At 41.3% G+C, this 144,179-nt stretch overlaps 1 protein-coding gene and 1 long non-coding RNA gene across 2 annotated transcripts; one reads left to right on the top strand and one right to left on the bottom strand.

The window, feature by feature from the left end:
- The first annotated feature begins 59,648 nt into the window (after positions 1-59,648).
- LOC147425534 (putative serine carboxypeptidase-like 23) lies at positions 59,649-142,217 on the top strand. Its single transcript, XM_086499736.1, has 10 exons — positions 59,649-59,972; positions 60,293-60,400; positions 60,661-60,756; positions 60,835-60,927; positions 99,570-99,655; positions 109,795-110,061; positions 116,219-116,352; positions 122,900-122,995; positions 123,224-123,329; positions 141,884-142,217. Exons 1-10 carry the CDS (start codon positions 59,693-59,695, stop codon positions 142,025-142,027), a joined length of 1,410 nt encoding a protein of 469 aa, XP_086355862.1. The 5' UTR covers positions 59,649-59,692; the 3' UTR covers positions 142,028-142,217.
- LOC147425535 (uncharacterized) lies at positions 85,065-85,892 on the bottom strand. Its single transcript, XR_015186391.1, has 2 exons — positions 85,605-85,892; positions 85,065-85,517 (listed from the first exon to the last, which is right to left on the bottom strand). It is a non-coding gene; the product is annotated as an uncharacterized LOC147425535 (long non-coding RNA).
- Positions 142,218-144,179: the final 1,962 nt, after the last annotated feature.

Below are 144,179 nucleotides of genomic sequence, written 5' to 3'. Positions count from 1 at the left end.
CTATCCAGTTCTATTGAACTCACCTCCATAGGATAGTAAAATTACTAGACCATTTTGGTATCATTTCAACGTTGAAAATATATGCGTCAAAGATGTCATTGCCTACCCCTTTTGAAGCTTCTTCATATGGTAGTCTGGAAAGATGATCTGCTCGTAGAGGCGTCTTTCCTTTTTTACCACAACAGTAAAATCAAACTCTAGCAATATGATAAACCATCGTACAATTCTTCCAATATTGCATGGTTTGTTTACGAGGTATAAGGGGGCTAATCCCTCTCTCTCCATGGTTGTGTAGTTCCTAATTACCAACTTGCAAGGTCCTTGGTTCTAGCTATCTGTACAAAATTTTGACTCTGCAATTTTTTTCAAATTAGTGATCCTCACTTATTACTGCCAAGATAAGATCCATATATGAGCTCCAAACCCCAATCTTATAAGACAAATGGAATGCTAGGATATTAGCAAAGGCTTTTGGAGGAGTAGATTCTCAGCTTGAGCACTAAAATTGGTCTATAGGTATCATACATGTATGATGTCTAATCCCTTAGAATTGACTCAAACTTGAACCGTCCTTGATGTTTTTAATCCAAACCTAGGCTCACTTTGAAGTTCTAACCCCTGTAGGTAGGTTAATCTCTGCTATATAGGCCTTGGACGTTGTCGAATTCTCCAAGATGTTAACTAGGTCAAAATTGACCCAAATTGGGTGAAACTTGGTCCTTAGTCTTGCCCTGACGTGTTTCACACCCTGGTAAGATGTGTTGGTAGTTCTAATCACTAAATATACCCCTGAGACATTATACTAATATCTATACAGGATCTCCCCACCCAAGAAACTCACTGCCACTTGCAAAATGTAATTTCAACACCTATTGTGCTAGATATGGTCAAATCAAGCATTCACTTTGCTTAAATTTGTCTCGATCTTGGTCTCTGTTAGCCTTAAATTGCTTCAAAGTCAATGGGACTTGGCCTATTTACTCCCCAGATACCCTTAAATACAATGGGTCACAAAAAGATGCCTTTAAGCCCAAAATTTGGCCTCCTAGACATCATATGAGTATGATGTCTAAGTTGTCATAATGATTTTTTGTTTCTTTCATAGGTGCCCCTTGATGTGTACAGCACATGCACAAGTGCTCACAACAAATTTTGGATATCAAAATTTCACCTTATCACCACTTTCTCCCAAGAAGCTTCTCAAAAAGAGTAAAAATTCCTCCATACTCAGTTCATATGCCCAAATGAGATGAAACTTGGTGTATGTGCTCTATATAATATGCAGACTGGGTGTCAAGTCAAATGCCTAGTTTGATTACCAGATCTACTCTTGAGACATCATATGCGTATGATGTCTACTAGGGAGATTTGGTACAGAACTCAAGCACAAGTATCCCAAAGTCTTCAACATTGCTTCCAAAGCACTCTTACAAATTTTCAATGCAAAAATATGCACTGAATCACAGAGTCCTTATTTTTTCTATTTTCACACTCGACTTTTATCTTTTGGGGACCAAATGTTGGTCAAACATTAGTCCCAAGGTGTACTTAGGGTAAAACACCCCTTTAGAACCGTCTGGTGAATTCTATTTTGTCAAATTAGGTCTCTTGCTAGGCCCTAAGTCATCATATGCATATGATGTCTGCAGATGAAAAATTGTAAATTTTTCATCCAGATCTCTTGCATATGTGTTCCTTTATGCCGAGCATCACTCAACCATGCATAAATGTCTACTGAATCTTGTTTATTGCAAGTTATCTTTGAAAATCAACTTTTTAGAGATTACATATGCAACCAAGCATACAAGCAATTAATATCGATGATGGATAGCTCTAGATCACAATTACATGTCCTATCTACAACTGCTCCTACTCATCATGTGGGATTTTGTAATCATGGGTAGAAACACACTTTATTGCCACACACGGACTAGTAAAAACTTCCACAACCACTCAAACACCAACAATCATAACTATACCAAACTAACTAAAACCTATCTACCGCGAAGGACCCAAGCGAGACGCACGCTCCCGAGAACCTCTCTAAAATCTCATGAGTCCTACTTTCGGATCCTACCTAGAGTAAAAAATACAACTCCGGCGAACTAGAGGAACTCTCACCTTGTAGGACTAGTCTAAGGTCACCTACCTAGGATTCTCGTCCCCAGCAACAACGCTAATGTGTAGTTGTACTCGTCATGAACGCAATGACATATAGCAATCTCTAATTGGATGCACGATGAGAGAGAAAACTCACCTTGAAGCTCGTGCGAGAGCTCTTCGCAAAGAGACTGAAACCATGTAAGCTTTACATCGGCAAGTAGCTCTCGCCATTGCCACCACAAGGGTGAAGACGCCTTCACAATGTAGCATTCGTAGCGCATGTAGAGAGTAGAAGAAGATCATTCATTCTCTCACATATAACTCACGGCACACTTAGTTGAGCTCAAAGGTTGATTAATTCAAAATTTTCCCTTAGGGTTACAAAAGTTGTCTTTTATACCTCAACCTTGGAGGTTCAAACTTATCAGAATCATCTCCTACTTTCTACCATGGGTTTGTCTAATTTGTACATTTAGTATATTACAATCTAGAAAGTCAATCAAGTCCCAAAACATAATTACATTGAGTTTGACATAATAAATGATACAAAATTTGGCTTTTCCCATATTTAGTTGGTCAACAGCGTGTTGTTGTTAGTAGTAACAAGTATCTCTTTGTGATTTTGAGAGTAGATGTGGATAGAGCTTGACATTACAAAGAAATAAGGCATATCCATTGTCAAAATTATTCTGCTAAACTTAAACTTATTGTCTAGTATCTATTTTTTATCCAATATTTGTTTGTTGGACTTTAGGCCCTAGGGATGTTCTTGTAAGGTTTCCACCTTTTTAGAAGCGAGAAAATGAACCCTAAGCTTTATTTGAGAGCAGTAAACATACAAATTGGTAAACCACTATCTCAAAAGTAGCCAAAATTGGTATATTTGGAATCATAAGCATGACAATAGCCAAAAAATTTCAAAACTCAATTTGGGCAAAAACGGATCCCGCTATTCTCTTTGAAAGCTTTCACAACTAATTTAATTTATATAAATAATCAAAGACTTTTAGTAATCATCAAAACACATGACTTTTCACATGGCCTAGAAGATATATAGTCACATGACCTAACAAATAATTACCAGATATTTATTAAAAAAAGAAAAAAATTGATTTAAATTAGCAAATTTGAAAATTAAAGTGGACAAGTGCTAGGAGGGGACATTATGGACCTGCCAAAGTTAGATTTAGCAACAGGGGACACTAGGAGGAACTGGAGGGATACTTGGGGTACAAGGAAATAGTGGTTACAGGGCCTGATTTCTAGAAACCAATAAATAAACCCCATAGGCTTCACATTTTCACTTAGGCTCGGAGACCTTGGCTAGAAATCTCTTGTGCTTAGAGAGATCCTTCCCAAAAATTACAAAGAGATCAAACCTCATATGATTAATTAAGATAATTAATGTTAATCCTAGTTGATTAGTAAAAAATATATTGATCTATATCTAGTTTTCTTAACTACCTATTAATTAGGAAATATTAAACCTCTCTCTACTATTTATTACATTCTTATATGCTATTTGATTGTTGATTACTAAAATTTAATTATGATTAAGAATGAAAGTAATTATTAGCTGATATTAGGACTAAAATTGATTAATTTTGGTCTTAATTTAGAAGAAATATATCAATTAAGCCTAATAAGATACAATATAATTTTCTATGGAAGTTGTCATAATTTTCTAATTAATTTAAATAGTTAATTAAGAAAAAATTAACTAATTTTTAGTCCAAAATTATAGGGAAAATTAGAATTATAGTTTAACTAAGCATGAGATAATTATCAAAGAAAGAACTAAGTATTAAAAATACATGATAATTAGCTCATGTATGGTTAATTATTTTTAATAGTCATCTTGACCTAAAAGCCTTTTTTTTTATAAAACATTAATCAAGATAATTAGCAAACATGTTTACAAGTTAGTGAGATAAATATCAAAGAAGGATCTAAGTGTTGAAAATTGGTAATAATTAGCTCATGATAAGTTTATTAGTTTTAGTAATTTTCTTGTCCTAAAAACTCTATTTTTGCATGAAAATTAATCACGATAATAGCAAACATATTCAAAACTTAGTGAAATAATCATCAAAGAAAGATCTAATTGCTAAGAATTGATGGTAATTCGCTCATAATTAGCTAACTAGTTCTAGTAATTATCTTGGTCTAAAAACTATATTTTTGGATGAAAACTAGTCAAGATAGTTAGCAAACATGTTTAAAACTTAGTAAGATAGTTATCAAAAAATATCTAATTTTTAAGAATTGGTGATAATTATCTCATAACTAGTTATTTAGGTTTAGAAATTATATTGTCCTAAAAGCTATGATTTTGGTTGAAAACTAATCAAGATCATTAGTAAACATGTTTAAAAGTTAGTGAGATAATTATCAAAAACATCTAAGTGGTGTTATGTACCTGTGATAATTAGCTCATAATTAGTTAGTTAGTTTTAGTAGTCATCTTGGCCTAAAAATACTATTTTTGGTTGAAGACCAATGGGGATAAATAGTAAATCCATTAGAAGTTTTTGAGAGAATTACTAGAGTATAATACCCTGTTAGCAAGTTGAGATAAATATATCTCCATGGGATAATTACTATAATAATTACCAAGCAAAAAATAAGTCATTTTTGGACTTAATTAAAACAAAAAAACTAGAAAAATGATTCAAACAGTAATAAGATAATTAGGAGATCTTAGAAATCTTATAAAAAAGCTAGGATAAAATATCTTATATATATAAATAATCAGGAAATTACTATGTCAAGAAGTTACTAAATTTGACTACAAATTTAAAGGAAAAAGCTAGCAGATTAGTTTCCATAAATTAGTCATGGATTCTTATGGCTAAATTAAGGTATAAAGAGTTACGAGGATGATATCAACCCACAAGAATCTACTTGTAAGACTATAAACAATTAAACTACCCAAAGTTTCTAGAAATTAAGCTAATTCATGGAAGTACGTTATGGAATTTCTATGGTAAAGTCAAGTTTTGATAAATTACCTAATGGTTAGACATCCTTTTTATAAGGATATAAGTCATGGCTCCCAAGAGGACCTGCACAACTCAGCTAACTAAAGAAGATGATAGCAATACGAAGAGGGCCAGGGCCTCACATGATCACGAGGCCGGTCCGAGCAGCAAGCCTATGGACGAGAGTGATCGAGCCCCGCAGATTCATAATTAATCATAAGTTGATCTTGGTTGTAAATTAAGTTCATAAGTACTTCAAATTATTTTAAGTTATAATATTGCATCCATAAAAGAGTGGATAAGGACTTAGGAAATGTTAAAAAATGGTCAAAAACCAGAAGGGTATCTTCCAAGAAACAATTTGTGCAATTGTTGTAAGCTAGGAAAGAAAGTTTCTTGGTTAGGTTCATTGAATTAGAAAATATATAATTGATCATCCTTAAGGCAACATGTCTTAAGACATCTCTAATTCCTTCGCATATTTTGATGAACAATAATGGCTATGAGGTCAGTGATAAGTCGGTTACCTCCATGAACGATGAGTCTCTACTCAGTCATGTCTTGGTGTTTCTACATAAGTTAAGATACCGCTTTCTTACCCTAAGGGAGCCAGCCGATTGTATGGGAAACTAGTTTGGTGTATAGGCACCCCAAACTTTTTGGTGATATTTTCACCCCAAATTATGAATAAGGAATGGGTGTCGTTTTTCACCCTTAGGTGATCTTGACAAAAAGAGTACTAGTCATGGTTATTATGGTCAATGTTTTGGTTGATAGTACTCTGTCTTAAGTTTAAAGATGTTTGTTTGTTAAAGAATTTTTTTCAATATTGTTTTCAATACTTGTTTTAACGAATCAATGTCACAGGAAGTTAAAATGAACCATTATTTTAAGTGTTGAAAGATTGTAGTAGTAATTAGAAAACAAGGAAGCACATGTGAGTGTAGGGTGGAAAGTGGGAGTCGACTAAGGTTGTCGATCATGGACAGCTAGACCTGATTAGTCAGGTAACTATCCATTCCCGCACACTAACATTAGAAGACTTCTTTAGTGGAAGAGGAGTCCACCAATGGGTGTGCCCTCACTCATGTAGAGAAAAAAAATGCGTTGGACGAGGATACCTTAGCCCATTTGTAAAAATTATAGGACCGAAATTTTTTTGGGTCTTTTAGATTTTGTTCATTTTCGCTTGCGAGACGGGACTAGGTCTTCTTCTAGGGATATAGTCCCAAACCATTGCAAAGGCAAACGTCTATTCCCCAAACTTTTCTTACTTAGAGATTATAGATTTTATTAGGCCTAGAGACCTGTCAAGGATCCCATCTCAAGCTTAGTAAAGGTGGGTTAGGGACCTCTCACTTAGTATCAAAGCATGTGTTAATTGAGATCCTGAACCTAGGAAAAGTTTAATGTGTTAGGTTGAAATAAGTGGTTTTTGAAAAATTCAATGAAAGAGGTGTTTAATTGAAAAAAGGCAGAGGAAGAAAGAGAGAGATTCATTCCATCTTGGCAAGAATATTTCCATCAGGCCTACCGTACCCGGGGGTTCACTATATTTAAGACCACTATATCACGTGCATTCAGGCTCTTTTTCTAAAATCCCTATTCTGTGAATTTTCTAGGAAATATAATGAACCCTTTTCTTTTAGATTCTGTAAATTTTTTTGAGATTTGTAAAAAACATATCCTTATGTAAATTTATTTCTGTAAGTTTTAAGGGATTTAAATACCGTTCTGTTGAACTCACGTGATAGGTTACATACTATGTAAGGTGAACCCCCCGGGCTACCGTAACTTCATGGTTTTCAACATTAGGTTCATGAGGGCATACCTATCTCGACGATATATAATGTGAAGAAGCATGATGAAATTGTTAGAGACGGGAGATTTTCTCCTCCCACTTGGAAGATTAGTTTGTCAGAATCTGGTGGATTTCTTCATTGATGCGAGAGATTTGGGACATTTTGCACATAATTTGAAGAGACTCAAGTGTGCTGAAGCACTTCAGGTTATTGAAGTCTACTTCTTCATTGGAACAAAAAGTCTAGATAAAACCACCATAGTAGACGGTGTTCAAGCATCACAAAATCAGTGGGTGTTTGATCAGGTGTCTAAAGTAATATACTCATGTAGGATTAGACCCATGAGGCCCTAGTTTTAGAGGGCCAAAAGATGTTGTATATTTTGATCCTATATCTGACCCACCCATAGTCCACAGGAATCTAGTATAGGGTTGTTTTTATGCTTATACATAGTAGGACCTTCATGCATTGTATCAACTCTTGTACATACTATGGCTTTCATGGGTATGTTATAAGATGTTTTGTTTATGGTTTGGAATTTGTCTTCATTTAGTGTGTAAATATTTGAGTATGAGATAAATTTGAAAGCTTAAACAAGATAGATCCTCACTTAGTAATAAATTCCACTATTCAATCCCAAGGTAATACTTGCATGAATACTCCACGAATAGCCTTTACCAGTTACACAAGAAAAGAAACTATTACTAAAGCAAGTCAAACTCCCATATTCAAGGGAGAAGGACCCATCCTAGAGCGTGATGTTGAAGCATGTTTGGAAGCTATGGATGACTACTTTCAGGCAGCACGGACTGCTCAAGGAAATCAAGCAATGCTAGGTATGTTCCGCCTCAGTGTGGAGACGCTAAACTTTGGTGGAAACAACATTGTAGAGACAATCCCACCAGTAGCCCATCTTGGGAGAAGATGAAGCAGGAAGTTAAAGAACATTATCTCCCTACAGCACACCAGGTTATTAAGATAAATTATTTCTTTGGATTACGCCAACTAGGGCTCACACTAGAGGAGTACTACACCAAATTTGTGTCCTTATGAAGCTATGCTCCCTAGATGAGAATGGAGCAAAAGATTGCCCGTTTCTGTCAAGGTCTCAACAAACTCTTGAGTTCACACCTTGAAGCTATGAGGCCTACCTCGATTAAGGATGCCCTTCTTGGAGCCAAACCACTTGCAGAGCAGCAAAAATCACCCCTACAAGGAATTATAATAGTTTTAACAACTTTGGGGGAAGAGCTAGAGGAACCTTCAACCAAGGATATCAACAACATGGAGTAGCGGTTGCAATAACCTTGGAGTAGAACTTGGAGCATACCTTTCCCAATGCCAGGTGCTATGGATGCAATCATATGGGACATTATAGAAATAACTGTTTAGAAAAGAAAAACCTTGGAATTACCACCATAACCATTCCTCAACCTCACCAAAATCAAGGGGACAATCAAAGAGGTTTTAGGAATGGAGGACGTGGCCGAGGAAAAGGAGCAAGAGTTTACATAGACATGGGAGAACCAACTTTAACAAATGAGGAAGATGAAAGAACTACTCAATTTTCCACATTTAACAACCCTAGAGCTGGACAAAAATAGGCAGTTTTGTAAACCACTACAATTGATAATATGAAAATTTGGAGTTACTTGTATCTTATTATAGTACATATATTTTCTCTTTCCAAAATGCTTAAGGAAATCTAAAGTTAAGTTTGTACCCAAACATAAAATTAAGGGTAGAACTAGAAAATGGGAAAGAGAGTTTCTCTTAAATTTTAGCCAAGAAGGTAGAATTCAAACTCAACGGAATCCCAACCTCATCCCTCTTCGCACCTTGCCGTTAGAAATTTAGGATGGGCTCTTATGCAATGGGCTAATTATCCAAAAATCAACTCACATTCTTTGTGCACAAGATAGCCTTCCTTGAGAAATGACCTAGAGATAGAAGTATTAATGCACGAGACAAATTTAAAGCCAAAAAATCTTGGTATGATACCTCTTCAAATCCTTTACATATTTTTGGTCAACTAGGTTAGGGCACTGAGGGGGGACCTCTAGTGCAATGTTGGAAGCTTGTGCCAAATGCAGATTTCTCAAAATGGCAAGAACACATCGGATGTGTTCAAATTGGCAAAGTTGGAATACAAAATACTTGTCGATTGTTGATTGCTCTAAATGGTCAGTTAGACCAAGCACGTTCATGTTGACAAGATGGATGTATAGATCCTTATATGGAATGGATTTGACCTGGTTTTTGAGATAGCAAAAAAATAATGTAAAATTAGCAGATTTGAAAATTAAAGTGGATAGGTGCTAGGAGGGGACATTATGGACATGCTCATTACATGTAGTGGTTGCCAAAAACCTATAAATAGACCCCTTAAGCTTCACATTTTCACTGAGACTCGGAGACCTTGACCAAAAATATCTTGTGCTTAGAGAGATTCTTCCCAAAGATCACAAAGAAAGCAAATCTCTTGTGATTGATTAAGGTGATTAGTGCTAATCCTAGTTGATCAATAAAAGATATATGAATACATATCTAATTTTCTTAATTACCCTTTCTCTACTATTAATTAAACTCTTATATGCTATTTGATTGAGGATTACTTAATTTTTAATTATGATTAGTAATCAAAGTAATTATTAATCTATGTTTTTGAGCTAGTGCAAAGTGTTGAGAAGTTGTGAGAATTATTTCATAACTTTCTAATTAATTTACGTATTTAATTAAGCAAAATTTATCTAATTCTAAGTCCAAAATTAAAGAAAAAAATAGAATTATAGTTTAACTAAGCATGAGATAATTATCAAAGTAAAAAATAAGTATTAAGACCCGTGATAATTAGCTCATAATCACTTAATTAATTTTAAAAATTACCTTGGCCTAAAATCCTTATTTTTGGAGAAAAATTAATCAAGATATTAGCAAACATGTATAAAGTTAGTGAGATAATTTTCAAATAAAGATCTAAGTGATTCAAACCCATAATATTAGCTCATAAACAATTCATTAGTTTAAATAATTATCTTGGTTCAAAAACTCTATTTCTGGTTGAAAATTAATCAAGATAATTAGCAAACATGTTGAGAAGTTAGTGAGATAACTATCAAATGAAGATTCGAGTGTTAAAAACCTATGATGATTAGCTCATAATTAGTTAATTAGTTTTAGTAATTATCATGGCCTAAAAACTATATTTTTGACTATAAATTAATCAAGATAATTAGCAAATATGTTTAAAAATTAGTAAGATAATTATCAAAAGATATCTAAGTATTAAGAACTAGTGATAATTATCTTAAAATTTATTAATTAGTTTTAGTAATTATCTTGTCCTTAAAACTATGTTCTGGCTAAAAGTTAATCAAGATAATTAGCAAACATGTTTAAAAGTTAGTGAGATAATTATCAAAGAATGCTCTAAGTGTTAATGACTCATGATAATTATCTCACAATAAGTTGATTATTTTTTAAAATTGTCTTAGCCTAGAAAATCTATTTTTGGTTGAAAAATAATAGAAATAAATAGTAATTCCATTTAAAATTTTTTGAAATAATTACTAGAGGTATAATACCTTGTTAGAAAATAATTAGGAAATTACTATGTCAAGAAGTTACTAATTTTGACTACAAATTCACAGGGAAAAGCTAGCAGATTAGTTTTTGGAAATTACTTCTGGATTCTTATGGCTAAATTAAGATAAAAAGAGTTACATAAATGATATCAATCCACAAGAATATACATACAAGACTATAAACAATTAAACTACCCCATATATATAGAAACTAGGTTAAGTCATGGTAGTACGTTATGGGATTCTATGGTAAAGTCAAGTTTTGATAAATTACCTAATGGTTAGGCATTTTTTTTATAAGGATAGAAGTCACGGTTCTCAAGAGGACTCGGGAATCTCAGTTAATTGAAGAAGAATCAATACAAAGAGGTCCAAGGCCTCACATGATCACGAAGCCGATTTGAGTAGCAAACCTACAGATGAGAGTGATTGGGTCCCTGAGCTTCAGTAGATTCCAGATCAATCATAGGTGGGTCTTGGTTGTAAATCAAGTTCATAAGTACTTAAAATTCCTTCTAAGCTATAACATTGCACCCATTAAAGAGTGGATAAGGACTTAGGAAATGTTAAAATTGGCCAAAAATCAGAAGGGTATCTTCCAAGAAACAAATCGTGCAATTATTGTAAGCTAGGAAATAAATGTTTTTGGTTGGGCCGATTGAATTAGGAAAGATATGATTGATCATCCTTAAGATAGCTTATCTCAAGAAACCTCCGACTCCTTGGTATATATTGGTGAATAATAATGGCTATAAGGCCACTGATAAGTTGGTCACCCCCATGAACTATGAGTCTCTACTCCATCATGTCTTAATGTTTCTACTACATAAGTTTGAATATCATTTTTTATCCTAGGAGAGCCGCCCAGTTGTATGGGCAATTGGTTTGTTGTATGGGCATCCCAAACTTTTTGGTGATATTTTCACCCCAGATTATGAATAAGAAATGGGTGTCATTTTTCACCCTTAGGTGATCTTGAGACAAGAAGAGTACTAGTCATGGTTATTATGGTCAATAGTTTGGTTGACAGTACCATGTCTTAAAATTAAAGATGTTTGTTTGTTAAAGAATGTTTTTCAATGTTGTTTTCAATACTTGTTTTAATGAATCAGTGTAACGGGAAGTTAAAATGAACCATTATTTTAAGTGCTCAAAGATTATAGTAGTAATTAGAAAACAAGGAAGCATATGTGAGTGCCAGGTGGTAAGTGGGGATCAACTAAGGTAGTCGATCATACGGGTGGACCTGATTAGTCAAGTAACTATCCATCTCCACACACTAGCATTAGAAGACTTCTTCAGTGGAAGAAGAGTCCACTGACGGATGTGCCCTCACTCATGTAGAGGAAAAAAATCATTGGACAAGGATACCTTAGTGTTACCATATGCATGTGGTAGTGATGTGTGTGAACACACTAGGACTTCCGGGGCATTTTTCCCTCTTTAGGAGGTTTTTTCCCCCGAGCATTGTATTTACACCCATCACTATAGGGCTATCCATATTTCCATTGCACACTAAGTAACACACTCTCTATTGTGTGCCTTGAGCTTCCTTCGTCTTCTCCAAGCTGTGTGTGTTTCTCTGCAACCCTAATTCCAACGATTGGTATCAGAGCAGGTTACGTCCTCCCGGGCTTAGTAGCCAGCTGCTCCAGCACACGCCTGCTCACTTTCTCTGATTACAGTGAGGATTGGCGAGCCTTTGCAGGTCGACAAATATTTCAGGCTTATTTTGACCTCTGTTTCCACTACAGGCAATACTGCACAGGCTATTTCGTCATTTTGTGCAAAATTTCTATCAGTGCTGTTTTTTGCATAACAGGTGCCTTATAGTCTTCTTCGGTTTGTGCTATATAGCACGTGTTGTTCCCGCTCTGTTTCTCCTATTTTCGGGCAGTTTTCACATCAGGTGCAGCATTTACCATGTCCTCCGTTTGCTGCTGAGGACAGGTTGGATGGAGACAACTACCCTATGTGGGCTTATATGATGCAACATGTTCTTGTGTCAAAGGGCGTCTGGAACATTGTGCAGGGCATTGATGTACATCCTGGTTCTGAGGATGTAGGCGATGTTGAGGATGTTGCTGCAAGGATTGCTACTGTTAGAGTTGTTTTGCCTACGGCAGAACAAGCTCGTTGGGATGTAAAGGATGCGCAGGCTCATGCATTGATTGCATTGTCTATGAAGCGCACCATTGTTCCTCACATCCATTCAGCAAAATCTGCAAAATAGGCTTGGGATATTCTAGCAGGTCTTTATGCAAGCCTCAATGAGGCTAAAATTGCTTTGCTACAAAATAGTTATGCTTTGGTTGTGTCTAGTTTACATGATGTTGAGGAGCGTCTGTCTTTTGATGAAGCATAGAATTCAAAAAATTGGATGGCTGTCATGTAATCAGAATATGATGCACTTATAGAAAATGACACATGGACTTTATGTAATTTGCCTCCTGGAAAAAATTCCATTGGTACAAAGTGGGTTTACAAGTTGAAACGCAAGCCGGATGGTGAGATCGATTTCCATAAGGCTCAACTTGTTACAAAAGGTTATGCACAGCAAAAAGGCATAGATTATGAAGAGACTTTTTCTCCCACTTGTCGTATGACTACTGTGCATTTTCTATGTGCATTGGCAGCTCATTTTGGTTGGGATGTACATCAATTGGACATTGTTACTGCTTTCTTGAATGGTGATATATTTGAGGAAGTTTACGTTACGCAGCCTCGCAGTTTTGTCATAAAAGTACAAGAGGACAAAGTGTGCAGATGTAAGAAGGCTTTGTATGGGTTGAAGCAATCTCCTCATGCTTGGTATGAGAAAGCTGACACTCATTTGGTTAAACGAGGCTTTCGTAACAGTCCAACAGAAAGCACATTGTATGTAAAGCGTGAGGGTGATGTACTTCTCATTGTAGTTCTTTATGTGGATGATTTGCTGATCACTGGACCAAATGAGAGACATATTGCTGAATTTAAGGCTGATTTGAATGCTACCTTCAAGATGAAAGATTTGGGGGTATTGCATCATTATTTGGGTATACAGTTTAAGCAGTGTGATGGTGGTATTGCCTTGTGTCCAAAAAGTTACATAGAGACATTTCTATGTAAGTTTGGACTTGAGGATTGCAAACCTATTGCCACTCCCATGGAAATAGGTTTGAAGTTGATTCTACATGATGCTGGTGATCCTGTTGATGTCACCCTTTACCAAACTGTTGTTGGCTGCCTCATTTATGTATGCAACACGAGGCCAGATATTCAGTTTGCAGTCTCACAGGTCAGCAGATTTATGCATAGCCCAGGGTATAAGCATTGGCAGGCTGTCAAGAGGATTTTCTGCTACCTTAGTGGCACTTTACATCTTGGCATGTTTTATCCCAAGGGGGGATCATTGCCGCCACACTTACATGCTTTTTTGGACTCAGATTGGGCTGGTTGTTTTGACACACGAGTGTCCACAAGTGGTTTTTGTTTCATGCTTGGCAGTTCATGTATATCATGGTTGAGCAAGAAGCAACCTACTGTGGCCACTTCGAGTTGTGAGGCTGAGTACAGAGTAGTCTTCACATCTACGTTTGAGTGTGTATGGCTCAGACGCCTTATGGCTGATTTGGGTGTTGGACAGGACACTGCCAACACTATCTACACTAACAGTCAGAGGCTGAAAGCAAGGGATGGTGGTACAAAATTGGTTGTCCTTAACACCACCTAGGCTTGGTGGGTGTGGTAAGGAGAATCAGACCCAAGTAAAACATGCAAAATTGAACAAAACGGAGAAAAAATAAAATCAATTTCTTGGAGGCTTTATAATTTACTCTACTTTATTCTTTTTTCCCAAAACGGGTTATAGCAGATAAACGACGTGGGTGCAAGAAGTGGGGAAGGAGATTCCGCTGGCTCTCTCTCTCTCTCTCTCTCTCTCTCTCTCTCTCTCTCACACACACACACACACACACACACACACACACACACTCACTCACACAACCACATTCTCTATTTTGTTCTCTATGAAGCACCCACCCTTCCCGCCCACCCTCTCTCTTTCTCCCTCTCTCCCTCTCCCACCATACAGCCATGGCAGCTCAAACCAGTACGATATCTTCAGAGATGACGATGGATACTAAGCGTGATTCCTTCACCTATCTTGAGTCAGGGGTACATGCATCTACAGAGGGTGCTATGATGGAAACCACGAGCATTCATGAACCTGTCAGCAACCAAGTATTTTTGTGGGGCTATTGGGCACAAAAGAAGCGTGAGCAACGACACAAGGAGTACAACCCTACTAAGAGAGCTCAACTTTCTACAACCAGATCAAGGAACAATATATGCAAATCCATGGCTAGATGTTGGCGTCGGCAGACCCAAGGACTAACAACACTAGAACAACAAGAAATTCTAGAGCAGCTCATGCATCATCAGCCATTTTCCAAGTTGAGGATTTCGGATGTGCTATCGAGTCTTCTTTTCGACGTTCGCAACACATTGACTCAGCTGAAAGTGCCCCACAACTGAGCTTTTTGTGAAGAGAACCTCTTTGACGATGATACTGAACAATGGTGATCAGAGCATAACCACTGTGAACCAGTCCAAAATTGCTGCTACCTTAGGTGTTCATTGATGTAACATATCGGCAGCAAGCAGTCTACTGGGAATGAAAAATGAGGATGAAGTGTTGCCACTTAGTGCTTGTCACAGACAGTTGCCTGTGCATACAAGTATCACAATCGAAACTAGAGATTTGGTGACCGCTTTCTAGAAATCCGAGACAAGAGTTTCTCCTAACAAAAAGGATATTTGTGAGCACAGAATCGAGGCAAAATGTGTCATCAAACATCCCATACATCTTCTAGATGATTCTCAGGTAATATGTGTTGCCCACACTGTAATCCTTGCTCGCCTTTTGACACTTGGATTAATACAGAATACCACAACTTGTTAGCCAACAATCATTGTACGAATACTCAGCTCCATAGTACCATTTCCAGCATACCAAAATTTGACCAATTCCTAGCATGCCAAACCTGGTATCATTCTAGTACCAATTCCTACCTCAGTAGTACCCCATTTGAAGCTTCATCCTGCAAACATTGCATGCGGTTTTCCAAAAACAGGATATGCACAAATTACACCAAAGTGGATTCAAGCTTTTGTGGTAATTGGGATTTCATTCAACATCATTTGGAATCCCCTTAAGGTTTTCGTTAATGTCCATGCAAAGAAAGGTTTTCTCTACGTGACTACAACAAAATGCACATTGAATACATGATAAGGTCGATGGCACTACATGGGTGATACTCAAGCTCACAATGCTTGATTTCATCCCAAATTTTAGCTGCACATTAGCGTTGGATGATTAGGCTAGCTACTATTAGAAAAAGCAAATGATTTATGTAGTAGTAATTTTCCCCAAGGGCTCAATGGTTTGGAATCCATTGATACATCTTTAAAAGACAAGACAACTAATTCCTTGAAAAAGTATATAAGCGTTCCATTAGCCGAGTAGGGCCCCTAGAAAATGTGACATCCAAAGCACTTGGCAAATAGTGGAGCTCATGTTGATTTCCCTCTATATCCTTTCATTTGTAAGTGAAGTTTTTCACAAATAAACTCTTAAATAGAGTAGGACCATTTAGAGTAGTATTTTTGCTTATCGTTCAACCTTTATTAAGAGAGAGAAGCTTGAAGTATCTTCCTTATCATCTTTATACCACCACATAGAGTTATCAAGTCGAGCAATGGTCTTCAATTGAAAGTGGCCTACCATTATGTATTCAAGTATTTGTGGTCGTTCTTTGTGGACAATATTGGGCACTATCTTTGCAACACTAGGTGTGTCTTTGTCAGCATCATAGTCTCATCACAGTGCTCGAAGCTTGAATAAGACCTTTGGCTTATAGTGTAAAGATCTAGCTTAGGGAGGGAACCTAGAGAAGTTTGTGTTTGGAGTCTCCCTTTCCTAGTTTTCTCCATATTTGAATCAATTGGTGGAGTCATCCTAGGGCTCAAATCCTTAGCTAGGGGTTGCTTTTGAGGAAGGGAAACCTGCAAATCGAAAGCTAGGAGGGTTTCAAGGCTCATTGCTTTCTCCCCTCCCAAGTTGCAGCTTGATTGTAGATTGGTAACTCGAGTGGGATTAATTGACTACTTGAGGCTCAAGTTGCAGATGCATACTTTTCAGGGTTGGTTTCTCTAATCCAAGGTCTTTTGGCTTCCATTGGTTCCATATTTTCAAGTAGAGAGAACCACATAGTGATGTTATCATGGTGTGACAAGCGAGTGGAAATTCCACTCTATGAACATCGCCCAAGTCATCCATGTACATGATGACTCTAGTAATTAAGTCTTGTTCTAGCTTGATTCGTGGCATAAGAGGAGGGTCTAGCTTCTCAACTAGCTTCCTCACCACCCAAAACTCAAATCCAAATTCCTGTTGGTACCTATAGTCTAGTGGTGGGTTACTAGACACCAACTTGAGTGTTAGCGTTTGATGTTGTTGTTTTGGGTTTGATTGTTGTTTAGCTTCTTTTCCCAAGGCATCCATGTACATGCTGTCTCTAATGATTGGGTCTTGTTGTGGCTTGATTTGTGGCATAAGAGGAGGGTCTAGCTTCTCATCCAACTTCCTCACCATCCAAAACTCAAATCCAAATTCATGTTGGTACCTATAGTCAGTGGTGGGTTACCAAACACCAACTTGAGTGTTAGTGTTTGAACATTTTCGTTTTGGCTTTGGTTGTTGTTCAACTTCTTTGCACTGAATCTATCATGCTATCAATGTTGATGGACCGTTGGCCTGCATATCGCAACTCCATTATGGTTAGGCAGTCAATCAATTCTAGATAGGCTTGACAATAGATTTCATTGATATCAACTTTTGCACTATCCTTAAATCAAAATTATTTGGTGCCTTCTATCCTTGTAGAAGTTTGAGGCTTCGGATTCTAGTGAGTGCACTTTTATTAGAAGGATTAGGGATTCACCTCTAAGTGGCACTCACTTTTGAGATTAATATGGTCTTCAAAATCACTATAGCGTGCTTTTTGTCCAAAAATCCCATCAACTGTAGCAACAAATGCTCACTTGGAAATATATGGTCATGTAGTGTGCAAACTTTAGCCATTGTGCAAACATAGGTTGTGTCCATTTTTTATGTTGTTCAATGAGCACATGGAAGTGCTCATTGTATGATGGAAGTCCTTGCTAAAGATCAAACTCATTGTATGATGAATTCTTGTTTTTGTAATTTAATCACAACGAGAGAGAGAGTAGCTTAAGATTTTAAAGTGTTGGAAGCACTCACCAAAATGTGTAAGCTCTCCAAGTAAGAGACTTAAGAGGGGTGAGTGTGTGCAAGGGGGGTTTTGTCTTGTAAAAAGTGTGACGTGAGCACAAGTAAAAGTGAGCCTTGCAAGTAGGCATATACGACAACCGGACTTGTCTTGCACGACTTGACATGCGGATTTTAAATTTTCTTTAAAATAGATATTAAATAATTTTGCAGTAAAACATTAGCTAAAAAGTAGCCAAAAAATTTATTAACACCCACAACAATTGAACCCATGGTTTGGCCTTTCCAAGTCGTTTCGTGTAATTTTTTCCCCCTTTTGAAGCCAATTTCCATTGCCAAGGTTCTTTTACAAAAATTAATGAAAAATTAGTATACACAATTGAAAATTAAGTGTAAGGAGGACAAATTGGTCCAATTCTCATGCGCAATAAGACTACACACTTTTTGAAGTAAGTTTATGCTCATTATTTGCACAAAAATTGAAAGAAATATCGGCAACATAATGGCGTAAACTTGAAAATAAAAAGATTATCAAAATGTCTCCGATTTCCTCAAATGGTCATTTGTCTACTCAAGGTAAAAATGGGATCAAAATCAGCCGTTTTTGTGTACAAAATATTGCATCCATGTAGCATCAAATGCCCATGGGATGTAAGTTTCCAAAAATGAAAAGTTACACACGCTATCTATGCGTGTGTGTGTGTGTGTGTGTGTGTGTGTGTGTGTGTGTGTGTGTGTGTGTGTGTGTGTGTGTGTGTGTGTGTGTGTGTGTGTGTGTGTGTGTACAAGTGTGCATACACAACTCCAAATACAATCAGGTAAATTAGAAATTGACAATGTAATCAGTCAAGAATTGGTGAGTGAATTAGTTAAAAATCACAATATACACACCAAATTAAGCATCCAATCATACAATACAACTTCCAAATCAAGCAAAAGATAGCGCAATTAGTAACAATTAGTGAAAGCTTAGTGCACAATTAGTGACTTACATATCACCTTGTTGATATCTAGGTGTATCACTGTGCTCGGCAAGATGGTATATTAAAGTTCATACGAATTAGAGATTCACACCTATAGGAGGGACATTTTAATTCAATTTTTAGAAAAAGTTACGTGTTTATGAAGAAGAGGGATATTTTTATTCCAATCCATAAAATGTGTAAAGGGGATTTTTATTAGGCTTTGCTTGCACGTGATATAGTGTATTTTGTAAGGTGCACCCCCTGAGGGAAAAATCAACCAATTACACATTCAAGTAGAAATTATTGAAACCAAAACACCTAATAATAGAACTACTATAAAACTAGTGAATTAAACTCTTCTCAAGCTCTCAAAGTGAGATCATGTAGCTTAGGTGACACATCCTTAAGATGACGCTTAAAAAAATGTACAATTTACCATAGTGTCCTACACAAGATCAACAACCTCCTTAAAAAATCCAAGAATAGTATCGCACACCAATTGGGGCATGATAACATCTCACATGAGTGAGAGAGCATCCTATATGGAGATGAGAAGTGGGCTTTGTGAGTAAAGAGGAAGGTAGAAGAGAAGCCATGGCATGGGCTTCCTTCCCTCTTCACCTCAACCTACCACTCTTAATATAAACACACATAGCAAGATATGTGATGATCTTGCTAATCCACCTATATTCCCTCTCTACTACAAGCAAACACACACATGTAATAGAGAAGAAGTTACAAACAATGCCAAGGAGAACATTGTGAACACTCTAATCTACCAACACATGCATGGAGATGAGTCTTGGATGTTGCATAGGCAAGCAAGCAAGCATGCTAATGCTTTGGCTAAAATAGCAACACACACAAAAATATGACTAGTTAGGAGAGAGGTTAGTGAAGGAGAAGAAGACGAAGGGAACTCCATAACCAAATCTCTCTCCAAATCTGTTTGTAATGGCAATGCCAGGGTATCCATGGATTCTAGAGCTAGTAGCCATAAGACCTTACAAACTTGACTCTAGTGGAATTGCTACATCGATCACATGGGACCAACTTCTTTCTTTGGTATGACTTGTTGGACCAAAGAAAAGATGTTAACTCCTTCAACAATTAAAGGGGGTTTTTATGACTGAGCTAAGCTGCAAGCTGGCTCCAAGCTTGTCTCATATTTTGTTAGTACAAATTATCCAAGAAGGTCCATATTCCACCCCTCTCAATTCACTCAAAATCTTGCTATTCATGTGACCATTAGTAGGAAAATCCAATTCATGCAACATATTGCTCTTCTCTTTGGCTCAAAAGTTTTGAGGGAAGTACTATTGTCTCTTCAACCTGCCATCGTATGCCTCATTAATTACAAAACATCCTTTGATGTGTTTATCTTTATTCTTTTCTAGGACCCTAATATGAGTGCCAATTGTTGGATCGAGTGCAAGAGCGGGGAGAGAGAGTCCGAGAGAGAAGAGAGTATGAAGACACAGGTGAGGGTGAGCCTTGCCCTCCTACACAACACATAATATTGAGATAGTGTGTATAGGCTCGTAATGTATTATCTTTATAGTTGGATAAAAGATACTGTAAGTGAGTTAATGATGGGAGTTAATGGACAATGGGCCGAACACAGGCCAGCAACCCCACTCACGACAGTGATGAAACTGATGGTTGGAGAGACTTTTCATGAGTGCATTTGCTGTATTCTATGATATATGACCAAATCAAGCTTTTTGTTTGCCAAGAACTCGCCAACGAAGTGATACTGCACATCAATGTGTTTCGTTCTCAAAGGAAACACCAAATTCTTGGCCAAAGAAATAGCACTTTGATTGTCACATTGAAGAACCGAAAATTTGTGCTCCAATCCAAGATTTCTCACTAGGCGAGCAAGCCATATAGCTTCCTTGCATGCTTCGCTCAAAGCAACATACTCCATTAGGAAGAGAATGGGGTCTAGGAGGGCCTCTTTATTTGGAAGTTCAAGGAAGTCAAACCTTTAGTATTAAGAAAGTAATGAAAGGATAGTTTTTTGAATTCAAACAGGCAAAATGGCTAGTTTATTTGAAGTCAAAATTTCCCCCCAAAATGGAATTTAGAATCTAGCGGGTAAAACCATATCATGTAGCATATATATAGAAAGAGCTCGACACGTAGATTGCAGATCTATGATCTTCGCTGAAATTGGAGATCATATGTGGGAGTTATGGACGACCGAAAACTATAAAATTCTCCACCTCCTTTTTGGGTGAAAAAGTGCATCCTTTGACCACTCTTACACACCCACCATTCTTGCACACATGGCATACACCTATTCGTCTGAATGTTAATCACCTCCATAAGCTCATGGAAAATAAAGAGGCCCTCTTACACGCCATCCTCTTCCTAATGCAGCCTCTGTAGTGGAAATCGATGTACAATCTTGAAGAATGGATCTCCAAGAGATAGCAGAACCAACAAATGTGTAGATCCAACCTGTCGTTGATCTACATGTATCAACACAGAATGCATAATCACTATCCACATATCCCTTGATGGATAGATCTCCACAACCATAGCATAATTGTCTATTCGTTGTGCCACTCAAGTATCTAAGAATCAACTTGACAACATCCCAATGCTTTTTACCAAGGTTAGACATAAATCTACTGACCACTCCCATTGCATGTGCAATGTCAAGTCGTCATCTATACCATATTCTTGCTTGAAACCTTTGGCCCAGTGAGCGAGCTTTGTAGTTCTCAACACTGGATGCGATCTTCTTCTTGTAAACCCATTTACAAGCCAATGCTTTCCTACCTTTTGGCAATGGAACCAATTCCCAAGTTTGGTTTTTGTGAATACTAGACAACTCACTTTTCAACGCTGCTCCCAATGACTCTTATCCTTGGCTAGCATGGCCTCTTTGTAACAAGACGGCTCACCACTATCTGTCAGCAATACAAAATCGAGGCCAGGAACAAAATGGTATGGCAGATTTGAGGCTCTCTAAGACCTTCTCAACTGACTAGTACTAGCCTGCTCAGTTTTTCTAGTGACAGGAGCATTCACTTGTGGCATAACTAGCTCATGAGATTTCTGCAAAGGAGGTAATACATCAAAAAATGTCACTTTTCGGATCTCTGGTTGTTTATGCATCTTAGTCTCATTGAAGACTACATCACTGCTACGGATAATTGATCGACTTTCAGGATCCCATAAACGATAATCAAACTGACCATCCTGTCCATAGCCTATAAAGATGCATTTCCTAGATTTGGGATCAAGATTACCACGAAGCTCTTTAGGCACATGTGCGTAAGCCTCACAGCTAAACATCCTTATCTTGTCATAAGACAACTTATGTCCTGACCATAATTCCTCAAGCACACTAAACTATAAAGAAGCATGTGGTGATCAATTGATCAAGTAAACCTTTGTATAAAGTGCTTCAACCCAAAAACCTTGGGTCAAATTAGTTTGTGAAAGCATAGACATAATCCTCTGCTGGATGGTCCTATTCATCCTCTCAGCAACACCATTCTGTGCAGGGGTGTAGCGAGCTGTGAACTCATGCTTAATTCCCCTTCCTAAATAGAAATCTATAAACTCCTTGGAAATGTATTGTCCACCATTGTATGAGCATAAAGCTTTTATCTTTCGGTCAGACAGAGTCTCTACACTAGATAAGAATTTCTAGAAACAAGAAAATGTATCATCTTTGGACTTCATAGCGTAAGACCAGAATTTACGTGTTGCATCATCTATAAACATGACAAAATAAGATGCTCCACCAAGAGATCTAGTGGGCATAGGGCCACAAACATCACTATCCACAAGCTCTAAAGGTTTACGCTCTTTCTCAAATGAACCATTACGAGAAGCACGTGTTTGCTTCCCATATTGACATTGCTCACAGAAAGGAAATTCAAAAAAATGAAAGAGAAGGCAAGTAACCCAAACAAGAAAGAGTCTCCATTCCTTTCTTGGACATATGTCTTGATCGGCTATGCCACAATGCAACAGTTGGCAGCTCAGTTACAGATAGAACATTGTTTTTGGCTGACACATAAAGAGGATAAAGGGAACCCACTTTCGAACCTTGTGCAACCATCATGTTGCACTTTGCAATATGCCAAGACTGTTGAAAGAAAGTGACTTTGTAACCCAAGTCATCAAGGCAACCAACTGAAATCAAATTACGTGTCAAATCTGAGAGATGACACACATTGCAGATCACAAAACGTATCCCATTTTCCATGACCATAGCAATGTCACCAACACCCACAATGTCACATGCATAGCTGTCTCCAAGTGTGAAAGATCCAATAGTCTCCTCGTAAACCACTCTTTATGTGAAGTAACATGCAAAGAAGCACCCGAATCAAGTATCCAGGTGTGTGACACCTCACCGCTGACAAGCAATTGAACTGGCAATGAACTTTGCAATGATAGAGATTCATCTGCATCACAGAACACATCATCAATATCTATCAGAATATTGATATCTTGCGCATCACAGTCATCTGAAACCACATTGATTTCTTCAATTTTCACTGATCTCTTTGACTTCTCCTCTTTACCATCATTATCTTTACTTTTGCCTTTGCCCTTATCACGCTTTCAAGCATGACAATCGTTTTTCATGTGACCATATTTCTCACAATAATGGAATTAAATATTTTTATAACGTCCGTGAGACTTTGACCTATCACGAGATGAGTCCCTCTTGCCGTCTTTACTTGCATCACGTTGCTTAGCACGGCCCTTTCTTTGCTTCCCATCTTTCTGCACATAATGTGTCATAATAACTAATATCTAATTCTCCTAAATGATTTTCTCATGTTAAACTAATCATTTATTATGGGGAAGTACCAGGGTAGAAAAAGCTAGAATATTGGTTAAGCTGGTAGACCGGCCACAATAGGGATCCAAAGGGGGGCCATCTGCAAAAGAGCAATGTGCAACAATGGGCTTCAAAGACCCTAAGGTTCAGACCATTAAGACTTCCAAAATGCTAAGGCTCCAAAATTCAAAGGTTATGTCCAATGGTCCAACCCTAGGGAAAATTGGATGCTTTGTAGTGTGCCAAAAAGTCTTTGCAAGCTCGTGCATAGGAGGGGGCGAGCCCTTTAAGTAGGGGATGAGAGAGAAACACACACACACACAAACACACACTCACACACACACAAACACACACTCATGCAAGCCCCTTTACACAAAAGGCATAGTGGACACATGTCAGCTCCCTAGGCCAATTGCCGACAAGGCGCACTCAAATCCTATTGGATGGCCATAGAGGTGGACCAACGAGAATTAGGCTAGAGTAAATATAGTTTAATTCATTTAAAAATATTTAATAAAAGAACCAATAAGAATTAAGCTCTCTAGAAGACTATTGGATAGTCTCCCAAGAGGTCCAATGAGCATTCAACAGCTCAATGCTTGCCTGCTTCCTATTGGCCAGAAGACAAAGGGGTCCAATGAGAGTTTAGTTGCATTATTTAATTACCTAAAGCGCTCACAAAAGGGGAAATGGGGACACATGTCACAAGGCTATCACTTATGCTTCTTAAACCCTATTGGCTAAGCTTGGAGAGGTCCAATGGGAAGCCAACAAGAGGATTTAGCAAGAGGGGTCGACCAAGAGAGAGAGGGGACTGATTATTCAAAGGCATTATCACACACTCACACAATCTCATGTGTGAAGCAAGAACACTCTCTCTCTCCTTCTCAAGTTTTAATGGAAAGCTCATCATCTACTCCAAGCTTGTGAGAAGGGAGGCCTACACCAACAACTCTTGGCTTTGTGATGAAAATCCAACCAAGAGCCAAGCTTCAATGCATGTTCATCTCCTCTACCATGCTAATTACTAAGATATTCTAAGCTTTTATGAGTGATTATGTGAGGAGATATACTTCTTTCTCGTAAGACTACTCCTTCTTCCTCTCAATCTACTCTCATACCCTGCTAGCTCTCACCATCTTTGAAGGTGTGTGAGGTCTTGGGTCTGAGACCGTGAGGGAATTGACATTGTGTTTTATAAGTGTTTGTTTAGTGCTTGAAGTTTCCATCTTCATTGCACTAGCTAGTTATTGAAGGAACACAAAGAATTGTATTGTAAAATGTCTCCCTTGATGGGGGAAACCTATAACACAAAGCCTTTTGGAGGGGGGACTGGCTCCATGTAAATCCGGTCCTCAACTGTTGTCAATAGCTTAATTTCTCTCTCTTTTGAAGTATTGTTCATGCCTATCTAACTAGGTGTTATTCTTTTTGTTGGTCTCTCCATCCAAGCACTCTTGTTATGCTCATTAGGAATCTATTCTAATGAAATGCTCACTATGTCTATGTGATTTTCCGCTACACACAAGTTACTAGGCCATTATATGTTACATTGGTATCAGAGCTACCAAAGAGATGGGTAACACCATACCCATTGTACATACATAAGCGTTCAATAAGTCAATAAAGAGCTCTATTTCCGTGTACATGATTTTTGTTAAAGATTCTCAAAATGAACCTAATTCTTTAGCAAAAGGAAATATAAACAATCACAAAGAATTAGAGCTATCCAATTTTCTCAAGGGATTTCAAGATGTTTTTATTGGCAAAATCCCTTGTGAACTACCTTCTAAATGAGGCAATGATGACCATGCAATTGAACTTCTTCCAAGAAGCTCACCGCCTAATAAACCTCCTTATAGAGTTTCTCAAGCTCAACAAGAGGAGATAATGCGCCAAATGCATGAGTTAGTTGAGAAGGGCATGGTTAGGCCTAGCTCATCTCCATTTTTCTCACTCGTGTTATTAGTGCAAAAGAAAGACGACACATATCATATGGGTGTTGACTATAGAGCACTAAATAGGATAACTATCGAACCTTTACTGGAGTGTTCTTTGATGATATATCATCTACTCTAATTCACTAGACAAACACAAGCAACACCACCAGGTAATATTTCAAGTTTTAAGAGAGAATAAACTTTATGTTAATCGATGAAAAGTGAGTTTTTCTTACAAGAGATTCAATATGTAGGTAACATTATCTCTCAAGATGGCATCCAAATGGATCCATCAAAGCTAGAGGTAATAAAAGAATGGCCTAATCCAAGGAATCTTCATGAACTAAGAAGCTTTATAGGTATGTGTGCATACTATAGACGCTTCATAGAAAAGTTCTCACTAATAGTAGGACCATTACATGATCTAAAAAAGAAAAACATTAGGTATACATGGTCTACCAAGGAGAACAATGCTTTTGAAAGGCATAAAGAAAAGCTTATTTCTCAACCTGTGCTTACACTGCCGGATCTCTCAAAGCCATTTGAGGTCCAATGTGATGCTTGTGGTGATTGCCGTGGAGCTGTTTTGCTCCAAGAAGGGTACTCCATAGCCTATGAAAGTCGAAGGCTCGACCCTGTTGAGCAAGCTCTAGGCAAATATTTCCCAAGGCTCGATTAAGACACACGACGGGCAAGAGTTCTACGGGACACCAAAAGTACTATGCTAAGTTAGCAAAAAGGTACTATGGTCCCTTCCAGATTCTTAGACCAATCAATGAGATGGCTTATCAACTCAATTTTCCCAATCATTGGCTCATACACAATGCTTTTCATGTGAGCCTACTAAAGCCTTACAAAGGAGAGCCACCTCAAGAACCAACTATTGAAGACCCACCAAAGATCAAGGACCAAGAAGAGGTGTTGTAGCCCGAGTCCATTCTCCAACATGAAGACAAGGTATTAGAAGGCGGTAAGACTATCCGATGATTTCTTATTAAGAATTATCCTTTTGAAGATGCTAGATGGATGCAAGGCATACAATTAAAGGATAACCTAAACCTTGTCAATGCTTACAATGCTTCCCTAGAGTAAGCAAATGTAAAAATGTTTAAAATGAACAAAGTTTTTGTCTTATAAGACTCTCTTTTTCTTTATTGTGCACAAATGTTAAGTAGTATGCATGCTTAGAATCAAGTTTGTGGAGACGAAGTCTTCCAAACACCAAGTAGAGCTTATCACTCTATTATGGAAGATTGATAGGACTAATGTGCAGACATGCTTGCGGTAGCTTAGGCTCTCAAGCGCCAAATGGATTAGTCATCCATTCTGGAACGATGTCGTAGGGTAAGATAGGGATCATCTACCCGCTAGAAAAAGGACTAATGAATAGGCTTTATCTTCTCTACCCCATAGTCGAGGACGAATATGATTTCAAGAGAGAGGTAATGTCATAATAATTAATATCTAATTCTCCTAAATTATTTTCTCATGTTAAACTAATCATTTAATATGGGAAAGTACTAGGGGAGAAAAAGCTAGAATATTGGTTAAGCTGGCAGACCGGCCACAATAGGGATCCAAAGGAGGGAAAATAGGGATCCAAATGTGGGGCCATATTCAAAAGAGCAATGTGCAACAATGGGCTTCAAAGACCCAAAGGTTCATCCCATTAAGACTTCCAAAATGCTAAGGTTCCAAAATTCAAAGGTTATGTCCAATGGTCCAACCCTAGGGAAAATTGGATGCTTTGTAGTGTGCCAAAATGTCTTTGCAAGCTCCTATATAGGAGGGGGCGAGCCCTTTTAGTAGGGGATGAGAGAGAAACACACACACACACACACTCTCATGCAAGCCCCTTTACACAAAGGGCATAGTGGACGCATGTCAGCTCCCTAGGACTATTGCCCACAAGGTGCACTCAAATCCTATTGGATGGCCATAGAGATGGACCAATGAGAGATAGGCTAGAGTAAATCTAGTTTAATTTATTTGAAAACACTTAATAAAAGAATCAATAAGAATTAATCTCTCTAGAAGACTATTGGACAGTCTCACAAGGGGTCCAATGAGCATTCAACAGCCCAATGGCTTGCCTGCTTCCTATTGGCCAGAAGACAAAGGGATCCAATGAGAGTTTAGTTTCATTACTTAATTACCTAAAGCGCTCACAAAAGGGGCAAGGGGGACACATGTCACAAGGCTATCACTTATGCTTCTTAAACCCTATTGGCTAAGCTTGGAGAAGTCCAATGGGAAGCGAGCAAGAGGATTTAGCAAGAGGGGTTCACCAAGAGAGAGAGGGGGGGCCGATTTTTCAAAGGCATTATCACACACACACTCACAGAATCTCACGTGTGAAGCAAACAGACTCTCTCTCTCCTTCTCAAGTTTAGTGGAAAGCTCATCATCTACTCCAAGCTTGTGAGAAGGGAGGCCTACACCAATAACTCTTGGCTTTGTGATGCAAATCTAACCAAGAGCCAAGCTTCAATGCATGCTCATCTCCTCTACCATGCTAATTACTAAGCTATGCTAAGCTTTTATGAGTGATTATGTGAGGAGATATACTTATTTCTCGTAAGACTACTCCTTCCTCTCAATCTACTCTCATATCCCGCTAGCTCTCACCATCTTTGAAGGTGTGTGTGGTCTTGGGTTTGAGACCATGAGGGAATTGACATTGTGTTTTATAAGTGTTTGTTTAGTGCTTGAGTTTCCATCTTCATTGCACTAGCTAGTTATTGAAGGAACACAAAGAATTGTATTGTAAAATGTCTCCCTTGATGAGGGAAACCTATAATACAAAGCCTTTTGGAGGGGGGACGGATCCATGTAAATCCGGTACTCAACTATTGTCAATAGCTTATTTCTCTCTCTTTTGAAATATTGTTCATGCCTATCTAACTAGGTGTTATGCTTTTTGTTGCTCTCTCCATCCAAGCACTATTGCTATGCTCATTAGGAATATATTCTAATGAAATGCTCACTATGTCTATGTTATTTTCCGCTACACACAAGTTACGAGGCCATTAAATGTTACACTGTGAGCTTCGCCATGATGCGAGATACCCACAGACTTTTGTCGCATTTTCTCAGACAAAAGAAAACTAGTGACATCATTATACACTAGTGTACCATTAGGTGCATAATTACTTGTCGCAGGGCAAAATATATCCCATGATGGAGGTAATGAGCAAAGAAAAAAGATAGCTTTCATCTGATCATCCATATTCGTGCACTATGCACGTATCTAAAGAAACAAAGAGTCAAAATAATTGATATGGCTGGCAACAGTAGCAGACTCATGCATACGAAGGTTGAATAGTTTTCGCATTAAGAAAAATTTATTTCTAGTCGTATCCTTTTCATAGGTATTATATAGCTTTTGCTTTACCCCGTAAGAAGACTCACATTCCAACACGGAAAAGTAAATAAATTTGGCAAGATGCAATCTAATAGTAGACTTTCATAGTTCATCCATCTTATCCCACTGAAACTGAGTCATGTCCATTTTCTCAGTCCTTTCCTTGTACATGATAGGCAACTTTTTCTTCTTTTGGACAAGAAAATCGTGCATTTGGTTTTCTCAAAGAGAAAAGTTTGTGTCATCAAACTTCTTTATGTCATAGACATCATGCTCTTTAAGCGACATCGAGGAAAAATATAAGCCCAAATTTTTGGCAGAGTCTCCTTTGTTTTTGGGAGCAAATCTCAACCAAAATAGAGACCAAAAGTGCGAAGAAATGTAAATAAACTCATAAAAGGGTATCTCTGACCAAAAAATAAGAACATTCGAGAGTACTAGCTATGCATAGACTGTCAAACTGACATACCAAAAGCCATCATGGCTAACGAGCACCTAGTCCTCTCTATACATATCCTATGGCAAGGCCACGAAGGGGGATCTCCAGCCTCTCAACGTAGGATATGCAACAAACGTATAGCAAAGTCTCTAAAATGGCATATCAAAAAAGATCATAAAATCCCAACTTTGGAATCAACTGTGCATAAAATAGTCTAGTTGGGCAAGTCTGCTAATGACCTAGATACATAAACCATGCCACGATCTCAATGCATGAAACCTGTGTGCATAAAGCTTTAAAATCACTACCAAAATTCTCGTAGAAGGTAGCCTGTGTATCCTGTCTGATGTCGAGAAAACTATGCCAAAAATTGATGCATAAACGACCAAAATCTGAGATGCAACCTCTGCCAAAAACATGGCACCTGTAAAGCTATGTATGGCTGAGAATTTCAGCCCTATGTATGCATGAAAATAGAATCTCAAATAGCAATCCAATTGGCTGAATATTCAGCTCACGAAGGTGTCAAAGTATCCTGCAAGTGTCTCACATAACGACAAGACAAATCGGCAACCACAAGATATCTACCACATCTCCTATATGTGGCCGCAAGTGGACCTCAAACAAGTGCTACCAACTCTCTGAGCATCTGAACACACAGATCATACATTGTATCCTCCCACCTGTGAGAAAACTTGCAGCCAATACCACTCTCACATCTGAGAGCAAACCATGTGTGGAATCCTCGACACACAATAAACAGCTGCTGTTGCATAAATTTTAGAGGTCAAAATTAGTTCAAATGGACATCACCATTGTGTCTCAAGTGTACCGAAACCCCAGGTTACACCCTAACCTTGCATTAATCGCATTCCGTATGAAAAAGTTACGCAAAAAACAATGTTTTGGAGCCCGAAAAATGACATGCGCAAATGAAAATTTGCATTGTTCTTGCAAGCATGGCTGAAAAAAAGCATACACACTTACAATACACCCTGCTCTCAAGCTTGGGAATGTCCCTCAAGCTTCCATGTGCACAGATATGGTGGTTGCTCACCAATCTCAAGCTTCCACCGAAAACGAGCTCACCATAGCCAAAATCTCACTCTCTGTAGCACTCCATCTATCGCGAAGCAAAATCTCTGATACCAATTATTGGATCAAGTGCAAGAGCGGGGAGAGAAATTGCGATAGAGAAGAGAGTACGCAGACATCACACAATATTGAGATAGTTTGTATAGGCTCTCATAATGTATTATCTATACAGTTGGATAAAAGATACTCTAGGTGAGTTAATGACGGGAGTTAATGACGGTCTGCCAAACAGAGGCCAGCAAACCCAACACCAATGATGTCCTTGGTCTACAAAACATCCACCTCTATGTATGCACCAAGCTTAGGTTTCAACGCATTTTGAGATGTGTCTTTGGTACAAAGAGATTAGCAATTATGAATGCATCTGTAAACCCTTTCTTTCTACTTCTAGTAAGACACAATCTCTCCTGTGACATCTACATATTCATTCTTCTCTAGCTTAACCAATCAATATGGCATTTCCAAATTTCTACGGTAAGGTGGGGGAGAATGCCTTCAACTTTCTTGATGATCTAGAGATGGCATTTTTGGTTTCGGGAAGAGATGATGAAGCCTTGAATCTAAGGGCCTTTTCCTTGTTACTTAAAGAGGAAGCAAGGACATTGTTTCAAACTTTGGGCCCTGCTCAAAGAGCCGAATTGGAGGCGTTGAAGACAAACTTCTACAAATATTCCAACATGCTGACTCAATAGAGGAGTTGTGGCAATGGCTTTTGGCTCTTCATCAAAGTGACCCTCGTGTCTATGCAACCTATGAGGAAGAGTTTCTCAAAATTTGAGTACGTTGGTCAGACACACTAAACCCCAATGAGGAAGCCCCTAACTGCCTCCAAAAAAATCAATTCATCTCAGGCTTGTATCCTCTACTCAGGGAAAAGGTACATGGGAGGTTCCCTAACACATTTGAAAATGTTTTGGCCATTGCTGGGGAGAAGAATAGAAAGATTCTTTACCAATATCAAGTTGGTCAACCAACCTTGGGAATATCAATCTAGCCGTAGATGTTTCCCCAACACCCCCTCACATACCCAATGCACTTGATTTCACACAAGACATGCTCCAAAAATAAACAACCTTATAAACCAATTGGAGAACTTAAGTATATTAATCTTGTGAAAGCTACAAGATGACTTGCTAAAGGAGGTATGACAACCCTGGGAGAGGACCTCACTAGAAAATAAACCCTCCTCATGTAAGACCTTAAGCTCCAGAAGCACCATCCATCCACCTTCTACAACCACCTTGTGTGCAAGCTCAACCCCCTGATGCTCAGCCTAATGTGAATGTTATCAAGATGGAAGAGGTGGCCAAAGGTAAGATGAAGGTGGATGAATTAGAGACCATGCCTATCAAGCATGTGCGGGTTCAAGAAGAAGCAGCCAAGGAGGAAAGTACATCCAAGGCAAACAAGGAAGAAGGTAAGAAGAGGAAGAGTCGATTTGTCATAAGACAAGTTGACATTTCAGATTTTCCACTAGGATCTAAGTCACAATCTTATGATTTAGCGGCAAATGTGAGCTCTCAAGGGCCAAAGATCACTTGGCCACAGCTACTCCATCTCTCTCCAAAGTTACAATGATAGTGGTAAAAAATGGTGAGTACAATGGCAAGGCAAAGTAAGTTGGTAAGTGCAATAAAGGCCTACGGACAAAGACATAGTGATTTTGGTGGAGGCTCAAATCAAGAGACATCAACTTACTCCAAAAATCTACATAGATAGTGGAGCTAAAGTTTGTGTTATGACTGAAAGATTAACGAGTCAATTGGATTTGGAAGTTCTGTTGTCATCAAACTTTTGGGCAAAAATGGCTAACATTATTTATGTCACTTGCATTGGTGTGGTGAAAGCTTTAAAGGTTTTAGCTAAAACATTCCTAAGGTCTCAAACACTCTGATAATTTTATCAACTAGGACTAGTGGTCAAGTAAATGAGTTAACCTAAAGTCACGGTCTCCTAATCTCAAGGCTCATCTATAAGATTAAACTCTAGTTCAATCAACTTAAGCAAAGACAAATTTATACATCTATAATGGCAGATAACAAACATAACTATTGCACTTAAAAAAACCATGAAAAACCAAAATTAGCAATTATGCATATCCACTAGCATGAATCGTGGAAAGTAGTACACATGGAGGTATGGAGTTGCTCATTTCGTTGAAGCAGATGTCCTCAGCCATGTGGATGGAAATCCATATAAGTCCTACATAACAATATCAAACAACAAGGCACTATACCTCGAGGAGGCATGTCAATGTGAAAAAATTAAAACTCCTAGAAAACAAACTCAAAACACATTCCAGACCCCTAACCTACCTATCTGTCATCCCTTTTAGAATCAAGGAAAGAGAATATTATATAAATCGGATGTCATCCCTAAGGCTAGGCCTCTATCTCATCATCTAGATAAAATAAATCAGTTTCTGTGAGGCCATAGTCTTCCTTGGTCTCTATTATTTCTTCTTCGTCATCCTCTTGCGCAAGCATGTTAATCAAGAGCCTCACTATGCATGGATACTCATCTTGTGCAAAAGAATAAGCATGTGCCACTAGAGAAACATTCACTACTGGGTAAGGATCACTAGTTATCCATAGACGTATTAGCCATGATCTAACCCCTCAAAATTTCTCTCACGTGCAAGTCTCTCTACCAAATCCCATTCGCAAGAAAGTACAGGGTAGCAGATGTGAAACACTTGAGAAAAATAAAAAGGGTACCTTTCATAAAGAATAGAAGCGCATGCCTCTGGTGAACTAGACATCTCTAAGAATACAGATAGATTTGGTTATTTTTAAAACATTAGAGTTGTCTTTGTGTGCTGCTTGATGTGACATGGTGAATTTGGACTTATGTGTAGGATCTGATAGGGTGCTCTCTCGTTGCTAGTCGCTCTTGCTCTTTTACTATTTGTTGTTTGCTAGAACTAGTATAAGGCTATGTATATACAATTCCTCAATTGTAGAGTTCAGATGTTAGGGAAGAAAATTTAAGAGGATATGGATCCAAAATATTGACGTGAGTGAGGACTCCCCCTTCCTTGGGTAGGTCATACTGTTTGAAATGTGCTTGTCACCCTTTGAAACCAATTGTTTCAGTGGGTAATAGGTGAGGATTTTTGCAAGTAGTTTGACTCACATGGTTTTGTAGGTGATAGGGAAAGACACATTTTAGGTTTAGGTATCCAAATTTGATCATTTCCATCATAGTGGCCTTGGGCTTCTAATAGTCGTTTTGGAATCCATCGTGATTTGGTCTTGACTCTCCTAGAGGGCGCTCTTGGTTTTCCAAGAGAAGCTTTTCTTGAAATGGATGGAAGGGTTGAGGTATGTGGAAGTAAGGCCTTGGGGACCCATTGATATGTACTCTTAGGTCGTGTAGGTTGAGTATTTGCAATATTAGTCCTTGCTGCAACTACAAGCGTTGAAGTGCTAGGTTCATGGGCAGCCGACAAGGACGAGTTAACCACTTTGGTTTGTGAATCTTAGCTATCCTGTAACTTCACTAGAGTAAGTCTGCAACATAGGTGACTTTGCTTCAATGATAGGGGTAAGAGTTGGTGGTCAACTATGCATGATTCTTGACACTACCAATACCCCAATCAATAGTGCATTTGATTGCCAACATCCACGTGCATCCAAGGTTTATGTTGCCCTCCATAGTTCTAGTAGGCATGACCAAAAAGTCTTGAGATACAACCCCATTTTCATAGCTGACAGAAGTATGCTAGATACCAAAAATTGTGATTTTTTTCTTGTTGACACCCTTGACTTGGATAATACTCTCAAATAGAGATGGATTTCCTAATTGACACCACACCCCATATCATAGCAAATTATACTTAGCACCCATGTCCAATAAGGTGTTATATAGTACGTTTCCATAGGCGTTGTTTAGCTCAGTAGGGTATCGTAGAGGTGTGTCATATTCCAACCAATCCTCGTCGGTTTCAATGTGGAATGCATGTGTAACTCCAAGGTTAGCGTCTCGTTGGCGTCTTATGCGTTGTTGTTGCTCCTTAGCCTCAGCTTGAGCTTGTATCTTATTCAATATTGTTTATAGATTGCATGTCTTTTTTGATGGATGGAATATTGTTCCTCTTCGCTTAAAGGATCATAGTATCTTTTACATTTTCTCCCATTGAGAAATCCAATGGGTTTAACTCCATCAAGAGTCTCCACATGAATGGTCCCTTGCGGGGTGATTTCACATACTCTATATGGTCCTTTTCTTGCATATTTCAACTTTTTCTTTTCGTTACGTACTCCATACATAAGGAATTTATCACCAACATTGATATCCTTGTTCTTTAGATGACGGTCAAACCATTTCTTCCTCCTATCTTTCTCCACAAGTGCGTTTTACACAGCCAATTGACTTTCTTCATCTAATATATAAGCGCTCAACTAAAGGGTTACCATCCCAACCTTCTTGTGAAGCTATATGCACACTAGGAATTACAAACTCCTATGGCATAACTGCTTCTTGGCCATATACCATTTTGAATGGTGTACAATTAATAGCCACTTTGTAAGAAGTACAATAATCCCATAGGGTTGAATTCACTTCAAATCCCAATTTGTGCGATGATCTTCCACCGTTTTGGTCAAGATAGAGATTAAGGTCTTGTTGGTGCTCTCATCTTGGCCATTTTCTTGTGGATAATAAGGTGTGGACTTATGATGAGCTATCATGAAGTTGGTAGTGAGTTCTTTTATCACTCCATTTATAAAATGAGTGCCATTGTCACTCACAATCTCAAAGGGACAACCAGATCTTGTAATAATGTTCTCAAAGAGAAACTTGCCAGTTGACCTGGCATTAGCCTTACGTGTCACCCTGGCTTCTAGCCACTTTGTCACATAGTCAATGGCAACGATAATAAATATTGAGTGCTACGAGCTGCCGTACTAATTGGGCCTACAAAGTCCAACCCCCATTTTTCAAATGGTTGAGTCACTTTAACAGGATGTAAGGGCATCTTATCCTTTTGTCATGTGATCTTATAACATTGGCATTCATCTCATCCTTTTGCAAAAAGTGATGCATCTTTGAATAAGGTAGGCTACCAATAGTCTGATTACAACACCTTTCTAGCTGTTAGCTCCCTTGAGAAATTTTCTCCGGCTATACCCATGTGAGCTTCTTGCAGTATGTATAACTACTCATTCTCACAGGCACAACATCTAAGAATATCATCCATTCCTAGCCTATAGAGAGTTCTTGCAATGAGATAATAAGGTTCACATTCTTTTAACAATTTTCAAGCTATGTCCTAACGAAGCTCTTTGGGTGGAAAACCATTAACTAGAAAGTTCACAATTTTCTCACTCCATTCAGGTATGGTTTTGACTACGAATAAAGAAGTATCGGGAAATTCATCATCGACTCCAGTAGGGGCTTCACCATTGGGTATGCGAGACAAATGATCCGCCATGACATGTCTTTTACCAGGTCTCACCACAATGGTAAAATCAAACTCAAGGAGAATTAACAACCATCGTGTAATTCTTCCCGTGGAACAAGGTTTATTTACTAGATACAACAAGGCTTGATGATCAACATAGAAAACAAACTTGTTGGCCAGAAGGTAGTAGCAAAATTTCTTCACTACATAAATTATACCTAAACCTTCTCGCTCTGTAGTGGTGTAGTTTCTCTCAGCATCATTCAATTGACGACTTGCAAAGCTAATGGGGTAGTCCGATTTATGTTCTCCTGGTTGAGCTAGAACACACCTAATAGCAAAGTTTGATGCATCAATATGCACATGGAAAATTACATTCCAATCGGGCACTCATAGAATAGGAGTGCTAGTCAAGGTCTTTTCCAATGACTCATAAGCATGGTCACACTCCGCGGTCCAGTGGAACACAATAAGAAGCTTGTACAAAGGACGAGCTATCTCGGCAAAGTTTAAAATAAAACGTCAATAATAACCAACATGGCCCATGAACCTTTGAACTCCTTTATAGTTTATAGGTGGTGGCAATTCAACAATGGCTTTAATTTTACTCTCATCTGTGGAAATCCCATTTTTGGACACGATATGCCTTAAAATGACTCCATGTTTAACCCAAAATTGGCATTTGAAAGGGTTTGAGATGGATACAATTTGCAACTGCAACTCTTTCAAGCACATGTTCTAAATATGGCAAGGGGTAATGGTCCCTCCTAGTGGCGGCATTGACCTTCCTGAGATCAACACACACTCTGAGTTTCCCATTCGTTTTGGCACAATCGCTATTGGAGACACCCATTATGAGTGCTCAATAGGGTATATGAATCCGCATTTCACAAGCTTTTCAATCTCTTCTTGAACAATCTTTGTATATTTAGGATTCATTGGATAGGTTCGTTTGCTGAAGTGGTTTAGCCGTGCTATTCACGGGGATTGTGTGTTGCACCACGGAAGGTGGAACACCTTTCATATCATGATATGTCCAAAAATATATATCCCTGAATTCCTTGAGAAGTTATTTAAGTACACACTCTTCAATCTCTGTCAGATCTTGGGTAATGAAAACAGGTTTGGACTCTTCTCCTGGGTCTGCTAGCTGACTCCATTGCTTCCATCGATAGGTTTTCTTTGAGCCTTTGTATACACAACCTTACATTCCTCTATGGTGTAGGATTTGAAAGGTTCAGGTGCAGGGTGTTCTGCAGTAGATTTCTTTTTATTTATTCTAGCACTCACATTTTCTCGATATTGTTTCCTCTTATATCTCTTACTCTTCTTGTCTAATTTTTTATTACGGCCGATCTCTAGTGAAGAGTCACTAGATGAATCGCTACTTGTGTCTTCTGCTCCCTTGGATAGATTTTCATCTAGGGTACCACTGGGCCCTGAATGGTTTGTCCCCACATTTGCACTAAGATTTAACTCAAATTCTTAGTCCTCAGAGTTGATTTCATTAATGATTCTGACCCCAAATCGTGTGCGCTATAATCTTGTGAGATGCTACTGGTTCCAATGCCAATGAGACCTTCATCTTGTAGGTCATCAGAAGCTATATGCATTGCTTCTAGCATATTTAAGGGTACGAGTGGTGGTATTTCATCCCCCTCAGGTGTTACCCAAGTCGTCCCCCTGTTTCCCCAAGTGTCTATGGTTGCTGCTAGGTGGACCCAATCCACATTGTCCGACTCGGTCATCCCAGGTAGTATATCCAATTAAGGAGAATCTTCCCCAACATCAGTGTCCGCTTTACACGTGTAACAATACCGCAATAGGGCCGAGTGAACTGTGGTGTCAGATCTATGATCAATTATAAACCTATTTCCTAGAGGATGTGCTCGACCAGTTACAAGATCCACTCGAATGACAGAATCTTGGAACTGCAAGTAGACATGGTTTTTAGACCAGTCATGCACCATTTTTGCTTCCCTCATGAAAGGACATCCTAAGATCATCTCAGATGCCATATTATGCTTGGAGAAATCCATAGCAATGAAGGTAATTCTTATTTTATGTCCAAAGACCTTGATATTGAGATCTTCTATCATCCCAATATGTTTAACAATAGACCCATTGGCCATCTTTACTACTATGGTTGTGGTTCCAAGGTGAGGTCTTTCCATGGTTTCCCATCAATTTTTAGTCACAATGCTAACCCCAATTCCACCATCAAGGATTCCCTTCACAGTTAATCCCTTGGTAGTGATTGGTATGGTTGCATTGGATTCATCTCCCTCAATGTATTGTCCCAACTTGTTAACACGTATTTCTACAATAGTGTTCTCATCTAGGTTGGGTTGTGGATCTAAGTGTTCCTCCTCTATTGGCATCTCCCTAACTGCATCCATCTGTGAAAATTGTGGTAGCTCGACCTTCAGTTCTCCATTGAGCAAAGCTCAAAGAGCTAAGAATAGCTTAGGATCTCCATATAGTTTGGACATGATGTTGGTTCTAACTTCGGAAGCCATGAAATCCATCAATTTGGAAATATTTAACGACACCTTTTGGGCTTCAGTCCCTTGACGTGGGGAAGATGGGATCTCCATTTCTTCAATAGGATCAGGTAGTCCATCTATAAAAGAAGTGAGTACGCACACTTTCCCATGACTTTAAGTCACTTTCTTCTTGGATGACACTAGGTATGGCTAGGGGTCTATGGACTTTCTGAGGCTGTTGTTGCGTAGGGAACACTATGTCTGTAATCTGGATCTGCCTAGGTGCTGGCTCTAGATCCCTTTTGGCATCTTCTACCAAACTCCTTAATTGCTTGACCCGTTCGATCTCCTCTGTAGGGTTTGGATAAGTTCCTATCTTCTTCTTAGATCCTGGCCATTGTGGCTCATAACAATCTTCCTTGTTGGTTTCTTTCTTAGGGATCATTTTGGTCTCCATGGTTTCACCTGAATCAGAATCCTCTTCAACATCGTTCATATATACAAGGTCCTCACCAGTCCCTATGTTGGTCTTTGAACTGGGGTATGACTTCGCTGCTTTTTGCGATATCTTCCGTCATGTTTTCTTCTTTTTTTGAGATTGGGCAATTGATGCCATGTCTCTTTCTTCAAGAATATAATTTTATTTTTGGGGAATCAATCGTGTGAGTACATTTATTGGTACCACAGGTGTACATTGTGATGGCTCCTTTGTAACCTCAATCAAAGTTTAATGGCGTGATCTTTGGTGCATTTGGATTATTCGGACATTGGGCAATCAAATGATCTATGACACATTAATTACACATGAGTATTGGCATTGTAGACGTGCTTGCTTGATTGGTTTGCATTAGTGTGGCATTCTTTTGTAGCCTAGTAGGACACTCGGCCACACGATGTGGACCTCCACACTCATAGCATTGAAGAGGTGGTCTCTTAGGAGTGTAATTGATATTTTTTTCCTCTTGCAGTAAGAGCAGCTTCTTGATAGACAGGTTTGACTTGCCCCAATAGTCCTATGTGTAGTATTGTGGACTCTCTTCAAGTGCATCAATCCCATAGGCAAATTAGGGTCTATATCTTACTCATAGTCTTCCAAACAAGTAATAGATGACTCACAATCCACTTGATTCACAGAAGAGATTCTTGGATGTGGTGGTTGCGATCCTAGCACTAGAGGTGGTAAGGCTGTTGTTTGAACAACATTTTGGGCCCTAGGGACCATGTGTTGTGATGTTTGTTCAAGAGGTGGGGCCGGCATCAATGCACGCACTCGAGGTGTGTCTGTCCATGCTAAGGTTGGTATATTGGCCATCGCGCGCTTAAATAGTATGCAATCCTTAGCTTGATGACCATACCTCCCCACAGGCATTGCAATTCCCATTGAATTTCACTCTAAAAGTAGGGCATTTGTTGGTACTATGTAGACCATAGCATATTGAGCACCATTATTGCTCCCTTCTTGGATACATATGATTGTTTTGTGGAGCACGATTGTCTCTAAGACTCTCTTGAATGACCTTGGTGAGATTTGCTAAAGTCATCTCAAATATCTTTAGCTCCTTAGCAATAGGCTTTAGGGTCATTGGCTGATGCCCCGATGCTTGTGAGCTAATAGCTTTAGGCTCAACAGACACTCTTTCTCCTTGAATCATTAAATTATCCTCCAATTGGATCGCATTGGTGGTGATCGCTTCCCAAGTGGTGATACCTCTAATGACTAGGCCATTGTAGATATCTCATGTCGTAATCCCCTAATGAATATATCAAGCAAGATTATTATTGAGTGATCATTTGGATTACAACAAGAATTCAAATGCTTTAAGCGACTAATAAAGTCTCTCATCGACTCTCCTTCCTCTCGTTGGGCTTTTTGGAGCTGAGAGGCTACACCCCAAAGCACTCCCTCTTGTATGTATTCTTTCAAGAACAATCTCCTAAGAATAGGGTAAATTGTTTTTTCTTCCACCCTTAGGGTTCTATACCAATCCCCTACCTTCCCACTTAAGGTTAGGCTTAAAGCATTACTCTTATGCAGGTCATTGTGTTCTCCTAGAGAATCACATATTTGTTCAAACACTTCGATATGATTTCTCACATCCCCATCTCCACTAAATTTTTGAGGGAGTTATCGGACTTATCGAGGGAGTCTCCATTTGCAATAAGGTTGGTTGTTTAGCCTTCCTTGTATCCAAGAATATCATGAGACGTTGAAGGCATGTGGATCCCCTTGTTCTGTCTGTCTAGCTCAATAACCCTATGGATGACCTCACAAACTCTTTTTTGTTGATCCTCCACACTAGTAGCACCCGTTGTGGATTGTAGGATGTCTAACCAACCCACGTGATAGGTGTGACTTGTGTATATGTCGGTTAGAGTTTCCATTTGTAGTTTGTACTCCCAATTCTCATTTAGGAATGCTCCATCTAGGATTGAGGTGCTAGGGGTGTCCTTTGGACTAGATGCAATGTGGCTCTCTATGGGTTGACCCTTAGTGGTCTCTAATCCAGGAGCACTTGATTGCTCTCCTAGCAATGATATTGACATAGGGGCTTTCACTTTTAACTCTCTTCATTGCTCCACCTTGCGTAAGCTCTCGATTTCCTTTTCCCTAGCCACAATGATATATCGTTCAACTTCTGGTACTTTGGCAAGGCTTATACCATCAAGTAATATAACCTCGGAGGGGAATAGCTTCGAAGAGTCAGGGGGTGCAGTGAATGGAGTATTCACGTGAACACTCTCTAAGGGCATAGGGTCTACGTTGGTCTGAATGGAGAATTTACTTTTCCACCCCCCTCAGTTACATCGTAAGCTCCATGTTCGGAGCGAGTGGCTGTACTAAAGGTTTCCTTCAAGCGGCTAAGCACGCTCGGCCTGGAACGTGGGTCCATGGCATGCATGTCTTGGCTTGAGCTATCAGGATTAGGCATTGGGTAACCCTGCATGACATCATAGTCAGAGAAAGAGTCAATGGACGCAATATTAGGGTCCTGAGTGATACTACCTTGGGTTCCCGTTGAGGGCCTAGAGACTAAGGTAGAGGAACAATGAGTGCCCGTGTAAACGGAGATACTCTTGATGTGTTCATCCTCTAGCACATGACCAGAGCATAGGTGCATGTGACCTCGACACTCTAGAGGTGTTGGTGAGTGCCTGTGAAGGCCGCTCACCTAGTTTTTTAGGTATTTACAACCCAAATTTTTTGTATTTTTGGTCCCTTTTTTTAACCGAGCCACATTATATGGCGTGTAATAGCTCAAAATGAGTGTCTTGGATAGAGGGACGTGTCGTGCTTTACAACCCTTGATTCGGTTACATACAGCCTCGGAATCCTAAAACTAGTCTTTTCCTAGGTGGGAAGAGGACTAGAATTAGTAAGTCCAAATGGTGAGTGTGAAGGGGATGGTGGAGGACTTGAGGAACTTGTCCCACATGTTGTCATTCCTTCTTGTGGGGGTAGGTTATATATATAAGAGTGGGTCTAGTATATATCATAAGACTGAGGACTGAGGCCTGGGCTTGGGCTTGGGCTTGGGGGAATGATTCCGATCCTAAATTTTCATAAAGCACACTCACTCCTCACGCTTAAATATTCTCGGGGTTTTTTTTTGGGCGATCGTCGTGCGCGTGGTTTCAATGGAATTTTTGGGCCACACACACACTACACCTTTACCTGCTCTCCTAACTAACCTAACCTTATCTCCTCTACAGCTAACTACTTTGTTTACTAAGCTTAACTACTCTGCTAACTACTAACTGACAGTGAAGCTACCTACTCTGCTAACTGCTTACTTATTCACTAGTAGCTAACACACTAACTACTAACTGTGCAAATAAAAAGAACTGTGTAAAAGCAAAGATTGGTAGAAAACACTCATTCACTACTAACACACTAACTACTAACTGTACAAAAGATTATGTGCAAGCAGACATTGGGAGAAAACAGAGATTATGCAGAAAATAACTTCTTCTTCTTCCTCTCTCTTCCTAACACAAAGACTCACAGAAGAAGCACAGAGAGCCTCTTTATCTTAGTGCACGGCAATTCCCCGGCAGCGATGCCAAAAATGTGGGCTTTTGCCGCACGTATTGAAGCAAGGGACTTGCCTAACACTGTGTACGAGCCACAGATGGCTCCAAGCACGCAACTAGGTTAGACTAGTAAGCTCAAAGATGACAATGGTGTGTCACTCACCGCTCTACGCTTGCTATCGTGGAGGATTCCTCGCCGCAAAGGAGAGGGAGCCGCCACTGCACCACGCTCAACCACCTCACCGTTGTCTTGCCGCCGTAATGCTCGATCTCTCTCTCTCTCTCTCTCTCTCTCTCTCTCAAGCACACACACATACTAGTACACAAAGGAGTCGGAGAAGGAGATGGAGCAAGAGAACTCTTCTTGGATTGCACAAATGAGAGAATGAGGTATTTTAGGTTTAGATTGACTTTTATATGGGCTTGCCCATTCACATTTAGGCGTCCACACTTAGCCAATCTTACCCAAACATTATAGGTTTCCAGTTTCAGAGTGCGCCTCTCATCGGAAATCACTCTTAACCATTCCTACCTGACCAACAAGCCCAAACAATAACATAATACACTACTAGCAAGTCCGACAAGCCCGATCCATGGCTACATAAAAGGTGGTCGCTTGGTGGTAACACAGTGCTTGATAATCCACAAAAATAAAACTCATTTTCCAAGATATTTTTATGGGACTTCCCAACTCAGCTAGTCTTATTCCAATAGTAGCAAGAACCTCAGACACAATTGTCAATCCAAGGGATGTAGCTAATTAGACTACTGCATGGAGGCTACGAGAATGTGTCAAGACTCTCAAAAAACCTAGTCATAAGCGAGAAAAGACCGAACAGGGCATAGAATAGCATGGGACCGGTTTGGGGAAGGAGTGTTGCAGATGATATCATTTAGGACTGGCGGTCTTAACCGTAAAGTTGAGACATGGAGGAAGCAAAATGCTTCCTCCCCTAGAACTGTCCCGCAGTCAGTTAAGAAGGCCCGCATGACTCAAAGTGGCAGCAACATTTGCACATAACCAAAGCAAGGTGTCAGAGGGGTAGTGGCTGACTACCTACCTGACTTAGAGGCATTGCTCCAAAGACTTCAAAAGCAAGTGTCACATCTAGGGTCATCAAAACTAACAGACCTAAAGGCCTCTATTCAAGAAAACAAGGACCAGCTACTGGTATATGAGGGTAAAGAGGGCGTGGCAAAAAGTTTGATGGAGGATATTGATACCCTGGAGGCGCGCATCGATGTGCTGCGGCAGCAAATACCTATCCCTAATGAAGAGATCGAAGAGGTGGAGGCTTGTGAGCTGGGAGAAAGTCGGTGCTTGTTACGACGACACGGGGTTTCCGAAAATATAAAGAAGCTCCAAGCTAAGGTTGAATAGCATGAGGTATTGTATTTCTGGCTTATTGCATTGTGTACAACTGTTGAAAGTTTTTACTCTGCACAAGGTTTGGTGATTTGGCATGTTTCACTTCTTGACTGGTTTATTTGCTAACATTTTTATGGGTTTTAGTACCATCTTGGACTGGTTTGGTACTCTCTCTAACTGCTTTGGTACTTTTATTTAACACTAAGGGCAGTGCTGGAACTTTCCTTAGTACTTTATGTTGCTGCTTCATTTCATTTGGTACTCATTTAAACTACTTGGTACTATATTGATACTTCCTTGTTTCTAACTTTTGAGTCTTACACTGTACTATTTGTTTTGTTTTGGATTCTATAATGGCACAATCCATGGTACTTTTGGTGCTTTTTTTATCATTTGGTCTTTCTCAATTCTATTTTGGGACTGCTATGGTACCTGCTTCTTAGTGCTTTGGTATCTTCTTTAAATGTCTTGGTACTTTTCTTTTTCTTTTTTTAAGTGGTTTGCTTATTTTTGGACTGTTTTGGTACTTTTTAAACTGATTTGGGTATTCAATCAAACACCAACTGCTATGTTCGTACTTCCCTTGTAACCTTTTGGTTCTTAGTTATTTTAATTGGTTTTCTCTTCGATCATTTTGGTATTGACTTGAGAATTTTTGGTACTCATATAGTTTACATTTATTGTCTTGGGTGCTATGTGGCACAATCTTTGGTACTCTGGGTGCTTTTCTGTTCATTGGGTACTCTTATTACTTATTTTGGAACTTTCTAGTTATAGTCTTATACTGTAATGTTGAGTTTGACTCGGGTACTTTTGGTGCTTGATACTACTTTGGTACTCTTGAAACATTTGGTACTCAACCTATTTTGGTACTTTTGGTACTTCCCTTGTAACCTTTTGTGCTTCTTTATTTTATTTGGTTCTCTCTTTGACCATTTTGGTACTGCCTTGAGAATTTTTGGTACTCATATAGTCTACAGATTTGCCTTGGGTGCTATGTGGCACAATCTTTGGTACTCTGGGTGCTTATCTGTTCATTGGGTAGTCTGATTACTTATTTTGGTACTTTCTACTTACATTCTTATACTGTAATGGTGAGTATGACTTGGGTACCTTTTGTGCTTGATACTGATTTGGTACTATTGAAACATTTGGTACTTGAACCTATTTTGGTACTTTTGGTACTTTCCTTGTAACCTTTTGTGCTTATTTATTTTATTTGGTTCTCTCTTTGACCATTTTGGCACTGTCTTGAGAATTTTGGTACTCATATAGTTTACACATTTGCCTTGGGTGCTATGTGGCACAATCCTGTTGAGATGTCGAGCTCTACACCTTGAGCTGGCATCCACTATGGGTCTTGGCCGCTTACGGCATTTACTCACTAGCGCGTTAGGTGACCGACACGGAGGATCTCTGCCAGTGATTCTACAGCTGGACTACACTTATAGTGCCAGCCTAGTACGCTTCTAGCGAGTTCACACTTAGTGACCGCATGTACATATGTGCTACTTTTCAGCTTTAGCACTTAGTCATTTTGTACTCTCTTTTCTGTGAAGAAGAAGAAGAAGCTTTCCATCTCTGTGTGCTTTGTGCTTGTCTTGTGTAGCTCTCTTGCATCCTCATTCTTTACATGGTATCAGAGCCTGGTGCAGGTAAGAGAGGCTAAGAGAGCAAGAGCATCACAATCCCTTCGTTCGCAATCCACGACCAGATGCCGAAGGCGCCTCGCGCAGCGAAAAAAATTTTAGGGGTTTTTCGCACAAGTTTCTGAACAGGTCTCCAAAGTGCAGTATACAGAGATTTACTGTACAAGTACAGTGGTTGTATGTACGCTTGATTGTGGACACTCGTTGAGTGTAGAAAGCGTTACAAGAACCACGATAGCAGGTTCAGCAGATTTGCAGGTTTTTGCAGATTGCAGCTATTTTGTCTTAGTGCTTCAAGATGTCTGACGGTTTCAGTCAGATTGTTCCTGAGAAGCTTGAGAAAAATAACTACCCTGCATGGAAGTTCAGAATAACAAATTTCCTAAAAGGAAAAGGTTATTGGGACTATGTAGAAGGAGACAATGAAAAGGAACCAGAGATTCCCGAGGCAAATGCTACAGCAGAACAAAGGAAAGCTTTGAGGGACTGGCAACAAGGCCAGAGCAAAGTGATTTATTGGCTTTCTATGAGCATCACAGATGGCATGATGGGCTATCTACAGGATGCTGAAACCCCCGCCATTGCATGGAGAAACTTAGGCAGAGTGTTCGAGGTGAACACCAAGGCCAGGAAGCTTCAACTAAAGTCGGAGCTAAATCAGGTTAAGAGGAACAACCTCTCAATCAATGATTATGCCTTGAAGATCAAGAGTATCATTGAGGCTCTTGGATCTATTAAAGTCTCAGTGGAAGACGATGACATTGTCCGTGCATGCTTGGATGGTCTAGGAGATGAGTATGTACATTTTAGGTCTTCCATGAATACAAGAGACGGCATCCCCGTGTTCCAAGATTTGATTTCTATGCTTATTCTTGAGGAGAAGAACCTTGACACATCTTCTTCTCATGGCAGAAATAATTCTGAACAGGCCTTCTATTCTAACTCCAACAGAGGTAGAGGTAGAGGTCGTGGTCGAGGCCCAAGGGGTTGCAGGGGCCAATTTCTGGAAGGTCAATCAAATCAAAACAATACAGGTGGCAGGGGAAACCAGTCTCAAGGCAGGGGGAGTCAAAGAGGTCGTGGTGCAGGATCAAGCAGGCAGCAACATACTCCAGATAGTAGAGAATGTTGGACTTGTGGTGAAAGAGGTCACATGTCACGTGACTGTCCAAAGGGAAAAGCAAGTAGAAAGAGAGAACAGGGCAACTATGCATCTACTAGCAGAGATGCAGATGACAGCAAAAACGAGCGCATGTTTGTTATGCAACATGTAATGAATACAATGACTGCAGAGAATTCCACCCAAGATGATGTTTGGTATGTGGATTCAGGTGCCTCTAATCACATGACGTCTCGTGGAGAGTGGTTTAGAGATATGCGCAAACCAGATGTGTCAGGCTATGTGCAGACAGGAGATGACACAGCTCACCCCATTGCTCATGTAGGGGACATACCTCTAAATACGAAGAGTGGGAAATCAAAGTACTTAGCAGATGTACTTCATGTCCCAAACATTACAAAGAATCTTGTTTCTGTTGGACAAATGGTTGAGCAGGGTTTGCAGGTTCGCTTCAATCCAAATGGCTGTTATGTAGAAGATTTCCAGAATGGCTGTAAGCTGATCACAGAGGGCAAATGTGTGGGCAGAATGTTTACGCTGAATGTAGACATGCCTGAGGTAAAAGCTGCATTATTTGCACAGGGCACAGGTGTTGTGGCTGATGTTGACATTTGGCACAAACGCATTGGCCATGTCAATGAGCAGAGATTGCGCAGCATGCAATCAAAACAGATTGTAAAAGGTTTGCCCAAATTCAAGGTGGATGGTATGCATAAAGTGTGTGCAGCATGCCAGTTTGGAAAACAGTCAAAGGGCTCATTTCCACATGAGCGCAATGTATGTAAAAAGCCACTTGAGGTGGTGCACACAGATGTTTGGGGTCCAACCGATACTGCAAGTATACATGGTTGCAGGTATTATGTCTCTTTCATTGATGACCATACAAGGAAAGTATGGGTCTACTTCATGCGTAACAAAAGTGAAGTGTTTGGTCACTTTCAAGACTTCAAAGTCATGATTGAGAAGGAGACAGATATGCAAATCAAGACATTGAGGTCAGATGGAGGGGGAGAGTACTTCTCCAATGATTTTTCAGATTTTCTGCGAATGCATGGTATACACAGGCAGTTTACATGCAGATATACTCCACAGCAGAATGGGGTCGCAGAAAGGAAAAACAGGCACATTGCAGAGGTTGCACGTGCATTGATGAATGAGAAGAACATGCCTCATCATTTCTGGGCTGAAGCTGTAAATACAGCTGTGTACATTATGAACAGGACACCTACAGCTGCGGTGCATGATGTAACACCTGAGGAAAAGTTTACAGGTACAAAGCCTGATTTGGCACACTTGAAAGTGTTTGGCTGCATAGCTTACGTGCATGTACCAAATGAGTTGCGTAGGAAATTGGATCCTAAAGCAGAGAAATGTATTCTTGTGGGATATTCCCTTGAACAAAAGGGGTACAGGTGCTACAATCCTACTACACGAGAATTACGAGTGAGCAGAGATGTAGTCTTTGATGAGATGAGCAGCTGGTACAGTAATGCACATGGCACTATTGGGGCTGATGTAAAAGATGATGTGGTTGTACAAAATGTGAGGCCACAGTCACAGGTTTTGAGTGGACCACAAGAGTCCTCTTCTTGTGGCTCTGTTGAGAAACCATGGAATGGTAGACTACGTACGCAGGTTACTCCACCAACAGGTACAGGGAATGTATCACGAAAAGGAAAGGAAAAGGTTGATGAACCTCCCTTTATGGTTGATGCATCATCAGGTTTTTCACATGTAGACATGGATTCAGATGGTTCTGAACAAAGTCTTGATGAGGAATTTGGAATTCCGGCTGTCAGGACACCTGGTGTAAGGAAAGTACAAGAAGATGCTAGAGGGCAAAGGAGTGACCCAGGACCGCGCAGATCTAATAGAGTCAGAAATCCAGTTCAGAAATTGACTTATGATGGGTATCTAGCGCATCACCAAGCCTACATGGCTAAGGTGATACAGGATGTGGAGCCCACATGTTTTGAGGATGCAGTTGGAAATGTGCATTGGGATAATTCAATGAATGAAGAGATGGCTGCATTGGAAGCAAATGACACATGGGAGTTGGTGCCATTGCCAAGTGGCAAGAAAGCTATTGGCTGTAAATGGGTGTATAAAACCAAGCATAAGTCTGATGGTAACATTGAGCGTCACAAGGCAAGGCTGGTCGCAAAGGGTTATGCACAGACGTATGGCATAGACTATGAGTAGACCTTTGCTCCACTGGCAAAGATGACGACAGTGAGAGCTGTCATAGCAGTGGCTGCATCTAGAGGATGGATTATGCATCAAATGGATGTAAAGAATGCCTTCTTGAATGGTGAGTTGCAAGAGGAAGTGTATATGGATCAGCCACCTGGTTATGTCGATCCAGGTTACCCAGATTATGTATGCAGACTTCTCAAAGCTTTGTATGGTTTGAAGCAGGGCTCTAGAGCATGGTATGACAGGATTGCCAAGTATCTTGTCAGTATTGGTTTTAGGAGAGCTCATGCTGATCATTCACTCTATGTACGTGAGAGTGATGTGGGGATTGTGGTCATTACCATATATGTAGATGACCTTATTATTGTTGGTGACAATGCTATGGAGATTGACCATGTGAAGGGTCTTCTCAAACAGGAGTTTGAAATGAAAGATTTAGGCGAGTTGCGCTACTTTCTTGGCATTGAAGTGATCTGGACTCCAGAGGGTGTATGGCTATCACAGAGACAGTATGCTTTGGACATGTTGTCAAAGTATGGTATGGCTGATTGTAAGCCAATTTCTATTCCCTTGGATGTGAATGCAAAGCTGAGTGCAGAGAAGGGTGATGTTGTTGAGGATGTCAACATGTACAGGAAGATTGTGGGTAGTCTAATCTACTTGACTATCACGAGGCCAGACTTGAGCTACACAGTAGGCTTGGAGAGTCAGTTCATGCAACTTCCGAGGAAGCCACATTTGGATGGAGTACGACGCACACTTAGGTATGTGCAAGGTACTCTTGACTACGCATTGTTCTATGCAGCAGATGCACCATTAGCATTGTATGGGTATACAGATGCAGATTGGGCAGGTAGCATTGTTGATAGGAGATCTACGAGTGGCTTTATGTTCTCTTTTGGGAGTGCTGCTGTTACTTGGAGCAGCAAAAAGCAGCCTACGGTTGCTTTATCGAGCACAGAGGCCGAGTACAGAGGTGCAGCAGTTGCAGCGTGCGAGGTAGCTTGGCTACGCACATTACTTGAGGACTTGGGAGTGCAGGTGGACCAGCAGATTGTCATTCATTGTGACAACCTCAGTAGCATGCAGTTGGCTAGGAACCCAGTGTTCCATGCCAGGACCAAACACATAGAGGTCCATTACCACTACGTTCGAGAGCGAGTGTTGGCGGGCGACATCGACTTGGTCTACGTCAGCACAGAGGAGCAGATAGCGGATATCTTTACCAAGGCCCTCGGAGCTGAGAAGCTTCGACGTTTCCGGACTATGCTTGGACTCTGCAACATGCAGAGCTCGAGGGGGAGTGTTGAGATGTCGAGCTCTACACCTTGAGCTGGCATCCACTACGGGTCTTGGCCGCTTACGGCATTTACTCACTAGCGCGTTAGGTGACCGACACGGAGGATCTCTGCCAGTGATTCTACAGCTGGACTACACTTATAGTGCCAGCCTAGTACGCTTCTAGCGAGTTCACACTTAGTGACCGCATGTACATATGTGCTACTTTTCAGCTTTAGCACTTAGTCATTTTGTACTCTCTTTTCTGTGAAGAAGAAGAAGAAGCTTTCCATCTCTGTGTGCTTTGTGCTTGTCTTGTGTAGCTCTCTTGCATCCTCATTCTTTACAAATCCTTGGTACTCTGGGTGTTTATCTGCTCTTTGGGTAGTCTGACTACTTATTTTGGTACTTTCTAGTTACTGTCTTATACTGTAATGTTGAGTATGACTTGGGTACTTTTGGTGCTTGAAACTGCTCTAGTACTGTTGAAACTTTTGGTACTTCTGATATTTCTAGTACCTTGATACTACATATTTTTTTGCTATTGCATGTGTTCTTCCATGCATCTTGGTTGTTTTGGTAAGTAAATTATGAGAGCATTCTATTTTGCAGAGAGAGTATGCCAGGCTCTACAACGAGTCCTTGGAAACCCAAGACCAATACGAATTTGTAAGCAAGCTCTCTGCTGATGTGAAGAGAGGGATGACTCACACGTTGACTCTAAGGCCTCATGTTGTGGACCCTGAAAACACAATACATGTGTTCGGTTCTTGTGTTGCCTATGGGGAGGCTTTGGAGGCTTCTTACCTTCATGCTTCATGCTTCCCTACAGGCATCAGTACCATCCACTGTGTTTTGCAGGTGTATTGAGAATGGAAGATACGTGCGTGAAGGCACTTTGCAACACTGTAATCCCTTTAGAGGCAAAGGCCTGGATTTCAGGGAGGCCATTATTGAAGAGTAAATGGGTGTTTGTGTTGGACACTACATGCTTATAATATCATTTGAATTTATGATCTAATCTTCTCTTTCATCTTTGTGTATATGTAGGGAGAGGATCTTTCGGTGCGGACACCCATGACAACACCAACACCCCTGTGGATCGGAAGATCTTCCTGGATATGGAAAGTCAGATGACAATCACATGTTCCAGGAAGATCCTTATAAGTCAGTGCATGAAGTACTGCATGACATTGGTGCCAACACGATGGAAGGAAAAAAGGGTGAGCCTGCTCTAGACCCCAGTTTGGAGGAAGATAACACTAAAGCAAAAATGCAGGAAATCCAGCAAGGCCCTAATGCTAGCACAGTGGAAGGGAAAGGGTCTGAGGCTGGTGTGGGCTCTGGTATGGCATAAGCTAAACTGAAAACTGAAGTGCAGGAGAAGGATAAATAGGAAAGCGAACCGATTGAGGAAGTTGATGACATAGAGATAGAGCTAGGCAAGAAGAACAACGCAGAAATTCAGGCTAATGAGGAGGTGGCAATGGAAGTTCCCTCGGCGGTCGAGTGTTTGGATGCAACTCCAAAGTATGTAGAAGAGAAGGCAGGCAGAAAGACGAGGCAGCAGGCAAAGAGTGAGGTGGAACTTGTTGACAGTGCGAAGGAGGCGGAACCTGCCGAGGGTGCGAAGGAGGGTGCGAAAGAGTATGGCACAGAGGAGGCAGCTTATCTTGCGGAGGAGACGAAAGCCATGGAGGAGGCCGAAGGTGCGGGGCCGACGACAACCTTAGAAATAGGTTATAGCATTGACTGTGCCACACTCTCCGAACTCTTCCTTATGAAATGTAAAAAGAGCCCCAAAGGTCGTGGTCTCAAGCCGAGAACCTCCAGGAATTAGCTATTTAACAGCATTTTGTACTTGCTTCTGGCTTATCATGAAATACGATCCCATTTTGCGTTTGTCAATGTTTGGTGTCATGTCAGTCAGATGTTAATGTGTCCGTTTTGGTACTGTTATGTACAGAACTTGCTGTTTTTCAGACTTTGGTGATTAAGTCCTTTGGTACTTTTGGTACTTTGATACTTTGGTGCTTTGGTACTGTTATGTACAGAACTTGTTGTTGTTTTTCAGACTTTGGTACTCTGAACTGTATACGTGCTCTAACAACTTAGTTTACTTGACACAGATATTTTTGACCAGTCCCATTGTGAAAAATGGGCTTCCTCTATGAAGGATGTGACAGGCCTTTTGGGGCAGTTCGGCGACAAGCCCATTTTTGAAGCTCCTGCGAACAGTTTGGCGCAAGCATCCTCAATTTAATGAAGCCAGCACGCTCCTTGTGGACGACATAAGATACAAATCATTGAAGAACGATTATGAGTCGTGCTGCTGCATTCGGACATATGAGCCAAACTATTACGATCCGAACAAGCCGAAGTATCTCATGGATGTCATTCTACCATGGATCACAGGATGGCTAGATGAGAAGTTCCCCACCGCTTATAGCCGGCGCACACCCCTGTTTGATGTAGAGGACGACATCTCCCTGTATGTTGCTGACTACTTTGTATCTTTGGAAGGGTACTTGTACCGGTTTGACCCCCGTGATGTGTAAAAGATTCTGTAAAAGACTGGCATTTTCATGTAATAAGAAATTATTGCTAGGCATGAACCTTCGTCTGCAAAAGGTTTAAACATGCACTTAATTTTTCTGCACATGATCTTTTTCTTGCCACTTCTTTGTTTGGTAATTTTTCTGTTGCTATTTGCATGTGAAGCCTGAATCAGCAGAAATGTCAAATAACCCACAAGCATTGATTACTCCTTCCCACTTTAATTTATGTCCCATTGATAACTAAACCCGGATTCTTGCACCTACCTAAGATATTTTCAACCATATGAAAGTATCCTGCTATCAAACAAGGATTAGGCAGTCTGGCTATCAAATTTGGTACTACAAGAGTCAGCTAAAAACAAATTAGCAAGTACACACTACTGATCACAAGTAAGATTCTATTCAAGAGAATTACAACTGTTGCTGTCAGTGGCTAGACTTGTAGTTGGGGTTTACGCTGTATGGCTCCCCTCGTGGTCACTCCCTTCGTCATATGGCATACTGTGTAGATATTTTCATATATCTCTGAGGATAGTTTAAAATGGTTATGCAGGCGCGGTTTGACCTCCATGGGGAACCGTATGGCTCTAACAAGATGGGAGTAGATCATGACCGGTGGTTTCTCATTCAATAGGGTATAAGTATCAACTTTGCCCTCAACAAGGGCATAGTACAAACCCTCAACCAAAATTCCACCCTTTACGATTTTGTTATGCCAAAGGTCCTTCAGTACTCTTGGTGCCTGGTACATGGTTTTGGTCCACTTTAGAAGGTAGAAGTCCTCTTTCTCCTCGGCTGCTTTCATTACAAAGTTATCCCCAATGGACAGTAATTGGCTCAGCACCTTAGGGTCTCCTTCATACATAGGCATGGTTAAATCCACACTCACTTGGGAGGAAAGCAGATCATTGTAGTTCTCCTCATCATCCTCGTCCTCGTCACTACCTACTTGTACATACTCTATCAATGGCTCAATGGAGAGATATTCCATTCTTCAGTGTGCTGTTTATTACATACTCTATCAATGGCTCAATGGAGAGATATTTCCATTCTTCAGTGTGGTGTTTATTATTGAATCTCCTCCATTGTCCATGCACACAAGGATCACAAAAGCAAGACAGCGTCCGAAAACGCACATCACATGGATTGTGTGTTGAGTAGCCGTCAACACAATGGAATGAGCGAGACCCTGCAATTGGTTTGCAGTCCCATAGTGGAGAACGCAACACATCTTCGATGAAACCAACCAGAAGACCCTTCTTGTGCTGGCACCCCCACCTTCCCTCGCTGTGTTAAACCTCGCGTTTAGAAAATTGACCACATCAGCCGCACACTTCATGGGCCAACCATCGGGCTTTATCTCCTCATGCGTCAAGGTTCTCTTGATAACAGCACCTGCACCATCATGCTCTCCTTTTCCATGTCCTAAAGCGGAGAAGTTGTGCATCATATGCAATCCTGTCAACTGATAATACCTGGCTACAAAATAGCATGGTCGTCGTGCCTTGAACTGTGAAGCGGCATCATCTGACCAAACCCAATGATAACGGAAACACTGTCCTTGTTGTTTCATCCAACTATCATGCAAGAGAAAACAATGTTGAACAAAGAGTGTGTCATGGATCTTATCGTCTGATATGTAAAACTGCAGAGTCTTCTCAATGGCTCCTACTGAATTTCTGATATAAAAGATGTGCACCAGTATTGTGACATGTGTTGACCACCAATGCATGGACTGAATCTCATTCTGCACTTTAAAGCTGTAATTCTATGAAAAATCAACAACAGAAACCACAACGTCGCTTGGAAACTTTAGCAAGCAGTCTTTAAATTGTTGGGCCTGCCACCTAAAAACAAAGTTGTGCTTGACAAAGCTTTTCAGATGATCTGAAAAAAGATGAATGAAAGTTGCACTTTTCATCCTTTCCACGACTAACTCCTTTCTCTTCTTCTCGTTTCCTTCAGCATTAACCTATCCAATACCCACATCCTTAAATATCTTAACAATCACCTCCCTGCTATCTGCTGCAATCTCGTCTGAGCAATGATGACAACTTCCTTACACCACATCTAGGGGCACTCTCCCAGCAAGCATCTCTGTGCATGATATTCATGATCCTTAGGGTGAGGGCACAATATGAAATCCAGCAAGATACTTATGTGCTAAAAAACTGCCTGGTTTGCAGAACACTCACCTACTTCACACTGTGTACCACAAATGGAGCATGTACATGGATGTTCCTTTGCGTGATGCCCAAACTTGTTATGGCGCATTTGATTGAAAGCATCCTTGAAGTATACCATCTGGATATGGTAAATACAACAGCAAGTATAGCGCTCCTTTAATTTTCGGACAAAGAATGGCTTGAGTGTCTCAAAGGACCTAAGTGACAACTCCACCGAAGGATACGTGCTTTTGAATCTTCTGTAGAGCTCCACGTATATACAAAATTTGATCCACATTAGAGCTCACGATATTACTATAAAATAGCAAAGCACCAAAGTAGTTTACAGTACCAAAATTAACAATCTAAACCACCAACTCATTCTAAAATACCAAATTTGGCACTGTATTGCCAGATTTCAGGCTATAGTACCAAATTAAGTGCAGAAAAGAACCAAACTAGATTGATAGTACCAAACTGGATTTATAGTACCAAAGTGGATACATTTCTGTACATTGCATAGAACCAGCCTGTATTCATAGGACCAACCAGGGTCCATAGTACCAAATTATGTACATTGCATAGTACCAACCGAATCCATAGTACAAAACAGGGTCCCTACTACTAAATTCTGTACATTGCATGGTACCAGCCTGAATTCAGAGTACCAAACAGGATCCCTAGTACCAAGTTTTGTACATTGCATGGTACTAGCCTGAGTTCATAGTAGCAAGCAGGATCTCTAGTACCAAATTCTGTACGTTGCATGGTACCAGCCTGAATTCATAGTACCAAACCTAGTACCAAACAGGATCCCTAATACCAAATTCTATACATTGCATGGTACCAGTCTGAATTCATAGTACCAAACATGATCCCCAGTACCAAATTCTCTACATTGCATGGTACTAGCCTAAATTCATAGTACCCAAAAGGATCATTAGTACCAAATATTGTACATTGCATAGTACTAGCTTGAATTCATAGTACCAAAAAGGATCCCTAGTACCAAATCTTGTACATTGCATAGTACTAGCTTGAATTCATAGTACCAAAAAGGATCCCTAGTACCAAATCCTGTACATTGCATAGTACTAGCTTGAATTCATAGTACCAAAAAGGATCCCTAGTACCAAATCCTGTACATTGCATAGTACCAGCCTGAATTCATAGTATCAAACAGTATCCCTAGTACCAAATTCTGTACATTTCATAGTAACAACCTAAATTCATAGTATCAAACAGAATCCCTAGTGCCAAAGTGGGTACATGTTTGTACCCTACATAGTACCAATTTGGGTACTTTTTTGTATACTGCAAAGCTACAAAATGGATCCATAGTTCCAAAATAACAAACTTCCAGAGACAAAAAAGTACCTAATTGGGACTGTGCATCTTTACTTTGGAGAATTTCTACCAAACAATGGTACTATGCATCTGTTTGGTACTATTCAGAATCTAGAAGTGGGCCTACTCCGTAAACTTGGTCATGCAATGTTTGCGGGGTAGTGGGCACTCCCTAAACTTGGGCTTGCTTCCGTTGATCCATCGACACTTGAAAAAGGAACCTACGAACACTGGACTATTTGTGTTGGGGTACTTTATTCTCCTTGAGTACTTGCATCAAAAATTCCTTAGATGGCCCAACAATATCTAGCCCACTCTTTCTTTTTTGGTGAAGCAAGACTTTTTCTTTATACCCCTTTATGTAAGCTGCAAAGTGAACCAAAAAATCTGCAAGTGGTGATGGATAGCTCGTCACATTTGTGTTGACACTAAAAAAGTTCTCCTTGATGGTGCAAGTGGTATTGCCATTGAATAAAGGACCACATGGGTCAATAATTGGAGCTTGGAAATAGTTTTCCAACGCTCAACCTCTTCCATGTAAGTCCACTCCTTTCCTTGCACCATATTCTTCAAACTTTACTTATGCTCATGCATACTACGATTAGTTTTCTCATCAACAAAAGTACTATAAGCAACCAAGCACATGTAATGTTGTAAAAGTGAAATCTAATTTTAAGATATTATAGCCTAGAGTGTAGACAACTATCACCAATGGACATTGACTTCTGGGGCTACTTAGAGGTAAATAGAGCTTACTCTAGATAACCGAGTAACACTAATTGACAATCCAGTATCTATATCTCCTGGAAGTTCAAGTAGAAGCTCAAAACACCAAGAAACCCTAGAGACACATTTCTACATGTATCAACATGGAGATAAGAGCCTTGCTAAGACACAACCAAATAATACATAAACTCATTGTATAATCTATCTTCACTAGGAGGTGAGAGATGTTGGCTTAAACGCAACTAGTGAATTCTAAAACCTAACGACCATCTATGTTCACTTAGAAGTAAGATTGCTCGCTCAAAAAAACTCTATAGCCGAGAGTCTCTCCTTGACACAGTGATAATGCACATCGATGTGCTTTTTGTAAGCATGAAAAATTGGGTTCCTCACAATTGCTAATGCAATGAGAATGTTACTCCCAAATCAGCCATTATATGTTTGAGCCACACATACTCAACCGTTGTTGTGAAAGTTGCCATGTACTTAGCCTCACAACTAGAGGTGGCCATAGTAGGTTGCCTCTTGCTCAACCAAGATATACATGAACTACCAGTCTTGAAAAACATTACTTAGCGACACTCATATATCATAGCAACTAGCCAATCCAGAGTCAAAAGAAAAAAACATGTAAATCTAGTGGCAATGATCCCCTACTCCAAACCTCTACAAAGAAAAGAAATAGGAAGGGAGCAATTGGATAGCCTAGTGTGGAAAATTTTGTGCATGCAATTCTCGACCATGACCCTCCTACTAGCAGAACCTAGCTATGGACCATAGAGTACAAATTACCCTTTACGGTGGAATATGGCAGCACATTGTTTTCTTCTTTCTTCTCACAGCTTCACATACAAGAATTTGCCACCAAAACCTTAAAAAACTGAAGTAAGCATCCCCCTCCCCTACTTGCGTACAACTTTGAATTGACCATTACACAAAGTCCCCTTTCATCGCCCACGAAGTAATCGCCTATGCATATTGACACCTAGCACACAACGCTTGTGTACATTGTGTGCATGCATGCCATATGTACATGTGAGGCTTTAAAACATTACAAGGCATCCACTAAAGTCCATAGGGTGGCCCACATCATTTTCAAAAACACATCACACCATCTCTAAACTAAAGTTTTCTTTGAGCACTTGTGCGAACGTTATTTCAATTGAAAAAAGAAATTATCATAACACTTGACACAAAGTAATAGATCGTAATGCTCTCTTGTATACTCACATGCTAGCCAAAATTCCTATAATGAAGTTCCTTGTCTCTTGCATGATAAAGTGCATATACTAAATGTAATATATGAGGCATGAGGTGTTATAAGAGAGCCCCCAATAGATTACAAGTTGTGTGGTAAGCATGTCCCCGTACACTAGCTACACCAGGTGGATTGTTAGAAGGGTTGCTTGTTTTGAAGCATCCATTGTAGACTAGCAAACTCCAATTATCCAGAGAATAGAGGAAATCGCCGCTAGACTCCTTGTTGCCAGTTGAAATTATCAACTTGAATTCCATGTCCATTTTTTGCATGGCACGTCCGATTTTGAGCATGGCTAAGTAATAGAGAAAGAATTTTCATTGATTGGTTCCAAAGTTAGAGTGGAACGAGTGAAATTTTGGGGAAAAAATTGTCATTTAATTTCTCGAGAGATTGGCAATAGGCTAGCCACGTAGCCACATGGGTATCATGTATTTACTTGCCCTCCACTGTTTTTAAGGCCCAATGGGGGAGCTATGGGAGGCCACTCCAAGCAAGAAACTAGAGAGTACAAGGCTCTCTCTCTCTCTCTCACTACACACACACACACACACACACACATTCTTCTCAATTCCCAAATGGGACTATTCACGAGTTAAAAGTTGGTCAAATGAGGACCACTTGGGAGTTTGGAACCCTTTGAAAGGTGACCTAATTGTAAGACCTTGATTGATAGTCGTTAGTTGACATTATTTGAGTTGTTTTTGTGACGACGACTCCTGCACGAGCGTCGCCTTCGCACAGCTTTACCTCCAAAATTCGAGCGCATACAGCTGGCTGCTCTCTCTCTCCCTCTCTCTCTCTCTCTCTCACACACACACACACACACGTTCACAAATGAATCCCATAGTTTAGCCCTTGATTTCAAGGCAAGCAATGAAGGTACATTCTTGAGTACTCTCTATTTGAAGAAAATCTCACAAAATTGGGTATTTTTTGCTCAATGAGGTGACAATATGGAGTAATTTTCCCCTCAAGACATGATGCATGTGCACTTGCAGAATAATTTAACAGGGAAATTGAAATAGTTTCGCTGCACGCTATGCAGCGCGACATCTCCAAACGACAAGAAAAATGAGATAATGCGATCATAATTGGCACATTTAAGAATATGTCATGAATGATTAGAAAATTCAGCCTTCAAATTTCAAGGCAGCTTGCTTGGATGTTTGCTGGAGCCTTGCAGGCAGGCTATCTAGAAGAGGGGGGCCTGGGTCCTAGCAAAATCCAGGTTGTTTATGTTGCTAGCTTGGGTATCAATGTGACAGCTAAAAGAGAGGTTGGTTCACAAGGCTAGCTCTCCTCCTATATTACTGAATCTTATGCTTAATTTTCACTCCTGTTGAACTGACCTCCTATATATATATATATATATATATATATATATATATATATATATATATATATATATATATATATATATATATATATATATATATATATATATATATATATATATATATATGTGTGTGCATACACCATCCATGCCACAACACTCACAATTTTATGGTGCTGTGGTTTGGAGTGCTCTTGAAAGTAGTAGCATTGAAAAGCACCTCCCCTGACACATTCATAATAGCATTAGGAAATCCTAAGCAGAATGGTGCATTCTAAGCTCGTAACTGATCAAGCCCAAACATAAGCAAAAGGCTGCATTCTAAGCTCATAGTTAATCGACCTTTACAAACTCTGGTTTTGGACTTCTCTTTCAAATATAGCAAAAAATGCAGTGGTGCAACTTATCTGCAGTCCTTTTAATATTCGCACTTCATGCATGTACAGCCCAATGCATCAATGAGGACAACACAAGTCATAATTATACCAAAGCACAGGAAGATGATCGGATTATTGAGCTTCCAGGGCAACCTGCAAATACTCTCTCATTGAGTCAATATGCAGGCCACGTTACTGTGAATGAGTCGGCGGGGAGGGCCCTTTTCTACTGGCTGGTGGAAGCTATTTCGGAAGCTGCAAACCGACCTCTTGTCCTCTGGCTTAACGGAGGTAAGATTCAGCCCAGCTAAGCTTATGATGGCAATCTCATCCACTTCTGATCTTGCCTGATTCGCATATGCATAATTAGCTTATCCATGTAGAAAATTATACTGATAGGCAAAGAAGCACGCCTGGTAGTATATAACTGGTCGGCATGCATTGCTTTGATGTAAACATGACTTTCATGCACCAAAGCATGAGAAAGAAACTGTGTTTGATCTTTCAGAAAATTGCATTTTAAAAACACCCCAAGGTATTGATGTGGAATACAGCATTCGATCATGCATAGCCCATAGTATCATCTAAAATAGCAACTCTACAACTTCCAGGTCCAGGATGCTCCTCGATGGGCTATGGAGCAATGGAAGAATTGGGGCCTTTCAAAATCCATCCGAATGGAAGCGGCTTATATGCAAACCCACATCCATGGAATAAAGGTGCATTTTTTGCATTCTCACTAGACACAAAATGAAACAAACTAAAAATCACACTCCATCTTCATGTGCTTAAAAGGGTATATCTTCATGTTACTCTCGAGTTTGATACTGGCAAGAACAATGTAGTAAACTTTCTTTGAAAGTTTGAACTTTGCAATAGTTTTTGAATAGCATAGACTCTGCTGATAACTTCTTTAAATTCAATATCTTTCCATCATAAATTCAGCGTTCAATATTTTGAGGTTTCTTTATGAAAGCAGAAGCCAACATGCTGTTCTTGGAATCACCTGCTGGAGTGGGATATTCTTATTCCAACACTTCAAGTGACTACATGACAGCCGGCGACTCTCGGACTGGCAAGTTGATCTCATGTTCATAGAACCCATTGGGATTTGAACTTTCCACTGCTAACTTTTCATGCTCTGCACATACAGCGGCAGATTCCTTCATGTTCTTGCTGAAGTGGATGGAACGATTCCCTCAATACAATGGTCGGGAATTCTACATCACTGGGGAAAGCTATGCAGGTATTTACTCGAGGCTTGATAAAATGAATGGGTGAATTAAGAACATGAAATATTCGCATCCATAATTGTAAACATAGTGCTCAAACAAGACAATGAGAGAAAAACCCTTGGCTTTTGTTTTTCTTTTGATCACCGTATCTTTGCAAATAGTTTCACACACTTCACATATCCGCAAACCACAATATAGGAAATGGGATCCTAAAAAGTTTATTTCATTTACAAATTAAAAATCATCAAAATTACATTGTCATTACATATAAACCTTCTATCTCCTTGACAGGAGCTCAAAAATGCAGTCATTGTCACTCTATTGCAAACTGGTAATCATCCCTATAGATGAGCTAGCCCATAAAATTGACCATGGTAGGAATGAACCTACAATACCAACCAGGAGACGAGCCAAGCAATAAGCAAACAACCAGGAGTACAGGAAATAGAAATTCGAGAACGACGCTATGATAATGTTCACAAAAGCCTTCTGAATGTCACTATGCCCCTTCTGGCAAACTTAATCAAACCTCACATGTGAGCATGCTTGAGATGTCACAAGCACATGGCTCTATGTGCCACGGGGGCTCCTCTTCAGAGCAAAAGTTTGTCTATAGAGCATAGGGGATTTAGTACCAGAAAATTTGTGAGTCTATACTCATGACCTGCATGTCTAGACGAGTCCGTTAGGTTGAGCTTTGTCAGCCTAGAAACCTCTTTGCATAAACGGCTTGCATAAGGTGTTTGGCAGGTGTTAATATAATTCAGTGGGTGTCACAAAATGGTATCTCAATAAAATAACCAGAAAACTTGAGATGAATAATATTCATAAGCCAGGGGTGGGCATCGGCATATGTTCCTCTGTCTCTGGCTCTAAGTCACATAGTCATACCCGCTGCTCCGGAGATATCAAAGTGTATCTCCCTGTCTTTATCTCCAGCTGATGTGAGGAAGTGCGCATTTGGCCTATCGCACATAGAAGCCCTTGCGAGGTGTGCGAGTTTGTATCTCAGCCATAGGATAAATCCATCCTCCCTAGTATCAAGAAAATGTATTTTGTAAAAGGCCAATTTCTTTCCAACTCCTAAAAGGGACTCTACCATGTCCTCTCTGTATCAATTGGAGCAAGTTATAGAACGGAGAGAATGAATATCCCTATTCCATTCGGAATGGTTACCTCTATCACCACCAAGCAATTAGTGTGGCAGTGCCATTGAGGAAGAAAATCATGAAAGACCTTATGCGGGTCATCGGGGAATTCACCTCACGACTTTAGCATTGGAAAGGTGTTTCTTTTGGCCAAGCCTTAAAGCAGACATTGATCAATATGTCACGGAATGTTTGGTTTGCCAATAGGTAAAGTACAATCGACATAAGACGCCTGGGTTACTCCAAGAAATCCGCATCCATGCTCATCCATGAGTGAATCATGTGCATCGTACAAATGTGGCATGCCTATGAAAAGGGAACACATAAAGACAGTGACGAAAATACAAGAAACCGTCACGAATGAAACACTCGAACAATGCGTGCTGACTAATCCGAACACACAATACTTCCTGAGTGGGTTCTGTGGACCTCGACTCAAGAGCCAAGATCGATTCTGCATGATTGATCGTATCTGCAATGAGGTTAGCTTCACGAGAAAAATCATCATCTAAACCATTATCTTTGTGAACAATCACATCTTTATCATGAAAATCATCATCCTTGTGAATAATCACATTTGTATCATGTAAAACATGTGCGTCATGCTTTGGAGAAGAAAAGACTGAGAGAGTCTCCTCTCCTGTTTCTTTTCAAGCTTCGCCTGCACATTAGAAATGAGAGGTAAAGAATGAACAACTTCCTCACCACGAATGATGACAGGAGAGTCACTTTTGGCATTTAGAGTGAGAGTATTGTCTGCCCAATCAATGAGAGGGTTATGCTCACGAAACCAAAGAATGCCTAGAATCATATCACATCCTGAAAGAGGAGAAACTACAAATTTTCTGCGGAAGGACGCTTGTTGAACAGTGAGTAACACATCAAGGCACTCTCGTGTAATGAGAGAGTCCATATCGGGAGCGAAGCCCGACACCTCGAGAGGAGATGTCTTGCTAACCTCCAAGCGGGCTCTTTCGACAAGAGAGTCACCAATCACATCATGCATACTACCAGAATCAAACAAGACCACCATCTGTTGACCATTCACATGACCATAACACTGCATGAGAGACTCATCAATGAGAGGATCGTGAGAAACTTGGGACACATATGCTCTTTATATGACCCTTGACGTGGCATTGATAACGACCTTCCTTAGAATAAATGACTTGTTCTTCTCACGTTATGTATCCTCCTACAATTTCTTGTGCGGTTTTTTCATCTAGGGTGAGCTTAGGTTTAGCATGTGCATTAGCTTTACCCTTAGATTCATTGTGAGAGTTCTTTTCCGAAGGATTAGAGGAAGATTGGCTAGAAGAGTTATCGTTCTTACCGTTCTGTGGGTTCTGAGAGGTACTGTGAGAAGACTTGTTCTCCTTAGGCTTTCCTTTGTTGTGCTTCATCTCCTGTGCGAGAGCAATCGCTAGCATCTTGTTGAGATCCACGGGGTCGAAGACTTCTACATCAAACTTGATATATTCGTCCAACCCGAAAAGGAATGCCTCTTTGCGCTCATCATCCAATTTGCGTAATTGGGTGCCGAGCTACAAAACACGATTAGAGAAAGACATAATTGGCATACCATTTTGCTTGAGATTGAGCCAATCTTCTTTCAACCGCGCCAGGTACTGAGGCATACGCTGTGTCTTGAGCTTGTCTTGGAAGTCGGCCCAATTGAAGGAAAGGGGCGCACCTTCTTCGGCTTCCTCTAGGTGCACGGTCAACTGTGCCTCTTGCCATGCGTGATACCAATTAATGGCAGAGCGTTTTGTTGTATGCTGGAAAACCTCCGAACCACGAGGAACGGGATGTCTGGGGAGCGTTTGGTTGTATGCTTGAACCTCCAAGCGATGCAGGCTACGGTTTGGGGAGTGTTTGGTTGTACCAGTCCTCTAAACTCATGGCCTGGACCTTTTTAGGTTATTTGCGGGGGAAGTGACGAGGTAGTCATCAAATAGCTTCATACTGCAGATCGTTTGTCTCGGGGGAGTACTCAGCGGCGCTGTTCGTTGTGTCTTGTAACATGCATACGTGAGCATTTGTGTTGCATTGTGATGTGCCAACCACTGAGTATTCCTTATTGCATGAGATATTTCTGGGAAGTCAACAACCCAGGATATCAAGAGTTCCGATTTGGAATGAGACTCCTTATTGGATGAGATTTTCTTGGGAAGCCAACAACCCAAGAAATCAAGAGTTCTGATCTAAAATGTGAGTCTTTATCGGATGAGATTTTTTTGGGAAGCCAACGACCCAAGAAATCAAGAGTTCTGATCTAGAATGAGACTCCTTATTGGATGAGATTCTTCTGGGAAGCGAAAGACTTAGGAAATCTGTGAGAGTGCACGTGTGTCACCAGCGTGTGACTACTATCTATCCTTTTTGTTGATTTCTTTCTTATTATCTATTTACTTTCACTTTTTGGAAACACCCCTCGGGAAATCTAACTGCCCTGCATTGCATAGCTAGTGTGGAACTGTCCAGAGGGAGTCCGGGCCTGAGGGCAAGAGAGCACTAAGGTTGGACAAGGACTATGGTTAGCCAAGTGGGGTCATTGACTAGCCAAAGTGGAATCCTTTGCTACAGAGGCTACATTTCAGTTTTGGATGTGGCCACAGTGTACAAAGAGGGTCGGATGACCTAGAAAGATATAATGGCAGCATCTCCTAAAATTTAGGGAACTGCTATTTTGGGACCTGAAAATGTCTTCGCGTCATTACGTGCAGTTTGACATGGGGATCATTTTGTTACTCTGTGGCCAAGTCAACAGAGGCTGCAGGTGAGATATTTTTAGACCCGAGGGTCTAAAGCGGGAAAATGCACAAATGAGTGACACTTGGCACTTTGAGGCCAGTTTACTACTTATAGAGAAGGCAAAAACGTGATTTATAGTTGGGAGGCTCATTTTGCAAGTGGCTGTCACAGGTTAAGAGCTATGGAGTGCTTGCTTTCCCTCTTATGCACAGTGCGGTGCCAGGAGTGATGCCCTGCACGCTACGCACTGCCCTCTCTCTCCCCTTTGGCAGTATGTTATGCCCCTCTAGTGGGCTCTTCATTTGACCAATGTACAGTTGTGTGGGTTCATGCGCGATTGCCGAGGCAAGAGCCTCTTGCACAGGTACTGGATTAGCTAGCGGCTAATCCCCCCGCAGGTACAGGTGAATTCGGAGAGGTTTCACGCCAGAAATCTCGTCCAATTCAAAGGGCAAGTAGCCCTACAGGTGCGGGAGCTCGAGGACTTGCTAGGGATGCGACCGGCACGCGAAACGGAGCCCGAAACAGTGAATTACAGCCTGCTGTGTATTTTTGCAGGTTTAGGGTTTTGGCCCTAAACGGACCCTAATACCCCCAGGAGGTTCGGGGACGCAAGGGGACCGCTGTACAGGCGATCTGGCGCATTTTCAGGGCTGAAAACAGAGAATTCAGCGTGCTGCAGATTCTCGCCAGGTTTTGCAAAGTGCCCGTATGCGTCGGGAAAGTCATTCAATGCGTGGGAATACTGACCGTGAAGGGTTCTAGTACAGTTATGCTGCCGAAAACAGGCTGGAACAGTGGAAATTCAGCCGAGTTTGTGCGGGGCAGCTTGTAGGGAACCACAACGTTTATTCCCTCTTTTGAACAATAAAGAAATACCGAAAGGGGCGCCTAAGTTAGGGGCCAATCTGGTGTCTGTCTACTCATACAGGTGCAATCTAGCAGCCTGTATCCCTCTCCCCTTTGTTGTGTCTTGAAAGTACAGGTAAAATAGACGACTAATAATGGGTGAAAGCTAAATCAAGGTTTAAAGTAAAGTCTACCGCCCTTTTTGGATTGAACAGGCCGGTTTCATGGTTCCATCGACGGGATTAAATCACTTTTTCCCATAGAAGTGAGCCTTGGTCAGTTTTGGGCTTGAAGACACAGGGGATCATAGACGAGACACAGGGAATTGTAATTATGGCTGACAGACCAGATGATGTGACTGAAGAGGTTTCCTCTTCACAGGGTCAACAGACACATGAAGTGGGTGAGTCCTCAAGACCACCACAGACTGATGATGATATATTCAGGACCCAGTTGGCTACTGCTGTGGCTATGTTCACACAAGTAATGCAGAATCCGAGGTTTTTAGCCTTTCTGCAACCTCCGGTTCCGTCTCAGCAAGTTGGGTCACTGGATCATATTCAAAAGCCTGTTAAGGCTCGAGCACAGGTGATTCATACCGCACAGTCAATGGAAACACCTGTACACTTGACGGAGAACATGCAGTCTCCACAACGTATGCCTAAGGTGCAAGAACAGGTGGCTGAGATGCCAGTTTTTCAAGCTGTACCAATTCAGCCCGCCACCTTTCAGCAGCCTATAGCTGGTTCTAATGGGCAGGGAAGCAACCTACAGGCTATGCAACAAGTCTTCCCACCACCTTCAGTACACCCTGGCTATTTTGGAGGTGGATCGGTATTTCAGAGCATGGCTGGTCATGCACCTGGAAATCAGTTTTATACGCCAGGAACAGTGTTTGCGGGTGCTCAAACGATGATGCCTAACCCCATGTACAGTGTCATGGGTATGCAACCAGGGTTTCAAAGCACTCAGGGACAATTTGGGATGCCACAAGCAAATTTTGGTATGGCTGGAATTACAAATCAGCAGCCAAATATGGCATTTCCAGGTCAAGTTAATAGCGGCCAAGGAACACAAATGAACCCTAATAGTGTTCCCATGTTTCAGTCACTTCCATATGACAATTTAACGCCGCTGGAGAGGCCAACTCCGTACAAAGAAGGTGGCAAAGGAGTGTCATTCACGACCTTTACAGGGTTTGATGACAGGAAGAAGGCTCTTTCATTCCTCCAGCAGTTTGACAAGGCCTATGCAGGGGGAAACTTTACAGAGGCTTCAAAGGTCCGCAAGGCAGCCACTTTCTTGACAGGGAATGCGGGACAATGGTGGACAACTTTATTGCTTCAAGGGCAAGCTCCGTCCACATGGATTTACTTCAAGCAGATTTTTGCAGCAGCATGGTTATCTGATGATTTCGAAGCAGATGTCATGACAGAATGGCACCAGCTTAATGCTGCCACTTGCAGAAATCTGGATGATTACAATCGGAAGTTTTGGAAAGCTCTACTTCCAGTAACTTCCTATAGGTTTGTGCCATTGACAGAACAGATTGAAAAATACTGTTGTGGCCTACCTAAAGGATTGAGAAAGTACTGTACGAAGACAAAAGTCACTACTTTGACGCAGCTCATCGAGGTAGCAAACACTGGCAATGGTTTGCTCAAGGGAGAAGATTGTGAATTTAACACTGGCGTCAAGGCAGGATCAGGCAAGAAAAATTCAGCCAAGAAGCACGTTCCCAATGAGGCTCCTAAAGGGACTCAGGAGTCGGCCAACACAGGGAAAGACAAAGCTACGGCTGAATCAGAAAAAGGACCAGCAAAGAAATGGAAAAGACGTTTTCCTCGCAAGTCAGAAGAGCAAAAGAAGGTCCTGAGGACAGAGAACAAATGCTTTATATGTGAGCAGCCTGGCCACATTGCTTACAACTGTCCTACAAAGAAAAGGCCAGCTGATTCTGAAGACAAGGAAGACAAGAAAGGAAAGAAGCCCATGGCTGGTCTAGTGCCAGATATGGTGGGCGACAAGCCAAATTCAGATGCAAGTGAGCTTTGCAGAGCATGGGGAAAGGTTAGGGATCAAACAGTGCTTATCTTCTTTGATCCAGGTGCCAAAGCCAACTTCATTTCCCCAGAATTGGCTTCAAAGTTGGGAATCAGACCTGAAGAGATGGGGTATACAGCAGAGGCAGGTTTGGCATGTCCTGGCCATACAGAGGCTGTGACACCCATCATCGGAAAGTTGCGTCTACATATCCAGCCCTATGTAGATGCTGAAGAATTTTACATCATGCCACTGGACGGATGTGATGTGTTGTTAGGTATTCCTTGGTTATTTCGTGTACAGGGAATCATGGATGCCTACAACAAAAAGATCACTGTACAGAGCAGGGGAAAGACTCACATTCTGGATGTAAAGCTTAAAGGGGAGTCTATTCCTACTGTATCAGCTTCTGCTATTACTTCTGTAATGAAAAAGCATCTTTCTGCGTACTTGGTTTTTGCACGTGAAGTGTCAGATTGTGATGAATCAAATTTATCTGTGCTAGATAAAGAAAGGTCAATGTTTTTACAACAGTATAGTGACTGTTTTTCCGATTCATTACCGTCTCAATTACCGCCAGAGAGACCCGAGGACCATGCGATAGATTTGGTGCCAGGCTGTAGCCCACCAAATAAGCCTCCGTACAGGGTTAGTGCGGCTCAGCAGAAAGAGATAATGGGCCAAGTACAGGAGCTGTTAGAAAAAGGGCTGATTCAGCCCAGTTCATCTCCATTCTGTTCTCCAGTATTGTTGGTGCAGAAAAAAGATGGCTCATGGCGTATGTGCATCGACTACCGTGCACTGAACAAGAATACCATCAAGAATAGGTTCCCTATACCTAGAATTGATGATATTATGGACAAATTAGAAGGAGCAGCTATGTTTAGCAGGATAGATCTAAAGAGTGGGTATCATCAGATCCGCATTAGATCAGAGGATGTGCACAAGACTGCTTTTAGAACAACGTTTGGCCTTTACGAATTTTTAGTGATGCCCTTTGGTCTCACAAATGCTCCTGCTACGTTCAATAGGATGATGGACAGAATTTTCCGTCCACACCAGCAGTTTGTTGGTACATTCTTTGATGACATGATAGTCTACTCAAAGAATGAAGAGGAGCATAGGCATCACTTGGCCATTGTGTTCAAAGAGCTACGCAGTCATAGGTTGCTCATCAATGCAAAGAAAAGTGAGTTTTTTCTGGAAGAGATTCACTTTCTGGGACACATTGTCTCAAAGGATGGTGTCAGAATGGATCCTGCAAAAGTCGAAGCGATCAAGTCATGGCCAAATTTGAAGACGGTGCATGATGTCCGAAGCTTTTTGGGACTATGCTCCTATTACAGAAGGTTTATTCGAAATTTCGCTGAGATTGCTTCACCTTTACATGCTCTTCAAAAGAAGGCAGTCACCTTCAGATGGACACAGAAAGAGATTTCAGCTTTTAATCTCTTAAAGGAAAAGATGACTTCGGATCCAGTCATTGTGTTGCCAGATCTTAGGAAGTCATTTGTGGTCCAGTGTGATGCCTGCGGTAGTAGCATTGGTGCTGTGCTAATGCAAGATGGCAGGGTAGTAGCCTATGAGAGCAGAATTTTGCAAGGGCCAGAGATGACCATGCAGGTCTATGAGAAAGAATTACTGGCTGTGATTCATGCGCTCTTAAGTTGGAAACACTACCTGCTAGGTGCAGATTTCGTTGTCCAAACGGACCATCAGACCTTGCGATACTTCTTGACACAGACAAAGTTATCTGAAAAGCATATGCGATGGGCAAATATCTTGTCCATGTTCCATTTTCAGATTGTGCATGTGGAAGGCAAGAAGAACGTTGTGGCTGATGCCTTGTCAAGGAAGCCACAAATTTCAGCTGTGTCGATTCCTTATCATCATGAACTTGATGATATGAGAGAACAGTATGCAAATGATGAAGATTTTGCAAGGGTCTTCGAGCAACTAATGGATGGACAACATCATGAACACTATCTTCTTAAAGACGGGTTCATGATGATGCATGGCAGATTGTGTGTCACAAAGCCATTGCGACGCAAAGTTATGGAAGAGAGTCATGTCCCACCGTATGCAGGGCATCGTGGTATTGATGCTACAGTTAAAGCGGTTGAGACATTCTTCTATTGGCCTACATTGAGAAGGGATGTGGATGCCTTTGTGCGAAAATGCCTAATATGCCAAAAGGTCAAGTTTGACAGGCAAAAGGCACCAGGGTTATTGCAACCACTACCTATTCCAGATAAACCATGGGAAAGTATTGCTATGGATTTTATCTTTGATCTTCCAAGAACGCAGACAGGAAATGATGGTATTTGGACCATTATTTGCAGATTCAGCAAACAGGCTCATTTTATTCCTGTCAGGAAGAAGATAAAGCCAGATCAGATGGCACGCTTGTTTATGAGCAATATTTTCAAGTATCATGGCATGCCACAGTCGATTATTAGCGACCGTGATCCACGCATGACTAGTTTGTTCTGGAGAGGCTTGTTTGAGAATATGGGTACCACGCTCAAATTCTCTTCGTCATTTCATCCTCAAACAGATGGGCAGTCAGAAGAGGCAAATTCTACTGTCCTAGATCTGCTGAAGTCCTATGTGTCAGAGCATAAAGGAAAGTGGGAGCAGTATTTGCCATTGGTGGAGTATGCATACAATAATACAGTGCATTCATCAACTGGCAAGGCACCTTTTGAAATAGTTGAAGGTGGCAAGAAAGTTCCTCCCATACTGCATACAAAGGACAAGATATTTGAAGCAGATAAGTATGTTCAAGACATGGATGAAATGTACAAGAAGGTCAAAGTGGCCTTAGAAAGGACTCGGGCAAAGCAAAAGAAAGCAGCTGATCGTCACCGTCGTGAAGTGGTATATTCACTTGGTGATTGGGTGCTTCTACGGTTTGAAAAGGCAAGGTTAAAGAAGATGAAGGGCAAGGAAAGACTGTTTCCAAAGCTCAGCATGCGTTACTATGGGCCTTTTCAAGTATGCGGCATAATCAGTGATGTTGCATATAGGCTGAAATTGCCTGACAGTTGGAAGATTCACAATGCGTTTCATGTGAGTCTTCTCAGACCCTATGTGGGTGATGTGCCAGAAGATATACCAGCTGAAGATCAGCCGGAAGTCGAGGAACTTGACGAGATCTTGGTCCCTGAACAGATTTTGGCACACAAAGAAAGGAAAGTGAAAGGCAAGGTTGCCAGGCGTTACTTGGTAAAGTTCAGAAACTATCCACCAATGGATGCTAAGTGGATGGAAGAAGGTGAACTTGCAGAGTCACCAACTGTGTTATCACTTTACCTGGAAGCCTTCGATTTGCAACCTACCTTGACCCCTTGAGTTTCAAAGCTAAATGGATTGTCAGTGTGACAATGGCTTTTGAAACAAATGATGTACATGGTATTTAAAGTGAGCTCAAATCAAATACCTGTTACATGAATGTTAGAGCTGTACAGATTGTCAGTTTGGCAATTGCTCTTATGGAATGTCCAAAAGTTTGGTTAGTGCTATAGAAGTGAGTATTTCTTGTCAGTCTGTCAAGGATACAGTGATTGCTTCTATTAAAGAGTACATGTGTAACTGCATTCTTAAACTGTCGGTTTGGGTATGCTCAGAAGTGTTACGGGATCCAACGTGTACTATAAGACAGTGGCAAAATGTGCAGCTACCATTTTGTCATTGGAAAGTTCGTGACTCAAAGCAATGGCAGAGTGCGAAGCTACCACTATGTCATTGGGACAGGGTTCACACGCAAGCAATACATGAGTCGACGAGGTGTTGAATACACCAGGGTTGACAATGAGCATGTATGTGTCGTATATGTGTCGACAGGTGTTGAATACATCAGTGTTGACAGTAAGCATGGACGACATAGATGCAAACGAGGACGTTTGAGATTTCAAGAGGGGGGTATGTCACCAGCGTGTGACTACTATCTATCCTTTTTGTTGATTTCTTTCTTATTATCTATTTACTTTCACTTTTTGGAAACACCCCTCGGGAAATCTAACTGCCCTGCATTGCATAGCTAGTGTGGAACTGTCCAGAGGGAGTCCGGGCCTGAGGGCAAGAGAGCACTAAGGTTGGACAAGGACTATGGTTAGCCAAGTGGGGTCATTGACTAGCCAAAGTGGAATCCTTTGCTACAGAGGCTACATTTCAGTTTTGGATGTGGCCACAGTGTACAAAGAGGGTCGGATGACCTAGAAAGATATAATGGCAGCATCTCCTAAAATTTAGGGAACTGCTATTTTGGGACCTGAAAATGTCTTCGCGTCATTACGTGCAGTTTGACATGGGGATCATTTTGTTACTCTGTGGCCAAGTCAACAGAGGCTGCAGGTGAGATATTTTTAGACCCGAGGGTCTAAAGCGGGAAAATGCACAAATGAGTGACACTTGGCACTTTGAGGCCAGTTTACTACTTATAGAGAAGGCAAAAACGTGATTTATAGTTGGGAGGCTCATTTTGCAAGTGGCTGTCACAGGTTAAGAGCTATGGAGTGCTTGCTTTCCCTCTTATGCACAGTGCGGTGCCAGGAGTGATGCCCTGCACGCTACGCACTGCCCTCTCTCTCCCCTTTGGCAGTATGTTATGCCCCTCTAGTGGGCTCTTCATTTGACCAATGTACAGTTGTGTGGGTTCATGCGCGATTGCCGAGGCAAGAGCCTCTTGCACAGGTACTGGATTAGCTAGCGGCTAATCCCCCCGCAGGTACAGGTGAATTCGGAGAGGTTTCACGCCAGAAATCTCGTCCAATTCAAAGGGCAAGTAGCCCTACAGGTGCGGGAGCTCGAGGACTTGCTAGGGATGCGACCGGCACGCGAAACGGAGCCCGAAACAGTGAATTACAGCCTGCTGTGTATTTTTGCAGGTTTAGGGTTTTGGCCCTAAACGGACCCTAATACCCCCAGGAGGTTCGGGGACGCAAGGGGACCGCTGTACAGGCGATCTGGCGCATTTTCAGGGCTGAAAACAGAGAATTCAGCGTGCTGCAGATTCTCGCCAGGTTTTGCAAAGTGCCCGTATGCGTCGGGAAAGTCATTCAATGCGTGGGAATACTGACCGTGAAGGGTTCTAGTACAGTTATGCTGCCGAAAACAGGCTGGAACAGTGGAAATTCAGCCGAGTTTGTGCGGGGCAGCTTGTAGGGAACCACAACGTTTATTCCCTCTTTTGAACAATAAAGAAATACCGAAAGGGGCGCCTAAGTTAGGGGCCAATCTGGTGTCTGTCTACTCATACAGGTGCAATCTAGCAGCCTGTATCCCTCTCCCCTTTGTTGTGTCTTGAAAGTACAGGTAAAATAGACGACTAATAATGGGTGAAAGCTAAATCAAGGTTTAAAGTAAAGTCTACCGCCCTTTTTGGATTGAACAGGCCGGTTTCAACGTGTGTGGAAGCGTGAGAGAGAGAGAGAGAGAGAGAGAGAGAGAGAGAGAGAGAGAGAGAGAGAGAGAGTGTAGACACAACACAAAACACTGTTGTAGGGGAAGAGAGAGCGATCAGCCCCCCATGACTACCAAAACAAGAGACCTGTACAATGATTAGATGATAATGAGATGCCCTGGCCCATAGTTACGTGGAACGGGAGCGGGAACGGGGAACGCGATCGGGAGGATCCGGAACGGGGAGAAGGGGGATGGAACGGGAACGGGCCCGAAACGGTCGACTAAAGTAAGGCTTGAATTACCTCCATTCAACTTAGTCCCAAATCAACTCCTAAACAACCCAAACCTGCCTTCAAATTGCCCCAACTATGTCTCCCAAACAGCCCCAAATCTACCCTACTTTTGCCCCTTCCGCCCCATGTTTCCCGCGTTCCCCCAGTTCCGGAACATCGATCCGGTTACACCCCATTCCGGAACGGTGTTCCGTTCCAGTATCCATTTTGGTACGGGACTCATCCGGAACGCCGTTTCGGAACATTTGGGTTGTGTTCCGCCCGTTCCCTATTACACTGCGGACATGACTCCATATATATATATATATATATGAGTGCCCAAGGTGGACGCCCAACTCAAGTAGGCGATCGGCCCCAAACTCGGGCAGTCGAACAAGGTACAACCTATGCTATGGGTGGCCAGTCCGGAAACACTAGCCGTACAAGAAAGTGCCCTAGACCTGTGTGAAGCAACACAGGTGTAAATCTAACAAAATTAAGAGCTCCGATTTGTGAGAGCGCGCGTGTGCGAAAGCGTGAGAGAGAGAGAGAGAGAGAGAGAGAGAGAGAGAGAGAGAGAGAGAGAGAGAGAGAGAGACAAATGCAAGAGATGGTGGAGGGGGCGATCAATCCCCCCATGACTACCATGAGCACAAGACCCTCAATACAATCAATGTGATGGAAGAGGGTATCCCTCTGGCCCTATAAATAGGTGCCCAAGGGGAGGTAGGGCAAGGCCTGATAAAGATCCCCACGACCCAACAGAAAAATGATATATGGAAATATATGTGGGCACTCGGACAAAAGTGGGCGGCCGGCCCCAAACTCGGGCGGCCGGACCAGGTAAAACCTAGACTATGGGTGGCCAGCCCAGAGACATACTAGCCGTACAAGTATGCCCTAGACCTGTGAAGCCGCAGAGTGGTGTAAATCTAACACCCCCTCTCCGCACCTGATGTTGAACAAACCGCGTGAAGCCGAAGATGTGAGACAAATGATGGAGATGTCTGCTGCGATGTGTTGGGTTAAAGGCCTAAATAACCCCTTTTTGTACATTTTTATACTTTGTCCAAGTTCATATTGCACCTGGACACATTTTTTAAAGGTCGCTTATAATAAAAGTGGGAAAACCCAAAACTCACTTATTGAGTTTTTCCCAAAAACGTGGGCTCTCTCTCTCTCCCTCTTCGTTCTGCTAGCGCTTCCCTTTTGCAGCACAGTGCCGCCGCTTCAGCCTCAAGGCCTGCACATCTTCGCGTGCTCTATCACTTACACACACCTCCGCACGCTCATCAACTGGTAGCAGAGCCCAATTAGGGTTTTCTCCCAAACCTACAAACGTCGATTTTCAGCCAAGGAGGTCAACTTTCACGCGAGATTTTGTAATTTCATCGCCAAAGGACTCGTCCCTGGACACTAGAGAGCTCCCGGCAAGTCAAATTGACCTAAAACAGGCTGAAATTAGGTCAAAACCAGCAAATTACAGGTTATGACAGCAAAATACAGGTTTTGCAAATGATGTATTAAGGTGTGGGAACACTTTTGCTAAGTCCCTACTACCCGAAAACACTGAAATTACCGGAAAACAGGTCCTAAAACAAGTGTTTTCAGCAAATTTCAGATTTACGCAAGTTTTTGCAAGTGTTTTTATGATGTGACTACATTGGGGGAAGTGCAAATTGAAGCAATCTACGCACGTTTGATAAAGTTTGGCTATGTATGACCATTTGTGGCTCAATTTCATACAATTTGATGCTACAAATTGGGGCTTTTGCTCTTACATGCTTCTAAAGGCTGTGCATTAGCCTTATGTATGTTCTGTGAGGTTAAAAACACCTAAAATTGTTGTTTTTTAGCACAAATTCGCTTGCTGAAATTTCCTGCGCATAAATTTCAGAAATTGTTTTTTATGCCTAAATCGACCTATTTTGCCCTAAATTGCTCCTGTGACCATTTGGAGTTGTAGTGAGGCTATACTCCAGTTTTTGTGCATTTTGCCCAAAAATTCAGCGTATTAGCCCTCTTATTCGTGCAACTATGGCCTCATCTTCTTCGGATGTGAAGAATCTCTTCGAGATTAGGAGGTTCGATGGAACGGGTTTCGATCTTTGGAAAGACAGGATCCAAGGAATCCTATTTCTTAAGGATTGTGAAGGGGCACTTGAACAGGTAAAGCCACAGAATATGACGGATGAAGCATCGGTTAGCATGAACAAGAAGGCTGTTACATACATTAAAATGGCCATGACCGATGAGACAGTCGTTGATGTGAAAGGTCTCACAAGTGCTTTTGATGTGTGGGAGAAGTTAAAGGGAATGTATGAGAATACAACGCCTGTCAACCAAGTGCCTTTGATGCGAAAACTTGATGGCATGCAACTAGATGAGTCCAAGAGCGCTGCAGAGCACTTGTCGTTGTTCGCAGGTACTTTGTCGCAGTTACATGATTCAGGCTTGCCCCCTTTTGATGATAAGCTGAAAGCTATCTTCTTGATTATGACCTTACCTAAGTCATGGGAAACATTGATGGTTTCATTGTCCAATAACCCCAATTTGACCTTTGATGGTGTTAGCAGTTCTATCTTGAATGAGGAAATCAGGAGGAAAGCAAGTGGAGAGGGAGGCAGCTCTGCCAACATGGTTAGAGGCAGGACAGAAAAGAAGAATGCCTATGCACAAAGGAGTAAGAGTAAGAGTAAGGAAAGGGGAAATGCCAGTAAAGGCAAGGGTGATGCGACTTGCTATCAGTGTGGCAGGAAAGGTCACAAGAAACCCGATTGCAGGTACTACAAAGCCAAGTTAGAACGGAAAAAGAATGGCGGAGACAAAAAGAAAGAGAAGAAGGAAGTCAAGACAGATGCACAGGATAGCTCAAAGGACAAAGAGAAGGCCAATGTGGCTTCTAGTGTTGTGATTGAGGAGCTGTCAGATGTAGAGGACATCTTGTGTGCCACTTTGTCAGACGATGATGCTTATGACATTGATGCCTCTCTTAATGTTCATTCACACGACATGCAGATCACAAAGAGTGATCTTATTGATGCTTTGTTGACTGTCAATGATGCATTATCCCAGACTTGGATTGTTGATTCCGGTGCTTCATTTCATGTGACTCCTATCAAGGAGTGTTTCTCTACTTTTGATGCAGGCAAGCGTGGCCATGTATACCTTGTAAACAATCATGCATGTTCCATTGAGGGTATTGGCACTGTGCATCTCTCCATAGATGGCACAAATGAGCTTGTCTTGCATGATGTTAGATATGTGCCGGGAATCAAGAAGAGTCTACTTTCTGTTAGTCAAATGGATATGCATGGTTACAGCATCTTGTTTGAGAGAGGATCATGGAAAATGACTAAAGGCTCAAGGCTGATTGTAAAGGACACAAAGAAAGGGACACTTTACTGCATACATGGAAAGGCCGTGTTGGGCAAGTTTATTGCATTGGCTGAGATTAACTCTCACATGGAGTTGTGGCACAAGAGGCTTGGCCATATGAGCCAAAAGGGCCTTTCTAAACTTTGTACTTTGAACAAGCTTGATGCTAAAGGCACAAAGCTTGACTGTTGTAATGAATGTCTATATGGCAAGCAAGTAAAGCGTTCTTATTACTCTGGTGTCTCTCGTAGATCTTGTGTGCTTGATCTTGTACATTCTAATGTATGTAGCATGCCTATTAAGTCTATGGGAGGTGCATGCTATTTTGTCTCCTTTGTTGATGATCATTCTAGAAAAATTTGGGTTTATTTGCTTAAATCTAAGGATGAAGCCTTTGCTGCGTTTAAGAGATTTCATGCATTTGTGACCACCCAAACAGGTAGAAAGCTAAAATGCTTGCGTACGGACAATGGGGGGGAGTTCACAAGTGCTGAATTTAACAAATTTTGTGAAAATTTGGACATTAAGAGGGAGCTTACTGTGCCATACAGCCCCTCTTCTAATCGTGTGGCTGAAAGATTCAATAGGACACTTTGTGAGAGGGTGAGATGCATGTTGTCCACAGCTAACCTCTCTCATGGATTTTGGGGAGAAGCTTTGAAAACTGCAGTGCATATATGCAATCGATCCCCTCACATGTCTTTCAAAGGTGACATCCCTGAAGAGGTTTGGCTTGGCAAGCCTGCTTCATATGATCACTTACGCATTTTTGGTTGCGAGGCTTTTGTGCATGTCAGACCCGAGTTGAGGAGTAAACTAGATGCCAAATCCATTAAAGGACTTTTCATGGGATATGGTGAAGAAGGTGAAATGGGTTACAGGATTTGGTTACCTCAACTCAAAAGGGTTGTACGCAGCCGAGATGTTGTTTTTGATGAGGCAAGGCTGCTTCAAAACAATTGTGCCTCAAAGCATGACCATATAAGGGTCAAATTTCAGCACGACCAGCCACCTGTTAGGCCTATTTTTGACCCTCAGGATGCACCCCATATGGCTGAAAATGTAGATGATCCAGTGGTGTTTGATCCAGATGATGTTGGACAACAAATTGAGGCTCCTGAAGGGCATTTGCAGCCACGAAACAATGCTGAAAATGATGTACAGCAGCCCATTGTTGATGATTTTATTATGCCACCTGATGTAGACCCATTACCGGATAATGTGGATCATTGGGTAAGGCGGTCTACTCGTCCAAGACGGACTGTGAGTAGATATGATCCCTCTTTGCATTACATTATGTTGACAGATGAGGGAGAGCCTCTTACGTATAAAGAGGCAAAGACATGTGAGTCAAGCAGTAAGTGGGAGCTTGCAATGCAAGAGGAAATGAAATCCTTGTATGCAAATGATACTTGGGATCTTGTGCCATTGCCTAAAGGGAGAAAGGCTCTTCCAAACAAATGGGTATACAAGATTAAGATTGTGGATGAAAAACCCAAGTACAAGGCAAGATTGGTTGCAAAAGGATATGCACAGAAAGACGGAATTGATTTTCAAGAAATCTTTTCTCCCGTTGTAAAGCTTACAACTTTACGTGTCCTTTTAGCTCTCGTTGCGGTGCTTGATTTGGAATTGAATCAAATGAATGTAAAGACAACGTTTTTGCATGGTGACATTGAAGAGGACATATACATGAAACAACCTGAAGGTTTTGTAGTTCCTACACGTGAGGAACTTGTATGCAAACTGAAAAGGGCTCTGTATGGTTTGAAACAATCATCACGGCAGTGGTACAAGAAGTTTGACACTTTTATGTTGTCTCAAGGCTTTAAATGCAGGCATGCAGATCATTGTTTGTATACGAAAAGGGATGAAGATGGTAGTCCCATCATACTTGTTCTCTATGTTGATGACATGCTGCTTGCCAGGAAACATAAGACTAGTCTTGATGCTCTGAAACATAAGATAAATTCAACATTTGCTATGAAGGATTTGGGTGATGCAGAGCATATTTTGGGCATGCGTATTAAAAGAGATAAAAAGCTGAAATTGTTGTTTTTATCTCAAGAAAGGTACATTGCAAAAGTACTTGACAGGTTTAATATGGCTGATGCTAAGCCTCTTGGAGTACCTTTACCTCCATACACTAAGCTTAGCAAAGTAGATTGCCCAAAGGATGAGGTGGCATTGAAAGCAATGAAGGGAATCCCTTATGCATCAGCTTGTGGTTCTCTATGTATGCTATGGTTGTCACTCGTCTCGACATTGCTTATGCAGTGGGAGTTATTAGTCAATACCTGTCGAATCTTGGCAAAGCGCATTGGGAAGCTGTCAAATGCATTCTGAGATATTTGAAAGGTACACAATCAAAGTGTATCTGTTATGGCAAAAGTGACTTAAAGTTGCAAGGATATTGTGATGCAGACATGGCAGGTGACATGGATACCAGGAAATCTACCAGTGGATATGTATTTTCCATTGCTGGTGGTGCAGTCTCTTGGTGTTCTAGGTTACAGAAAATTGTGGCATTGAGTACTACTGAGGCTAAATATATTTCAGCCACAGAGGCTTCAAAAGAGGCCATTTGGTTGGGCAGACTTGCAAAAGGACTTGGCATGCCTGCTCATACACCCGTGTTGGGTTGTGATAGCCAGAGTGCTGTCTATTTAGCCAAAAGTTCCATGTTTCATGTACGTACCAAACACATAGATGTGCGGTACCACTTCATACGACAGGTAATGGAGGATAGTCTAGTCAGCTTGACTAAGATCCATACACACGAAACCCTGCGTATTCCCTTCAGGATCCATCAGATTCAATCAGGGGAATTTTCCAGTGCATTTAGCCTATTTTCCTTTTTTTGGTTATTTTCACTTATTATTTTTAAGTGACTTTCCAACAAAAGTAGGTAGGGCAATTTTGCTAAGTTAATATAGAAGCAAACCCAAGTTAGCACTTTCTGGCATAAGAGGCAGCAGGAGCTTCCCGCTCAACAAGCAACTTCTCAGCAGTACCTCCGGCACTTGGCGTTTTGGAGCTTCCCACCTCGCCACACCATCAGGGCCATAGCGTTTTTGGATACAGATATCAGCCCAGCGTTTCCTCTTGCAGTTACCGCCGGCAACACCAGATCCCCAGCATTCCCCCCTTGCATCATCGCCATCACCATCAGCCTTGTAGCGTTTTTGCTTCCCTCATCAGTACCAAGATCCCAAGGCGTTTTCAGCCCATGCTTGATCGCCCTCATCCCCCAAAGCTTCTAGCGTTTGCAGATCTACCCGGTTCGCAGCAGAAGTGCCCAGTGACCTAGCGTTTTTACTAACGCTCAGCCATGCTGCAGCGTTTTTGAGTTTCAGCCTTAATCTGCAGTAGATACGCAGCATTTTCAGCCTATGGTACAGTAGCAGATCAGCCCCGCTCAGCCATGCTGCAGCGTTTTTGAGTTTCAGCCTTAATCTGCAGTAGATACGCAGCATTTTCAGCCTATGGTACAGTAGCAGATCAGCCCCAGATTGGTTGCAGAAGATCCCCCATTTTCAGCCATGAAAACGCAGCCAAAACAGTCATTTTCAGCCACCGAAACAGTCCCGAATTTCAGCGATTAGAAGATCCCAGATTTCAGCCCTAAGTCTTCGTCGTCATCGGCATAGTTCAAGTTGCATCTGTCCATTGCATACGCATTGCAATCAAAGTAGACCACTCTCGCCGACGAGAGTGGGGCCTTCGGAGGAGGGTTTTACAACCTCTCGGGTGTCGTATCTCTTCTCTCTCCTTCTCTCGGTCTCATTCACTTGCACGCACTATATCCACTCACTTTGTTCGTGATCATACCACTCTCCATAAGACGGAAGGCTCTCTCCTTCCCTAAGAACTAAAAGGAACCTTGAGCAATAAAGATCACTAATCTTGAGAAAAAACAACATTCATTCCGCTGCACCTAACACTGCTAGTGCTGGTGCTTTCTGGTAGACTGAGAGGGTGTGGGCTGATTTTATAGGCTCCCGCATCCGGTAGGAATAGCCGGTGCGGAGCCGGCTGGAATAGGGGCAGGTGGACATGCTAGAGATAAGGGAGGGCTGGCAGGTGAATTAGCAAGGGCAAAGAAGGGAGATGGCTGCCTTATTTTCAGCCAGCCAGCCAGCACTAGTTCCTTTTTTTATTAAGCCTTGCTTTAATTTAAGAAGGCTGCCGACTTATTGAGTGGGCAGCCGGTCACTTCTTTTAAAAAAATGTGAACTTGGACAAAACTCAATAAAATTGAGTGAGCTGAAAATTGATGCTATATAGTCATACTCCATGTCACAAACTGCTGACGTGTCGAAGTCCATTCTGCAGATGCCGGCCGAGGGGCCTAAACCCTAAGAAGAACAAGTAACAGAAGAAGAAGTCCTACCAACTTATGGGGACCCCGTCCGATGGGGCCCCAAGTGACATAAAGGAAATAAAGCAGGACCGACACACACACAAGAAATTGCGTAGCTGCTGATGACGCGGCAAATTTCCGAAAATTACGTTGGTTAATGACGTGGCAGGCTGTACGGATTTCCGTGTTTTGCACTGACTGCTGACGTGGTAGCTGTACGGATTTCCGTAAATTACGCTGGCAGCTTTTTGGCATTGCTTTTGGACCAGAAGCTTTTGAGTTTTGAAGGCTTTTCACTGTAACTGCTTTTCAGGTCAAGGGCCTTTAAATATGAGGTTAGGGCTCATTTCTCTAGCATGCTTCCTAGAGAAGGTGCAGAGTTTGGAGTACCGGCTTGTACTTGGTTGATGCAATATAAAGAAAATACCGAAAGGGGCACCAAGGTTTGGGGGCAATACTCTCTAGGGTGGAATTTTGCCACTCCGTGTCGCGCGTCGTCTCTCTTTCAGTTCAGTTGTTATTGAAGTGCTTAAAGTTTGTTCAGTCTGTTCTTTTCTATTGGCACGTGGTGCCCGTCTTGTGACACTCCAGGCGTCCCCGGATGCAATTCTCACGCACATATACAATGCAAACACAGATTCCTCGTATGAAAGCATTCGCACAGAAAATATAAATATTCCGCTTTTTTAGAAAAAGCTTCTCACAACCCATCTTTATTCTTGTGCTTGCGTCTTTACGCGTATTCCTTTTTCCAGTTCAGGTTTCTTGCCAGACCAACGGAATACTCCCTTTTCGATGCTCCCGTCACCCATCACGTGACGCATCAAGAATATCCATTTCCATGTCTCGTACCAAACTAACGGTACAACCCCTTCGCAATGCTTAATGTCACCCATCATATGAGTTGTCCCTTCCCGATGGCTTTTAATAATTCCAATAGATCTACGGTTCCTAACCTTACAATTCAAGTGCACACATTTAAATATCCTAATTTCAATAAAAAGAAATTACTCAAAAAATTAAGAAAATAGTCCATTTAGCAGCAGAGAACGCTACAAAGAGAATCTCGGCAAACTCTAAAGTCAAATTCATGAGTGGACATTTACCTATCCTAGGCACATATGTAGTGAAGTAAGTGGGTAGGGCAAACAACCAAAAATATAAATGTTGGAAAAAAACTCACAAACCCATGAAAAGAATGGGAAGCCACAACTCAGGACCAAAAATGTCCGGCTGAACCAAAAATCGAGGTGTTCAGCCAAGCATCCTACATGCACTGCAATGGGTGACCAACACAGGAAGACCACTAGCCATACAAAAAAGGTTAAGATCGTTAAAAAACAAGGGATGAAACTGTAACATAGTTATTGACTACACACTATGGAAGGTACACACAAGAAGCCTCTCCTAGAAACTTTTCCCTCAACCTTAGGTAGTACTCCCTCACATAAGTAGCCTCGCATAGATCCCAATGATGAATAGTATTCTAAGACCACCGATCTCTAGAAAGGTTCTACCATACCATTTCCTTCATTGTATTACTAAGGCTCAAGACAGTAAGAGAGGCATTTGACAGCAATAATGTAATCTATATTTCCCTTTGTATGTCTATATTTCATACCTCTCAGTGCAATTCTTCAACTTGGAAATGATTAAGCTTAACGTATATGTTTTGTAATTTTGTTTAGTCAATTTTAGTTCCAAACCAAGGTGAGACGTGACATTGTCTATCCGTCATTTCAATATTTTCCCTTTTGCTATAGTTTATGAACACCTGTGACATTCCCAGCTTAGGCTCGTCCTTACTCTCATCTGTTGAGCCGCGCTCAATAAAAGACAATTTAGTGTAGGGTCTTTGTACCCAAGGTGTTGAACTTATTGTACTATGTAGGCTTTTGTAGAATAGATGCTTGTATTGTGAATGATGATAATCCTAATGCCATTGTGGCCCATCCCTTACCCTCCTAGTTAAGGTTGTTATTCATCTGCTCTTGAAGCTACACCTGAAAGGGCCTTTTGCAACTCAAGCCAAAAACCACGATCCTAGGTAGTTGCTGCCATATAGGCCACAATATACCAATGTAGCCATTCCAAGTAACACCCACTGGAGAGGGGAAGTTGCTGCTGCACCTAGTAATAGCTAGTATACTGCTTTATCAGCCAAATGTTTACTAGCTACGACCACAGAGGGAAAGCTTATACTAGCTGCTAATATGATCCAACACTACACCACGCTGCATATGCCCAAGTCTATAACACACACTGCCCTAGACAAGAACACACAAGCTGACTCCTCCACTGAGATTATGAGGATACAATGGGAGAACAAGAGAGTACATATAAGCTATCTATAACAAAAATATGCCACAGAGGAGTGCATAGATAGCACAAATGTAGCCTAGTTGTAAAATCTTTGCTAACCATACCAGTGAATAAGATAGTCGCATAGCCTCTTCATGAGTGCCAGCTCATCTTTAACTTGACATCTAACTGTCTCCCACGCTAAACTCCAATTTATGAACTCCTACCATCACATCAAATCCAGGGAGCTTCTCAGCTCTCAATGCCTTTATGAAGGTGTCCTTTGTCAGCTACTTATCCTTTATTTTAAGAAAGGCCAAGTCAATTTCAAATGGTAGGATTCTCCCTTGAATGAAATGCTAGTGTATTCGATGTCTTATATTCAAGCATGGTACAATGGCTTCCTCTCAAACTTTCTGTTGATAACATTGACGATTCTTCCAGCTTGCAATCCCAAATCAGCTAGTGACTTGCAAAGCAAAGCTACCTATGGGTGCTGCTAAAGCTCCTCACTTCCACTCTATACTTAATCCTCCATCACTCCAATGGTACATCCTAATCAAAAGTGCTCCTAAGTTATCCCAAAACGCCCCTAACTGCATCGATTGTGGCTTGCATGAATCTACCTTAATTCTACTATCCAACCGATCAGCTTAGCTCATATCCGAACTCCAAATGGTGACACATAATAAACTTCTCCCCACCATCCTTGGTGTAGCTCAAATCCACTTCACTATTCGTAACATGAACAAAAGTATGTCATCGTCCGGTACAAGAGTGGTCCTCCACCTCGCAGAGGGTGGCTTGCATCCATACATATTACATTCTCATCTAAGGCACTAAAACAAGCTGATAATCATAGTGCTCATACTTTACTGGAACTTATTGTCTCTATGAAAATCAAATACCATAAGGTTTGCAAATGATAATTGATCCCAATGCCAAGAAAGCACTGCAACATAGATTCCCACATATACAGAGCCCCACATCCTCATGATAAAATTCTTTTTCAACACTCCTTTTATGTGCTGGCTTTCTCCAAAGTGTCACCTAACCGTAATGTCATAGACAATATGAACTCCATATCAACAATACCTAGATCACTATTGCACTCATACAACGAGGGATCCACATTCACGTCATCTTTACAGCAAAAGAAAATCTCTCATTCATGTCAATGCCACTGATGGCAATCTAATTTTTTGCTTGCTCATACACATAGATGAACTCGAACACAATATCTAGATCACACTTGCACTCATACAAGGGATCCCCATTCATTGTCATCTTTACAACAAAAGAAAATGTCTCCTCCTGGGTCAATGCAACTGATACTACATCACTCTTGCACTCAGACACCAAGGAATCAGCATTCATTGTCATCTTTACAACCAAAAGCCAAACATCTCTTCCTAGTCAATGCCACTAATAGGACTCTATAACTTTTTTCCCACCAATCTTGCTTGTACTTTCTTATGCTCCCATCACACCTTATAATATATATGCTTCTCAATGGCCACTACACTATAGCTTATAGGTCACAGCATGGCCTTCGCCTAGCAAGGACATATCTTTGACATACCAAAACTTTCATGGTAGCACAACGAAAGAGCAAGAGGCTTATGCCCCTGAAATCTAAAAATATGTGACTAATATTACAATGGTTCTTGGTTAAACCATCCCATGGTTCTCTCTCAGCTACACCGATCAGAATTTCACTAGGAATGCTCCTATTGCAACCCTTTCAAGTGAAGAAAGGGAAATGGAGTCATCCAATTAGAAGGTTTCTGACAAGGAATGAATTTAAGCAGAAACGTTTATTTCTAGCACAACTACAATGGATTGTCAGGACCTATGATGAGAACGTACTAGCTTAGCCAAAGGAATGAACATACTCTCAGCGCAAAAACATGCAAAAATATGTCCATATGTTAACTGTCGCTGCACACTCTTACCACTGTCCAATATTCTTTTCCCACCGACCATTCATGTCCCGTGTAACTGCATGACCCTGGCACCCAATCCTTGCTCAACTCCAGACATTTGCGTACAAAGCCACTATGGGGCAACTCACCAAGGGGATGTGTCTGCCACCACAGGGAAAGTGAATTGATACTTACAATTTAATCCAAACTGTGACCCATAATTTCAATAACCACAGCTCGATTCATTACCTGCTCCAGGCTTTACTTTGTATTCGCATGAGGGGCATAATTGAACATGAGTGACGCCCATTCTAAATCAAGCAACAGCACCATCATCCCCTAGTGGCTGTTCCCTTCATTGTGCTAATTGAAATGCGCTAGACCAGGCTTGGTCGTTGCCGACCCATCTGAACCTCCAGTGTAGAGGATTCGAGGGAACCTCGCAATGCCGCAGTCACCGATCAACGTCACACAGCACGACCTTCCGAGTGTGCACATTTGAATTTTGGACGTGTCCACTGCCTTATAAAAACTAGAGTGCTTCGTTAGTTGCGTTCATATCGAATTAAGATTGAGTAAAATATCGGAAACTATATATCCCATTTCAGCACTTCTCAAATGAAAGAAAATGTTTATTTGATGCTATTAATTTATGTCTAAAATATTTATTAAATGGGAGGAGAGACATCAAAACGAAGGAGAGAGAGAGAGAGAGAGAGAGAGAGTTTTTATCTGAGAGAAGATGAAGCACAAAGAGAGATTTTATCAAAGCGTGTTATATTTTTTTACATGAAAGTGTTTGGGTCGTGGTTCAGAGACGTTCTTTGCAGAAATGGGATACCGATCGTAGTGCTTCAAAGGGGTACCTCGCAGAAAACCACAAGGAGGGTTAGAATTTTGTCAAACTCAATGATCGTGATCATACAAGATGTCATTGTTATTAATTGTTTGTTGTTCCATTTTCATGTTTCAAAAAAAAAAAGAAAACATGCAAGTCTCCTTACATGGGGGAGTTTGCACAATCCTCCCCAATTTTTATAATACGAGGGAACGTGCCATTCCCACGACAGCGTGCAATCTTCAGTGCATTTATTAACTGCGTTCTCAGTGTCTAAAATAAAAAAATGATAAAGCTTACTCACCGCGGGATTGAAAACCACAATATTGATCAATATTATAAAAGGGAACCACAATATTGATCAAACCACCGCCAAGCATGACATCGTACCGCTAACAGCCCCCGACTAGCAATCACATCGTGAATTCTGATACCCTTGCGATAGGCATATTGGGCATATCTTGCAACCAACATGTTGCACCCCCGGCTAGCAATCACATTGTGGATTCTGATACCCTTGCGATAGGCATATTGGGCATATCTGAGCAACCAACATGTTGCACCTCCGACTAGCAATCACATTGTGGATTTTGATACCCTTGCGATAGGCATATTGGGCATATCTGAGCTTTCTGACCCTGCTCCTGTTGCATGTATCCATGCACTCCAAGAGACCTCCTCACGCACGTTTTGTGCTTCCTATAATCAGCACATATTTGTTTTGAGTTATGATAGTGCCTCTTGAGGGCTTCATCTACTGACGTTGCGAACAGACCACCTGACAGGGAGCATGATAGATTTGAAAGCCGTCAACGCCGCCTGTGATCGACATGTGATTAAAAAATCTTGCAACATCTATGCCTGCGTAGGTGATTGCATCTGGAGAGGCCCTCACTTCACATCTGGATTTTGACTGCAACGAATCAAAAATCGCGACAGAGCCGATGATTGCAGTTGGAGAGAGGCCCTCACTTCACATCTGGATTTTGACTTCCAAGCCATATCAGCCCACAACTTCCTTGCCACAACCATGAGGGGCATATCTTGCAACGTTGCAAACAGAACACCTGGCAGAGAGCATGATAGATTTGAAAGCCATCAACGCCTATGTGATCGACATGTGATTAAAAAAGCTTGCAACATCTATGCCTGCGTAGGTGATTGCATCTAGAGAGAGGCCCTCACTTCGCATCTGGATTTTGACTACAACGAATAAAAAAGCGCGACAGAGCCACATATCGCGACAGAGTCACATGCCTTCCAGATGCCTACTAGGTGATTGCAGGTGGAGAGAGGCCCTCAATTCGCATCTGGATTTTGACTTCCAAGCTATATCATCCCACAACTTCCTTGCCACAGCCATGAGGGGCATATCTTGCAACCACATTGAGCATACATATCGACCAAGACAATGCCAAGCACGACATCTTTGTTTCTTCCATAGAGCCGCATGCCTTCAAGATGCATGCATAGGTGATTGCATCTAAATAGAGGCCCTCGCTTCGCATCTGCTGACATTGCGAACAGAACACCTGACAGGGAGCATGATAGATTTGAAAGTCGTCAATGCCTGTGATTGACATGTGATTAAAAAAGCTTGCGACATGTGATGCTTGTGTAGATGATTGCATCTATGCCTGCATAGGTGATTGCATCTGGAGAGAGGCCCTCACTTTGCATCTGGATTTTTGACTGCAAAGATTAAAAAAGCGCCATGAAGACACATGCTTTCCAGATGCCTACGTAGGTGATTGCAGCTGGAGAGAGGCCCTCACTTCGCATCTGGATTTTGACTTCCAGGCCATATCAGCCCACAACTTCTTTATCGCAACCATGAGGGGCATATCTTGCAATTAATGTTCCCCACGAGATGACAGCCGAGTCCTATGTAGTGCCACATGCCTTCAAGATGCAAGCAAATGTGATTCCATGCCCTCGCTTTCATCTACTGAAAACAGACCAAACATTATTGGCCCTTCGCTTGTTGGGGATGTCCCGCAATCAATGTGTTTTAAGAGACAACATTTCGGACATGAATCTCGTCAGGAATCTTGGCATTGAGGGTCCAGGAAGGTCTGGATTGTTTTCAACATTCCCTAACTAACAATATCATCGTAAATTTTGTTGCCCATATCAGTATCTTGCGTATTGCCACCTACCTTCAAGACAAAAGCATACTCGAGCACTTTTTTGTGCTTTCTCAAGTACACCACATCTCGCATACATGATCATTGCTTCTATGTAGTGCCGCATGCTTTGAAGATGCAAGCATAAGTGATTACATCGGGAGAAATGTCCTTGATTTGCATTATGAAAACAACCAACAAGAGCTTCCTGGTAGAGATGACATTGTGGACATCAAGGCGGTGCCACATGACTTCAAGATAAAAGCATAGGTGATTGCATCTAGAGAGATGACCTCGCTTTGCATCTATTGGAAACAGCCCAACCTAGGGCTCCGTGGCCCTGCCACATTTGGCATACATGTTGACCAAGGCAGTGCCAAGCATTACGTTTCGTAAAAGGGAACCACAATATTGATCAAACCATCACCAAGCATGACATCATACCGCTAACAACCCCCGACTAGCAATCACATCGTGGATTCTAAAACCCTTGCCATAGGCGTATTGGGCATATCTTGCAACCAACATGTTGCACCCCCGACTAGCAATCACATCGTGGATTCTGATACCCTTGCGATAGGCATATTGGGCATATCTGAGCTTTCTGACCCTGCTCCTGCTGCATGTATCCATGCACTCCAAGAGACCTCCTCACCCACGTTTTGTGCTTCCTGTAATCAGCACTTTGTTTTGAGTTATGATAGTGCCTCTTGAGGGCTTCATCTGCTGACGCTGCGAACAGAACACCTGACAAGGAGCATGATAGATTTGAAAGTCGTCAACGCCTGTGATCAACATGTGATTAAAAAAGCTTGCGACATCTATGCCTGCGTAGGTGATTGCATCTGGAGAGAGGCCCTCACTTCGCATCTGGATTTTGACTGCAACGAATAAAAAAGCGGGACAGAGCCACGTAGCACGAGAAAGCCACATGCCTTCCAGATGCATACGTAGGTGATTGCAGTTGGAGAGAGGCCCTCACTTCACATCTGGATTTTGACTTCCAGGCTATATCAGCCCACAACTTCCTTGCCACAGCCATGAGGGGCATATCTTACAACCACATTTAGCATACATATCGAGCAAGACAGTGCCAAGCATGACATCTTTTTTTCTTCCATAGAGCCGCATGCCTTCAAGATGCATGCATAGGTGATTGCATCTGAATAGAGGCCCTCGCTTCCCATCTGCTGACATTATGAACAGAACACCTGACAGGGAGCATGATAGATTTCAAAGTTTTCAACGCCTGTGATCGACATGTGATTAAAAAAGCTTGCGACATGTGATGCTTGTGTAGGTGATTGCATCTAGAGAGAGGCCTTCACTTCGCATCTGGATTTTGACTACATCAATTAAAAAAGTGCAACAGAGCCACATAGCGCGATAGAGCCACATGCCTTCCAGATGCCTACGTAGGTGATTGCAGTTGGAGAGAGCTCACTTCGCATCTGGATTTTGACTTCCAGGACATATCAGCCCACAACTTCCTTGCCACAGCCATGAGGGGCATATCTTGCAATTAATGTGCCCCACGAGATGACAGACGAGTACTACGTAGTGCCACATGCCTTCAAGATGCAAGCATATGTGATTCCATGCCCTCCCTTTCATCTACTGAAAACAGCCCAAACATTATTGGCCCTTTGCTTGTTGGGGATGTCCCACAATCAATACGTTCCAAGAGACAACATTTCGGACACGAATCTCGTCAGGAATCTTGGCATTGAGGTCCACGAAGTTCTGGATTGTTTTCAACATTCCCTAACTAACAATATCATTGTGAATTTTGTTGCCCATATCAGTATCTTGCGTACTGCCACCTACCTTCAACACGAAAGCATACTCAAGCACTTTTTGTTGATTTCTCAAGTACACCACATCTCGCATACATGATCATTGCTTCTATGAAGTGCACATGCTTTCAAGATGCAAGCATAAGTGATTACATCAGGAGAAATGTCCTTGCTTTGCATTATAAAAACAGCCAGCAAGAGCTTCCTGGTAGAGATGACATTTCGGACATCAAGGCAGTGCCACATGCCTTCAAGATAAAAGCATAGGTGATTGCATCTTGAGAGATGCCCTCACTTTGCATCTGTTGGAAACAGCCCAGCCCAGGGCTCCGTTGGCCTATCACATTTGGCATACATGTTGACCAAGGCAGTGCCAAGCATTATGTTTCGTAAAAGGGAACCACAATATTGATCAAACCACCGCCAAGCATGACATTGTATCGCTAATAGGCCCCAACTAGCAATCACATCGTGGATTATGATACCCTTGCGATAGGCATATTGGGCATATCTTGCAACTAACATGTTGCACCCCCGACTATTAATCACATCGCGGTTTCTGATACCCTTGCGATAGGCATATTGGGCATATCTGAGCTTTCTGACCTTGCTCATGTTGCATGTATCCATGCACTCCAAGAGACCTCCTCATGCACGTCTTGTGCTTCCTGTAATCAGCACGTATTTGTTTTGAGTTACGATAGTGCCTCTTGAGGACTTCAGGTACAAGGGTTGGGAGATGCCTTCGTAGGTGATTTTGCATTTGGAGAGAGATCACAAGCCTTTGGTGCTTTGCATATGCCTGCGACAAAAAACTTCCTGTAATCAGCACATATTTGTTTGTTTTGAGTTACTATAGTGCCTCTTAAGGGCTTCAAGTAGAGGGGTTGGGAGATGCCTGTGTGCGTGATTTTGCATTTGGAGAGAGATCACAAGCCTTCAGCGCTTTTCATATGCTTGCGACAAAAAGTTGTGCTTGTGACAAAAAGCTGAGCACGCATGACAAGCGTGTAGATAAAATAAAACATTAATAAAGAGCAGCCACGTGGATGAACGTGGAGCCAAAATTTTGATTTTCCCTTCTACGCTAACGAAGTAACTTAGGTTTAGTGTAATTGTAGATTCCTAGCTACCTTCCGACTGTGCACATTTGAATTTTGGACGTGTAAAAACATTTTCAAAAATACTCAATTTACCTCTAAGGTTTTTGATGTGTAGGTTTTCCAACTTTTTCAAAGAAAGCTTCTTTCGAGACCATTGGATGTGTCCTAAATGCCATTAGATGTCCATGTATCCAAACGAGGTAGGGTCATTAAGGTGGGATGTATGGTTGAAAATAGGTGTCACATGTCAAGAATGTTCTATGAACCGGGGCACGCTCCCTAGTTTTACCAACTCAATATCCAACAACCAAGATCGCACTTGACCTACGACGATCGTCCATAAACAAACCCCCACATATGAATTAGTGAAGAGGATAGGACAGTGAGGTTAGACATGGCTGATCATCGAATAACATTTGCTGCATGACATGATAAAATTTGAAGGTGAAGTGGGGTGCCACCAAGTTCACACCCCGTTTGCCCAAAGTTCACCACAATGATCCAGAGATTACCTTGCAATTTGCTACACCTAAATGGAACCATAGATCCCAAACAACCCCCATGCCATGAGGCTTGATAAAACGATCTTATTAAGGTTTGGTTCAAAGTACGCAACCAAACACGTAATACTTGAGTGTGGAATTTCAATAGTGGAACTCCATTGGCCAAAACATTGAGGTGCGCACATTTGAGGCCACCAAAAATTGAGCAACCTCAAGCCCATAGATGTAAGGATCGTCCATTGCTTTTCCGCGACATTCATGGAGAACGCTTGCCCACGAGACCCCACAACCAAGGCAACAATTGTCTAACTAAGAGCACAACCTCATTTGCAACGAGAGAGGTGTAAGTCTAAGTATTAACACTTAAATGGTCATTGTAAATTGGGCTAGTACAAAGAACCCATAATGCTCCTTGCTTTCACAGATTAGTCTGAACTAAACCTAGTACAACCGTCAAGGTCGGGGGTCGGAGGGTGTTGAATCTACATCATCCATCTCATGTTAGTTCTGAGTCGGAATAGTAGCATGCACGCGATGTGGATGACCACCATGTCAGCACTGGGAATGGATAGCACAGTCATCGAATTAGGTGATGGCAAGTCAACAAATGGAATGGCATGCGTTGCTGACACCTCATCTCTCGGAATGCATGCCTCATTCTCCAATCAATGTGCACCAACTCACTAGCTGGCAAGGCCTTTGTTGGTGCCAACTCAACCTTTGGAATTTCACCCTGTAGTAGCCAGAGCACATGTCCATCACATCTTTACATCCTTTGCACAATGCTAACGTGCACACCTCAACCCTTGCATAATACTGGCATCTGAAGTTTTCTCTGAGTGGTGTTTGACCAATGAATATTTAGCTCCCTTCCCAATGATTGGTCCCCTGACCCTTGACAATCGGGAATGGTCCCATTCCTTGCAGCTCCCACACTGCTCTCGACCTCCGTCGGTCGCCATGTGGTCGTTGCATTACAAGGAATGGTCCTTGAGGGACCATTCCCTACACCTTCACTATGAGTCAAAGAAAATTTGGAACAAATTAGTCAAAAATTAAAATGGTTTGGCTTTGAACCTCAAGCCCATGGATGTAAGGATCGTCCATTGCTTTTCTGCGACAATCGTGGAGAACGCTTGACCGCAAGACCCCACAACAAAGGCAACAATTGTCTAACTAAGAGCACAACCCTCATTTGCAAGGAGAGTTGTGTAAGTCTAAGTATTAACACTTAAATATGCATTGTAAATTGGCTACTACAGAGACCCCGTAATTCTCCTTACTTTCAGAGTAGTCTGAACCAAACCTCTACTCTGAACCAAACCTGGTACAACCTTCACTATGAGTCAAAGAAAATTTGGAACAAATTAATCAAAAATTAAAATGGTTTGGCTTTGAAGTTTTTAAACAGAACCTTCACAAAAGGAAAGAAAGTAAACATTCTCATCATGAATGATTTATGGCTACATACTCGGTCTTTTCGACCAGGCATTAATTAATTAATCGCAAAGATTCGCTTCGCGCTCCTCTTCGAAAAGAAAAGTCTAGTCGGCGTAGCCGACTGCGCGCATCATACTTGAGTCAGTCGTGTCATGATCGCAGCTTGTTTCTCCCCATCTCCACACAACGGAGATGTTTGCAATGGACATACAAAGCATGACAACCAGACTGTAATGAGCACAAAATTTGACAACAGATATTTCTGCAAGCATCATTTGTTCATGGTGACATAGGTAATCGCACATCAGCAGGTGATGAGACATGTTCACGATGCACAGAAACAGCATGAGAAAGGGACTGCAACAACGAACACAAAGTTTCATACCACAGACTTCTAGAGTTCTACAAAACTGAAGTATTGCTTCATTACGTGAACAGTAAAGCGTACATGATGACATAGATAAATATACATCAGCAGGTGATGATTTTCAAGCAGACAAAATCAGATTTTGCGCACACATGTTTTAAGTACTGATCATAGATGACGACGGACATAACTGTACATCAGTAGGTGACTGGTTTGTGTGTAGCCATATTTCAAATACTAGTCCTTGCAAGTAGATTCGAAAGCATACATGCTATTGCATTTAGGCGGTTCAACTGCGTCTTCAACACACCAACTTCTTTCTGCAACAACAAAGTGCGCTCTTCCAACTTTGTCACTTGGACATCAGCAACATTAACGTCATAATTTTCATTCACATTGTTGATGCTAGAAATCGCTTGAAGAAGTTCAGAGCGTAGCGACGGCTGACTCCTCGTCTGGTCACCAAGGAATTCCTTCAAAATGTCCACCAACACATCCTCAATCCTATCAATTCGTCCATCTTCCACTTGCGTAAATGACTCATCTCCTTGCATCTCCTCCGATGCTAGTAACTGATCTTGATTTTGGTCGTCCATTGTATGCTTGATAGAATTAGCACAGTACACTGTTAGTTCCATTCTCCAAATAAAAAACAAACAAATACGAGAGTACAAACAACCAGAATCACTACGCTAAGAAACTGTTGTTACACCAATCTCATGGACAAGCGGGATATATTCATCCCCTATTTCTGCATCTGTCACATATAGATCCATATTGTCATTATCAGCATCTCGCACATGCACGTCAACAATATCAGCACAAGGAACATTCGGGCTGCCAAACACACTAAGCATAAAAAACAGTTGTGTTTGCCAACCATTATCTCAACGAAGCTCGTGTTTTACCTTCCTCTTTCCTGCCAACGCGATAGAAACCAATCTGACCGCGGGTGTGTCGTGCTATATGTATCACTGTTGACAAAGATATTAGTGATATCTTGGTACGAAGGAGTTGATGGATGCACCATGCACCTCCAAAGGGCCTTTATTTTGCCCAACTCCATCTCTCGCCCTTGGTGCGGAGTTATCCATGACGAAGACAGATAATACTTACCACTTTTAACCGATGTAAAGTTGACAAGAAATCGTTACCCACAGGGTGTCTCAACCTATACTTCCAAAACATCAACGCCCTATCGAAAATATTCTCTGGCGTCAAACAAACCTTGTTTTTTACCTCGTCCGCACCATATAATCTATACAATTCTATCCCTCTATTGACATCATCAACACTTATATTATGCATGATTTTTTGAAAATACGGTTCACCACTCTCCTTCAAGCAATACCCTATCGTACCCTCAAAAGTGTGCATTTTGCGTTGCTTGAGCCCGCGACACAACACCATGATGCCCGCCGCAGGCAATGATTTGTCCCATCCTAGGTATTCTTTCACTTTCTTGTTGACAGCAATCAGTGAAGACACCCAGAGTCGCACCACCATTTTAGATGCAAATGGAAAAGAACAACCCCCCTCTCAACTGCACACACCCCAGCTACAGCCTCATTTTGAAGGAATTGCTCCATCTCCTACAGCAACCCTACATCCACATCCCCACCCCCTATGGATATAGTAACGCTAACCTCCATCATCTTACTAGCTGTTCTTGATGGTCTACCCTTTGCTGGCTGCATATCAACACGTTTTCTTTTCTTAGAAATAGTTGACGGCTCTGCCTCCCCCCTGGCTCGAGCTTCAGACTTTAGGCGCACCATGACACACAGATGGACAGAACCCAACACACTCACAACACACTACGAGCAGCAACAACTAACGTAGAGAACTTACAGTAACCACCCATTGGTTGGTCGAGAGCACCCAGCACACTCACAGCAGAGTAGAAGCAGCAATAGCTAACGTAGAGAACTTATAGTAACCACCTGCGGTTGGTCCAGAGCATCATAGACAAAAAAATCGCGAGGACACGCATCATGAAATACAACCCAGAACCAGCTCCCAGATGTCGACGGTCTCGACACGTCCGTTGGCCACGTTGCACCACATCGATGAATGCTTCCCTTTCTCTCAGCTTTTCCCCTAGCATCTCCATAGATTCGCATCGCTTCCACCCTCCGAAAATTAGAGGGGCATACTCACCGTGATATCAAATCCCGAAAACACATATCGTAATATAAATCTCAACCTTCTTTCTTTTAGAGAAACAAAAGAAAGCATTTAACTCATGTACAAATAATCATTAAAAAGCTATAGATTGTTTTGAGTTGAGAGACACATCACATCAAAAACTCGTCATCATTTTGGACTTAATAAAGTCATATTTTTTTGGAACATTGAATAAATTTATTCAATAGTTTTTATGACTTGTGCAAAGCTTATTTAGGCTGGTTCAAATGGGGTAGAGGTAACCAACTCAAGCTAAACCACCTCCACATGTCAGCTCCCGATTAGCTACAAAAATGTTCCACTCTATGTGAGCTTCTGCCATACCTCCCTTCCTCAAAATGCAAAATGTTGCTTAAAAGCTAGCATCTATGAGTCATGTTGGACTAGAACTCACTCTTGTTTGATCAGATTGCTTTTCTCCATGAAAACATGAAAAATTGCTTCTACTGAACAAACATAAAGGCATGCCATATCAAATCCGCCTCTTTGTGCCTCCACCCTATTTAAACTAAGCCTTAGCCGTGGCATCTCTCTGCATTATTTGTTGTTTCCACACCATCATTGATTCTTAAACTCTACCTCGAGGCATTGGCTAATTTTCATGAATGATTGGTAGGTTGAAGCCTTTCTTTAATGATTGGCAGGTTGAAGACTTTCTTTGATGATTGGCAGGTTGTAGCCTTAGAATTTACACATTCACAACACTTCTCCCCTCAAATACCACGGACATGTGGAAATAGGATCTAAGGCCCCTATCAATATCAATTGTCAATGGCAATTGGGTGCCATAGGATCTCCGTAGGATCTTGTCAAAGAAAGCAATTTCCGACCCCTAGATTACTTTATACTCAAGATTCTTTTGCTATCCAAGGTTATTTTGTTGTTGAATCTATATTGGAAATCTTGATGGCACAATGAAACTATTGATCCCATCACTCAACCCCATGGTAATTAGTGGGGAGGACTTTTCCTTAGCTCTTCTATGAGCGTATAGTGTATAAGCCAAAAAATCCATTAATGTGGTTGTGGATAAAAGAATATGCTTAAGGTTCCAAAGCCTAAAGGTCTCATGGCCAAGTCATTGTCCCAGATACCAGTGCCCTCCACTCCTCCTTTGAACAAATTTCTTGTCCTCCTCTCTCTATCCTTGTAAGCTCCTAAACCATTACGATTGTTGGATGCACCACATTTTCTCTTCTTGCCTTCTCTCCCAGACCCAAAGTCAATCATGATAGTGATGTGCGTTAACATACTTAGGACTATTGCTAGGCAACAATCCTAAGTACTTTTTCTCCTTGCTAGGCAAATCTTTTTCCCGAGCTTGTATATATGTTCATCCCTTTATGGAAATCTTTATCTTTTTTTTTGCATGTTTAGATATGCTACTTCTTGCGGTGTGTGCTCTGGAGTTTTTCCTTCATCTTTGCATGCATTACTTCAATCTTATTTTCAAAATTGGTATCAAAGTAGGCTTCATCATCTGGGGTTATATCACTAGTTTTCTCCTAGCTCACATTATCAGATTGAGATGAGTTTTTGTTTTGGGTACATTTTTTTATTTATTTCCATTATTGGAAGTTTTGCATAGGCAAGTTTGTTTTTTGCGGGTTTTTGATGTTGAAGTTTTTTGCAAAACATGCACTTTGTAGTCTTCTATGGGTTGTGCTATATATCATAAGTTAGGTTTGTGTAGATATTCCTTACAAAGGCACCCTCTCCATCAAGTGCAATCAGCCACCATCGTTGACAACAACGATGCTTTTAGCATGTTGTTCTTGAGGATAAACTAGATGGGGACAAATACCCCAATATCTCCTCGTTGCAAATTATTAGTGGTTATGTTGTATGACCAAGTTCTATGGATATAGGTGCAGGTTCTAGTAGTACGACTCCTAGATTTGTTTTGCCTATGCTGAGCAGGTAGAGTAGAATGATAAAAACAAATAAGCTCATGCATTGATTGTCCTTTTTCACTTGAGTCTTTCATTACTCCACACATTTTCTGATCACAAACATGGAAACATGTGTGGATTAGGCCGACTTCGTATATAGGTCCTAATTTGGCAAATATTGCTTTATTGCATAAGGAGTTAGAGTAGAAGGTTAAGCACAAGGAGGATGCTATGGATGTATTTCTTACGGAGAGTAATCATCTCAAAGAGCTGTTCATTTCCACTAGTAGTGAGGTCAGTCCTGATAGTTTTCTTGTGTAGAAAGTTCTTATTAAAAGTGTTTCCTAATGGCTTCAAAAAAATTAAAAGGTATCCCTAATTTAAATATTTCCTCAACAACAACATAACCGATGTGCTAGTCTATAGCATGTAGTAATGGACAATGACGAAGCACATAGATTTGCATCAGTATTAGCTAGGAAAGACAGATACAACATTGAGAGAGAGAGAGAGAGAGAGAGAGAGAGAGAGAGAGAGAGAGAGAGAGAGAGAGAGAGAGTGCAAGGACACTTTAAAGAGAGGAAAACGCTAAAGGAAAAATAAAGAAAGAGAAACACCTCTTTATATGAACACAACAGATCTTTTGACTTTCCACTTTCATATGTCTTTTGACTTTCCAACTTCATCTGTCTCTTCATTTCCTAAACTCACCCTTCACTTATGCACTCATATATTTTGAAAGAATTTTTATTTTTTTGAGATTGGGGAGACCGAATTGATTCTTTGCCAAATTTTTATAGACTTCTAAAATCCTCCACATTTAGGATTTTGACAGAGAACAGACTTGATGATAGGAAGTTTGATGGTATTGCATCTGTATTACTGCAAGATGCCTAGTCCAAGGAGAAAAGTGCTAAGCATTGTGAGGTGTAGTGCACAAGCATTTGTTGTTGCACACAACAAAAGGAAAATACCACTATCGCTATGCTTTGAAGGTAGTGGCATGTCCCCCATAGATGCTGCTTCTTCAAACAACACTAGGTTTGAGAAGTCTTGCAATAAAGGCAAGAAGGACCTAAATTGTCATTACTATAGGGAAAATGATCATCTCATAAAGAAATGTCCTAAGCTTAAAGCTAAGGAGGCTCATAAGAAAGAGACAAATGCATTCATCATATATACTTCATCAAATGAAAATTTGGCAAATGTTAGGCCATGCAAAATGGGCTTATATTGCATAGTGCCAATATGATCGATCTACTCATGATGGACGTATTGTAGAATCTGTAGATTATGTGTCTTGCTTTGACAATGGTACAACTAAGCACACTATGTTTCATCGTCACTTCTCTTGAGACTATCCCTAATGAGAATGATGTCGCGTGTGCCAAAATTGCCTCTTATCCTAGTAAGGGAGGTGGAAAGATTGTGCTTAGTGCTACATGTGGAATTTTTTTAACACTTTTGGATGCTTTGTATGTATATGGGATCAAGAAGAACATTCTTTCTACGTTCGTACTTAGCAAACTTAGCCTTGTATGTGGATAATATATGTATTGTGCATGTTCTCAGTTTTGGTGATACTCTTGTGGTATCTAGCACTTTGTTTTGTGGGTTGTATAAGCTCAATGGTTGCAAAAAATGTTTGAAAGATTTAGCATGCACTTTCAAATTCAAAGGATATGTGATATACAAAACTTTGGCAAGGCGCATTTTGGGCATTTGAATTTTGTGAGTTTGCTCCGTTTGCAAAAAATTGATATGGTTGCTTTGTGGTCCCGTATTTAGGCACTATTGGAACATGCATGTGAATACTTTACTTGGTCAAAATGTTGCATATTAAGCCTAAAATAGGTTGAAAGTGTTTGGTTTCTAATATAATCATATAAAAAATAAAGGACAAAAGAGTGTTTGATTCTTCAATAATGTACACTCAATAGTATAATCTTCATGATGATACAGGGCACTATGTACCCCAACTTTCTCTCCTTATTTTTGAGCACAACAAAAACAGAAGAAAGCCATGTATCAATCTCAAAGGCTTCATGGTACACTTTCCTCATTCTCTTCTTTAACCCAATGAAATATCCCTCATTCTTCTCTTGTCTATCTCTATATGTGAGGTCACTTAGTATTGTTCCTTATACGACATTGTAAATTCACTTCTTCTTCTTCTTCCACTTCTCTCTCTCTCTCTCTCTCTCTCTCTCTCTCTCTCTCTCACACACACACACACACACACACACACACACACACAAAAAGAAGGTTTTGAGCTCAATCCCCATTAGACTAATCTTTGAGGTTTCTTGGGATTGTGTATGCATGATAAGAAGCGGAAAGTAGAATAAACTATCTATCACCCAAGTATGGTAGATTAGTTATCTCAATTCCCACAATGTTATAAACCTTATCCTCTCATCTTTGTGTGTGTATGTGTGTGTTTTGGGGGGGGGGGGGGGGGGGGGAGGGATAAGAAGCGGAAATTGGAAAATCCTTTCTATCACCCAAGTGTTGTAGATTGGTTATTTTAGCTCCCACTTGAGTAGCAAGTCTTGAGTTCAAGCCTCATCGGCTAGATCTTTGAGGTCTCTTGGGATTGTTCCTACGATTATATGTGGTAGTGTGTGCCAATAATAAGAGGAAACTAGAATAACCTTTCTATCACCCAAGTGTGGTAGATTGTTTATCTTATCTCTCTCTCTCTCTCTCAGTAGGTCTTGAGTTCAAGTACCCTCGGATAGATATTTGAGGTCTTTTGGGATTGTTCCTACAACGTTAACAACATATCATGTGTGTGCGTGTGTGTATGTGGTGTGAATAAGAAGAGGAAACTGGAATAACCTTATTGTCATCCAAGTGTGGTAGATTGTATAAGGCAAGGGTATTGAACTGATACTCTCCTCCTAGCCTCTTGCCAATATATAGGCAACCCCAAGACGAGTTTAGACTTGGCCCCTAGCCTTTAGGCCCTTGGCTTGAAATTACTCCCCCTTGGAGAAGCATTTTCATCCTTGACAAAAAAAGTGGAAAGTTTCTTCTTAAGAACACTAATGTTTTCCCAAGTGGAACCTTCCGCAAGTCTATCTTTCCACTTGACTAATGCTTGTTGTTGACGTACATGATGACGCGTACGTAGATCATGGTAGTCAAATGTATGCTCACGTTCATGCGACTGAGTAGGAGATTCAATGAAAGTAACCAAAATTTGTTGATCAATAACATTATCGTCCTTAGGTAAGCGTTTACGTAAACGACTTACATGGAATATCGAATGAATGCGAGAGTGCGCACATAATGAGAGTTTGTAGGACATATCACCAACCTGCTTGAGTATCTTAAAAGGCCCACAATATCTTAAAGATAATTTAGGTGTTGGCCCAGTCTTCAAACTTTCGGAATGCTCTTGCACACACAAAAATACTTCTTCTGCTTCTGTAAAGGCGGCTTGTCAACGTTTTTCATCAGCATCTTCTTATACCGATCTTGTTCTTGTTGAACATTTTGACAAGCCATTCTCAGCATTTCCATATGGTCTTGGAAGAAATCCTTGACCTATGGAAACTTTTCAGTCGCCAATCCCATCGTAACTAGTGACCTAGGTTGCAAACGGAACATGACTAAAACTAGTCATGACATGCTTAGCAGTCCAATTTGAATGCTTCTTGCTAACGTATACTCATAGCATATCCCCTAGCACTTGGTTGACTCGTTCAGACTAACCATCTGTTTTAGGATGATATGTAGTACTTAAGTTGAGTTGTGTACGTAATCTTTTAAACACGGCCCTCCAAAAGTGACCATTAAACTTGGGATCATGTTCACTCATAATAATACTTGGCAACCTATACAACCTGTACAGATTTTCCACAAATAACTTAGCTAACTATGGAGCCTTAACTGTGGAATAAACTTACAAAGTTTAGTCAACTGGTCTATGACCACCCATACTAAGTCATGACCTCATATAGTGGTTGGTAAACCCACAATGAAATCCATAGAGATACTTTCCCATTTTCCATTGGGAATCTCCAATGGATGCGTGAGACCTCCTGCCTTCATGTGCCTTGCTTTATTTACTTGACATTTTGGCAATGCAAGACATAGTCTTGAACATGGTCATGTAAATCTGTCAATATAACTATCGTCTTACGAGAGCATAAGTCTGCTTAATGCTTGGGTGCCCTGCAATTGGACTGTCATAACATTCATAAAGAATTTGTCACTAAATGTCTACATTTGTTGGTACATACTCTCCCCTTGTGGACTAGGTACCCATCAACTATGGAATAATTCTTTCATCTCTACAACTCATCACTCAAAAGAGGAGAATTGGGTGTGGAGGTTAAATATGCTCTACCAGTCCAAACTTTGGAGTATGATTTTTCATGCTTACATTTTGCCTTGAGAGATTCCAAAATCTCACTTTAAAGTTTTGTGAAAAGAAGAGAGTTGATCCCCGACATACGATTAAGAGCATTAGCTCCCACATTGTATCATCCTTTATGCTACCGGAGCTTTGAATCATACTCCTGAAGAATCTCAATCCATCTGGTCTTTCAATCCTTCAAATATGTTTGTTGTGTAAACCATTTTATGCTTTCATGGTCAAACACAGTCTCAAACTAAGCTCATAATAATGCTGCCATGTCTTCAAGGCCGATGCTAATGCATAGAGTTCCCTTTTGTAAGCATAACGATTTTGCTGGGCAGAATCAAGCTTTTTGCTTTCCAATGCAATTGGCCTTCCCTCATGTAGAAGAACTAATCCAATAGCACGATAATTGACATCCGTTTCTAAAACGAATGGCTTCAAAGGATCTGTAATAGCCAAGAAGAGTTGTAGCTAATGCGTCCTTGAGTGCATCAAAAATTTGTTGTTGAGCTTCACCCCACTAAAAGGTGGGGTGATTTTGGAAGAGGTTGTCCAAGGTCTTATTTCCAATATCTTCACACTACAGACGCTTTCAAAGCGAGTTTTGCAAATCATCAAGGTGATTTTGATGAGGGCTATGGATTTGTCTCAGCATTGACAACATCTACTGGGGCCATTTTGATTTGGCATGGCCAAACAACATATTGATTGCAATTGTTCTTGTGCTTTCATCATACAATTCTTAGAATAAGGTATATTGTTCTTTTTTTACTAGCATATCACGGTCACGCCATGGATTTAGACATTGACATGCAGCATACGCTTTATTTTGAAAATTGTACACAAGTTTTACCTAATGTTATTACTGCCCCACGGTTGGCTACTCTCACAGAGGGTACCCGCACGACACCGGAGCCGCATGATAGCTATGAATTGCTTGGCATCCAGAGTTTAGGGAACTACAAACACACATGACTATCTTAGAGTCTCATTTTTCACAGTTGAATGCAAATGTCACCAAAATGTCTGATATGCTTGTGCAATTCATGCAAAAGTTGGTCAAGGCTAGGTTAATGGGCAGCCTCGAGTTTTTGTGACCCCCATGGGAGCAGACCTGGTATGCCAGAGCAAGGCTCCAATCTAGAGGGGTTGAACCTTCTGTCCCAAAAAGAAATCAATGACTTGTTGAAAAATACCAAGCCACCAATTTTTAGGGGAGAGGAGAGGGAACACAACAAACGAGTCTGAAACTGAAAAATACGTTGAATGGGATCAGATTTACCATCTTAGACGCACTCCAAATGCAGTCAAGGCACTGCAAATGAGTCTGACACTAGAAGGCAAGGCCTACAAATGGTGGATGTCTCTCAAGGAGAAGGGCCTCATACCACAATCATAGGAAACCTTCTAAGATGAAAATAATTTATGTCTGCCATGAAAAGGATAGAAATTGGTATGCATGGACAAGTACTCTATGCATCCGCATAGACAATGTTGGAGTATATCTTGCACTATCGTGATGTCATTCTCAAATTGGAAGATCTTGTTGACTTCTAGCAAGTGTGTGAGTTTATCCGTGGGTTGACACCAAAGCTTAAGAAGCATGTCAAAACCTAGGATCCCAAGAGGCTTGAGAAGGCTATAGTGCACGCACACATACACGACGATTCTGGTGAGAAAGCATTGCATAACTCTCATGTGCCTGACACTGAACATGGAAATACATGCACACAATAAAAGAGAGTTTATAGTAGCTGCATCTGAGGCATTCAAGAACCCAAGGGGTCTAGGGACCCTATGTCTAGTGAAGAGATTGAGAAGGCTAAAAAGGAAAAATTATGTTTTACATGTTTAGGGAGTGGACATGGCAAAAAGGAATGTCCCAAGGGAAAATCTATTGCCCAAGGTAAGGAGAAAGAAGTACACATGGTGCAACTATTACCTCTTGAGTCCTCCTCTCGTTTCTCCAATGTGGAGGTGCACCAGTGCTGTATAATGGCCTCAATGTGGCATTCGACCTTTGGTCCACATGAGTTGGTACGTATGCATGGGTCTATCCAAGAGCACAAGGTGCAAATATTGATGGATGATGGTGCTTCGCACAATTTGATTAACTATAAGTTAATGAAACGGCTCAAATTGCCCTAGACTCCGAGTTCCCACTATTACAAGGTAGCAATGATGAATGGCTATCACACCGAGTTGTGGGATACTCAAGTGAAAGATGTATCGTTGGAGATTCAAGGGTATCGGACATCGTTGAATTTTCAAGTCATGAATATGGAGCGGGCAGATGTAGTCCTTGGTCAAGAGTGATTACATAGTCTCGGATCATCACTCAAACGTAGATATGAGCACAACAATTTGATGTTCGGATGCAATGGCGTGCACACGCTATTGTTGGGAGAGAAGGATGCGCCTTCCTTGCCACTCATTTGTACAACCGAGCTTATGTAGCTCTCTTCTCAAGATGAACTGTTTGTATGTTCCATGTTTCATTTTCTTTCAAATGTTTTGAATGAAAATTCCTCAATTTCGCATGCTTCTGAGTCTCTCTCTTTTCTTCCACCTATGGCTACTACTCTCTCTCCTACATAAGCAATTGTTGCTAATAAGCTAAAAAATATATTGACAGAATATAAAGATGTATTCCTAGATGATTTTCCACTAGGGTTACTGCCGACACAGACTGTGCAACATGGCATGGACGTGGTTGCAGGCGATAAACCCATTAGTAAACCTCTCTACAAAATGATCCATTTTGAGGCTGCTAAGGTGGAACTTCAGCTTACTAACTATCTCACTAGAGGTTTTATACAACCTAGTTCTTTACCATGGGCTTCTCCCATCTTATTGTTCAAGACAAAAGATGGTAGTATACACATGTGCATAGACTATCGGGGATTGAATGCGGTTATTGTTGATAACAAGTACCCATTGCCAAGAGTGGATGAGTTATTTAATAAGCTCACCCATGCTCAAATCTTTACGAAAATTGATTTACAATCAGGGTATCATCAAGTACACATTAGGCTTGCGAATATACCCAAGATTGCATCCCGAACACGGTTTGGACAATGTGAGTTTTTGGTTATGACCTTTGGTTTAACCAATGCATCTGCAACTTTCATGATGCTGATGGACGGTGTCTTGAAACCATATTTGAACAAGTTCTTTATCATTTTTCTCGATGAAATTCTTGTGTATAGTGCCTTTGAGGAAGAGCAATTACAACATCAGAAGCAGGTGTTTGAATTGTTACGAGAAAATAAGTTATATGCCAAAGAATCAAAGTGTGATTTTCTCAAGGAGGAAATTCATTACTTAAAGCATGTTACACATGGATCAATCCAAATGGATGCCATTTGAAGGTGGCCTTCTCCCAGAAACCTGGAAGAGTTACAAGTTTTCTTGGGATTTGCAGGTTTTTATCAAAGGTTCATTAAAAACTATACTCATATTGTTGTTTTGATGATGGACCAATTGAAAGACAAGGATGCAGTATAATTTCACCAATTACTACTCAAGTTGCAATTTATGCAGTGATATCTGCTTATTGGGGATGAAGTCATCAAAGAGCTTTCCCTCGTGCTTCTACACAATCCCCGCTTCACTTCACAACATAAAAGGGGTGCACAAGGCATGCATAACCCCTTAAACTTTGAAAATTTTGGCTTTTTGGCAAGTCGGCCGCCACCCAGTGTGGAGCTATGGCATTGCTTTGTAGTGTCGAAGGAGAGAGAGAGAGAGAGAGAGAGAGAGAGAGAGAGAGAGAGAGAGAGAGAGAGAGAGAGAGAGAGAGAGAGAGTTCTGTCGTGTGGTCTGCTTGGCTACAGTGACGAGTTTTACTCCACTAGTCGTGGTGACCCTATTGAGCTCCACTTTGCATGGTTTTGCCCTAATCGGCTTTTGCCCCCGTCTCTGTGTTAGTGGTCCTACCCACATGGTAGCCAAGCTCACAATTTTTCTTCTTCTTTTGCGTCTCCACAGCTCTTTGCATGAACATGCAAGCCATGCAAGTCCAACGAGACCACACCCTTTCTTTTTTCTAAAAATAGCATGATCTCTGGTACAGATATGAGGCAAGGGTATTGAACTCATACTCTCCTCCCAACCTCTTGCCAATATATAGGCAACCCCCGAGCCAAGTTCAGACTTGGCCCCTGGCCTCTAGGTCCTTGTCCTGCCAGATTGGTTATCTTAGTTCCCTCTAACCCCCTCAACTTGATCTTTGACGTTTGCTCCTATGCTGTTAAAATCTTCTTTTCTCACGTGCACGTGTGTGTGTGTGTGTGTGTGTGTGTGTGTGTGTGTGTGTGTGTGTGTGTGTGTGTGTGCACGCACGTACGTGAATAACAAGAGGAAATTGGAATAGTCTTTTTATATTCAAGGATTTGTGTCTGGTGTGGGTGGACTTTATCAATTTACCGATCTAGTTGTGGGACAATCTTAGAGACCGCATCTAATGAACCGACTAAATCCAACATGGAAGTCGAAGTTACTAAGCAAGGAGAAGGTGGGAGTTGCACTGAAAATGTAAGTTTCAAAGCTAGCAAGAGGACCACTCTGTTATTGAGCCAAGTCCAAAGCTTAGCAGCAACCAAGCCACCTTGAGTCTTCAATTCTCAACATTCTCGATGATTAGAACACAAGTGAAGCCTCGTCAAAAAAATTACATGGCCCCTATGCTAAAGAAGGTGGATGAGGGCTAGAAACAAGTCTCTATGATTAGTGCAAGCGAGTAAAAACCTTGGCATGTAGTTGTTTCCACCGTAAGGAAAACCCACTAGATAGTCATGAGATTCCCATTAATTTGGGAAATTTCCTTGAGGTGTTGCAGGCCAAGAATCTGAGGGACCTACTCATCTCGAAGATGTCTTCCTCCCGGTTGACCGTGGTGGAGGAGGGCATCAGTGGATTCAAGGGTGGTCCTCACGGTGAGATGGTTGAGGATTACAAAAGAGAGATAGAGATGGATGGCTCCCTAGACATGGAGGATTTTGTTCCCCTCTCCCCCTAATGGACGACCTAGAGATTAATTCCTTGAATGTGAAGGGCATAAAGACAGCTAAAAGAGCACTCTATTATGGAAGGAGGTTCAAAAAAATGCTACAAATTGTTGGCTTATTTAGGGGCACCATCTTGATGCTTCCAATTGTAGGAAGCAGGCAATATGGAGTAAGTTGGTGTTCTATGGCAATGGTGCTCTTGGGTTTAGCGGGGTTCTCTCCATTTTTTTATAGGTAATTGGAGCCACAAGTAGTGTTTAACCATGCCTCAGGGAGAGTCCTTGGGATAAGAGTGACGTGTGCAGGATAATTTATTAATATTATCAATGTATATGCTCCTTGCAATGCTAAGGCACCCCTGCTCTTTGCCATTGTCTCTCACCCTCTGATAACCTTGCTCGAGGATAGTGCGGTAAAAGGGGAACTTCAAGGTACAATACATCTTGGAGTTAAGCAACTGCTTGCAAAGATGTTTGCCGATGATTCTTTGCTATTTTTGAAATCCAAGTCATATGTGCTTAGACGAGCCCTAGAGATTGTACAAGTATTTGCTAATGTGTCAGGCTCACTTTGCAATATTGAGAAATCAAGTTTGATCTCTCTTTCAGAAAGCGACTCGTTTGACCCAAGGCAATGGTCAAGGGAAGTCATTGGTAAATGCAGTGTGTTTAGGAACCTAGGTGCACCTTTAGGGGTAGGCTTATTGGATAAGCAAAGATTTGAGTGTATCTTGAGCAAGATAAAAAGAAAAATGAGAAGATGGGATTTTGTGCTCCTTCCCTTCCATAGCAAAGTTGTTGTGAGCAATGCATTCATGATCCCTTACATCTCGTTCATGTCTCCGCTTCTTAAAATGAGCGTCCAATTGGAAATAAATTTTGAAGCTTGGCACCTTCCCTTCCATAGCAAAGTTGTTGTGATCAATGCATTCATGATCCCTTACATCTCGTTCGTGTCTCCGCTTCTTAAAATGAGCAAGTCAAATTGGAAAGAATTTTTGAAGCTTCTCAAATGGTTCTTGTGAAAGAGCAACACTAAAACCACAACCCCTTGCCAATGGAGGAAATGGGAATAGATAGCGAGACCAAAGAATCAAGGCGGCATCCTGGCGGCATTGGGATCATTGAGCCCATACTGCATGCAGAAGTTGAATGTGCTAAGATTGTCATTTTGTTGACGGATCAAAAGCCGGAATGGGCCATCATGGCCTTGGATATGATTAACAATGCAACCTTTCCTCTAAAGGGGGAGCATGGAAGGAGGCCACTGAGCATGATAAGATCGTGGCACCTCTTTGGACATTCTTGAAGCTTGACAGCTGCACCGGGGATCTAGCACGTAAACATCACAAAGCGGCTTCAACCCTGGATTTGGGGGAGAAGTTCAGATACTTCAAGGTCTCCTCTCTCCCTTGGCCCCCTTGGTTCTCCAAACTAGAAAGGGGTTCCGTGAACCAGGAGAGGTTGCATGCAAGGTAAGCAACAAAGGAAGCGCTAAACTATCTCACCTTTGGGATGACATAATCCTCTGCTAGAAGGACGTGGAGCTTTTAGTGCAACATAATAATTTGGGTTTGTAACAAAAGGCTTCTAGTCAATAGACTCTTGGAAGTGTTGTCTTCTTCCTTATCACCAGTCTTTGGGTCTAAGTTAGATCAAAAAGCATGGCATTGGCCAAAAGATAGAGTGTTCTTGCTCCCCGAGACTAGGATACCTATTCTAATCTGGTGTACGAAGTAGACTGATTTGCCCCACTCATCAGATTATGGAAGAAAAATTGGTCGGAAGAGCGGTGACAGAGAAGTGTGAATACCATATGGGAGATCAAATGGCATGAGTACATGAAGGTCTTTATCTAGAAAGTGATGTGGGGAGCATTGCCAACTAGGGTTAAGGTGCACACTAGAGGGATAGGCATTGGCATCTACTCAAGTTGTAGTTCGGCTTTAGAGGACCCCCTACATCCATTTTGAAAGTGCCCTGTCTCGCGAGGTCTAGCCACTAAAGTTTGCCAATGGGTACATAGAACATGAAAAATAATCTTCTTTATAGGTGACTTGATCCTAAGAGGGCACACATTCCAAAGCCAGGCCAATCTCTTGTGCACCCATGTCGCCAAATTTTGTTACCTTAATCGGGTGTGGAAGTCTAAGAACCTTCAGGTTTTTGAGGCCAAACTAGTTGTGGTGCAGTATGATGAAATTGTGTGGATGAGCTCCAAGCTTATTCACGGTGTGGGAGCCAATAGAGGGTTAGAATGTAATGATAAGGATGCTCTAAGCTTCCTTGACCGCTCGAGAGTATCATTGTAGCACCCCTATTTTGGTTTTGGTTGTAGCTGTGTTCTAGGCCCATTTGGAATCGTTTACACCTCAAGGCACATGCGGTGCTTGAGGGCATTTGTATTCTTTCGGTATAAATTCTCACCATTCACAATTGTGAGTATGGAAAAAAAAAAAAAACCTCTTTAGATTTTCAAGTCTAAAGCATCTCCCATATTTACACCAAAACTTGTAAAATTCTTCTAGTTCTCTTCAAGACAAGTATAGTTGGTAAAAACATTGCCAGTGGGGGGGTTGAAGGGGAGATGCTTACCCCAGGTTGAAGGGGAGATGCTTACCCCAGAGCTTCCCCAAAACATTTTTTCTAACTGAAGAAAATTAGAGCATAGTTAAAACTCGTTAGGTTTTTAGGTCAAAATTTTGTGGGTTTTCTTCAAGGCAAGCTTGGACTATAGCTGGGATTTTGAAATTTTAGCTAGTTAAAGAAAGATACCATTTTAATAACATTTGATTTCCTTCTTGCAGGTTGGAAATGCAGTGACAGATTGGTCTAGTGATAATCAAGGGATTGTAGACTTCTATTGGTCACATTCACTCATCTCTGACCAAACATATCAAGGTTTATTGAGCTCATGCCCTTGGAAAAGTCAGAAATTACCAACATTGTGCCAAGAATGGTTCAATGTAGCATATAATGAGGTCGGGAATATTGACCTTCATACCATCTATACACCAGTTTGTCTCATCTCGGAACCTTATCGAAGAATGATTAGTGCAAAACATTGGAACCCTGTAAGTATATTCTACTATTGCTGATTTGAAACTTCAAAATCTGCACGCTAGCCTATTTGCTCTATACACACCAACAATAATTGTCCTATTCTTAAATATTGGGTAGTTTCTTAAAACATACAAAGCTTGGGCACACATTGCTTGTTGCTAGATGTTTGAGCTCTATGTTTTTGTCTTTTTTTTTTGCAATTTTTCATATTAAACAGTAAAATTTAAACTCCATGCCAATCTTTGTGTGGAAATGCGATTGTACAATAGAACTAGAAAAATGTCCTCTTAAATTTTCAATTCTTTGAGATAAAAGGAAGAACCTTAGAAAAGGATAATTTTTAAATATGCCTTTATGACTAATCCTCTTGCTTTGGCTAATTGGATTTTCAAATGATTAAGGAGGATTCGTTTATCACTCTAAAGAGATTTACACACATCTAACAATGCAAATTTTCAACATATAAGTGGAGTAATATTAATGTTCAAGGTAGTTCCAAAGCTTCACGTGTTAGTACAGACAGAAATGGGATCCTAGCTTTCAAACTTTGATGGAGACCTTTGTGAATTAAACTTTCACTTGAGTGCAGAGCTTGCCAAAATTCAAGCACTCAGCAAACACTTATAAAACACAACATCGATTTCCTCATGGTCTCAGATCCAAGACCTCACACACCTTCGAAGATGGTGAGAGCTAGCGGGGTATGAGAGTAGATTGACAAGTTTGGATTCTAACCATATTTTTACATTTTTAGCCGATCAAAATACACTAAGCATTTTTAGGCTAACTGCACTGCTTAAGTTGAGAATATTTTGGCAAGGGGTATTCCAAGATTACTTTTGGATGCTACATAGATGTGAGCTCTATTGACAACTATGTATCCTCCCATAAGCCATTATCCTATGTACCTCTCTAGATCACCATCAAAGTGTGTGGTTGCTACACTACCATGGGGGTGCATGGAAATGAAACTCATGAGATGTATGGAGATTTTGAATTAGAAGAACTTGTTTCAATGTCAGTTGAATGGTACAAACTTCAATCTAATGGCATAAACTACAATACGTGAAACATGATAATGATGGTGTTGGGGATGGGATCTAGCTTATGTCAATTGATAAGCATGTTGATGGAATTAGCTAGCAATTAGCAATGCTAACTCAGATGCTAATCACCTACTCAACTGACTAGGATTTCCTTATGCATAGCATAAAGTCACCACTAATATATTGTTGAACCTCGCAACATGTGCGGAAGATGAGTCCTAATCGATAATGTGGAGAGAGTGAAACTAAGCAATGGAATAATTGCATTAGCATAAATTGGCCGGGGCTGTGGCTTGTAGATGTTTATATGTGTGTGAGAGAGAGAGAGAGAGAGAGGGAGGGGGGGGGAGAAAGCTCTATTCACATCCTTCGAAGGACAAAGTTGACCTAGGTTAAATGTCCCAATAATAGGATGGACCCCTAAAGAAGGCCAAACTCTCCCCCATTTCTAGTTAAAAGACACTTCAATTTGGTTGAGTGGGCCAGAACAAATGACATGTAATGTTTCTATTGGGGCTGATGTACGAGATTGAACCCGTCGCCAACTTATACTTCTTTTGACCAAGGAAGACTCTTGCTACAGGAGCTCAAAATTTTTGCACCGTGAGTGAGAAAAGTTTGTTAGAGTTGTTGCATGTGCAATAAAAAAATTAGTGCTTCTTTCTGGAGCACATGGCCTCCTCAACTATTGGCTGCACTTATCCACTTTCTAAAAGTCGCATAACACCTAATGTTTGAAGCACCACGGATTTATTGTCCCAATTCCTGGATATGCATCTCTTATACCCTATAGGACAAATCAAGTACATCCATAATACATTACGCTTTGATTGATACCATGAGGGCATGAAAGAGAATAAACTAATTCTTCTAAGGACTCGTAGGACCTCAGCACTATCTAACACGAGTATTAAATGAAGCCCCCCACCATGGGATCCACGGTGAAGAATTACGAGTGGGAATCACTAGAGCCGCAGTGTCGTCAGATTTTTGAGAACTAAACAAGAACAAATTCTGTAAACTAGGACAGGGATAGTGGCATACGTTCGAGTTTATTTATCAATTTTATGTTTGCCTTTGAAAGCATCTGATGCGCATAGGCGACCTGGTTATGCCAACAGCCTCCCAAGGTGGGGGTTTCGGGTTCGAGACGCCTGGCTACAATGGGGCGCGTTTTTTTGACCGCCCATCCTCCTTGAGATTCCCACCGGCAACCCACACCATAGATCCACCACTCAGACCCGTGTTAGATAGTTCTAAGGCTCATAGGATTCTTACGAGTTGTGATTACAATGGGATTCATTACATGAGACAAAAATATATATATCAAGGTAGGGTTTGATTCACTCCTTGGGGAGTGGGGTATGGAACATTCCGATGATTGCTATGCCTCCTCTATATAGTGCCCGCTTGCCATTCTTCCTTGCTTGTGTGATTGATCCATAGTGGTGTGTGTGTGTGTGTGTGTGTGTGTGTGTGTGTGTGTGTGAGAGAGAGAGAGAGAGAGAGAGAGAGAGAGAGTTCTGTGGAGTACATGGTTAAGATGCGGCAAAAACTTTCATATTGACTTCCAAGAAATGTATGGGAAACATGTTAAAAAAAAGTCCAAAAGGTGCAAAAGAGCAAGATATTAAGTTCAAGATGGATGCAAGACATGAAGAAGTGGTTTGGAAGATGGGATACATTACACAAATATATTTCCTCCGACTACAAAACCATCTTCTACTAGAAAGAGTGGACAACGCCCACCCTTACATGCTTGAGCTTATCCCCTTGAGTGAGATTTTTATAATCACCTCTATTTGGTTCATCTCTCACTCTCTACGATGCAAGACAGGTGCTGAGACATTATGATGAGGAGCTTGCACTTTATAACCCCAACAAGTTTGCAAGTTTGAGTATCAAACACTACTTGAGTGCTCACCTTTTGATCACAATTAGAGCTTGCTTCCTCGACATTTTTATCCATGAGCCCTCCCTATACACATACCTCTTCCAACCACGATGTGCACTCTCAATTATGACGATCATTTCCCAATCCTTGAGCATCAAGAGTCATCTATCAACTTCACACACCCCACATGATATGTTGTTGTTTTTGGCCCGGATCCATGTTAATTGCATACTTATGTGTGCATATGTAGAATTGACTATATGAAGATCAATTCTACGGTACTCATATGCTGAAACATTGATAGAGAGCATAAAGACCTTCATAATTGAAAATGCTACGTTTTTTATGTGGAGTGGGGATTTTACTGTACCATCTTTCTTCCTAAGATCATGGTTAAAAGGCGTGTTCTTGGTTGAACTAGGTGGTGGCTCTCCATTTTATTTTATTTTGCAAAACTCACAATTTGTGAGTTTGAGTGTATTGTATTAAGCACAACATAAAAATTACAAAATAGCCTCAAGCTCAGACCGAGCCTTGAGGTGTTGAAGATTACAACATGGATGTCTACTGCCTCTCACCAAGGCTAAACACGAACGGTGACCTATATTGCTAGGCTCTTACTTCTCCCAGGCCGACAACATGGAAAGGGTAGCCCTATACTAGTTTCTCGAGTCTTGCTTGCTTTCGAGCGTATAGATCATAACTCTGCTTTCTTGAATAATCTTTGAGAAACTTGCCACATCAAGGTCTCCTTCAAACACACGATGGTTCCTCGCTTGCTATATATGGTGGCTCTCCATTTTTAAACATTCTTAGTTTTGTCAGCTCACTTAGTTCAAAAGTGGAGTTACTGTACATGGTTTTGGTGGCTCATGTGCTTCTAATGTCAACCATGGTAACTCTTTGTTCTTGTGAACTACTTCACCATGGTATCTCATGTAGGAGAGGCTCCAAGGAAACCTAATCAACTATGCTACCAAAAAAAATCTACAATTTTGAAAAACATTTTTTTGTTGTGGTACATTCTTTTTTTATAAAGTAGTACCTCCAGCAACAAGTGGAGGTTGATAGTATATTATAAAAAAAATCTAATCTAGCACCGCTACCATGAGAACCCATGGATCAAAGCAGTGAGAACCATGATAACCAAAAAACATTAGAAGGGATCTTATGGCTACCCTACCACAACCATCAAAGAGTACAATGCCAAAAGCATAGAGCAGACCCAAAAGAAAATAGAGTCGCATATGCGGGGAGCCTGAGAGCTCCATCACCAAATGACACCATCGGGACCAACAAGCACCAAGCCACCGCCAGCCCACCAAAAAATAACATTGACCAAGCTATTAAGGTTGAGCCTCACACCTTCAAAAAAGACACAATGATGCCACCAAGATGGAGAGACCTGCCCTGCCTGCACCTCCAGTCATCAAGCTAAATTCAGCACCAATTAATTTTGGAACCACACATGAGCCACAAACCCTTTAGAGACACATCCCAGCACAAGAACACCAACATGCACATGCTTGAGCCGACCATAGGATCAAGAGGCCCTTCTATAGCATATGACAGAGGGCCCAGCCCGAGTGCAATAGCCCCCAAACTTGGTGGAAGATGCCCGCTCACTGCACTGAGCCACACTCCCTCACATCCAGCTTCCATCGATGGTCGCGTCAACGCCCCACTTCCAGTAGAGTGAAATTGCTCCTCATAAATCTGCAAGAGGTCTCCGAGGCACCCGTGTTCCAAAAATATAGCATTGTCACAGTCTAGCTTCAGCAACAAGGGCTTCCCAGCCAAAGCTCCCTTCCCCAGGAGCACCCCCAAAGCTGAGACCTTTCCCTTTTTCACCCCCATCCTCAAAGCAGCACAATGTAGACCCTAAAATCCAATTGCTGTGTTCAGTGCTTAGTCGCACAATATGGTAGGAGAAAGAAGAGGAGTAGTTGACAAAGATGAAGGATGGGTGCATGCTTTGAGCTACTTAGAACACGTAAGAGGGTAGGAGTAACATCTCTAGAAGGCATCCTCTTTCTGTTTGTACACCCCTCAAAGCACATGTAGTGCTTGAGAACAATTGTATTCTTATCGGGTTAATATAAATTCTCTCAACTCACAATTGTATGACAAAAAAAATAAAAAATCCAACTGTTGTGGTCCATTCTTAGTAGTTACAATTTTTTTTTAATTTTTTTTTTTTGCAGTACTCACTCAAATGAGTGAGTTGTACTAATATTAAAAGAAAGCAAAGAACTCCTCCATGCTCAAAGTGAGCCATAGAGTCCCAAAAAAATTACACCAACTATGTCAAGCTGACTGGGTAGCCACCCCACCAATCACAAGTTTCCAAAGAGTCCAACCATCACAACAAACAACATCCAGTAGAACTAGAAGCCATCAAAAAATAATATGACAAGTAAACATATTGTGCATTGCAAATTGGCTTGGCTGTACATTTATGCTCTTGGTATGATTTTGAGTCAACTGAAAGAAAGGCTTGTAGTGGCTAGGTAAACTGATAATTGACGTATATTGCTATGCTCCATTTTAGGGTACTAACCTCGTGGTTTAATTATCGACTTCATATAATGACTTTTGACCATTATCAATGTTTTATTAACACTAGTCTTGTAAAAACATAGCCACCTTCGTGGTTTCAGAGACTTTTGTAAAGAATTCTCCAACATTATGTAAGATATCTAAATAGAAAATTTATGGGGAATTACACCCAATACTCAATATAAGTTGATAAAAAATAATAGAAAGCTAAATCAAGGCCTAAAGGTGTCTTTCCATGGTCGTCTTAAACAACTAATTTAAGGAGATGGAGAAATTTTTACTATTTTTTTGAAAGTAAATTGAATCATTGCTAAGCAAACCCAAACGTCTTCTTCGAAAAATCCCTCAAAAGGTATATGATGGATGTACTAAGCTATCTTGACCTATACTCAAAGACTGTCAACATTGTTTACTCCTCCAAGTTAAGAAGTGAGGTGCAATTTTACGTATAATTTGTTAATTTTAGAAATGAACTTTTTAAAAATTTTGAGCTTTTCATGTAAATTATGTATTAGAGAACTTGTTTCAGATCTCAAACCCATACCTAAGAAGTTTTATGAGGTTTTGATGTCATTTACAAAAGTTATGTTTCATTTACTAGATTCTTGATATGAGCCATCTTTGTGGGCCATTACAAGTCTATTGTTGATGATTCAGTTTATGTGATAGCTAAACAGTGGAGAAACGAGGTTTGATCCATGCACGCCAAACTATGCAGATGCTTATTTCAATAGAGTGGATGTTCAAAAAGCTTTTCATACTAACATAACAAAGACAATTCAACATCCTTGGAGCATTTGCAAGTAAGAACTTGCCACAAATCTTATAAGCTTTGCACAATTAAACAAGGTTTTAAGTTATAAGTAATTTATATTTTTGTTGAAAGAATATATATTTAATGTCTAAAATTATATTGTTTTATTTAATCAAACATCACACAAAATTGTAAACAATTTACCTTCAAGCTACAACCTTGTGTGTGTGTGTGTGTGTGTGTTGCATTAAATCCATCCGTTCATAAAACATTTGCAATTGTTGCAACTCTGACTCCTCTCTCTCTCTCTCTCTCTCTCATCATAAATTAATGGCTCATGTTGCAGTTCGTTATCTACATTGTGACCTATTTTCGATGTCTTTGTAGTAGCGAGCGTGTGTTAGCTTGGGTGCCACGTGCAAAGTTTGAGCATTTATTTGAGCCCCCCCCCCCCCCCCCCCCCCCCCCCCCCCCCCCCCCTCTCTCTCTCTCTCTCTCTCTCTACCAAGTAGGTAAGAAACTCATGGTTGTGTAGCATGGCGATGCATGGATGCTTTAAGTTTCCGAGAAAACTTTAATCTCTTTACTAATAGATGAAGAACAAATATGGTATTCTTTGGCTGGATCAGATCTAAATTTTGGTTGATGTATATTGGCTAGTGGTTTTTCAATTTAAGCCACTATATTTACATCCATACTATTCAATCAATCCATTTACGTTCAAATCTCTCTTAATTGTGTCTTATTTGTCTATTTGAATTCATATTTCTCAATTCTCTCACAACATGAGCCTAGTGTCTTCCTAGCCTCTCTTGAACAACAATTTTTGTGACATATATTTGGTCATCCCGATGCAAATCTAAATGGGATGGGAGGTTAGAGCTATGCCAAATGTTCAAGACATTAGATTGCATCATATCATGCAGTATTTTGATGTTGAATTGCAACAACAACATTTACATAATCAGCAAATGCTAAGTTATAGAATTACCAATGATATGGGAACAAGAATTTAGAAGGCAAGATAGGTGGTGGTAAAAAGTGACAAGCTGGGTCGGTTTGAAGGTAAAGATATATCTAGATTATCAAAATTATATGAACAAGCAATGAAAAAAAAGGGACAAGACCTTGCTGTAGTGGATAAAATTGGTTTGTTTGTGGTTCGTGAACTTCATGTGCATGCTAAAGAAATTCAGACATCTTATGGGCTACTTGGATAGATTTCAAGAAGGCCCTTAAATTGGAATATTCTATGGAGGATAAAGAGGGGGGTGACAAATCAAAGCTTTATCAAATGGATTCAATAGTGTAGTAAGGGGGTGCTCAGAACCATAATTGCTATGAGACTTTAAGAAAACATATTATTGCACTCTCTAGCTACGATGAACCCTAGCCGTGGTCACTCTACTATGTGCCCTAGTGGAGGTACATGAGCTAAGAAGGGCTCCAAGCAGTCTTGCTAGGGCTGAGAGAGTGGATCATGGCTACAAAGATGTCAGATGTGTTGGATCTATTGCCAATGGGGTGGGAATCTGCTTCATAGAAGATCAAAGGTCGATCCTGGGGGACCCTCACTAGCCCATACCCTTCTCCATGGGAGGCCTCATCGCACTGCCAATGTCTTGTTGTGGGTTTTAGCGATAGCCCCCTCTTGAGTCATAGCAATGAAGAGAAACAACATTGCCTTGCTTTAGAGGTGTATCTTTAGTAGATGTGTGGTGATGGGGGGTAGATTGGAGTCGTGTTCCGGTTTGCCTTGCTATTTGGTTTGTCTTTTGGTGGTTTTTGGAGGCAAGGAGCGTGCAACTTCCTGGTGGTGGTGGCAAGGCAGTTCGAGTGTTGCATTTGACCTCACATAGATTGAGATGATTGAGCTCTTTGGTGAATCAAATGATCCTGAGGTGTCCTAATGGTTGCTCTAGGTGGATCTCTTGGTGTATTTTGATGGTTTGATTGTTGACTACATGATGAACATGTGGGGGAGGGGTGATATCTTACCCGGCATGGTGTCGTCCTCATGCAGATCATGTTCTTTACTATACTCGATTGTATTAATTTAATGGGTTTCCTTTGTAAGGGTGTCTACCTATAAAGCCATACTCTACTTCCCCGTTAGCAAGGTTGCTTCCTTTCTAGAAATCACTGAACATGACTCTGATGTGATCCTAGTTTTACCATAAAAAAGAAAAGGTTTTTCCAATTCTTCTCTTACACCGATGGGGGATCAACCATAAAAAATTACCAAATAACACGAGTGTAGGGGAGAGGGTTTTTAAGAACCTAAATAATCATATAAATTAGGGGTAGGCCCCAATAATTTTCCCTTCTGAACTTATAAGTAAGGGTAGGATATGAATCTCATCAAAAAGGGGAGGGGGAATGTCCAAAGTCCATTCAAGCAAGGCTTGGTTAGCCATCCTTGTGATAGGGACCTTAAGATCATCCCAAAAAAAATCTAAAGAACTCAGTAGTTAGTCCATCCCAACCAAGAGACTTTTCCTTGCCTAGCGCTTGCAATGCAAGCGAGAATTCATCTTTTGAGAAGGCCTTCTCAAGAAGGTTAGGTTCAACATGAGATATCGTCCTACTGACACTATCATCCTGCTGACACTAGCAAGCAGATGTGCTTTGGCTTCATTCACTTCATGAGAGCAGACCTAAGGTTGGACCTAAGGTTGGTCAACAATTTGGCTCAGATGCTCAAGCATCATCTTGGCCATTACAGATCCTGTATAGCGTTCCTCTCCACATCTACAAGCGACTGGACACGGTTCCTACTCCTCTTTATTTTCATTGTTCGAAAAAAATGTGCTTGATTGGAGGCCTCAAGCTGAAGAAAGGTCTCTCTAGAGATCACTCTAGCCATGCTGACCTCCTCTGGTTTATTAAAATGTCTATCTAAAGGCCATTGCCATGCTTTTCAATCAAACGTAGAATCGCAGGTCGGTAGGCAGCAACTATTAAGCCGTTCTAAAACTCTATTTACCAGCAATCTGTCAGTCCCATTGAGAATGAACTAGGAGGCTAGTTGGTCAGATCCTTTCCAGTCGTCGCTGCTACTAAAGTCCCAAAACTGGCCCAACCGATGGAGTCATTTGTTGTTCATCTTTTTGGCCACCTCCCTCCAAGCAGGGTTCAAAAGGACACTTCTTGCTTTAGACAGCCAAGGGGACCAGTGAGACATCAAGTTGTGGAAGTATCTAGTTATCTCTCTCCATTTCAAGGCCTTCGTTGCTTTGTTGCACTTTCGAACCAGCTCGCTAGTTAAGCCCCCAGGGTTCAAGACCACTAAGGAGTAAGCTACTTGTTGTGTATATCAAACCCTCTCCACTAGCCACCTTGTGAGTACAATTTGGCACTGTCCATCATGGCCTTAGTCATAACTGCCCACGTTTGATTTTGCTTTGCGATTTGCAACCACAAACTTGGCACACTGCGCCTCCGCGTGAGTACTAGGGTTTAAAATTTTGAGACCGCCTTGCCCCACCGGTCTCACTATGGCCTCCCAGCTTGCCCATTGCCAAGGTAGTAAGTCTTTATTGTTTTTTTTCCTGAGGAATCTTTTCACTGGTGTTAAGAACTCCTTCCAGTTGCATTTAGCTGTCTTAAGTAGCAGGCCATTAAATGGTAAGTATGGGAGCATAAACGAATTGATCACTTTCAATCTGCTCTCAAAAGGGAGGAGCACATACTCCCACCTTCGCAACTTGCTCCTTATCTTATCCACAAACACCCATGAGAATCTTTGCTTGTGGGCTATATCCACCCCTAGAGGGGCTCCCAGGTGCCTAAACACCGTCACTTTGGACAAAATCTCCCCAGACCACATTGCCAGATTGAACGAGTCATCTTCTAAGACGGAGATCAATCTAGATTTTTCAATATTGCACTTCGACCTTGACGCAATCGCATATCTTTGCACAATCTCTAGAGCCTTCTTGATCACCCGAGGACAAGATTTGAGGAAGAGTAGTGAATCATCCGCAAACAGCTTCGCCAGAAGTTTTGGTCGTTATTGGTAAGGGATAGCCCTTGAATCTCCCCTTTTGCAGCACTGTCTTCAAGCATTGTCACTAGGGGATGAGATCGAAAGGCAAACAAAAGGGGAGCTAGTGGTGTTTTTTGGTGGTTAACAGCTCTACTTTGTGTGCAAGTTGCTTTAATCGCTCCTCACGGTGTTTCTTCCTTCTAGGGTCGACCGTCTTGGTTGCTTTTTGTATATTCTTGGTGAAGATATCCTAGGCCTTAGGGCTAACCAGATCCACGTCTTTACACAATTTCCTTATAGCTTTTCTTACCAGGCTTCTGAAGAGAGGGTCTTTAAAGAGATGAACCCCTGTTGTTGTCAGTAGCTTCTTTGAACCTTGATGGCAGTGACCTTCTTCTTAGTTTTTGGAATTTCATGCTTAACGGTAGGTGACCCGATAGGCATTGTGAAGTTACCACCTTCAAATCAAGCAATGGAGGTAACCAGTCAGCATAATGGGAACAATAGCATCTATCCATATGAGATGCTGTGCCAGCATATTGCAGAGACTGATATATGTGAATCCTGGTGTGCTATTCCATGGACACACCTCCCACAAGTCCATTAAAGCCCACTTCTCACACAATCTTTGCCATCTGGATCTCTCTGAACTCGTAAGCATGCTCGAGAAGCCTGTTTTATCCTTTCTTTTCTCCACCATGTTGAAATCTCCCATCATAAGCCATTCCCCTTCCACGTGTACATCTTTCAAGTTATGCCAGAGCCTTCCTCTTTCCTTCGTCATGTAGGGACCATAGATGTTGGCAATGGTGATATGTTTGTCCCTCCACTTGATCTTAATTTCTAAAGCTCTCTCAGATGGATGATTTAGCACCACCTTAGGTTCCAAATCCCTGTCCACAACCGTCATTACACCATCGTACCCATCCCTAAACAAGCTTCTTTTCCAATGCTTGTTTTCTTTTATTTGCGATATCGAGGTGGACAACCCAAAAGTTAACTTCCTTTCCTGTGCTTTTCTCAGGAGTTGATCAAAATCATTTCATTAATGCAAAATCTCAAGAGATGCCTTTGGCTTGAGAGAAAGAAAAGTGATAGCGTTGAGTGAGGCGGTTGGGAAAAAATCTTGCCTACACGAATGGCTTGTGCGTCCTTAATAAGGACTCTCTTCTCTCTCTCTCTCTCTCTCTCTCTCTCTCTCTCTCTCTCTCTCTCTCTCTCTCTCTCTCTCCATTTGGTTTTTGTGCAGCGCATCGCCATCGTGGGTAGAGCACCCTAGACAAAGGATGCATTCTGGAGGCAATCAAGAGACCAAAGCAAGCAGCGTACGCTTGCATGAATGACATGCGAACGGGGTTGAGGACTATGAATTAGGAGTGTTAATCTTCATACCGCCATATATACACAAGAAGCTTTGGACAAATTCTCACAATAATTCCCACATTGTGATTTACCTCAAGATTATGGAGCTTCTGTGAGGGAGGCACCGTATACCTAGCTAGGTATGCAGTGCCTCTCGAGTAGAAGCTCATGATGTTATGCATTGTATGAAAACCACTTAAAAAGACTCCGTTTTCCTACATGAGAAAATTTCTAAATCTTCTTGTGATAGGGGGGAGGGCAAAGGACCTCCTATAGTGGGACCTTGGTTAGTATCTATGCAGACTCCAATTTACTCCCTTCATATTCATTACTTGTATTTGTTAGTTGCCATGGCATGAAACATGTTGAGTCTTCCTTGACAGCAAGATAGAGATAGACAATTGAATACGTACTTGGCATTGCAAGGGAGACACCCTACATAATACTTTGTCTAGGGCTTTGCACCCAATCCATTAAAAAAAAAAAAAGAATGCTCAGTAGAGCTTGCATTAATCACAACATGATACAGAGAGCCCTTAATCACAACATGATACAGAGAGCCCTGACAAATCCTTTGCAAAGGGACAACCTGAAAAATACTTTGTCAAGGCTTTTCACCCAATCTTAAAATGAGGAATGGGGGTGTTTACCATTGAAGAGCTTATCATTGGGTTAATTGGTAATGCTTAATGCTTTCCAATCTCCAAAACAAGCATACAATGGATCCTTCTAAAGACTTTGCAAAACCAATGTCCAAGCTAATGTATAAGTATTGTGGCTAAATCTCTGATAGCAAACCCCTTCTTCAAATCAAACTCTCATTGTACTTACTCATATTAGATACCAATTGGATGGCTTACCCACCCCCTAGTATAAATATGATGTTTGTTCCTTTCTCCAACCTCCAAGCATGAGAGGCTTGTAGCCCTTCTAAATAGGCTATTATTTTTGCTAAATAGAAGGTTATTTTTCACAAGAAAAAGGTATATGTTATTTATGGAAATTACAAAAATTAAGATTTTCTAAAAATAGACCCTACCTACACACATGAATGAAAGATTTACATTTATCACCCTTTGTGATCAATATTTCCAAATGAGACCCTTGTAATAAAGTAAGTCAAAGACATATCAAGCCCCATGCTTGAAGGATTGGAGTTTTTTTTAATAAATCGTAACAAATGATACAAAAGAAATTTGCAGTGGATTGTGATATATTGTATAACCAATGCAATCTTATTTTGTAGCTACGATATATTGGATAATTGGCAAGATAGAGTTGATTCAATCTTACCTATATACAAAGAATTGATTGGATCCGGCTTACGCATATGGGTCTATAGGTAAGAATTTTCTTGTGAAAGACTGGTATTACAAAGTTGTCTATTTTGGCTTAGTCTCTAAACTCAAAAGACTAAAAAATGTTCAAACCACATGGTTTATTATGAGTTATGTAACTACTTTAATGTATGATTCTCTTTGTATATTGGCTTAATCATGTACATAAGTTTATTGTAAAGCAACTGTAACTATTATGTTTACAAAGTTATGTTTATTTTGACTAAATGCAGTGGTGATCAAGATGCAATGGTACCAACCTTGGGAACAAGGTATTGGCTAAAAAAATTGAGTTTGAACATAACCAAATCATGGTATCCATGGGTTATGGCTAAGCAGGTAATGAGTTTGTAAGAATTCTTTGATCTTTTTTGAATATGCTACATTGCTTTTGATGTGGTTCATTGCTATGTAGGCTTTAGGTAGATAGTTCCTAATGAAGTTTGTGGTTCTTCTTGATGCTTGTATCCAAAACTAGGACAATGTTTAAATAGATCCACTGTATCTTTTCCATTATTTGACTTATCTTTTCCATTATTTGAATATTTGATGAGTTTCACATCAGTTATCTTTTTACATCAGCGTAATTCAAAACCATGGAATATCATGGGAGTTTGAATTGAGAAGATTTGAATTTCTTTAAATTGGATCATACAATTTGTGTACCTCTAAAGGGCTTCTCTACCCTACTTCCCAATAAGATCCAGATTAAAAATGAATGCATGCCCTTTTGCCTAGATATTGAGTAAGGGTATCCTTGTAATTTCTACACCCATGCTTGTTCTTAGTAAAGGCTCTCAGTATAGATCCATACAAAAGCTTAGATCCCCTATAAACATAGAATCACGTTAAGAATAGTGCTCTTGTACATGGAGCCACACTCATATATAATATATCAAAATAAGACTGTTTATGCTTCATTCGTTGAACGGTTGATGCCTTGGCTCAGTCTGAGCCACACTACCTATGCCATTCTTTTTGGTTTGATAATATATCTTAGCTCATATTTGCTAGTATTGCTAAAAGAAGAAGAAGGAATAGTGCTCTTGAAATTTATAGCTCACTTTCAAGACTTTGTGAACACCATTTAGACCCCATGCCCGGGGCGGTCACTTTTTAGAATGTGTATGATATCACGTGAGTTAACCGGAGAGGATTATTAAAAGACCAAAATGTATAAAAATGTATACATACAGAGGGGGGTGGGGGTTTTTTAAATAGGCTCACAATGTAAGTATAGTATGTATATTGGGGTATTATTTATTACCTCTTGAACGCACATGATATAGGGGTCTTTTGATAAGTGACTGCCTCGGGACCCCATGCTACCTTTACATTTTGCCATCGCACAATTGTGAGCAGTAGAGTTGTATTATCATAGGAAAGAATGTACATTAAGCTTCAAGCAGACTATGTGCCTTGAGAAGCCAAAAGCTACAAAGCGTGAAGACATCTTTTCTAAGCCACTACTATAGAGCCTATTCAAGATGTGATTGATTTGATAGTCAGAAGCCCACAATCAGCACTTTCTCTATTGTTTAGAAGTGTTGGCTTTCCCCCTACAATTAAAGCATTCTTGTAAATCCAGATCTTCCAAGTTTTCTACACCCGTTTGAAAATAAATTTTGCTCGTGTCTTCGAAAAGATGGAGGGGTTCTTCAATTGCCGCTTTGCATTTGAAGAACAAGTTTGTTCCTATCCCTCTAGCTTTTACTTTGATCCATAATGCCCCCCATAGAACCCTCCAAATAAAGAACTCCATTTTCCTAGGCCATGGAGGATCCTAGATGTTCCCTGTGACTACTATCCACTTTGTCTCTAGCCACAATAGTCTCCACTATTTGTTCAGCGACGAGAACTAAGTTGCTTTGTACCTAAGCTTGGAGTATATTCTCTTTGTTTGTGGTACAAAACTAGAGTTGGTAGAAATGGAGGATATGTTTAGTGCTAGATTTTGAATTATCTATTTAATTTTGGAATTTGGCCTTGACCAAACACTTCCTTAAGTCGGGATCTTCTCTCTTCTAACAATTCAAATGTGGGGCAAAGGGCCAGTGTGAAGCGGCTTGGGGGTTGCCTATAAGTGCCATATGGCTGAGTGGAGAGCTCGGCTTCACATCCCTTGTCTTTACACTGGTATCAGAGCTCAGGTAGAGGAAGAGTAGTCATGGATGATCTTGCTTGCATGTGCATGCATGCCTTTTCTCTCCTCCTCACACACACGCATGCGCATGTGCACGCACGACGCTGTCATGCAGCTATGCTTCCATGATGGGAAAAAGAGAAAAGAAATGCAAGCTAAGCCTCTTTGAAGCCTACACATTTATTGAGCAGTGATTAGGGCTTATTAATAGGCCAAGTTGAATGATTAATGTATGTCAGATGCCGCTTAAAAGGGACAACATATGCTTTAATGATGCTAAAAAAGAGTATGCTTGAAGTGATTACAGATGGGAGTTTCTGATCTAGAACTGCAGTGCTTGAAGTGCTCTATCGGCCTGTCTTTACGGCTCGTCGATTGGAGCTACGAGGAAGAAGTTATGGCAGTTTGAAGTTTAAGTTGATGTTGATCCGGATTGGGCAACTGCAACTGAGGGGACAGAACTGAAGTGAATGCATGGGGCCAAAGTGATCACTTTGTGGAGCACGTTGGTCTTTTCAGAATAGCAATTGGAGTTCTGGTTGCCAAGTTATTACCAGTTTAAGTTTCCCCGAGGGCCAGTTCTGTGCCAGGTCGATCGCCTTGGTCGGTGTGCCATCTGAGAATTTTACAGGCTCAGTAGGGTTTGCATACGTTTTATGCAGCTTGAGAAGTCTACAAGAATTTACGGCTCGTTAGACAGAGTCCGAGTTGATGAGATAATACGGCTTGAGACCTGTGTCAGTTGCGAATTTTTGACATTATTCAAGACATTGATATGAGCAATGAAATTCGAGATGATATTGTCATTTAGGGGCTGCTGGATGTTGATAACGTTGTGGAAAATAAGCTCAGTGAATTTCTAACTGAATGCGAAGGGAATGGCTTCGGACGAATGCAACCACCTATACATGCATCTAAAAGGCATGTGGCATTATACGAGATGCTGATATGGGCAGTTAAATTCACAGATGTATTGTTAGTCAAGAACTGTTGGAGGAAGATGTTGTGCGAGACAATGCTTTGATCAATGTGTATGCCAAATGAGGGGATACATGCCAAATGCCGTGCAAGTTGGTGCCTTGGCCGATATATATGCTAAGTGTGGTGCCACTACATGGGTCATAGGCCACCCAAAAACATGGCGGGCAGACGACGAGCGGAGGCGCAGAAAGAGTAGGAGAGGCTGGCGCCGGGTGCCATAAGCCTCGGATGGCAACGGCCATGAAGCGGAAAACAAAGGAGAGAGCAGGGCGCTCACATTTGGAGCCGCTGCTAGCAGTTTTCATGCACCTGACTCCCACCGACTGCCACATCATTGTATGCGTTCCTACGCAGTGACGGCGTTGCCACGGCTTAAAAATAAGGCTATTTTTAACAAAGGAAGGCATGCACGGGAAAGACAAGGAGAAAAGGGCATGAAGCATCGAGGAGGAGGAGGAGGCTTGAACGAGGAGGAACGAGAGGAGAAAGGAGGGGTAAGTTCTCTCTCGATTGGAGTTTGGCGACGACGGACTTGCTCTCTCTCTCTCTCTCGTGCATGAAGAAGGGAGTCTCATGCTTAAGCAAGGAAAAGAACCCACTCTCTCACTCTCTCTCTCTCTCTCTCTCTCTCTGGAAGAAGGGGAGGAATGACAAGGCAGCAAGAAGAGATAGAGGGCGGAACTACAGCCACAACTCAAGGAGGAGACTCTTTCTCTCGCTCTTGACTAAGAGGAGAAGAGGACTCAATATCGAACTCTCTCTCTCTTAGGACCTTGAAGCAAGAGAGCAGGATGAACAAGATGAGGGGAGGTAAACCCATGAGGTTAAGCAAAGGAGAGAGCAAGCAAAGAACCAAAACAAGAACTATGAAATCCTAAGGTATCGGTGAGCTTGGCAAAACCCTTTAAGGGAAATTGAAGACAATCTGAGAACAGGTTTTACAGACTTTTGGACGGCAATTGAAGGCAACCAAAAGAAGAAATTTTGTAGAAATTTTGAGAGCTATTGAAGGTAGTTGAAGCAGAAAAAGCGACAGGAGGAAATTCCGTCACCGTCATCAACTTGAAGATTGATTAATTACCTTGTTAAGTCACGGAGCCGTTAACGGCTCGGTTAATCTTGTAAAACGGGAGCTTAAACTCTTAGTTATCAGATGATCCAAGTGACGGTGCTGTTAACAGTCCGCCTTGGCTAAGGATTAAATTGTACTCAAAGTATTATTCAATTAATTGATGATTATGGTGCCATAGCCTTTTGTACGTGCTGTTCTTATTCTCTCTCACACCTCTCACAGCCAGAGGCCCGGTGCGTTCCCGGCTCACGTTTCGAACACATATCCACCGACATCTTTGGTGAACCCGGCGCGAAACGAGCCGTGGTGGGAGGTACATGAAGCCATGGAGGGTTCGACAAGTCAATGGGGCAGCACAAGAATGCAAGCCTACAGGGAGGATAGAGGTAGAGTGAGGTCGACTGATTCTAGCATTGTTGGTTCCAAAGGGGAGCACCTCTACCTTGTGCACGTGTTATGATTCAGGAGTGCACCGTCTCAAGAACTGTAGCAATATGACCAAACCCGTTTTCCTTTCGGCAAGCCACAAGTGCCATCATTATGCTTGGGGAGAAGCTTGCTTTCATATTGTTGGGCATCCAGGTGCCCTTAAGAGCACCAAGGGGCCATTCCCACAAGGGGGCCAAGGGCTTGATCTTGGCTTTGGGCAAGCCATGTCACTAAGCAAGGCCAGGGGCAAAGAAGCAAGGCACAATCAACAAGGCTTCCAAGCATGGCTAGGGCCTCTTCCTGCCTCGACAAGACTAAAATTGAAAAAGGCAAGGCCATGGCTTTTGACTTGGCAAGGAATGGCCTCGACATGGGGGCTCTCAGCAAGATGGCCTCAAGCATGGAAAGGGGCTTACAAAATACATGGAAATCATTTTTTTTGTAAATTGGAACACTTTTTTTTCTTAGCACACTTACACACCTTGTGCAAATCAATCAAGCAAATAAATGGCACTTGGACTTGCGTGTGACACACAAAAAAGGTTTGGCATCTTGTGTCTAATCCATAGGTTTATTTAGTTTCCACCTATGGGGTAAACCCCAAAACTTGTATTGTCTTCTGAAAAGAAGGAGAGCCTTGTGTGGAGTGACTCTATTGAGAACTCCAAACAAAATCCTTTTTTTTATTTCAAAACTCACAATTGTGAGTGGATAGTATTAAGAACATCAAAAATATACACCAATCCTCAAGCTCAGACCGAGCCTTGAGGGTCAAAGGATTACAAGTTTTCTACTTGACACAACAACCACTACTACTCCTAGGCTTTACTTATTACAAGATGTTATGTATTGTTATAGACCAGTCCTCTGAGGCTTGTTTGCCTCCGATCATGTGGATCGTCACTCTGCGCTCTTGTATGATTTCACAAAAGCTTGCCACAGCCATATCCCCCTCAAACACATGGCGATTTCTTGCTTGCCAAATATGGTGAAAGAAGTAGTACCTGATTACTTGGATGCAGACGAGAAGAACAAGACTTCCCAGCCTGTTACTACCAAAGAACAGATGATTCTTGAAGAACTTAATTTTCCACGTCCTTTGAATCCACTTTCATATTTTCCTAGCCATGCCCCTGATTGCCTGGCATCCCATGAAAAGGTGGGCTAGGTTTTCACTAGCTATTCTGCACCTCGAGCAACGATCGGATCTGATGCCTCTTTCTTGTATCTTCACGTCCGTTGGCAGAGCACCTTACATCACTTTCCAAAGAAATATCTTCATATACTGAGGCCACCTTGGCTTCCAGATGTTCTCCATGACTCCCTTCCACCGTTTTTCCATCCAGTGCCTCTTCCATAATTTGTTGAGGGGTCTACACCAATTAGCCTCGTGCATTAATGTATGGTAAATGTCTTTAGAGTGTGGTTTCCAGAAGAGGCTACTCTCGGGCCATCTCCAAGCGTCCCATTTCAAGTTGGATTCACAAATTGGCATCACCACCTTATCAAGCTCTTTCATCAAACAAAATCCTAACTCCATAACCTAATGTCAGGACATACTCGCTCACTAAAAGAGAATTTAGATTTCAAAAATAGATACCCCTGAATATCCTCTTTTACTCCCCCCCTTCTCACATCCTCTCGCCGCCCTCACTCCTATGACTAGCTCCACCTCTGTCTGCGTATATATCTCTCTCTCCCCCCCCCGCCTCCCTCCGTCCTTGCGTACGCCTGCAACTAGTTGCAAAGAGAGAGCCTTCCTAGGTGGCAACCATTGCACACATGCTTGGGCTTGCGTGGGCTCTCTCTGCTTAGCCGCAAGAGAGAGAGAGAGAGATCTTGGTCTATTTTTAAAGAATTGCATTAGCTTCTGTGTGCAACACTTAATCCGAGCCCGCCCTTTCCTCAATTGCTCTCTGTCTTGCCTGACGCCTCTGCCGTCACTAGCATCAAGTGTGTTTTTTTAATGATTTTTTTCCCAGCACCTTCGTCGAGATCTACTCAAGATTCGCTTCAATTCAGATTTTTCTAAAATTGTCAGGACATAGTGGAGCTCACACTATGCTCAGTAATGCCTATTTAATATAGGAATCTACATCCTTTGAGTACCCCAAATGTGATCCTACATATGATTAGAGCTAACTCAAACTATAGACATGTTGCTATGATTTTTTTTAAAACATTTCGTATAGGTATTGATTAAATTATCCATGAAAAGAACACATCAATTATGCATTTCAAAATATTCTAAAAAACTAGAAGTACTCATTGTATACCAAATATAATTCATAAAATCACTTGGAAAGTTGTAGAAATTTCTGCTCGCAGTTAACTCGTTCAAGAATCTTGACATCTCACAACCAATGTAACATAAAGGTCCATCCATTTTGTTCAACCTTGGAATCCCATACCATCAAATTGCATAAAAAGCTATCGTGAAGTCCATCTAGTGTAGGCTTTTTTGGCATCCATGCCAAAAAACAAAGCATAAATTGATTGATGGAAATCCAACTCTATACAATCATGAGTATTTGATAACTATCACATGCAACTACATTAAGGGACTAGGCGGTGGAAGAAAAATGCAAAGGGGCGTCGATCCTTCATGGCAAAATTTGATTGGTTGGAGTTGAGGCACTCTTCCACCGGGCCCTCCATTTTTCTTCCGACCCCCCCCTTGGAAGAGCTGATGGCCTCTCTCAGCCCCCTTCACTTTTTCACTTTTCCTCCTCCACACCGTTCACACTAGGCGGCGGCACATTTAGGAAGGCTTCACACTTCCGCCGGTTCAGTTTGAACCCAGCCTAACATACAAGAACTGTAAAACATGTAAAAGACCCTAGGAATGGAAATTTCTTAAAAGGATCTTGGACCAACAAAATATGAGCCCTTGGCTTCACCTACTTGCAGGCACACAATCCAAGCATGCTGATCTTGAAGGAGCATGTTCCACTCATTGGCCATAAAGTGCTCTCAAATGGGCCTTCCCTAACACCACCATGATAGTAAGCCTTCCACTTGCATCACAGCAAATGGGCCTTAAACTGTTCTCAAATGGGCCTTCCTTAACACCACCATGATAGTAAGCCTTCCACTTGTATCATGAGATTTATCATGAAGCTTGACCTTAAAGCTCAGAACCTAGAATGACAAGTTGGCCAAATAACCTGTAAACATTTCATGTCTTAATTGAAAAAAGGAAATCATACCTCAAAGCTCTAAGGCTCATACTAAATGCACTTTGGTGTCGATTCCCTATCCTGCATATTGTTCAACAATATGAATGGGGATACAAAATAAAAGTGCACATTGTAACTTGATGAAAGATCTGGACCAAATTTCCTATAAGAAAAGAATTTGGCTTGCCCTCAGCTCTTGCAATAAAAAGCTGTTTGGTGTGTCTATCATGGAAAAACACCTCCTACTAATGTTTGGGCCCTAAAAATAGGATGCCCAAAATAACTTGGGTCTCTTAAAATATGAAAAGAAGTTGATTGGAGGGATGGCATTTGAACAGTAGCATGGGAGGATGAATAAGGGCTTATAGTAGCTCAAAAGAGCCATGCCAGTTTTTACCGCAAAGATGAAAAAGACCTACTCATTTAGGTAACCATGTTTTGCATCACCTATATTGCATGTATCAAAATTTGATCGAGCTACTACCTCAACCCAAGGGTCAGATCTTGCAATGATATTGGTGATAGAAGAAGGCACCAATTACCAAATTAGGGATAGGGCATCCTTCCTGCATAGGGATGAGGCAAGGAAGAAGAACCACCTAGCTTTGATACCATGATAAGGAAAGGGCAGTTCACGAACTGAGGATGCCAAACCCCATCCAACTCCAATATAGGTCAAACATGCCTATATTTAGGACCCCTTGCCATGTGCATCCTTTAGGATATAGAGATTCCAAGAGCCCCTATTCCCATAGTCTCCTAGCCCTTTAGTGATAGGCTCCTAGCCATTAGAACCTTTGTCATATGATAGGATCACACGGTCCTTCATCCAGGAGGTCATGAAATCACTGGGATTTGGGCTACGAATGTATCAGTTGGTTAGCACATTGGATGTTGGTAGCCAATCTGAGCTCTTATTTAATGAGTGGATTGTGGGGGACTTTTGAGGTAAAAAGATCAATTAAGCAAGGCTACCCACTAGCTCCTCTTTGTTTGCTATTGGATCTCATGCCGTGGTGATAATGGTTGAAGACATTGATTCAAGAGGGGAGATTTGAGGGCTTTCCCTCCCCAATAACGACCAACTACTGGCGAAGCTATTTGAGGTAGAAAGATCAATTAAGCAAGGCTACCCACTAGCTCCTCTTTTGTTTGCCATTGGATCTCATGCCCTGGTGATAATGCTTGAAGACATTGATTCAAGAGGGGAGATTTGAGGGCTTCCCCTCCCCAATAAAGACCAACTACTGGCGAAGCTATTTGCGGATGGTTCACTACTCTTCCTAAAATATTGCCCTCAAGTGATCAGGAAGGCTCTAGAGATTGTGCAAACGTATGCCATTGCATCAGGGTCGAAGTGAAGTAGAGTAGCGAGGAGGCAAGCAAATGTCAGAAGATTCCCGCTAAGAGGGAGATGGCAGTCATGCATCAAAGGAGACAACACAACATGGAACTCACTCGAAAGCATCAAAAGGCATGCTGGAGACCAAAGCAAGCAGTATACGCTTTCATGAATGACATGCGAACAGGGTGGAGGACTATGAATTAGCACTGTCAATCTTTAAACCGCCATAGCGGGGAGGGGTAGTAGACTGAGAAATGGTGCCCCGGGGAGGGGGGGAGCTTGGGCTTGATGGTGACCGTCATTCTTTTCGTCTCAAATTCAAAGATTCCAGGAAAACCTTGCACACACACCAAGAGCAGCCTGATCAACTCACGAGGGAAGGGAGAGCAAGGAAGGTCTACATAGGGCTGGTGATGGTGATTTGGTGCGGTGTTGCAAGATGATGGTGACAATAATCTTTTTTGCTTCCAAGTTTCCAGAGGAGCTTAACTAGCGAGATGGCTCAAAAGTGCAGCAGAGTAGCGAAGGCCTTGGAATGGGGAAAGGTAACTAGATACTTTCACAACTTGATGTCTCACTAGTCCCCTTGGATTTCTAAGGCAAGAAGCGTCGTGTTGAACCCTACTTGGAGGGAGGTAGCTAGAAAGATGAACAATAAAGGACTCCAACAACTGGGCCAATTTTGGGACTACAATAGCAGTGATTGGAAAGGATTGGCGGATCAATAGCCTCCCAATTCAATCTAAATGGGACTGAAAGATTCTGGTAAATAGGGTCTTATAACGGCTTGACAATTGTTGCCTACCGACCTGCGACTCTAGGTTTGAGAGACACTTTTGTAAACCACACACCAAGGAGGTGTATACCATCCTCATAATCTCACTGGATCGGTTCTCCCTCCTGAACAAGCAATGGGGCAGGCAATAGCCGGAGGCAATATGAGTGACAATTGTAAAGAACATCGGGTGCCCACAAAGGACACTTATGATATGAAGGTCTTTGTATGGAAGGTACTATGGGGGTCCTTGCCAGCTAGGGTGAAAGTCCTAGCTAGAGGTATTGGTCCATATAGATGCTTGCAATGGAGATCAGTAAGTGAGAACCTCCCCCACCTTTTCAAGGACTGCCCGAGGATCTTTGGCTTGGTAGGAACAACATGCAAGTGGGTACAAAAGACATGGAAAGTTGGGTTCTGCAAGAACGATCTCTTCTTGGGTGGAAAGGTGATTCGGAACCAACCTCTTCTAATCAATACACAAATTGTCAGGTTCTGTTACTTTAAACACGCCTAGAAGGCCAGGAACTGTCGACTTTTTGAGAATGTCATCTCGAAACAGCAAGGTTCACGGAGATCATCCAAGAAAGCAAGGAAGCGATTGTTGCCATTGGGAAACGGAGAAACTTTGAAGAGTGGAACAAGGTGATGACTGCATCAATTTCAGAACTGCATGGGTAAGAGTCTAATCCTTAACCAACCAAGTGTTATACTTTTGCCGTGGGGTGGCCCCCCTATTAGCCGATGTACTGATGTTTATTGGAAGAGGTCATGGCTCGACATGAGCATGACTAGTTATTGTAATTCTTTTGGGTTACTAATATTATCCACTCACAATTGTGAGTTTGCAAAAAGAAAAGAAAAAAAAGAAAAGAGAGATGAAGGTGGAAAGTCAAAAGACATATGAAGATGTAAAGTCAAAAGGCCTTCTATGTCCATATAAGATGTAGTCAACTTCACATTGGTATATTTGTGTTTCTCTTCTTGTTTATTTTCCCTTTAATGTTTTGTTCTCTTTAAAGTGTCCTTGCTCACTCTCTCTCTCTCTCTCTCTCTCTCTCTCTCTCTCAATGTTGTAATCATCTTTCCCAGCTGATACAATTGCAAATCTACATGCTTCATCATTGCCCGTCGCTACGTGCTATAGACTAGCACATCATTTTTATTGTTGTTGAGAGAATCTTTGAATTAGGAATACCTTTTAATTTTTTTGAGGCCATTAGGAATTAGGAATAAAATTATTACTAGTGCATTTGAAACTCGTTTAATTTATTCTTTAGAAAGTGAGAGTCTATCCTCGTATGTTCTTTGAGTCACGACACTCAACGTGTCCTAATTTTCCTTGTTCTACATATCTTTAGGTTAAAAGCCCCATTATTGGGATAGAGCTGAGAAGTAGAACAAATAATTCCCCTATATATATATATATATATATATATATAGAGAGAGAGAGAGAGAGAGAGAGAGAGGAAACTCTCCCATCATCTACTCGGTGTAATTGCATTTTGTACCCTCTGATCTAACCATATTAGCACAATGGCGACACTGTCATTGGAGGCACCTCTTTAATATAAAAAAAGAACAATTTTGCCTCTGCTCCCCCAACTTCTGCCGCACGTCCCTTCACCTATGCTGGCGATAACCCTTCGGATGTGCATGCATGCTTGTCCCCTGCTTTCGCTACGAGTCTGCAGTAGGGGCCAATTTCATGAAATCATCGACGTTGCCCATGTATGTGATAGTCCAAAACCTCACAAACCAAATAATTTCTCCCTTCCCTTTTGCTTAGAAACTTAATGATGCTGTTTTTATATTTTATTCCAGTTGGTACCCCCTACATGTATTCCTAATGGCTTCAAAAAAAATTACAACTTAAAAAACTCAAAAATTTCAAAAAAATAAAGAAAAACTAGCTTTAGTGTAATCCCACCTACAAATGGTGGGATTACACTAAACCTACATAGCGGAGTCCTACCGACATAGCACAAGGAAACTCTACCTACATAGTGCAAGAAAATTCTTTTTTCTTTTGCCAAACTCACAACTGTGAGTAGTGTTTTTACTATTAGCATAATAACAGAACAGATTACATCCCGTCCATGCTCAACACGAGCCATGGAGCTCATACACAATGGATACTACCGCAATCCGACCATAGACAACCCGAAAGAAACAGTTACATAACCCCGAAGGGTGCCACCAAGACTATCATGACTGCCGCTCACAACAGTCTCACCTTCTAGGGAACCCCTGAACAACATAAACTCCCAACCATACAAGACAAGTACATCCGGCTTTTACATGGAGCTATAACCATACAGTATGACCAAAGAACCACAACCAATAACGACCATACATAGGCTTTTTGCCAGGAAGCTAATAACCTATACATCACCAGACCCACGAACCTGGGACTCCACAACAAGGCCCCACTAGATGCAAACAAACCCTCCACAATCCTCGCAACTGAACAAAAGTTCCACCATACCAAACCACTATAGCTGAGAAAACCTCGCAGCACCAAAACCAAATAAGGACACCAACACACAAACCGGAGCAAGTAGAGGTTGTCACACCATCCGCTCCCCCTGTCCACCATCCGCCAGATCGTGGCGAGCAAGAAACTCCTCGCGTGGAGAAGGGGGCCGCCGCCTAGCCCTGATTTCAAAAATGGATGGTCATCGAAGCACCAGCCCAAGCCGATGCCGATCTACCATAACCAAAACCTCCCTAGCTCAGCACTCCCTCCTCGTTCCTAGACACCCTGCTCAGAGCCCCTCCTGACTCATATAGTAGCACCAAGGCTATCAAGGCAATAGAGCGTCGAGCTAGATTTTGACGAGCATTGTGCAAGGAAATTCTTAAGAGAAGGAAGTGCTAAAAGGAAAGGTAATGAAGAAGAAATGCGCTCGACCACTTCTTTTGTACGGAGATGGAATGTCTTTTTACTTTTCATTTTAATGGGATTTTCATTTACTACGACTTTACATTTTCATCGAAATTTTCGTTTCCTATACTTACCCTTCTCCTATGCATTTGAAATGTTTTGAAAGAATTTTTATTTTTCTCAAAACAAAGCTATTAATTTTTTAGATTCAATCTTTTGGAATCTTTCCAATGAACGGCAAAAGAGTTGCACCCCATTCATGCGTAGAAGCCATTTGCATTTTCGCCCCTCGTTATTTCTCTTTTCTTGCTCAGTCCAAATCGCGTTGTCTTGCACTCCCATGTCTACTAGGTTTAGTGTAATCCCACCTACAAATGGTGGGATTACACTAAACCTACATAGCGGAGTCCTACCGATATGATTTCACCTATCTTACATAGCACAAGGAAACTCTACCTACATAGTGCAAGGAAATTCTTTTTTCTTTTGCCAAACTCACAACTGCGAGTAGTGTTTTTACTATTAGCATAATAACAGAACAGATTACATCCTGTCCATGCTCAACACGAGCCATGGAGCTCATACACAATGGATACTACCGCAATCCGACCACAGACAACAAAAAAGAAACGGTTACATAACCCCGAAGGGTGCCACCAAGACTATCATGACTGCCACTCACGACAGTCTCACCTTCTAGGGAACCCCTGAACAACATAAACTCCCAACCATACAAGACAAGTACATCCGGCTTTTACATGGAGCTATAACCATACATTATGACCAAAGAACCACAACCAATAACGACCATACATAGGCTTTTTTCCAGGAAGCTAATAACCTATACAGCACCAGACCCACGAACCTGGGACTCCACAACAAGGCCCAACCAGATGCAAACAAACCCTCCACAATCCTCGCAACTAAACAAAAGTTCCACCATACCAAACCACTGTAGCTGAGAAAACCTCGCAGCACCAAAACCAAATAAGGACACCAACACACAAACCGAAGGAAGTAGAGGTTGTCACACCATCCGCTCCCCCTGTCCACCATCCGTTAGATCGTGGCGAGCAAGAAACTCCTCGCGTGGAGAAGGGGGCTGCAGCCTAGCCCTGATTCCAAAAATGGATGGTCGTCGAAGCACCAACCCAAGCCGATGCCGATCTACCATAGCCAAAACCTCCCTAGCTCAGCACTCCCTCCTCGTTCCTAGACACCCTACTCAGAGTCCCTCCTGACTCATACAATAGCACCAAGGCTATCAAGGCAATAGAGCGTCGAGCTAGATTTTGACGAGCATTGTGCAAGGAAATTCTTAAGAGAAAGAAGTGCTAAAAGAAAAGGTAATGAAGAAGAAATGCGCTCGACCACTTCTTTTGTATGGAGATGGAATGTCTTTTGACTTTTCATTTTAACGGGCAATTCATTTCCTATGACTTTACATTTTCATCGAAATTTTCGTTTCCTATACTTACCCTTCTCTTATGCATTTGGAATGTTTTGAAAGAATTTTTATTTTTCTCAAAACAAAGCTATTAATTTTTTAGATTCAATCTTTTGGAATCTTTCCAATGAAAGGCAAAAGAGTTGCACCCCATTCATGGGTAGAAGCCATTTGCATTTCCCCCCCTCGTTATTTCTCTTTTCTTGCTTAGTCCAAATCGCGTTGTCTTGCACTCCCATGTCTACTCCACCTCCATCATCTTGCACCTTGCTATGCTAAACTTTCTTGTAGCTCTTGTCGCCCTATCATACCTTGCTGATAGGACACAAAGCCATGCACCATTAGCACAAGCTGAGGGCGCAGAAATCAATTCACCATGCTTCCTCTGCTTACTTTTACAAAAAACCCATTAATTAACTTGAATCGATTCTCTTTGGAATATTTGAATTGAAGGCAAAGACACCACTAGATACCCCGACTCCCTTTTGTACATGGCCCATCGCCCTCTGGGTCAGCCACAATGTCTCTCTCTAGGGCTCCTCCACTCTTTCATGCACTTCTGCTAGTGCAGGTAGGGATAGAGCCCACAAACCCTCCCTTCACATCCTCACAATGTTGCCATGCCGCAAGAGCAGAGTTGCCAAGACCTACAAGAGAAAGTGTCTAGATGCCGCAAGGAGTTGAAAGTCGACAGCTCTTCCTTTTCTCTCTGTGTTTCACATGTCACCTCCTTTGGCCTTCCCTCCCTCTTTTTCTTTTTATTCATTGAGGGAATCCCCCAAGATTCTCACTAATAACATTGAGTCCAAAAGCATGCCTCTGCACAACAACATCCTCTGCTCTCTCTTGATCCCCCTAGCTCTATTGCTATTCAACTCCTCAATGCTAATATTTCAAGGAAATCTCTTTCTTCCAATGAAAAGAATAGGCCCCATCGCCATCCGCCTCCAAAGATCCCTTCCATTGTTGGCCCAACAAAGTTGTACTTCGTTCTGCATCCCTTCCACAAAATCTTCCCTCCCCTCGTATTGCAGCCTTGCACATAGAATCCTCCCTCATTCGGGTCGCTTCCCTCGTGCTACAGGCCTAGGTGCACAACCTTCCATTCTACGCCACAACTATGCGAGAGAGAGAGAGAGAGAGAGAGAGAGAGAGAGAGAGAGAGAGAGACGTGATGACTAGCTAAGATATTACCTCACGATGCTGCCTCCACGTCTTTCCAGTCGGATCCTCCTCCTACGACAGCTCGTTAGTGGGAGCTTGAACAACATGAATTGTGTGCATGAGTACTGCTTGGCCTTCCTAATTTGAGAAACACATTCACACTCACATTTCCCACACACACACACACACACACACACACACACACACATACATATATATATATATATATATATATATATATATATATATATATATATAGAGAGAGAGAGAGAGAGAGAGAGAGAGAGAGAGAGAGAGAGAGAGACTTGCCGCACCATCATTGATTCCATGTCGGATGTACACACAGACAATACATATGTCCCACACCTCCTCATGCTACTACCCCTAGTAATATCACCCATCCCCGCCTTTGAAGATCTGTGCACAATCACCAATGATGCACCACAATCGATACGCAAAATATTTGATTCACATAGAGAGAGACAAACACACATGTGGAGAGAGAGAGAGGGAAAGAGAGAGATGAACCTTTTTTTCCACTCAAACTTTCAATAAAATTTAAAATTTTACTAGATTCCTATCAAAACAAATGCGTTCAAAATTGAGTAAGCTTATAAATTACCGCTCAACTTTCAATTCAATTCTTTATATGGAATCTCCCCAAGATACTCCACCCACTCTCAGTTTCAAAAGCTACACAAAACCACTCATAATTTCAACTTTCATTATTTTGAACTCATCACATTGCATCAATGAGGGTCAAGCTAAGCCACTAAGCTACAAGCCTATGGTGACCTTAAACATTAAAAAAGAAGAAGATTGATGGGCCCCTCCGTCAAGGTCATGGGTCGAGGGACTGCAGATCAGAGCCGTCCATCGCCTCATCTTTACTGGCGGGAATTTGTGCTTGCAATCATTCGATGCTAGACAACTCAGCACTAGGAATGTACACAGTCTGCGTGCCAATTGTTTGCCTACAACTTAGCACGCAGAATCGCAATTGCACGGAATACTGACACATCAGCCTACGAAATTGGTCGCCTGCCTGGGGTTGACCTCTTGAACCGGTGGCCCTCCTCCCCATGACCGTTGACGGCCGAGAATGGTCCATTCCTTGCAATCCTGCTCCCACAAGACTCCTGGCTCCGCCGATCGCCCTTTGGTCGCAGGGATTCCAAGGAATGGTCCCTAAAGGACCATTCCCTACACCTTCTTTTACTTTTAAGTTTAATTTGATATCTTGGAGAACTTTCATTCCAACTCAAACTCCCTTTTTCTTTTCCAATGCCCAAGGGATCTCTTTAGATTTCACATCTAATGAAGAAGTTGGTACTACTTAGTGGCTGGGTTAAATGACATTACATTTCACCACATCAGTGTAGAGGCATTTTGGAAAGGGGGAAAAAGAAAAAGAAGGATTCCAAACAAGAAATTGTGCAATGTCCTGACATTATTTTCTCTTGGGGCATGCCGGATTTGGTGGCAGGGGTGATGGCATGGTGGCAACTTGGGGACCGAAGATGGTGATGGTGTCATCATGTTCTACCCCTTTCGGCTTTACTGGTATCTGATATGTCTTTACCTATGAGGGTTTCTCTTTGTAGCTTGAGTTGGAGAGCTCCCTGTAAAAGCTCTCGAGTTGTTGTCTTTGGTCTGTCGAGTTTGGGGACTCCCTGTAAAAGCCCTTGGGACATTGATCTAGTAACTTGGTTGGGTTTTGTTGTAATTTTTTTTGGACTCCAGTGCTCATTTTAAGCATGGAGATTGTAAGTTTTTCACTCATTTGAGTGGGTATGGCAAAAAAAGAAAAAGAGACAATATTCTTGGCCATGATTCTTTTTTTTCTTGCAAAATTCACAATAGTGAGTGGAATATTAGATAACCCCAAAAAGAATAACATACCACAATACCGACTTGCTCAAATCGAGCCAGGGCATTGACAATACAAAATAAGCCATTCTGCCAAATACACTGCCTGATCCGGGAGCCACCAAGCCATACCTATAACCATAGAGTGAACACTGTCCGTCCAGATCGAGCTATCATAAAAAAGACAAGCACACCAAAGCCATCCATGCAAATATACCTAATACAGGTGGCACCAGGGGGAGTCAACAAACTGATCCATCACCTCAAAAGAGAACTTCACTACCCTCCAATCGAGCAGGATAGGCTGAGTCAAAGAACACAGTCGAGCAACCATGATTCTTAAGGTAAGACTAACAAGACAATAGAGATTTTATATTAGGATCCAAGGTTTTGTGACTAAAGTGCTCAATTTTTGAACTTAAAAATTAAGATCCACAGGGATAAAAACTTAGTTTTTTAATTTTCAAAGGAAAAAAATGCACTGTAAACTGAGATTAGGTGGCCATGGTGATGCCTACGCGTGGCCCTTGCCCGACCATGTAATATGGCTAATATTTGGAAGGGATAAGCATCTCCCCCCTGGGCCTTTGGTGTGTTGGAAAAAACTGAGATTTGTAGCTAAAATACTCAAATTTTGGCCCTGAAAATTAAGTCCCAGTGAAATAGCAACCATGATTTTTCCTCCTCAACCCTGCATTCGAGATGTATTGGGTCATTGTGTCATGACATGATGAGACACTAGTTCCTCAAGGGTGTTGTGTTCCCTCTATACTGCATGTGAAAGAGTCACTTAAATTTGAAAGTCCTACCCTAGGAAAATGAGTAATCAATGAGAATCTCTCAAGATTCTCACTATTTTCTCTCAAATGTAAGACCTCTTTCAATTTGACGTCTTGACATATGGTTGAGTGCGTGGTGACTCTCTCTCTCTCTCTCTCTCTCTCTTCCCCCATGGCCTTGCCTCGAAGACTTGTGGCCTTTTGCAAGATGTTGACATGGGTGAGAGAACTCATGAGGAGATTTCTACTAGAATATGTTTCACTCTATGCCATTAATATGTGGGGAAGGCCTTTCTCTAAATGTACTTACCTACGCCCTCATGACGTGTGGCCTTATGCAAGGTAGTGACATGGGTAAGAGAACTCACAAGGAGATTGCTAGTAGGGGCTATTGGAGGACTTGCCGTCATGCTTGACGGTGTTGGTCCTTTGGGTGGTGGAGGTAGGAGGAGGTAGAATGAGGAGGGAGAGAAGGCGTAGATTCTTGGGGGTGCAAAGGAGGTGGATGAAGGGGAAGTGGCAGGAAGGGAATGTAGGATAGTATTGAATGATTCAAAAGAAGTCTCCTAGTGGGAACCATTTCATTATCTATAAGAAAAATTTTCTTTTTTTGTAGATCTTGAGTATTGAAAATAAACTGAACTTGTGCCTAAAAGTTCTTGGAATGGTGAACATTACCATGATTGTTATAATTGTTCCTTTTAATTTGAAAATATGGCTTCTTGTAAAGGTTGCTTCCCAATGTGGCTAGATTAGAAACACAAATAATTCCCAATGCAAATGCCATGCTTTCAATCTAAAGGCAGACAAAATGTGAATGTAGGTTGGGGGATGGACTCAAGTCTACGATGGACTTACCTTTACAACAATCCGAGGGGCAAGTCATGAAGTCCCGGTACTTCAACCTGAAAGATCTCTGATTGTCTTTCAATCCTTTCTACAAGGAAATGAACTACCTTGTAGATAGCACCTTCAATTTTTACTTTTATTAGTTTGGTATATTCTTTCTTCAAGTTATTTCTATATTGCGATGATTGAAAACATAATTTCTAATCCCTACACTCTTAGTCTCTTCTTAAGTTGATTGTCCAATTTTCAAGCTCTAAGAATATCACAACATACTTCCTTCCCTTTTAAACCACAAGTTTATATGCTATATCTTCTTGTAATTGACACATTATAAGACTAATTGACCCTTTTTTTTAAATTTCTCAATTCTCCTACATAAAGGCCCAACATAGGATGCCAAATATGCAACTATTGAGTACACAAAGATCTTTCACCTAAGACTCTTCTATAATCCATTTTGCTTCCTCTATCTTAGTTGATTTTCAATAGTAGCCTTATGAATGTCTCATCATAGGTATGTTTGTCCATATTATTGCCACTCTCCTCTAGCTCACACTAAGCCGGGATATTTTCTTTACCAAAAAAGTTTCTAGAAGCTGTGGAGCTTATCTTTACCTAAAGGCCTTTGGATATGTTAACTCCTTACCTATTTATTTAGTATGTCCTTCTAATTTTGTAAGCAGGTCAAGTTATAGGGTATCAGCGAAGATGCAATTTGAAAACTAAAGGAAAACATTAGAGGTTGAGGCAGGTGGCGCGTGACAGTCACCAGAGGGTGTGTGTCGGGTCGAGAGGGAGAGACAGGAGATATTTTTCTCGCATGGTGGGTAGCAGGTGTCGCTTGTGTTGGCAGACAGGAGGCAATTGGGACGCGGACGTGCATAACTGCTCGTTGTTGGAATTGCAGCTGTGTGTTGTGCACGAGAGAGAGAGAGAGAGAGAGAGAGAGAGAGAGAGAGAGAGAGAGAGAGAGAGAGAGAGAGAGAGAGAGAGAGAGAGAGAGAGAGAGAGAGAGAGAGCAGGTTCTGCTTGCAAGGCGAGCTGCATGGCAGTTGGATTCGATCTCTGACATGGTAGGTTTTGGCGACGGGGTCGATTTTGGCTCTTCTTGCTGTGGTTCGCTCGGGAAGATAAATGGGAGGGCTCCACTGTGCCTTGAAGGTGCACGGGGACGCATGAGAGTGCAAGGTCATTCGAGCTGCAGATGGAGCAGCTGGATGGTTCTTGGTAGGCAATGGCGTCTCTGTGTCCGAATTGCGTTGACGCCTCTCTGCAAGCTAAACAATCAAGCGATGAGCAACAATTTTCCTAGGGCGGAGCTTGGAGGGGTCTGCTAGGAGACATAAAGCCGAGGGAGTTAGAGATCAAAAGTGCTGGGCAAATGTGAGCGCAGGAACAGAGCCAAAGCGGCAGGCTTTAGTTTTCCTGAGGTTAATAAGACGAAATCTTGGCGATGAATTAATTAATAAACTGAACATAGACCCACTATGAAGTCATAATGGGTAACCTTGCAATTGATTACTTTCCTTCTGATTAAGTTGTGGTGCACCTCTATGTGTTTTGTATCCTATATTCCCATGGGTCTTTATCAAACATAATGGCACTCATGTTCTTGCAATATATTAAGCTTGAAAAATGTGTCAAAGATGAGCAGGAAATTTTCCAAATGTGAGTCGATGAAAGGAGAAGTGTGGTTGTGGCTCCCATGAAGAGTCTTCCCAATGTTAAAAGTGTACATACCAAACACCAAAACATACTCTATTGACCAAGTGTAGGGCACACATAAGTTTAATGAAAGTACGACCCTCTTTAGAATCAAATAGTACAAGTAGAGTAGACTCCACACACAAAATCTCATTGTCCACTCTTACCACCATCTTTTTGTGGGCTAGTCACCCTATCAATTGCATTTGTAATTCTTTAGTAACTCAATTAATCCTCTAAGAATTGACTCCTCCGTAAATGAATGCCTTGTTAGAAAATCTAATCCCTTCTAGACAAAACAACCTTTTTTTTCCCTTTTTAACGAAATGCATACACACTATTTTGCAAGGTTTAAATTTGCTTTAGGATAAGATGAAAACATACACATTGCATGAAGTGTGGTAGTCCATAAGAGGCAAAAGAACAGTTTGTGGGATGCTAAAATTTATCTTACCCTTAGAGTATTAATTGTAAACACTATGCGTTGTTGAAAATGAATCTTTCTATTAAATGAAATGTTCACCTTAATATAAGGTGTAAAGTGAAACGGGTAAATTTCTATTACA

This window comes from Adiantum capillus-veneris, chromosome 25 (assembly GCF_014529385.1).
Source record: "Adiantum capillus-veneris isolate H3 chromosome 25, ASM1452938v2, whole genome shotgun sequence".
In the NCBI taxonomy this organism is placed as follows: domain Eukaryota; kingdom Viridiplantae; phylum Streptophyta; class Polypodiopsida; order Polypodiales; family Pteridaceae; genus Adiantum; species Adiantum capillus-veneris.
This window is presented reverse-complemented; position numbering and strand designations above follow the sequence as displayed.

Excerpts from the sequence above, each read along its gene's own strand:
- LOC147425534 (XM_086499736.1), top strand. The coding sequence starts at position 59,693 with ATGCAGTGGTGCAACTTATCTGCAGTCCTTTTAATATTCGCACTTCAT. Across the intron at positions 110,062-116,218 it reads GTGCAAAACATTGGAACCCT|CTAAACAGTGGAGAAACGAG; the intron begins GTAAGTATATTC and ends TTTATGTGATAG. Across the intron at positions 116,353-122,899 it reads CATCCTTGGAGCATTTGCAA|CTACGATATATTGGATAATT; the intron begins GTAAGAACTTGC and ends CTTATTTTGTAG.